The 138,245-nt window shown below is 36.6% G+C and overlaps 6 protein-coding genes across 20 annotated transcripts; 5 read left to right on the top strand and 1 right to left on the bottom strand.

Annotated features, from left to right (window-relative positions):
- Nucleotides 1-7,787: 7,787 nt before the first annotated feature.
- Nucleotides 7,788-17,872, top strand: LOC114147042 (uncharacterized). Of its 2 annotated transcripts, none has more exons than XM_028021577.1 (6): nucleotides 7,788-8,364; nucleotides 10,975-11,690; nucleotides 14,396-14,472; nucleotides 15,411-15,713; nucleotides 16,531-16,629; nucleotides 17,088-17,872. In XM_028021577.1, the coding sequence occupies exons 2-6, from the start codon at nucleotides 11,614-11,616 to the stop codon at nucleotides 17,231-17,233; spliced, it is 702 nt and encodes a 233-aa protein (XP_027877378.1). In that variant the 5' UTR covers nucleotides 7,788-8,364; nucleotides 10,975-11,613; the 3' UTR covers nucleotides 17,234-17,872. The 2 variants fall into 2 exon arrangements, with proteins under 2 accessions (XP_027877378.1, XP_027877377.1); XM_028021576.1 differs by having other exon boundaries at nucleotides 14,396-14,477; nucleotides 15,416-15,713.
- An 18,034-nt stretch (nucleotides 17,873-35,906) lies between these two features.
- Nucleotides 35,907-74,970, top strand: tep1 (telomerase-associated protein 1). Of its 5 annotated transcripts, XR_003595943.1 has the most exons (58): nucleotides 35,907-36,045; nucleotides 37,840-38,291; nucleotides 39,286-39,477; nucleotides 39,561-39,710; nucleotides 41,012-41,176; nucleotides 41,259-41,396; nucleotides 41,902-41,973; nucleotides 42,101-42,225; nucleotides 42,692-42,849; nucleotides 43,690-43,799; nucleotides 43,879-43,957; nucleotides 44,852-45,041; nucleotides 45,750-46,068; nucleotides 46,870-47,022; nucleotides 48,166-48,234; nucleotides 49,194-49,312; nucleotides 49,398-49,472; nucleotides 50,144-50,284; nucleotides 50,358-50,649; nucleotides 51,485-51,606; nucleotides 51,682-51,795; nucleotides 52,309-52,426; nucleotides 53,356-53,544; nucleotides 54,508-54,695; nucleotides 54,774-54,921; nucleotides 55,538-55,717; nucleotides 55,797-55,889; nucleotides 55,969-56,104; nucleotides 56,598-56,757; nucleotides 57,743-57,876; nucleotides 57,963-58,051; nucleotides 58,172-58,286; nucleotides 59,466-59,492; nucleotides 59,593-59,803; nucleotides 59,964-60,084; nucleotides 60,420-60,544; nucleotides 60,633-60,732; nucleotides 61,019-61,174; nucleotides 62,285-62,500; nucleotides 62,860-62,916; nucleotides 63,596-63,731; nucleotides 64,682-64,933; nucleotides 65,601-65,752; nucleotides 65,865-65,972; nucleotides 66,799-66,903; nucleotides 67,298-67,427; nucleotides 67,525-67,610; nucleotides 70,266-70,392; nucleotides 70,474-70,604; nucleotides 70,844-70,968; nucleotides 71,408-71,551; nucleotides 71,664-71,763; nucleotides 72,445-72,528; nucleotides 72,601-72,733; nucleotides 72,924-73,006; nucleotides 73,646-73,750; nucleotides 73,870-74,076; nucleotides 74,689-74,970. XR_003595943.1 is itself a non-coding variant. In XM_028020965.1 (57 exons), the coding sequence occupies exons 2-57, from the start codon at nucleotides 37,842-37,844 to the stop codon at nucleotides 73,987-73,989; spliced, it is 7,917 nt and encodes a 2,638-aa protein (XP_027876766.1). In that variant the 5' UTR covers nucleotides 35,907-36,045; nucleotides 37,840-37,841; the 3' UTR covers nucleotides 73,990-74,970. The 5 variants fall into 5 exon arrangements, 3 of the variants coding, with proteins under 3 accessions (XP_027876766.1, XP_027876767.1, XP_027876768.1); XM_028020965.1 differs by having other exon boundaries at nucleotides 73,870-74,970; XM_028020966.1 differs by having other exon boundaries at nucleotides 72,445-72,546; nucleotides 72,625-72,733; nucleotides 73,870-74,970.
- Nucleotides 74,971-79,646: 4,676 nt separating this feature from the next.
- Nucleotides 79,647-93,816, top strand: apol1 (apolipoprotein L, 1). 4 transcript variants are annotated; one of them, XM_028021499.1, is made up of 22 exons: nucleotides 79,647-79,687; nucleotides 79,778-79,834; nucleotides 81,074-81,133; nucleotides 81,206-81,265; nucleotides 81,343-81,402; nucleotides 81,487-81,552; nucleotides 81,654-81,710; nucleotides 83,538-83,603; nucleotides 83,816-83,893; nucleotides 83,978-84,031; nucleotides 84,107-84,181; nucleotides 84,260-84,328; nucleotides 85,678-85,725; nucleotides 87,724-87,813; nucleotides 87,952-87,987; nucleotides 88,266-88,358; nucleotides 88,458-88,508; nucleotides 89,940-89,984; nucleotides 90,644-90,721; nucleotides 91,491-91,530; nucleotides 91,932-91,983; nucleotides 92,791-93,816. In XM_028021499.1, exons 3-22 carry the CDS (start codon nucleotides 81,116-81,118, stop codon nucleotides 93,635-93,637), a joined length of 1,983 nt encoding a protein of 660 aa, XP_027877300.1. In that variant the 5' UTR covers nucleotides 79,647-79,687; nucleotides 79,778-79,834; nucleotides 81,074-81,115; the 3' UTR covers nucleotides 93,638-93,816. The 4 variants fall into 4 exon arrangements, with proteins under 4 accessions (XP_027877300.1, XP_027877297.1, XP_027877299.1 ...); XM_028021496.1 differs by lacking the exon at nucleotides 79,647-79,687 and having other exon boundaries at nucleotides 79,782-79,834; nucleotides 84,284-84,328; XM_028021498.1 differs by lacking the exons at nucleotides 79,647-79,687; nucleotides 85,678-85,725 and having other exon boundaries at nucleotides 79,782-79,834; nucleotides 84,284-84,328.
- A 4,032-nt stretch (nucleotides 93,817-97,848) lies between these two features.
- Nucleotides 97,849-109,443, top strand: apold1a (apolipoprotein L domain containing 1a). 5 transcript variants are annotated; one of them, XM_028021635.1, is made up of 20 exons: nucleotides 97,849-97,978; nucleotides 99,446-99,496; nucleotides 99,702-99,761; nucleotides 99,828-99,902; nucleotides 99,980-100,045; nucleotides 100,909-100,974; nucleotides 101,172-101,225; nucleotides 101,304-101,378; nucleotides 101,472-101,543; nucleotides 102,328-102,384; nucleotides 102,724-102,795; nucleotides 102,880-102,939; nucleotides 103,546-103,617; nucleotides 103,742-103,789; nucleotides 103,890-103,952; nucleotides 104,450-104,524; nucleotides 104,598-104,637; nucleotides 104,735-104,786; nucleotides 105,517-105,931; nucleotides 107,420-109,443. In XM_028021635.1, exons 4-20 carry the CDS (start codon nucleotides 99,849-99,851, stop codon nucleotides 108,428-108,430), a joined length of 2,352 nt encoding a protein of 783 aa, XP_027877436.1. In that variant the 5' UTR covers nucleotides 97,849-97,978; nucleotides 99,446-99,496; nucleotides 99,702-99,761; nucleotides 99,828-99,848; the 3' UTR covers nucleotides 108,431-109,443. The 5 variants fall into 5 exon arrangements, with proteins under 5 accessions (XP_027877436.1, XP_027877434.1, XP_027877437.1 ...); XM_028021633.1 differs by having other exon boundaries at nucleotides 99,577-99,761; XM_028021636.1 differs by having other exon boundaries at nucleotides 97,862-97,978; nucleotides 99,405-99,496.
- Nucleotides 109,444-117,260: 7,817 nt separating this feature from the next.
- LOC114146489 (putative ferric-chelate reductase 1) lies at nucleotides 117,261-121,451 on the top strand. The gene is made up of 7 exons (XM_028020585.1): nucleotides 117,261-117,422; nucleotides 117,786-117,869; nucleotides 118,768-119,004; nucleotides 120,035-120,148; nucleotides 120,340-120,481; nucleotides 120,606-120,725; nucleotides 120,960-121,451. Exons 2-7 carry the CDS (start codon nucleotides 117,792-117,794, stop codon nucleotides 121,010-121,012), a joined length of 744 nt encoding a protein of 247 aa, XP_027876386.1. The 5' UTR covers nucleotides 117,261-117,422; nucleotides 117,786-117,791; the 3' UTR covers nucleotides 121,013-121,451.
- A 3,854-nt stretch (nucleotides 121,452-125,305) lies between these two features.
- Nucleotides 125,306-134,286, bottom strand: LOC114146488 (heterogeneous nuclear ribonucleoprotein C). Of its 3 annotated transcripts, none has more exons than XM_028020584.1 (9): nucleotides 134,131-134,286; nucleotides 132,410-132,519; nucleotides 131,031-131,299; nucleotides 129,198-129,270; nucleotides 129,008-129,058; nucleotides 128,740-128,906; nucleotides 127,375-127,488; nucleotides 127,100-127,278; nucleotides 125,306-125,869 (listed from the first exon to the last, which is right to left on the bottom strand). In XM_028020584.1, the coding sequence occupies exons 2-9, from the start codon at nucleotides 132,412-132,414 to the stop codon at nucleotides 125,759-125,761; spliced, it is 969 nt and encodes a 322-aa protein (XP_027876385.1). In that variant the 5' UTR covers nucleotides 132,415-132,519; nucleotides 134,131-134,286; the 3' UTR covers nucleotides 125,306-125,758. The 3 variants fall into 3 exon arrangements, with proteins under 3 accessions (XP_027876385.1, XP_027876384.1, XP_027876383.1); XM_028020583.1 differs by having other exon boundaries at nucleotides 133,438-134,268; XM_028020582.1 differs by having other exon boundaries at nucleotides 132,410-134,268.
- Nucleotides 134,287-138,245: the final 3,959 nt, after the last annotated feature.

The raw sequence follows: 138,245 nt of genomic DNA, 5'->3' as shown, positions 1-138,245 counted from the left end.
ACTGATTTTGCGCGGCCCAACAGCAATTCAAGAATGATACAAATTTGACCAGGTGGTTGATACAGACAACCACATTTTTTTATTTTTAATAAGGTCAAAATTACTACTAACATAATCTTCTTAAAGACAAAAACTCATGACACAAAGTGTTTGCCTTTTCATAACCAAGCTTTTGTAATAAGTGAAAAACCAACTTTTCCATATTGAACTCCTGACTACAACATCTCCTCTGATTGGCTGATAGATGATGAGCGCTACAGCTGAATTATGAATATATCTCATGTAACTCTTTACATCCATCGGTGCCGTGATTTTTTATGACTTATGTGTAAACAAACTTATTCATTAATTAAATTTTTTATTCAATGACAACACCACAATTGCGAAATTATGTTGTTGCTTTTTATGTTAGCAGAAAATAGACAAAGATTTCCCCATATTTGTAATGGAAACTCAGCTATTGTTTGGTTCTGGAGCAGACTAGAAGACCTGAGGCAGGGGTCTCAAACTCCAGTCCTCGAGGGCCGCAGTCCTGCAACCTTTAGATGTGCCTCTGCTGCACCACACTTGAACAGAATAATTAGATCATTAAGGCTCTGGAGAACTGATCTACACAAGGAGGAGGTAATTAAGTCATTTCATTCCAGTGTTTTGTACCAGTGGCACATCTAAAAACTGTAGGACTGCGGCCCTCGAGGCCTGGAGTTTGACACCCCTGCTCTAAGTCCTAAAGGTTCGAGCTAAATGTCCTTAATTTCTACTAGTAGTTTGGGAAAAGATGAAGCAGTGATCAGAAAGTCCAATATGCATCTTTTATTTTGCTTAGTGTGTTTTCATATTTTGGAAGTTCATTGCAGATGTTTGCGCTGTTAAAATCTCCAAAAACAATGATAAGACAGGATGTATGTTTTTCCTTTATGATCTGTTGTCTTGAAGAAACCTTTTCTCCTGAGATGTTCCTCATGGAAACTGTTTGGAAAAGAAGAGAGTCAAGAAGAACAACAGGTTCCTATATGACCCTGTAAGTTCATGTAGGAAGTTATCACTTCCTACATGAATCTTCCTCATGCGATGTGAGAAATGGCGCAGATTCTCACACTTCTTTTTCATCTGTTTCTAATCTACACACTTCAAATTCAAGGTAAATTCTGTTTTTTCTCTGTTTGTTTTTTACATTTGAAAGTTTTGAGCATTTTCTTTTCGTTCTAAATTAATCCTGTCACAGATCTGGTATATCACTGTAAACATGTCGATCTCATGAAACAAAAGCAGGAAGGAAGAAGGTTCAGTTCAGTAAGATAAGAAATATTTAAAGATTTAAAATGTCAAACTTTAGTTCACTTTTATTCTCACTGAAACCCTTCCATGTTCATGTAATTCACAAACTACAGAAATTAAACTTAAATTACAAAACTTTTCTGTAGAAATTAGAATTACTACCCTTTAATCAAGTCAGATGATCTTTTAACTCATTATAATTATTAAAATTATCGCCACAGCGATTTATCGTCATCACTTTGTTTTACTAACTCTGTTCAATTTATTTTATTTATTTATTATTTTTTCTATGAACAATCTCTGACTGTGTTTTAGTCTTGGTTTGGTCAGGTTAGATTGTGAAGTTAGTTTGAACTTTTTATACTTTCAAATGATGGAGAAAAATGACAGAAATTAATACTATGAAGAAAATATGCAAAACGGTCTTCAGTTACAAAACATTCACTGTGTCTTGTCAAGAAAATCCGAGCTCATCCCACTTCCCCATGCTGGAGATTTTAGTTTAACAGTAATAATAAATAAAGTTATCTTTAAAATGAATCACTCAAGTGACATCAAGGCCCAACAGTAGACTTAAGTGTCAATAAAATAAATCTGGTTGTGTGTGTTGTTTTTGTCTCATGCAAACTTTGCTTTAATTCTACTTTTTTCTATCTACTAATCATAAGAAATCATAGTCAGTCAGAGAGATTCATGAAACAGGAAAAGCAGGTTTCCTGGAAAAAGAGGAAGTTTCCAGCCTGCGGATTTATAAAAATAGCTGAGACTACTCCTTATTTTAAAAAATGAAATCTAAACATTTTGAGTAATTTGATAAGATTCAAAGTAAAATACTTATATTAATATTGATTTACTTGTAATAATACTTACACTTACATTTGTGGGAACACTTACAAGAAAAACAAGTAACTGTAACTTTGGTATCAAATAATTAGAATCAGGGATTATTCTTGGTTTCATTTTAGAAAACATCTGTAATAACTCACATTAAGATTATAATAAGAATAATTAATAAGTTATGGTTATAAAATTATAAATGAATGATAAATCAGAGAAGCTAAAGAAAATAAATGTGATATAAATGTGATTTTGACATTGAACTTGAAATGGTGTAAAAGGGTAACTGCAATTAAACATCACTGATATGTTGGAGGTAGGTGAAAGGTGAAAGGTTAAGGGAAAAAGGGGAACTAACAGGAGAGCAGAGATGACCAACGCCTTATTTGGAAACAGGTTGTTGAACAATGTAAACTTTTCAGAGAAAAGGTTGTGCAGGCAAGGGACACAGGAGGTTGATCAATCCTGAGACATTAGCACAGACATCATGACATGATGTCTCTTAAGACAGTGATGGATATGAGATCATCTGTCTAAGCAGTCAGCCAATGAAACAAGCACAGCAACAGTGCTAGCCGGTGCAGGCGCACCAAAAGGTGGATAAACCCTATAAAAGGTGGGTGCAAAAGAGGAACCTTTTGTTGGATCCTCCGGGCAGCTTCGAGCCAAGAACAAGATGGACAAAGAACTCTGCAGCTGAAGAAGAGCCGGGGCCACAGAGCCGAAGACTGTCCTGCTCATGGGGACCAACCCGTCAGGCCCACAACCTGTGGCTTCAAATCGCACTTCTCTCATCGGCTGGGTTCAGACCCCAAAGACAAAGATGAAGACAAAGGCAAAGACAAAGAAGAAGAACTGGTGCCTTTTTTCCTGCCAGCACCAAGTCCTGTGTGACCTCACCATCCATGCGGAGAGGAGGCTCATCAGACCTGCGGAGATCCTGGCCTTCGCCGATCAACTTCCTCCTCCTGCTGCAGCACCTTCTTCATCATCAGGCCAGGTCTGGGGTTCGAAACACCAAACTCTGTCCGTCTCTCTCTAAGGTTCCTTTTTTAGTTCTCAGTATCAGCAGTAGGGAAAGATAGACTAGATGATTGATTTTACTTATTTGATTATTTCTGCTACTGAATTAAGCTGTACTGACCCTTGCAAAAATGCCTTACTAATAAAATATTTAGCATAAAGAAAATCTAAAAGATGTTGTGGACATTCAGTTAATGAGTCACCTTAAAGTTCTTTGATGGTTGTAAAATAGCTGTGATGTTTGATTCTGGAGAGGAAAAAGTGGAAAATGTTTTTAGGTTGCTGGTAGCCCATATGTACAACATCATCCTTGGGACTCGCCCGAGTCACTAAAACCTACCTGGTTCAATAACAAATGCACGTTGTAAAATAGAGAACGAGCGACCGTTAACAGGTGTACTCTGTGAAACTAGTTGGCTGTAGGCTGCTCAGTCTGGCTAATTCACAGGGGGAAGAAGGGTGGGACACCTGGATGTAGGCCGTCAGATAACCAGGCGAATCGTTTCTCGAAACCAGCTTAAACAGAGTTTACTTCAGTTCTGGACAGGGTAAATCCCAGCAGATTTAGGAAACTCAATTAACCCGTTAGAAGGAGAGCTGGTAGCACATCTCCCCTCTCAGAAGAGGAAGTACGAGAGTGAGAGAGTAGAGACAGAAAGGAGGGGGGGGGTGTTGCGCAACAACAGTCTGTTTGTATAATATATTACATATGCTTTATTTTTACAAAAAGCCTTGCCTGTTTTAGGTGTAAAACTTAGGAAAAACTTTTAAAAATATCATATGTACTTGTTAAATCCAAAAACTGCACATTACACTTTTGTATATTTGTGCAAAAACAGAATATTTACAAAATATAGAATCTTGTAGAAAGAAAATCAGGAACCCAAACATCGTACTGGGTTTGTTGGGAACAGTGAAAAGTCTAACAGCTGCTGGGAGGAATTACCCATCAGCGACATACAGACAATATTTATTTAAAAAATAATAATGACGCTGACAGCATAATTGTATGTAACGTATTAATAAACTCTTTTTTAGATGAACAATACTGACATTTTAGGAATACACCTCAGTCTGTTCTGTCTAATGTACTTGACAACTTTGTACTGATCTCAGTTTAGTTTGAATTTTATTTTGTTTTTCATTTTTCAGGTTCCTCTGCAGTGACTGATGTATTTGTGAAAACTGGAGATGATTTAATTCTTCATCTCACAGAAGCTGAAATTCCACCAAATTCTCGCTTTTGTTTATGGCTATTTAAAGATGATATACTGGTAGAGTTTTTGCATGGTTCCCAACCAAATGTTGTTAACAATCGCTCTGGAAAAGTTGAAGTTATAGAAAAAAGTTACAGTGTGAAATTAAAGGATCTACAGAAGTCACACAGTGGTATTTATACTGCAAAGCTAGCATCACCTAAAGAGCAAATACTGACTCAATACAACGTTACAGTTCAAGGTAAGTTGTTTCATATTTCATATTCCTGATCAGTGTATATTATAACTAGTTACATGCGAAGTTGAAACACCAAAAACTGACCTACAGCGTGACCTCTCTTTGTTTTTATAACCTTTATTGATAAAATCCATAGTCATAAACACAACAAGCTAAAATAAAGTGTTGTAAGAATAATTTTGTCCTTTGAATTACATTTCTTGTTGGATTCTGGCCTCTCTTTGCATTTTTTTCCAATATTCTAAAACTTCTCAAATCTATTTCCTCCCTCAGATCTCAGTGTCTCCAGTTGATCTCAACTTTACCTGCTCATCCAGCTCCTCCTCCTATAACCTGACAGCGACCTGCAGGACAGACAACATCAGCATCACTCTGAGATGTGATTATTTATTCTGCAACCAGGAAGAAGCAGAGAGAAGATCGGTCACCAAATCTGGTTCTTCTCTTCATATCTATCAGTTACAAGAATCAATCGTCTGTAGCCATAGCAACCAGGTCAGCAAGGTTGAATCCAAAGAAAACATTGAGAATCGCTGCCCTCCACCTAGAAGTAAGACTTTATGACAAGAAAATAACATTTTAGTTTCAACCAAGACATAAAACTGATAGAAGATGTTTGTTCACTTATTTTAAAGCAAAGCAATATTGTTTTTAATGTTTAATTGATTAAATTAGAGAACATGTGTTTTTAAAAGCTTATAAATGAAGAACTCTGGTCATTATGTTTAATTTATTTATTTTAAGTTAATATGTTAACATTTCACATATTTTTGTTCTCTTTACAGCTAAAAAGAGAAACATTACAATTATTAACATCACAAGAATAACCCTGGCTGCATTACTGGTTGTAGTTTTCATCTTAACTGTCATTATAAGAAAATGTAAGTCTTAGTTTATTTATTTATTTCTATAATATAACAACAGTATAATAATGTAGATTCCAGTTTAAAACAGAAGAAGGATCAGAATAAGTTCCTGATTTGATTTTTGTAACTTTTGTCTAATTTCTAGCCATGGATAATTTACTGATCCTAAAAACAGAAAATGTTTATGCTTTTTAAACGGGATTGCAATGTGATTGACTAAAGAAAATATTTTTTAAAACCTGACTTTAAGTGATCTGAAACACAATAAATGATTGTTTATAATCCATAAGTTGATTTTTAATTAATTAGAAAAAATTAAGAATGAAAATCAGAGATGTTAGTTTAAAATTTTTGAAGTTTTCTGAATCTGCAGATCGTCATCCAGGCTCTGTGAGCTTCTTTTATTTTCTGTGTAGGACTCTTAACTCTTTATTTATTGCAATGTTCTGAATAAACTGGGAGATTTAGTTCTCAATTATTGCTGCTTTAGTTCACAAAGCTGATGCATAAAATGCAGTCTCTGTATTTTTATGTAGCTTTTTAAGATCTTATAGTTTGAAACCTGATTATGTTTTTATCCAAATAATAAATTATGTTTTGCAGTTTGTTTTAGCAGCAGTCAAGACAAAAAGAGAAATTCTGTATTGTTATTACACATTAATAGTTATAATTACAACTCTGCAGAAAAATTACTTGTTAAAATTTTTGCACAAAGATTCATTATGTTCAGCAGTCTGCCTCACTTATGTTTTTATTTCATCATCAGTGAATCTCCATCATGTCTGGTCATCGTGATTCTGCTTCTTTCTGTTGTTCTAAACTCCTAATGCAAACTTAATGTTGCATGAGCTCATAATTACTAACATGTAATGTTAGTAATAACCAGACAAGCAGAATCCTGTAGCAGGTTCTGCAGACGGGTCGTTCTGACTCATGAAGTTTCTAACATCGGAGGGACTGGAAACACCTCCGAACAAACGGAGGAAACCTGTTCACCGTCTCATAAATATAAATATGATGCTTTTGTAAAACTGTAAATATGCTTTGTGACAAAGAGGATCCATTATGTCCAAGTTAAAATATCTAACAAGTTTGAGCGTAATGAATGTTAAACATGGATTCCCAGTGACATCTGCTGGGTGAGTAGAGAAATTACTGAGGAAATAAAGTGATCCACATTTTAAAAAGTACAAGATTATTATTAATCCCAAAAACCCAACAAAATATTTATTTTGTTTTAATGTCTTTTAATGTTTTCTATTCTTATCTATCCTTTGTGTTGTTAATAAGGTGATTTTCATGTTTCTCCATGCAGCAAATAAAATATAATTGACAGATGCTTAATTGTTCTGCTTGAGAGATTTACACAGACTTACACAGTGATCTAGACGAGAAACAAAATAACGCATGGAAATATTTTTAGCGGATTCAGGAAGCATTTTGTGACGACTAGATCTTTGAAACAGAAGGAAATGACTGGCGACCTGTCCAGGGTGACCCCGCTTCTCTCACCCATTGACCTCTGGAGATATTGGCACCAGCACCCCTCACGGTTCTGTAGAGACAAACGTGTTGGATGGATGGATGGATGGAAATGACTCGTTTGACTCAAACATACAACATTGATCCAATTACATCTCTCCAAGAACCGGATGATTGTTTGATGGTTGATCCACCATCAATCGTTGACTTTAACTTTAACTTCAACCTTTTTGACCATAATTCACCGTTGAATTAGCATCGCTTGCTATCTGGGAAGTCCGACCAAACACTCACATTGAAATAATAATAATAATACATTTTATTTACAAAGCACTTTTCATGACATTCAAAGATCCTGATGCATAAATAAGGATTAGAAACAACAACAAGCAATCAGACAAATATTAGATATTAAAAGCAATGCTTTCTGTTATTAATTCTAACTGTTTTCTAAAACTGTACAATTCTTCTTACATTTAAATTTCCTCATGGAAAAATTACTCATGAAATGTTGGGTATTCAGTGAAGTCTTTCCGCTTTGTCCCGCCAACAGGCAAATTGGAATGACTGAATGAGTGACTAAAGAGAAGAGGCATCACTTCTCTTTCGCAGACGTCTTACAAAATCACTGTTATTGTCACTTATGTGATTTTAGGTCTCACTTTAATTTCTTGTCCATTTGCAAACAGAACATTTTCTAAACTGGCTCAGAGCAGACAACACTTTTCCTCAAAGAGAGATAAAATGTGAAGTAAGATGCCAGACATTTTTAAAATCTTTAACTTCACTGCTTGTTTGATCTAAACTTAAAGTGAACATTTGCTTTTAAATCCTTCCTCTACACATTTAAATCAATCTGCCCTGGTCCATATAAAGTACAACTGCAATGCTTTGGTCTGAATTCCTTGTTTTTGTAATTCCAGAAGAAGTGGCGGCATAGTTACCTTGAAAAAGTAACTTAGTTACTTTACTGATTTTTATTATTCATTTGAAAGTAACGAAGTTAGATTATAAGCTACGTTATTAGTTATTTTCAGCAGTTGCCAACAACCACCTGGATAGTTGAAAGTAACTTGTAATATGAATCGCTAGTAAAAACGGTTAATAAATATTAATTTATAATAGTTAGAATATGCTTAAAAACAATGTAAATACAGTAAAAAGTTGTTGAAAAGTTATAATTTTCATGTATTAATGTTTGTCTCGTTTTGTTCAAGGAAATTGCGATCTGTGAATCAGCAATCGGCTAGTAAGCCTCTTCTGGCATCGATTGGTAAAGCCTCCATCCTCCACTGAGGGATTTTTCGCGCCTTTTTTATTTGCACTTCCTGTTCTTGCCATGCTGATCACAAAGAGACAGCGAGGGATCCTGGAGAATTAGGAGGGAAATTTTAAAATAATCGCCACTGGGAAACAGAATGAGGTATAAAACCTAAGCATATTCATACTATAAATATGCATAAGTATGTTTTGTAATAAGAAAGTTTTTTTTTTTATTCAATGATTGGTTTATTTGTTCATATTTAAAGTTTTGCTGAACACTTTTGTTAACATTAATCTGTTTTATTTTATTTAAAAGAAATGTAATACATTTTGTTTTATATTTGTGTTAAAGGCTCTCAGTGAACATTTTGTAAATGTATGGGTTAAACTTGACTACAATCCTTTACTTTTCTCCTTTTTAGCTATTTTCACGGTGTCTGCTGCAAGCAAAGGCGAGATAAAACTGTAACCTTTGGGAATAACCAGCGTCTGCAGATACAAGAGAAAAGTAAAAATATATTTATGTAGGACAGAGAAAGATGCAGTAGTAAACTGACTCAGGCTAATGGCTTCCTATCATTATGAAACCAAATATGTCCTTGTCTACACTACAGTACCCTTTAACTTTTAGTTTTATCACTAACCTAGTTTTCTGAAACGGTCTACAGAGTCACTAGTGATGTGTCGGTCACGAACGATCCGGCTCTAAGAGCCGGCTCTTTGAAGTGAACGATTGGAACCTTAGGATCCTATTTGGGAGCCGGGTTTTTTTCTACAGTATATCGCTGTCTCTCCGCCTCCCTGTCGTTGTGCTTGTGCTCTGCAAGTGCCAGAGCCGATAGTTTTTCCCCACATCGTTTTTTTTTGTCCTGAGGTGCCTCGCTGTCTCTCCCCCCCTTCTCCCTCTCCTTCGTGTTTTGCTCTTCTGCCAGTGCTAGAGCGGAGAGTTTTTTTTCCCTCGGTCGGTCCACTGCCCTCATGTCAAGCGTGTGCTCCACACATCTGACCAATCACACATAGTTTAAATTAATAATGTGGCGGGAAAACACTGAAAAAAAAGTTTATCTCCACTTTTTTTGTGGAAACGGCAGGCAGTTGGCCAAGCTGTATAGCGTTCGTAGGCAGGTGTTTATGTACAGACACTCACTCAGCGGTCAAGAAGCACAGAAAGAAGGGGAGTCAGTGTGAGAACTGAATAGGTGAAAATAAATGAATGACAGAAAACGGAGCAAGATTTGGACTCATTTTAATGCTACATCAAGCTCCAGGGCAGAGTGCAGACTGTGCAAAGTCAGCATTTCCTATCGTGCAGGCTCGACAAACAACCTGCACAGCCACATGCGGACATCACACGCATCGGTATTGCTATAGCATTGTTATGCGGCATTTTTACTCATCATAAGTGCTTAACAATGTCAATAATAAAACAAAATATTATAAAATTACGTTTAAGCTATTAATTAATTAATTAATAATGTCAAAAATATATATGGGGAGCCGTTTGGGAGCCGAAAGAGCCGGCTCTCCACAGTAAGAAGAGCCATTAGAGCCGCATCTCGAAAAGGAGCCGAAAATCCCATCACTAAGAGTCACATAAATAGAACTTTAATACATAGAAATTTATTACATAGATATAACTTTAATACATAGAAATGTATTACACGGATAGCAACTTTAACATAACGGTTGTGTGCTTAAATATTAAATCAGTCAAATCAGTTTTTATCTACTGCGAAATTATATTAAAGTGAAAAGATGTCAAAAGTTTGAATATTTTACCAGTTTTTTAAAAGAAGTTTTATAAATGAGTAGTTTTATCTCCTTTGAGGACATCCATGAAATGAAAATAAGTTTGAAACAATTTTCTTACGCGCTTATTTAAGTGAAATGACACAAATCATTACTAAAGCAAAGCAGGGCTCTGTTAGATAGAATAACAGCGCCATCTGCTGGATTAATAAAGAAATGGCCAAATCCAATCCAGCTTTATTTATGAAGCACTTTAATTTACCAAAGGGACTAAAGTGCTGTACAGAACAAGCAATAAACATTACAAACGCAATTAGACACTTACACTAATGTCTTTGGACAGTAAGTTAAGTATTATCTTGTTTAATATCTGATGTTTTCATCTTTTTTTAGAATATATTTACCGGTATAACCTCATAGGTCAATTTTGGGGGGCTGCACAACATAGCACTGTTGCCTTGAAGCAAGAAGGTCCTGGGTTTGATTCTCAGGGTCTTTCTGCACGGAGTTTCCATGTTCTCCCTGTGCATTCGTAGGTTCTCTCCGGGTTCTCCGGCTTCCTCCCACAGTCCTGTCTGTCTCTGGTTTGCCCTGCGACAGACAGGCGACCTGTCCAGGGTGACCCCGCCTCTCGCCTAGAACGTTAGCTGGAGAGGCACCAACACCTCCCAACCCCACTAGGGTGTTAGAAAATGGATGGATGGAGGTCAGTTTTGTTGCAGCTAAAACAATATCAGTGTTCCTCTTCTCTGCCAGCATCAGAGGTGTGCGGTCTTAAACGAATTAACAATAGCTGGAATAGACATGAAACCAAAATCACACATGAAAAAGTTTGTTCCTGCAATAAGTCATTCATGTGAGATTTTGATTTCATGATTTCATAATTGATATGTTGTTTTTTTCAGCTTTAGTGGATTATAGACAAAGATTTACACACATTTGTAATGGAAACGCAGCTAATGTCGTCACTAACAATGACTCATATTTAGAGTTAATCCATCCATTTTCTTTTTATTTCCAGACGTCAAACTGAGGAGATGAAAGGTCCAGGAGTGAAACATCCCCAGATGTTCCTCCTCAACCAGTACGGGAGCGCCACCTGGGGGACAACAGGGGTTCCTGATCCAGGAGGGATGGATGGTACTTGAAGTGGGATCTTGGTCAGATCCAGGGATCTCTTCCCAATGGGACTGGAAAATCTTAACATCAAAGATGGATCCTGATGAGATTCTTGAACTACTTCAGTTTACCTTTCAGTTCAGTTCCTTCTTCAATGCAACAGACTAAACCAGAAGCCCAGTTAGCTCAGACAGAACCTCATCTTACACTAAATGGATTCTCCATGGGGTTAAAGGTCAGGGAAATTTGCTGGCCAGTCAAGAACAGGATCTCCATGGACACTGAACCAGATTTGGTACCTTTGGCGGTGTGGGTCGGTACCAAGTCCTGCTGGAAAATAAAACCAGCATCTTCATACAGTTTGTCAGCAGAGGGAATCGTGAAGCGCTCTAGAATTTTCTGCATAAACTGGACTTCAGGAAACCCAGTGGACCAGAACCAGGAGACAACATGGCACCTCAAGCTTCACTCTGTACTTCAACCAACATGGACGCTGTGCTTCTCCGTTCTTCAGACCCTGACACCCTGATTACAAAATGAAATGCAGAGTTTTCTCTCCTGTGAAGAAAGGACTATGGACCAAACCTCAACAGTTCAGCTCCTTTTCACCTTCACCAGGTAAGACGATTGATGTCTCTGGGTGGCTTAACACAGGGAATGAGAGATTTGTAGCCCTTGTCTAGCACAAAGCTCTCAGGGTTGCAGTTCTCCCTGCTGCAGATGTACACTTCTTCCTTCCACTCAATTTTCTGTCAGTATGATTAAAGGCTGAACTCTGGCATTGATCAGTTTCTCCAGCAATGACCTTTTGTGGCTCTTTGGGAGCCGTTGACTCTGTGCAGTCAGCAGTCTTCTCCATGATTGTGTAGCCTACTGAGTGAGAGACGTTTAAAGGTGTTCTGAGTTAATTAGCTGATTAGGATGTGATGCCAGAAGTTTCCATTAATTATATTTTTCTACTAAATTTTGGGTTTTTATTATCTGTAAGTCATAATCATCAAAATTATAATTCTATATAATATACAAGTTTCACTTTCTGAAATGAGTGAAACTTTTATGCAATATTATAATTTCTTTAGATGTACTGTGTCTTGGTTCTCCACGATTCTTCAAAACAGCAGGGCAGCAGCCATTAGTTTCTATTCTCCCTGAAAACCTGAGATCAGTAGAAACTGTTGGTGTGTTTAAATCTTAACTGAAAACTATATTTACTAGGGGTACACTGATTTATCTACACCGATTTCCTTAATTTTGGGAGATCAGTGATCGGCCGATTTTTACACGTGAAGTCGATCTTATTCACCAATTTTATCTAGCTTGGCAAAGGTCTAAGAATCTACCGCTATTCTCCTTTGCTCTCCAGTGATAAAGGTTTGACTGGCAGACCGGCCCACCATGTTACCCCACTGTTGCCAACTGAACAACTTTCTTGCTATATTGAGCAACATTTCAGACAAAAAAATTGGTATCGGTCAAAATCGGAATCGGCAGGTTAGGCTTTTTAAAAGATTGGCGATCGGCCAGAAAACTGCAATCGGTGCAGCCCTAATATTTACAGCAGTTCTGCTGTAAAAAGCAGCAGAACTGTTGCTTGTTGTTACAAACAAAATGTATGTATGGTAATGTGATAATTTAAATGAATATCACATTTTTTATTGTATTTCTTATTTTTGTGGGAAGCACCCTGAATTTGCTTTAATTTGCCTTAACAGCTAACCTACTATTAAAATATTTAAGCCTTAAACACAATGTGTAGCTGAAACGTCAGCAAAAAAACTGAAAAATAAAGTGTATCATATCTATATAAAAGATTTGTTGACGTGATTATTTATTTTAATGAAGTCATTCCAGGGTAGAAATACCGTAAAGCACTAAAGACTGTTTGGGAAATAAAGTGACATCTATTGTCATTTTAAGATAAGCATTTAAATGCAAACAAGTGCAAAGATGCACTTTCAATAACAGCTTGATCTATGTAATCACTTTTAGCCAAGCTGTATTAATCAGCATTTTAAACTCAATGTTTTTATTTTTTGAGATATAAATAGAATTAATTTCAAATAAAATAGGGTCTCTTTTTGGAAGTTTTAATCTGTACAAATGGACTGGAAAGTAAATAATTCGGTTGGATAACGTATTTAATGGATTTTTCCTGTGAAATGGGCTCCATGATAACTTCTTAGTAAGATACAGACGGTGATTCAATAAGATCTGAAGGTATTTTTAATTGTAAAGCATTAACAACGTTTAAACCTTAATAATTCACATTCTAATCAGACATAGTCGCTTCATTTTCCCGCCACCATTTATGGACGCCCTCTCATGAGCTGAACCGAATCCCATTGGCTAAGCCCAAAACGTCACAGCGGTAGGTTCGAACAGAACCGGGAAGCAGCGGCGTACATTTAAACAGGTGTTTTCATACCAGGTAAGATGACTTAAGTCACAATTGTTGCTTGGTTAAGTCGGGAAATGTCAGCTCGTCTGTCGTACTGTAGATATAATAAGTATGTCGTAGTTTCTGGTTCATTTTGATGTAATTCGGGTTTTCTATGTGTGCCATGATTGATTGCGGGAATAATTGTCCCGGTCAAGTCTCCCGTTTTGGCCGGAAAACTACCGTTTTTTCTACTCCTCTTTCTCGCCGTGTCATTATTTTTTCCGTCACTATTCCGTATTCGGTCCCTTCCCCCGTTTTCCCGTTCAGACGGTGCCACCAGACGGCGACATTTCTCGTTTTCTCAAGTCCAAAACTTGACGTTTATGACCGCAGTGAAGTTCGTTTCATATTGGATACTCGAGCTCCGCGGAGTAAGCGGCGTCTGGCTCAAGGTGGATCCGATCTATGAACGCTGATTTCGGCCAGCAGTTCTGTAAATTCTGCCGGAGGAGAATTGACTCCGAATCAAACACTCCTGAGAAACAAACGTAAATTCATGTCTTGCTTTGTGACTGACGCACAAAAAAGTGGTCATTCATTCTCATTACATGAGACACATTATTATCTATTGAATTTTTAAGTTATATTAAATATTTTCAATAATTGTAATATTAAAAGGTTTCGGACCAAGGTGTGAACTGAGTCCTGGCAGTAGAAATGAATGGAAAGTCCCAGCAAAAAGAAATGTCTGTGTCTGTCTGTCTGTCTTCGAATAAAAGTTGTGACAACGTATGGAAATGTTCATGGGGTGTGAATACTTTTGCAACCCACTGTAAATTAGGTAAACAAATATTGGACCCACTGCTGTTTTTATCTCTTGGTTGTTTAGGTGAATGATAAAATATTTTTGTCTCATCACTAAGACATGTCTTTTATCCATCAGGTCAGTCGGATTGATGGGCGAGATGAAACCCATCAACCTGCTACCGCTTCTTCTGTTCTTCTCTGGACAAATTCAAGGTAACAGATTAATTATTTTAATGTATATTTTTTCAAGCTTACACCAACTTAGTCCAGCTTCTGAAATCAGCTGCCAATAACAGTAACTAAATACTTATTTGTTAAAGTAAATAACTCGTAACAGATTGAAATGGATCAAAGTAATAAATTAAAAACAGTTTTTGTTTCTATCTAACATAACTCCTTGAAAGTTATGTTACCTGGGACTTTCTGTTTTCATGTATACCCATTTTTTAAAATTAAAACAAAATGTGTTTCATAACTTTGAAGACAATTAGTTGGATTCTAGATCTAAAACAAACCAAAATGAGGGCATTTTAGGTGCCGAGTCCTTAATAATTTCCTTAATTAGAGTCTGTAATATGATTTCTGTACTAGATTAACAGAAATCAAATCAAATTCAGTATCATTGTTGTAAATCTTGTTTTTATATCTTGTTTTTAACCCTTTAATAACTTTTGTGTGATGTTGCAGTTACCTAATTTTTCAGTCAATCCCTCTGTGGGACAAAATATTTCTATTTTGTTTGAGATACTGCAGGATGATAATAAACAGGCTGTTGTTGCTTGGAAAACCTTAAATGTGGCTGAAATAAATGAAGAGTGGACCAGAATCCCTACACAGTGACAGAAAACAGACATGTACAATTATTGCATTGCTTAAGGCCATTTCTTGCCACCAAGGATGACAAAGTAGTTATTATATTAAGGGGGAATTAAAAGTTTAAACCGGGTCGGGTTTGTTTACAGAACTTTATTATTAAATCATCATTTCACAGCCAAATCATCATTGTCTCGCATTAACATTTATTTCATGAAGCATTAAAGTTTAACTCAAAAAGCAAAAACAGAAATTTTTTTCATATGATTTTTTTAAGTCAAGTTAATTTAAGTTAATTTGGTTGTTTTGCCTAAAATTAATTTGTTGTGTTTCTACAGATTCTACTGAGATGATCCAAAAGCTTCATCCAACTGGAAAAGAATCAAATATTAGTTTCCCTGTAGAAAAGCTTCCTAGAGATTCTACGGTTTTATGGTTGGATCATTTAAATAGGACCATAGCAACATATTATTCGTATGGAGAAACAAAATTGGAGCAGCGTTTCGATGGAAAAGTGAAGATTGCTGGACCAACAACGCTGACGTTTCTGAATCCACAGACATCAGACAGTGGATTATATTGTGCAAAGGTGATAGGAGATAAAGATAATACAGTGATGTGCTTCAACGTCACATTTGCAGGTAGGTTTTTCAACATTTAAGTTATGCACATTGTAAAGAACCGCTTAGAAATGTAAACTCCTTACCTGTAATCTGCAGAACAGGGCTGTTAAAGTTAATGTTGCTTAATGTCTTTAAAGCTTCTCTTGATTTGTTTTTGTTTTTCCCCACAATGTCCATCTGGCTCCATCAGAGCTCTGACAGCATCACACAATTCATAAAACACTGTCTGTCATTTGAACGTGTTGACTTTGTAGCTCTTTTGGAAATTTTCATTACAATTTCCCCAAAACATTGTATATATACCTGAAGACCTGAATAAGATGCTGACGTTTCCTCTGATGGCTGAATTATGAATATAATCTCATGTATCTGTTTACATCCGACTCTGTCATGATTTTTAATGACTTATTGTGTGAACAAACTCATTCACATAATTTTAATTTCATTTTTTTATTCAATATTTTTTGACATTAGCTGAATATCAACAAAGATTTGCACGTATTTGTAATGGAAACGCAGCAAACAAGGATTTAAGAGCATTTTGGTTTCAACCAGCTGGAAATCATATGTTGATTAATAAAGCAGCTTCCTGTTCTCTATCAGAGGTTTACAGATCAAATTAGAACCGAGATGTTAAACTCTAGACATCTCTAAAAGTTTAAATGTGTTTCTGCTTTTGCACAATTAAATCCAATAAGTATGTTATTAGTAGGACCCTGTAGAACTTGCCTGCATCCTGAGGAGATTATTCAGCCTTTGGCATCAAGTTTGTTGGATCAGGACAACAAATCATGTTGGATATATTCTCTTATATTGTCTTATTTTATCTTTTCAGACCAAAATACGGTTTCCACAGTTGCTGTTCTTGCTGTTTCTCCTGCTGTTCTTGTTCTTGTTATCATTGCTGCTGTTGGGCTATGGTGCTATTTAAAGACAGTAAAGAAGGTAAGTCCATGTATTTAATGCAACATAAATATTACCTTCTTCTAACCACTTCCAACCTGTGTATGTTTGATGTTTAAATTTATCAGTTTTTTATGACAGCATCTTAGAATGGATTTGATCTCAGAGATTTTTGGTTCAGCATTTTCAATCTTTTCATGTGTGTTTATAGAAACTAGTCCAGCACCTAAAACAAGGTTTATTTTAAGGTTTTTATGTTTGAATTTTAATTAAACACATAATGTCAGACTAGTAAACAGCTTCATTAGAGGAAATCAGTCATTGTTTCACATTTTAAAATATAAATATTATTAGTCAGTGTATTTTATAACATTAACTAAAGTGGTTTAAATGTGTTGCTTCTCCCTTAGAACTAGAATTGTCCTGATGTAGAAAATCTACTTAGCAATGCTGCCACTGACTGTTGTTAACTTTAACATTTCTGTTCCCAGAAATGTCAAGACCAGACAGAAGACGTAGTCTTATCTGCAAACTCTGGAACAAATTCTCCAATTGTCCAGATTCTTCTACCACCTACCCAAGACAACGGAGATCCTCACAACATCGAGGAAAATGCTGCAGATTCACCTGTCTAAAGCTGCAGAGAAAACCGCAGACTGTCACTCTGTGCTGCACTACAGTCCTCTCTCCACAACTTGTGAAAAGCAGAATTAGTTTTCCTGTAACTTCAGGTTACAGGCGGGGTGTTGTGGTGGCGCAGAGAAAACCTAAACTATTGCTTCCTGTGTTGAGGATTTAAATTTGAACGTTTTCCTTTGATGTATGCAACATGCTAGTTCGACGCTATGAAGCTTACCGGAAACAACCTGCACTGTAGATAACCGTCCTCCACAGCGAATAGATAAGATCCGATCTGAACGCGGCTGCTGTTAATTTTAACGTTAATTTAATATTTGGAAGTGTGGCCAACATGGACTGAACGGTTTTGTTCACTTCCTCCTTTCCTATTGCTAATACTAGAGACTACAATTCTAAAACAGCGCAGAAAATCGATGTCTTCATTCACAGCGTCTCCTTCTATTCGCCGATTGGCCCTTAGGAAAACCAACCGGAAGCATTTAAAGTAAAGGGGAGAAAGGAGACCGTGCAGGAAGCGAGATTTTATTCGAGCAGAGTTGGTCAGGAAGAAATGGCCAGTCTAGGAGCGAACTAGATGAAACAAAATTTGATGTTCGAGTTCATTTGATGGCGACAGTTTCGGACCAATCAGACAATCACGACACGGCCCTCTACAGGTGAGGGTGTAGCCTATCTTAGCTCAATTGTTTTGGCTCCATGCTTTTGCAATGTTCCTGAAGTGAGCGCTTAGCCTGGCGGTGGGGCAGTAAAGCATGGCAGGCCGCCAGGCCTATAATACACAGGGGTAACCTAATCTGGACCCTGGACATTTCTCCACAACACTTTGAGCCATTTATACCAGCAGAACTAAGGAAGGCTCTAACAGGTGATCGTTACCTTAACAAGCTAAAAATGCCGCTGAGACAGGCAGAGCTGGACGCTCTTTGAGATGCTAACAGGAGGTATACGGCCTACGGTACTGACATCACCGATCCGACCGGTGGAGGTCCGGTGTCGCTGATGCCAAACAGGACACAGCGCTACAAACGCTGGGAGAAACGTCAAAGACAAACAGCAAGTTTATTTGTAAAGCACATTTCAGCAACAAGGCAGTTCAAAGTGCTTTACATCATAAAAACACAGAAATATAAAGTCATAAAAGACACCATATTGTCAAAAATTGATACATTACTGCCGCAGCTTTCTAATTTCCAAAACCAAAAATTACAAACTGATCAGCCAAAGTGAATAAAGCTTTCTGAAACACAGATGTTTTCCCAAAGAAGTTCAGGGCCACCAAGAGGAGTGGAAGAAGAAAGTAAGAAGCATCCAGTATATTGTCCAGTTTTATGCTAAAAAAGATTCCTAGTTTTGCACATAATGTTTGAGTGTTTGGGAAAACTTTTTTTTTTTAGCTTTTTATAAAACCAAAAGTTAAAAACTGTTAGAGATTTTTTGGTATTATCATTTTATTCTTACTTTAGTTCACATTCAGCCTATAGATCATTGTGATTTTCTGTTTAAAATGTTCTCTTCCTTAGGTGTGTATGGAGGTCACTACTGTCTGTTCAACTTTACGAGAAATAGATAACACTAAGTTTCTCAGACTTTAAATCCTTTTAAAGAACACCTCTTAATTTAGTAACTACTTGTGAGCAGTCGTATTTTGTTTTCTTGACAGTACTGACCGAGATTTGAACCGGGCTCAGACCTTTGATCAGATATCACATCTGGAACTGGGTTGTTAGATGTTTGGGTTAGAAGCTTTACGACCTCTGTTGTTTTCCTGACTGCCTCCTTGCCTGTTTTTCTTTGACAATAAAAGAGGAGTTTTTGTGAGAGCAGATCAGAATGCTCTGTGGATTTTTCGGAGGAAGAATGGACAGAGCCTTCTCCTTTTGCAAAAGCTCTACATGAAATTCATATACGTTGTCTGTGGTTCTTTCTTTTATTTAGGTTCGAAAGGAAAATACCTATCAAAAACACTTTCCTTTATTTGTATATAAGTGCAAATAGTTTAGCTTTACTTACATTTTATTTTAAAACTGAGCTTTTTACAAAGAATTTCAGTATTTTTTTCAATTGTCTTTTGCAGTTTCTTGCAATAATGTTCTAGATGGTTCATGCTGAAAGCCTTTCTGCAATAATATAATATTTTTGTAAGGGTTTTACATGCATGTTTATATCTTGTTGGTGAGATTTCTGAAGTTTTATATCTTTTTCTTTAGATTAAAAATGCACCACAAACTTGTGTGCAAAATGCAAAAACAAAACAGATTAAAAGTGGACTTTCCATCTGTACTCTAAGATATAAATAAGAGAAACTTTCTGTAGGAAGGAAAAGAAACTGTAATTTGGACAATTTTTGAGTTATTTTCACATGTAACCAAGTCATCTGATATTTTTGATTGTTTTTTTTTTTGTTTGTTTTGGTTTTCTAAATGGTTAATAAAGGTTTTGTTTTCATATGCAGTTCCATCTCCAGCTTACACAAACAAACATTAATAGATTCATTTTCAACCAGTTTTCTGTAGAAAGAAGTTGAGAATGTATAAACATATAAAACCACCTAGGATTTTTAAAGGGGTATAATTCTGAGTTACCATTTATTTCTCAAACTAGAATACAGTTATTTTAATTCATGAAGTGAAAATACATTACAAATATTGTTGCAAACATATAAATTGTAATGTTATTTAAGTATTTAATGAGACTTTTTATTGCATTTCCTGTATATACAGTGCATAGTTGATTTGTTGTTCTGGTTATTTTATGTAGTTTTCAATGTTCGTCTAGTTTGTTTTTCCATTTTGAACATGTTACTATGTTTATAGGACATTTAATTTATGTCCTACATAATGTGAAAACATAATTATGTTTAATTTAAATGGGACATAGGCTTGTGCCAAGTTTAACACTGTAATGAATTAAAGTCATTTGTATATTAAATTTAAATGACCTTCAATAATCTACTCTTTTTAGCTGTACCTTTTCTCTTAGCTAAAAGTTCTACTCTCATCCCATTTCCAAACTGAAAATATGCATTTTCAAAAATCTTTTTTTCACTGTTTTGTTGAAATTTCACAAAATTGTGTGAAAATCTGTTTCATTTTGACTAAACAGAATAATTATTCAAGACATCAGTAACATCATTCTGACTACTCAGAGTGTTATAGATATCTGAAATAGAAAAGCCATCTAATTAAAGATGGCTCCAATTCACTTGGAGAAATCTTAAAATGAGTTTTGACTGGTGAAAATTAAAGTTATCTCTAATTTAGTTTTGCCTAATTATTTGCTTGAAGATGTCTGAAATGTATTTTTGCACTAGTCAAATATACAAATCCCATCAAAATGCACCTAATACATTTGTGGTGTCATTCAAGATATCTTTAATCAGAATTATGACTAGTCAAAACAATTATTATTATTGTAAAAGCGCAACAGCTATTTATAAGAAAATATATGTTTGTAACTGTTGTTCTTATTCACGCTCCAATCCAGAAGGTGGCGGTAGAGCTAAGACATGAACCTGAAAGGGCAAAATTGAGAAGAATGGTTGGAAGGACAGGTCAATGATGGAGTCTCAAAGGAATATTGATAAATGAAGGAAACATAATGGATATTATTAAGGAAGAATAATTTATAAATTAACTTTGGACAAAACGTTTGGCTCTCTCTTCCTTAAACTTCCGAGTCCTCTCAGCGGGCGACGTGCAGGCACAAGGAAACAACAACACTGCGCGTTGACGTCACAGAATCACAGAGTTTAATCCCATACAACGCATTAATTAACAACAGAACTGCAGAGGGACAGAGATATACATTTTTACCTTGAGACAGGAAAAATAGAGAAAGAAAAAACAAAGAAAAGGCAAAGACGCGTCTTTGGAGATAGCTGATGCAAAAACGCAAAATAGTGGCAGCTTTCTGAATTTTTCTCCTGTACACGAAGTCTTATACTGAAGGTGTGTCTTGTCTTTTTAATATATTCACTTAAGGCGTAGCTCTCGTTGACCAACTGGAAGCTACCTTGGACACTCAGAGAAACTTAGAAACTCCCCCTAATTTTACGGCAAAGATCAAAGACCATTTGCTCTCTGCTAAAAACAAAAGAGCCAACAGCTGCGTCCTGACCCCCTGTGGTTCTACGGTCATTTTGGGTACAGAGAAGCATGAGATAAGATTTCACAGATACCTGTGAAATCCGAGGTCTCTCCCATTATCTCTCCCTACACAAATTCTCAAAGAAACTTAAATCCAGTGATTTTGGTTCAAGGAAATGTTATCTTTATAAACCCCAGTTTTGCTCCTCTACAGTCAGCACCTCAAAAGACTGAGTCCTACCAAAAATAACACATAAAATCAACAGAACAAAATGAGGTATAATTCCTGAGCAATTTTCTAATACTAAACAAAACATTTTCGTTCAAACAATTTCCATTTGATTCTGATATTGTCACAGATAGTACAATTTTCAAATACATCATTTACTAGATTAGTAGTTTTAAATGAGATAATACAATCTTCAGTAAAAACATGGTATTAATACTTAGAAAAATGTCTTAGAAATTAAATGTTAGCGGTTTCAACCTTCTATGTTGTATTAAGTTTCACACCATCCCAGATGTTGGTTTCTGGAAGGCTTTTGATCTGCTGTGAACAGAACAGGCTTCTCTCCCCCAAGCTCCAGTGATTCTGCCCTGCAGGATATGCTAATTTTATGGCCTCGTGTGCTCTGGCAGCACAGCGGGAGGCCCATTTGGGGGATACTTTGAATATTTGGCCATCTGGTTTAGTTTTAAATCCTTAACACAAACCTGTTCAAAATAAAGAAATTTGTTCAAAATAAGAGTGTTCAATATACCTCTTACACATGCCGTAAGATTAACTGTATTAAGCACTAAAAATAATCATTTTTCCTCAACAATATTTACAGATTAAGGAAAGTATTATGTATTTATCTTCAGAATACAAAATTAAAAAATAGAATTTGATACATGTAATGTTGCTACACACTCGTGTACAGTAGGTAACGGTATGCACCTTAAAGTTGCTTGCTATCCGCCATAATAGAAAAGAAGAAGAAAAAATTTATGCAGATCAGTTGAGGATAAATAATATAGCATGCTGTAAAACTAATTAAATCTAAAATTGCTCCATGTTTATTTGAAATGCCAATAGTAAATTTAGAAACCATAAAAATAGAGCAGTCCTGTGGAGGTTTGTATCAAAAGAGGAAAATGGTAAAACAGGAGTTTATGTTCCGAAACAAAACGTTTTTATAAAAACGGATAATTTATACATTTTTTCAGCAGAAATGTTGGCAATTATTTTGGCATTGCAATGGCTGCTGGAGGTGAAGCCTAGTAAAGTAGTTATCTGTTCAGATTCAATGTCTTGCTTCACTAGTATTATAAGTGGAAAATCTGAAAGCCGTCAAGATCTTTTAGATGAAGTTAGTTATTTGATATATGGTATAAAGCAACAAAAGATAAGTATTCAATTCACACGGGTTCCAGCACATAAAGGAATTGCAGGTAATGACAAAGTAGGTAAGTTGGCTAAAGAAGCAGTTAAGGCAAGAGAAATTGAATATGATGTCCCACTAAGTAGAGCAGAAATAAAAGTAATTATTAAAGATAAAATAAATAATATATGGCAGGAGAGATGGAATTTAGAAGAAAGAGGAAGGCATTTACATAAAATACAGAAGGATGTAGTCATAAGAAATAATAGCATAATGAATAGGAGAGAGGAAATATGAATTAACAGGTTGAGGATTGGGCATACTGGTTTAAATAGTGGTTTAAAAATAATAGGAAACATCCATCAGGTGATTGTTCTTATTGCGGGGAAACAGAAGGAGTAGAACATGTGTTGATTTATTGTAGGAAATATATAAAAGAGAGGAAAGAACTGGAAAGAGCAATGGGGAGTTTAGTAACTATAGATAATTTATTAGGGAAGCATCAATCACATGACATAATTTAAGCACTTATTAAATATTTAAAAGATACAAAATTAGCTGAGAGGATTTAGTATGTGTGTGTGAGTATGAATATAATGTAGTTTTTTAATTTTTTTATTTGAAGATGTATAGTAAAAAATGTATTTCTTACATCTCCGTCCAGTGATGGCGGTAATGCACAAAGTGTGTAAACTGCCATAAAACGCAACAGAAGAAGAAGAAGAAGCAGGAAGAGGAGGAGCATAATAATAACAGTTGGGAATTTTGCCGGATAGTTTTCCATTAAACAATACAGCATGTATTGTATATTGCACCTGTAAGTTGTTTGCCAGCCGCCATAAAACAACAAGAAGAAGAAGAGTTTCCGTTTGATCAATGTGGATTCAGAACAGGAAGATCAACAATGGATGCTCTAACTAGAGTCAGTAATGAAATAGAGAAAGCTTTAAAAATGAAGGAAATAATGATTTTAGTATTTTTTGATATAGAAAAAGCGTATGACTCACTATGGAAAGAAGGATTACTTATAAAAATGAAACAGATGGGAATAGGTGGGAGAATGTATAATTGGATAGCAAATTTTCTGCTAGATAGAAAAATAAGAGTAAAAATTGGGAATGATTATTCAAAAGAATTTAATGTTGAAAATGAAATACCTCAAGGTAGTGTAATTAGTCCCATTTTATTTAATATTATGATCAATGATATTTTCTATGATACTGATAAATGTATAAAATCTACACTATATGCAGATGATGGGGTCATATGGATGAAGGGGAAAAATATTAAATATGTGGTAGGAAATATTAAAAAAGCAATTAGTAAAGTAGAAAAATGGTCTTATGAATGGGGTTTTAAATTATCAGCAAGCAAGTCTTGTTATATGGTTGTCACAAAGAAGAGAAATATTAATATAGAAACAATAACATTATATGGACAAACGTTAGAAAGAGTAACAGAATATAAATATCTAGGTTTATGGTTGGATAGGTCTTATTCATGGAAAACACATTTAGATAACTTAGAAACCAAGTGTAAAAAAGTTATTAATCTATTAAAGGCTGTGGCTGGAAATAATTGGGGTGCAGATAGACAGTCATTATTAAGCATATACAGGGCTCTCATGAGATCAATAATAGATTATGGCAGTATAATATATGGAGCAGCAGCTAAAACGTCATTACAAAAAATAGAAAGATTACAGTGTAGGGCTTTACGTATATGTACAGGAGCAGTAAAAACAACACCTATTAATGCTCTTTTAATTGAAACTGGGGAAACTCCACTGGAAATGAGGAGAATTAAATTAGCTTTAGCATATTGGATGAAAATCAAAAGTAATAAAGATGATAATGTGAATTCAATTATTTTACAGAATTGTTGGGAATATTTGAAGTTCCAAAGTAATGGATTTGGATGGATGGTTAGGAAATGGATTAAAATCTATAGATTAGAGGACAAGGAAATAGCTCATTTTAATCCAATTAGCGTTATTTCTCCATGGTTAATACCAGAGGTTAATGTAGATTTGAAAATTATTACAATGAAAAATGATTGGAATTGAAATGAAATAGGGATCAAGACTGATATTTATTTAAGAAATACATATAACAATTATCTTAAAATTTATACAGATGGTTCTAAGAATCTAAAAGGATATGTGGGAATAGGAATATATATATCAGAGTTTAAAACATTTATTTCTAAAAGAATATCAGATCAATTGTCGGTTTTTACAGCAGAAATGGTGGCAGTTATATTAAGCTTGCAATGGGTTGAGGAGGTCCGACCAGACAGGGTGGTGGTGTGCACAGATTCCAAAGCAGTAGTAGAAAGTATTAAGGGAGAAGGAAACGATAGAAATGATTTAGTATTAGAAATTCATCATATTTTATTTAGATTATATAGGGGTGGCATTGATGTTTGGTTTTGTTGGGTGCCAGCACATGAGGGAGTAAAAGGCAATGAAAAGGCAGATAAATTAGCTAAAAGGGCTTTAGAGGGGGAAATAACAATTTCAATTCCTTTTGGGAAAGGGGAAGGGAAATCACAAATTAAAAGTAAAGAAATGGAGAAATGGCAAAAAATGTGGAATGAAGATAAGAAAGGAAGAAGATTATATGAAGTACAAAAGTCAGTTCGAATTCGAAGCATTAATGAAAGAAACAGAAGAGAAGAAATAATAATTAGTAGATTAAGAGTAGGTCATACCTACTTAAATGACATGCTTTATACAATAGGGAGGAAAAATAATGATAAATGTGAGAGATGTGGAGAGAAAGAAAATGTAGAACACATCTTGATGAAATGTAAGTCAAATGAAATCGAAAGGGAAGAATTAAAGAGAATAGTTAGAAATATGGGGCATGAATGGAATCTTAAAGGTATATTAGGAAATGAAGGAAACATAACAGATATTCACAAATTAAGGAAAGCATTGTTTATTTATCTTAAGAATACAAAATTAAAAAATAGAATTTAATAGATGTGAAGTAATGCTTCTACACACTCATGTACAGTAGGTGGCGGTATGCACCTTAAAGTTGCTTGTGATCCGCCATAATAGAAAAGAAGAAGAAGAAGAGCTTCCGTTTGTTTGTATGGAGATGCTACCCACGCCTTTTCGCCTTAGCTCTGTGATTCTTTTAACATATTGAGACAACTTTTCATTCATTAAATTATCGAAGTTGTCCTGGGAAAGCAACTTTAGAAGCGTGTTGGTGACGTAAGAAGAAGCAGTTTTATCGTCGAGCAGGACGAGGAGGGCAGGAGAGACCGGACCAGCACCCCGGTGGAAAGCCGGTGCGTTTTTCTGCAATATAGCGAGTGTTTGAAGTTTCTGTAGAAAATCGTTTCTGTAGTTTTAAGGAGCAATTCATTTAAACATCCGCACCAGCTTATTATATTTTCAGTTTATCCATTTTTTGACTTATGTTGTAACAACATGCTAACTCCTCCCACCAATCAGAGAGGAAGGAGGCGTGATTCTCTGCTCCTTAGTCAACATGAAGTATTATGTTTTTGACCTATTATTGTTGTTGGCAAGCACATAATGTTGTTATTAGCATGTTATTTGATGTTGCCTCTTCTATGTGTCTTTTTTATTGTTATATTTTTGCTTTAGCATTAACTCACTCAGACTTTTGTTAATCCTACAGGGTTTGACTTGAAGTAAGTTGCAATAAAAAGTTGAAACCTGTAGTTTAAAACAAAAAACGCTAAAAAAAAGTGTTGAAAATAAAACAGCAGCAATGATCGAACCTGCTGGGTGAATGTAGCTGACCTGCTGAGCCTTCACTTAAACATGACAATAATATTTATTTTTTGCAACTTATTTTTTTTAATTGAAATATGTTAAATGTTTTGTAATCTAAATATTCAAGTGTATTTGTTTTGCCTATTGAAATATGTCATCAGGCCTCATTGTGACAAGATGCTGCTGCTCTTTCCTCTGATTGTGATTCTGCTTCTTCCAGACAATGTTAACGGTAATGATTATCTTATTTGTTTTTTTGTTAAGTCAGCAGTGTTTCCTTAACAATGAAAAACATTTGGTCTGTTCATACAATAAACAAATCAAAACAAACTGAGTCACAAACTAATAGGGTAAAGAGTTTATAAATTTAAAACCTTTTGTTGTGTTTCACAGGTGCTGAGAATGATGTTTCTGTGCGGACTGGAGGAGATTTGCTTCTTAATATCACCGAAAAAGACGTTTTTAAGAAGTATGACATTTTTTACTGGCAGTTTAATTCAAAAGCTACACTAGTGGTGTTTAATTCCAGTGGCAAACCTACAGTGGAGAAGAACTACACTGGAAGAATTGAGCTTTTTGGAGATGAAAGATCTGTGAAATTATTGAACCTACAAACATCTGACAGTGGAATTTACTCTGCATGGGGTTCAGGAGACAGATATGAGCTACTGGGAAAGTACAACGTTACAGTTGAAGGTAGGCAGAACAATCCTATCAGCTTCACTTTGCTTTAATGTTTTTAAAACTTCTGTCAATAATCTGATTGTAGCCATAGCAACCAGGTCAGCAACGATGATCCAGTCCTGTTCCAGATCTGGAAGCAAGACTGAGGAGTAAAGAGCATTTTGGTTTAAACCAGTTGGAAAATGTATTGCTGCTTAGTAACATAACCTCTGTCCTCCACCAGAGATTTACCGATCAAATTAGAACAAGGACATTAAACTCTTGATGTCTCCAAACTCCAAACATTTAGATGTGTTTCTGCTTTAGCATCCCTGAATCCAATAAGTAGGTTTTTAGTAGGGCTCTGCAGAATTTGCCTGCATCCTGAGCAGATTATTCAGCTGTTGAAATCAGGCGGATTGGACATCGAGACATTACTGGGGGTTTAGATCATGTTGGATCTATTTTCTTATATTCTCTTGTTTTATCTTTTTAGGATCTGCAAACCAAGATGTTGATGCTGTTGCTGCTGTTCTTGCTGTAGTTATTTTCTCTTATCTTGTTGGTGCTGCTGTTATCGCTGCTGTTATTGGTGCTGGTTTTGCTGTATGGTACTTTAGAAAGAAGGTAAGTCCATGTATGTAATTATTGCATCATAAAGAGAAATAATAATATAATAATGCAAATGCATGTTAGGGACACCAAGGCTAGGTTCATACAGGAGGTCTTTGCGCTCAGTTTAGACTTTTTTTTGTTGTTGCTGAAATCAGATTTTTTATTTAATTTTTTTTGCATGGTTATTCATACTGCTAATTAAATGCGACCGCGGCCAGACTGGGTTTCATGACTGACAATTGAATACATCACTGCATTTTGAATGCTACATCAAAATGTTCCTCTTTGACCACAAACTTTCTCACTTGCTGATTTTTATCTGTAAATGCGTCTTTGGGCATCTTCCTAATACTTATGTTCACTTTTGTCAAGGATTTTTAGCCACTATAGCCTGCAACTTTTGTGTATTTTAAAACATTAACTAAAGTGGTTTAAATGTGTTGCTTTTCTCTCAGAACTGGAAGCATTCTACCGTAGAATAGTAATGCTAATCATTAACTGACTGTTTTTAACGTTGACATTTCTGTCTCATCGAACTCGCAGACGCTCCCTCAACCTCCCCAAGTCAACGGAGAACCCCGTTCCTGAGTCTGACCACCTAATGGAGGGACACACTGAAGTTTAAAAACACGGACCCCGGCGTGCCGTGGTGGCGTAGTGGTTAGCGCGATCCATATTTGGAGGCCTTGAGTCCTCGACGCAGCCGTCGCGGGTTCGACTCCCGGACCCGACGATATTTGCTGCATGTCTTCCCCCCTCTCCTTCCCCGTTTCCTGTCAGCCTACTGTCATATAAGGGACACTAGAGCCCACAAAAGACTCCCTGGAGGGGTAAAAAAAAAAAAAACACGGACCGTTGCTCTGTGCTGCACTACAGTCCCCTGTCCAAAGCTTATAAAGCTTTCAACAGGGCTTTAGGTTACAGGCGGTGCATACACACACATGGTTGACAGCGCTAATACTCTCCTCTTGGCTCTGATTGGTTGTTTCTGATAGGAACTGAATTTTTTTGCTGACTAGGGTTGGGAATTGTTTACAAACTCATTATTCAAGTCCAATTTTAGGGACCAAATCATGTTGTACGAGTCAGATCAATTCATAATGATTTCTGCTTTAATTGATCAGTGTGCCTCATTCAGTCCGCTTTGCAGCCTAGAATGACAAATGGAGATGAAGGGAATTCATTTTAATCAATAATCTATACTTGGACTGAATTACTTTTGCTGCAGTTTTTGTTTTTATGAAACTGTCACTGGAAGTGCCACATGTTTACGTAAACAACTGCCTCCGTTTACAATGGCGTTGCAATTTCCACGGTGCGTTTTTAGCCATTTCACACTCTGAGGTTATTTAGCAAAATGTATATAATTTCTCACTGTGTTTGATAAACATTCAGGACTCCGCCGTCCCTCACGGATTTTTGTGCAAATCTATGGTACCTGTTAGTGTCTAGAATTTACAGGGTTTCCGTTACGTGCAATGACCCTCAGTCACTTGCTGTTTTTCTTCCAGCACTAGGCTCCGTACACCTCTTTCACGGAACTTCACTCTGGGAGTCCATTGTCCCTCACGGATTTTTGCGCAATTTCAACATAGAATCAACAATCAAAACACAGAATTAAGTCAAATTCCATCAATAAATTTGTAATTGATTACATTTCAAATACAATTCTAAACAGGTGGGTTTTCAGTTGAGATTTAAAAGAAGTCAGTGTTTCAGCTGTTTTACAGTTTTCTGGAAGTTTGTTAAAAATTTGTGGTGCATAGATGCTGAAAGCTGCTTCTCCTCGTTTGGTTCTGGTTCTGGGGATGCAGAGCAGACCAGAACCAGAAGACCTGAGAGGTCTGGAAGGTTGATACAACAACAGCAGATCTTTAATGTATTGTGGTGCTGAGCCGTTCAGTGATTTGTAAACTAACAACAGTATTTTAAAGTCGATTCTTTGAGCTACAGGGAGCCAGTGTAGGGACTTTAAAACTGGTGTTATGTGCTCTATCTTCCTGGTTTTAGTGAGAACGCGAGCAGCAGCATTCTGGATCAGCTGCAGCTGTTTGATTGATTTGTTGGACAGACCTGTGAAGACGCTGTTGCAATAATCAATACGACTGAAGATGAACGCATGGATGAGTTTCTCTAGACCTGGCTGAGACATTAGTCCTTTAATCCTGGAAATGTTCTTCAGGTGATAGAAGGCCGACTTTGTGACTGTCTTTATGTGGCTCTGGAGGTTCAGGTCAGAGTCCATCACTACTCCCAGGTTTCGGGCCTGATCGCTGGTTTTTAGTTGTAATAACTGAAGCTGTGCATTGACTCTAGACAGCAGGAACTGGAGCTTAGTTGACTTATAATTTCCTGTAGGGTTTTATAATTAAGTAGCTTAAATTGGGTCATTTTTCCTGTATTTGTTTTGTTTGGGCACAGCATTGGTACTGACTTTATAGTGGATGTACAGATTAATGCTCTGATTTTTTGAATTTTCTCTGGAGATGATATTTTTTCATAAATTGTCTGTTGGAACAAAGTGAGAGTTAATTTTCATAAAGGCTTACCAAGCACTTTTTAACCCAAAATGCATCAGACAGATAAGAATTTTTTAAGTGTTTGCACATAAGCTTGTCGTTGAAAAATAATTATCTGCAGAGCCAGTTTTGCCTTTTGGGATAATGTGAATGTACTACCTACTGTGCAATTTGAAAATGACTATTTTTCTTGACTACTGTTTTTCTTTATTCTTAAAAATACCAAAGCTAGAACACAACTGGCAATCTTTGTCTGTCTTAGCTCACTTGCACAAATATACTGATATTACAAAATGTTATTTGTAATAGGTACTAGTATATAAGTCCTTTTGGGTGCGTCTATATACATTTTTCAAGAAATACCTCATCATTGCTGAAAAGTGAAGCATTAATAAAATATTTTATCCAAACATCTATGAATAAACTTTGTTTGGACTCGTATTGTGTGTGTTGGTGTTTCTTAACAAAGCTGAGATCTGTTAAGCAAATGCAAGTTTCATAAATAATTGTCAGTATTTTACCCAGTTTTAGAGCGATATGAATGCAGCGCAACTTATTTGATGTCCAGATGGCAGAAAATCTGCTTTGTGGATCAAAACTCTTCTGTCACTTATACACGTCTCTGAAAGTTGTATTTACATATAATGGCCTGGTTGGCGCACAGAGGCCATTATATCTGTTCAAGATATGCATAAAATTTTGTGACCAGCAGTACAGCAGTCATTTCTTTTTGTCACATTTATCATCTGTTTTTAGCAGACATTTTTAAAGTAATCTGCAAGCAGCTCTGAACTTTCAGAAGGTGAAGTGAAGCCATTTACTCTGGATGTAAATTTAAAATAAACTCGGATATCAGGGGGATTCCACCTACATGGTTAAGTTGCAGCGACATGCTTTTTGCTTTGCTGTTTTAGAAACAGATTTTTCTCTACATGCAGACTGAGAATTAAATAAACTCTAGTCCACATGTTAGTTCCTGCATGTGGTTTCCTGACTAAAACCGAAGGTCTCTAAAGGTGAGTACTGCTCCAGAGAATATTAAGTGTCATAATTTGATGATTGGTACAAAACCACATCCTGTGCAAGGAGCAGTGAAGAGATCATGAGGTTTCTAAACCAGAATCGTTTTTCTCTTTGGCAACCAGATTTTATAAAAGCAATCAGCCCTCCCAAACTTTTTCTCATACAACAGTCGAACTTCAACGAAGCCTCAGAAACTGTCAGTAAAGATTTGTTTCCTTGTTTCAGGATGTAAATGAAAGCAACGCGCCTCAACGTTTATCCAAGGTTTAAGGAATCAGACAACATGGCCGCCGGGATCTTGGGTACAGGGTGAGGTGGTATAACTGCAGAGAGCATTAAACTGTAATTATTCAATGTTTCTTTCTACTTTAATTTGATTTACAAATCAGAAATAGTGACAATAATCAGATGCATGCAACAAGAATAGGGCCAAAAAAAACAAAAGGTAAGTGATGACTTGACGGAGGTGGAGGTGAGGTCCGACTGCCAGCCGATGAAAACTGAGAATCTTGAGATTTGACGGGAGAGGTGAAAACGGGACTCGGGCAACCAGTGCGTACAGTCCACGGCGTCACGAGGAGGGCTTTAACTAGTGATGTCACGTGATGTGCCGAGGCTTCGAGGCCTGTGTCGAGTAATGGAGGGGGCGTTTCCGTAAAGCGCGTATCGAAGCTTGCTTCATTTAGGGGAGGAGCCGAAAACGATGACGTCCGAAGCCTCGCTGCCCGGCTGTACCACGTGACTGCTTCGGGAAGCGGCTCAGAGTTTGGCGCGGGGTTTGACAGCTTTAGAAACCCCACAGGCTCCATTCAAAATGTGGGTTGTTGTAGGCGAGTTGCAGTCAGTTGAGAGAGTGGATAGAGTTTTGGTAGTTTGGATAGCAGAGTTTGGATAATGGTTATTTAGTTTGAGACAGTTAGTTTGGTGTTTGGAGAGTTTAGGAGATAGATAGATAGATAGATAGATAGATAGATAGATAGATAGAAAGGAGATTTAGGAGCGCGAGGACAGGATAGGAGTAGGATGGAGCCGGCAAGAAAGAGGAGGATTTCCCCTATGTGGGAACATTTTGATTTGATAAGCCCTAACAAGGTAAGGTGAACTGAACATTTGCAGATGCATTAGGTTTGCTTATGAGGAACTGTATTTTTCACTGTTTCTTATTTTCTGTAAAGGTGAGGTGTTTATTGTGCTCCAAGGAGTTGGGGTACAATAATAACACCTCATCCATGTAGTGTCAAAAAAGAGAAATTGTTTGAAACCAAAAACTGTGGAGAAATTGTTGTTTCTTAATAAAAATGCATGAAATCATCCAAGTTACACAAGCAATAGCCTATTCACTACCCCCTCCCTAGTTCCACAAGCACTTTAACTGTCCTCTGCCTGATTAAGCCCAGGCCATTTTTCTAGAGTCACAGAAAAACTTTATTACACAACATGCCATATCACATGACACTACTATTTTGGGAATAATTACACACAGAGGATACATTCAAACAATATTTTATTATACACATATGTGTATACATAATTTATGTAGACAAATGATTTCGTCCTACACCTTTTGTGAAGTCATTCCCAAGAGCCATAATAGACAAAAATTCAATGCATCACACGTGTTAAGATACAGCTGGCTGTGATTATACACCTGGCCAGTAGGTGGTTTCGTGTGCACATGAAGCCTCAAGAAATGAACCCTTTCTCGAACCAGTTGGCTCAAGTGGTTCAAGGCCTCATGAGGCTTCATCTCACCATCACTAGCTTTAACCAAAAAGCCAGGATGGAAGTCACTCTGGAGAATCCAAATCGTCTCGAGGAGTAAACAATTCCTGAAGAGCACAGAGGACAACGAAGAGTTACTTAGAGGGGAAAAGCTCCGAGGGCTAGCTCCGAGGGGCTCAGTTTAGGGTAAAACACTCCGGCGTCGAAGTGCTGGCAGTCAGCTTCTTTAACCTCCAGAGGATGATGAGATGATGACCGCCAGGTGCGTAAAACCCATGGGCTCGCCTCGCAGGTGGACAGCCTCTGGCTCCATCTAGTGGGCCACAGTGATGCTACACACTCACACCAGGAAGAGGGGAAAAGAACCAAGACCCCCAGAACCCGACAGTGAGTTTGTGACAGGAGCCGTTCAGGTTTGAGCTGGTTGGAGTCAGAGGCAGATTACAGGACGACCAGCCGCCCAGAACCGACTGAGTGAACCGGAGGACCCGGAAGAGGAGTGGATGTGCTTTCCACTGCCAGTCGGGATTTAATTCTGAGGGGAAAAGTGAAAACAAATGAAAAGAAAAGAGTTAGATAGATAATTTATATTGGTTATTAAAATAAATTAAATATTAGCATGAATGTCATTAACTTTAATAAACGATGCAATGATGAAAAGATTATTGAACAGACAACTTCAATGACTTCTGAATATTACTTTATTGTCATATGAATATTTTCTGGTAATATTACAACTTCATGCTCGTAATATTGCGACTTTATTCTTGTATCATTTCGACTTCGTGAGGTTCCGACTTTATTTTCATTTTATTGTGACTGTTCCAACTTTACTCTCGCATTGTTATGGCTATTCTCATATTATTTCATCTTTATTCTCATATAAGCAGAATAACAATATGACTTTATCCTGGTAAGATTATGACTTTTTCTCGTATTTATTCTGAATTTATTCCCATCTGATTACGACTTTAATCTGGCATCTTTACGACTTTTTTCCTCACACAATTCCAACTTTATTCCCATATGATTATTAATTTATTCTGGTAATATTATGACTTTATTCTTGCATCATTCCGACTTTATTCTGGTACCTTTACGACTTTTTCGCGATATAACAACTTTTTTCTCATATAATCGCGAGTTTCTTCTATAAATTTCACTTTAATCCCGTATGATTATTACTTTATTCTGGCAATAATACAACATTATCTTAATTTTATTGCGATTATGTTCCTACTTTATTCTCGCATCATTAGGACTTTATTCTGGTATTAGTACAGTTTCATTCTCATATTATATGAACAGCACAAGGATACCAAAAATAAAGCGAACATTTTGAACACTTTATGGTCTATATAAAACATGTTCATTAATATATATATATTTTTTTATCTTAGTAGAGTTTAATGAAAATCATTAGATAATGAGAATTTAGTCTGATCAGTTCTGCATATTATGAGCTCCTGTCAGAATCCAAGTTCTGTCACTTTAAATCCTATTTAGCTGCTGTTGGCCACGCCCCACAATGGACCTTACCACGGGAGCCGCTTTTCATTGGCTGATGCCCATTCTACGTGGTCACGTGCGTGGCCGTCTCACAAACACACTTAGCTTCCCGTTAGCTAAGTACAGCATAATGGCAGAACTGATACAACTTCTACACCTTGAAGCCTGTCTGCTACACAGTCTTACGTTAGCTAAACAGATCAATATGCAATGTGTCTGTATCTGACATACACTAAAGATTTTATTTTAGCAGAAAAGGCTTTGGACTAAACTGTTACTCCTGTTAGCCACGTTAGCACCAAGTACAGCTAGTCAATCAACCATCGCTGTGTTCAGGGAAGCGCTGATTAATAATTGAGAAATAAATATCAAGCCTGGAAACTTGATACCGTAACGGACTGAATGTTATGTTTTTAACGTCTTTGCTCGTCTTGCGGGGCGCAGGCGGTTGCCACGGTAACAGCTGTGCTTAAACTACAGAGAGAGAGTAAAAAGGTAGGAGTGGTTTTGAGTTGATCACCTGTTCGGGTTATTTTACCTTTGTTTACCTTTGCTGTGGCGCATTACAGCCGCTGTAGTTTCTAAACTTTGGACTAATTACCTCGTTCGTTGTGAGTTTACGTCATTCACAACAAACATCAAATAGAACAAATATATTTCATAAAATTTTAACAAACAAAAGGCTTCTACCGAGGTAATTATGTGAAATTAAATTAATTATATCCCAACTTCAGAAGATTTTCCTTTACCTTTACAGAGCTCTTTGGTTCCTCCTATCAGTCTGTAGCTTCTCATATTGAGGTCAAAGTTCAGATCTACCATAACTGACAATAATGGTTATTTTTCTTATTATTGTTAAACTTAGTGTTGATGTGTGTGTTATAGGCGTGTCTATCGGACAGTTTTGTATCGGTTCAATACGGGACTCACATTTAACGGCCAAATGTGGGACGACTCCGTATTTTACGGGATGGGTGGCGATCCTATTCAGGGGTGCTGAGAAACAGTTTTAAAACAGGGCTAGAATCGCCACTGCTAAATAGTGCCTGGAAGTTGTCTTTCCTTCACACATTTTATCAAAGTAAACCTTTTTTAGTAAGTAAGGCAATATATTTCATAGGGCAAAGGCATATTTTTCTAAATGGTAAAACATAAGTAAATAATGTAGTCTTTGATTACTCAATTAATGTGATGCTATAAAGATGTGTAAATCATAAAACCAACAACAATAAAACAATAAAAATAATAATAATATATGGTATGTAATTGATCATAACATGCTGATTAACATGACTTTATTAATTATTTTATGTAAATCTGAAAGAAGATACTCAGGCTAACCCCGCCCACCCGGAACACCTGCACACAAATGATGCGCACCTATGCAACGTATGACGTATTACGTTGCATAGGTAATTGTGTCACCAGTAGCCAGCTACTTCTGGCTTCGTAGAAATACTGAACTACAGCTGGACACCTATGGGAAACATAATTTATGTCCAGATATTTTAGATTAGAGTCTGTCCTCTTCAAGTGAAGCTTGAATCTTTGGTGAGTTTCCGCGTCTGTTGTCTCCTGACCGTCACACCTTTATTTACTCTATTCATTGCTAGTCAGGACGTTGTACTTCTTGTCTGAACTGAGGTAATTTTCTCTGGTTTCACATGCAAAGTGATTATGATGTGAAGCACTGGACAAATCAAAAACTTATTTGTGTGTTTGAGAATCTCGTTCGAGTTCCTGTGTCATTTCTATGCTTGCAGAAAGTCAACTTTTAAAAATGCCGGTTGTATAATCTAGATCCTAATTAAATCAATAAGCTTTATTTTATTTCGTTGAATTATTTCTCTTTTTCAGACTTGAATTAATCATTGTATTGCTCAACACGTTACCTGTTTGCTCAGTCAGCAGAAAGAATGTACCTGGAGCGAGATTCGGAGGAGTGGCTCCATTCACCCTTTCACCTCTTTAAACACATTCAGGGAAACACACTGGGATTTCTTGTTATCGACCAACACACAGTTGTGGAAATTTGTGAAGAAGAAAAGACACTGAATGGCTTTCTAAATATTTATTTTACAAATCCAAAAGGGAGTGACTTGGATTTTTGTTCAGGTTCCTGATTTGATGCTTTGCAGACGCATTTTTAGCTGCAGGTCTTCTGAGTTATACTTCCACCAACTTTGTGTATCTACCAACAAGATTATTGCTCTTATTTTGCTAAACAGCTCATGCTCAGTCAGATAATTTGGATTTTATCTGTGAAACCAAGACGATTTTATTTGTTTACCCCTAACATTCATACAAAGAGTTTATCAAAGTGCTTTACTGGAAACCTAAAAGAACAGAGAATAGACACAAACTTAATCAGAAACAAGAAATAAAACCCAAAAAACATAATGCATACAAAGCAATTTAATTTATTTTCTTAAATTTTTACAATTTAAGAAAATAAAAAGGAAAGATATGGAATAAAGCTGCAATAAACAATGTTTTTAATCTTTTTTGACCTTTACGTCATGTTTTAAAGTTATTTCCTCATCAAAAACGTACCTGGAGTGTTGCTTAAATTTTTTCATGTTTGAGAAATCCTTTAATCTCCATGGCAACCATTCAGCTGTACAAAACGCCTGGGTGGACCTGGCTCCACCCTCGGGTCGCAGCTCCTCCTCTGAGCTGCAGTTTGCAAGCGTCTGAGCTTTTGCCTCACAGAGCATCCCTCCCCCACTCAGCTCCTTCAGACTAGCCAGCAGCAATTAGCAAACACCTGGTGGAAATGCTGAGCTCATTAAAGGTGCTGGTTAATAGAGGAGCCATGTGATGGCTTTCTGAAGGTAGTTTCAGAAAGAGCAGGAGTTTTTAAAGGGACAGAGGCCCAATTTCAAGGCATTAAATTACAAAGTATAATTTCTTTTAAGTCATATTAGACATAGAGTATTTTTATAACAACTGAAGGTAACATAGTTATTTGATTGTGTTATAAATTGGCGCCATGTGCCTTTAAAACACATAACACTGCCCCTTTAAAAAGGTTGTGGGTAGAATATCAAGACTGCAGGAAGAAGAGTTTAATTGATTGGTGAAATTTAGCCATTTTCTTTCCATTTGTTATGTTGCTGTGCAGGTTAACCCTCTTATTTTATTACATTTTTCTGCAAAGAAACTGATTGCAGGCCCTGATAGAGTGAAGTTCAGATGCTACAGTCACAGGAGGAATTATTAACCTGTCAACTGTGGCAAACAAGGCGCGAACATTGATTGATGCTTTGTCTTGGTATTTGATGTGCAGCAATGTTTGTGGAAGTAAGAACATGTGAATGCTTTGCTCTTTGTGTTTCTCTGCAGAAATGAAGGCGCTGGCCTTGCAGCAGCGGAATGAGGCTTCAGGAAGTCAGACCTCCAACTATTGCCCTCGAAGTTTGGAGAATAAAATTTTATCCCAGGGGTCAACGTTAACATCCGGGTCTCATCCTTCTTCCCTTCTGTCTCTTCAGCCAACCAGCCTGTCTTCCACCTCTTCTTCTCTGCTCTCCTCCTTTTCCTCCATCAGTTCTCCTCTCCTCAACACCCAGAACAAACTCCTCTCCTCCGGGTCTCAGAGTCGTCCCTCTTCCTTCACCTCCACTGTCACCTCCAACGCTCTGGTTTCCTCATCACTGACTGGGCTTTCTCTGGTGAACCGCTTCGCTGATCCTCCTTCATTCCTGAAACAAGATGGAGAAAAGAAAAATGATGCAAAAGAAGAAGAGGAGGAAATATCAGAAGAAATGCAGTCATCCTTTGAAGAAACAAGCGTGGTAGAGAAAAACTCTCTATATTTCTTATTTAAAAATGCTAACTGTAGGGGCATGCCGTGGTGGCGTAGCGGTTAGCGCAACCCGTATTTGGAGGCCTTGAGTCCTCAACGCGGCCGTCGCGGGTTCGACTCCTGGACCCGACGATATTTGCCGCATGTCTTCCCTCCTCTCCTTCCCTGTTTCCTGTCAGCACACTATCATATAAGGGACACTAGAGCCCACAAAAAGACCCCCTGGAGGGGTAAAAAAAAAATGCTAACTGTACTATAAATAAGCCTAATTATTTATGTTTTAGTTCACTTACATTATTTATAATGTAAGGAGAAAAGGAGCAAAATACACATAATTTTTAAAAATTGTTTTCTTTTGTTGTTCTTTTATTGTTCATATACATTTTCTTTAGTCGTAGGTAGAATAGCAGTGAATGACTTCACTGCAAAAATCACAAATCTTACCAACTTTTTGGTTTATTTTCTAGTGCAAACATCTGAGTACACTTGAAATAAGACAAAACTAATTTACAAGTAACTTTTCATCAAAAAATAGAAGTTGTTTAGTAAATAATTCCTTAATATTTATGGAAAACGTACGGGTAGTAGGAGATTATTTCACTTATAACATAGTAAAAATGTTTTGTTTTCAGTTTAAATAATCTGCCAGGTTAACTAGTACTTTTTCCTTTGTCTTTAAATAATATAATTTAATTAACTTAAGACCAGTTTTTGAAGACATGGTAATCTTTGTGAAAACCTCTGCCTTTGTAGAAACTAACAAGAAAATATATTAATTCTGGCATTTATCAACTTGAACCAATTTCAATAATCCTAACAGACTTAAATAAGGAAAAATTAACCTGATTATAATCAGTAAGAAAAACTTGTTCTTTCTATTTAATGTTTGTAGATATCTTGCTTAAACTACAGAATAACTGAAAATGTGCACTGAAGCTGCTCTGACTGCTTGTCTTGATTTCTGTAATGTGACTGGACATCAGCTGGATGAAGACAACATGGTGTCTGAGGAGGAAAACGATGAAGAGGACGCTGAGATCGCCATGGAGACGCCAGTCATAGAAATGGACATGATCACCCAGAAACCTGATGACTCCGACGCCGTCAGACAGGAAGAGTTTCCAGAACTGGACAGAGGAAATAAAAGCACTTTAGAGAAGCTGAAAGATAAAAAGGTTTTATTTTTAATTACTGTAAGAACAAAAATTAAGTTGTCACCTTTGACCCCTGGGTGCTGATTCCTGTCTGTGTCTTTCAGTACCTCCTGCTGAACGCCGTCTGCTGCTCTCTGGTCAATAAAAGCAAATCTCCAGGCCAGCCGGACTGGAACTCGGAGGACAGCGTTTGGACCAAAATCACTGCACTGGCCAAGGACGTTTCTGATCGGGACCCGGAGTTCCTTCTTAAGGTCGGCCTTTGTACAGTTTGCTGAGATTATAACCCGTTAAAGGAGACCTACTATGGTTCTTTGAAGAGGTTAGGTCTGTGGGCGATACAAAATATGTTTAATACATTTTTTGCACAGAATCATTCTTGGATGATGGCATTTTGTCTGCTCAGTTTTGCCTATTTTGAGCTTTTCTAGGGCTTCTTGTCACTGTAAACCCAAATAAACTGCCCAACTCAACTTTTACACTCAAATGTGAAAATGGCTGCAAACAAATGCTCAATTATACAACCGTATAAACTTCTGCTTTCCACTTGGAAAACAGAAGTGGAGCCTCCTGCACAACCAACAAGAATAAAACCTTCTGACCAAACATGCTGGAGCTCAGCTTCGGTTGCTAGGTAACTGTGCCAAACTGGCACCCACCAAGTGTTGAATGTGACTTAACACATTTTTGAAATGGCTCATTTTCCATTACCAAAAAACATGAATTTATTTCCAAAAAGTACTTGGGTTGTTTCTATAAGCAGTGGAAACCCAAATGGTAGTAAAACGTGCAAAATGTGAATTTTGCATAATAGGCTTCCTTTAACATCAAGGACTTCTATAAAATAATAACAAATACAAATAAGAAACGTAAAATAATAAAGTGACCAACCTAATTCATCAGACATTCAGTCCATTGATGAATGAATCTCACAATGATTGGAGTGGAGGTCACCTGATTATAGTTTAATAGAAATTTTCTTTATTGTCCCGTAAAACAGGAAAATTTATGTGTAACAGAAATGTAGGGATGGCCAATAAATAAATAAGAATATATATCCTGACAGACATGTGATCAATATCAATAGATAATACGTAATATCACTGAACTACGATCCAGAACCGCACTGCATTCTGGGGGATGTAGGCAGTTGAAAGGTTTTAGCTGCTCAACCTCTCACAGCAAGTTCAGCAAGTTAACTCACTCATTCTTTGGTTACCTAGCAACTCACTCATTCTTTGGTTACCTAGCAACAACCTGTTGAGTAACTGGCGCAGCAGCAGTTTAGGGTTTTACTAATTTGCCTCATATCTCCTTAAAAATAATTGGAAAGGTGTTTTAAAAGTTTAAATTCCTTATGCTGGTTTTCTTTAAAGAACAAACATTTGAAATCATTTGCATGTAAGCAGAAGCGTTATTTAAAATGACTTAGCTTTTCTCTTTCATTTCTTTTTAATTAGATGAACAAAAACACAGGTGCCAGTGTAAGGACTCAAGGATTTATGATGCATGTCGTCATATCAATCTATGTGTTTGCTCTTCGTTTCCCGTCCAGGTTGCTGTTTACACCAGGCAAGAATTAAACATCAGGATCACCACAAACTTTTTATTGGCTCTGGCCGCCAATCTGGACCCCACCAAGCCGCACGTCCGCAGGTATTTCTGCGCTGCCGTGCAGCTGCCCTCCGATTGGCTGGAAATAGTCAGAATCTACTCTACAGTAAGTCTGAGTCAGCATCAGGTTCTCCATCCAGCCTCCACTTCTTCATTTCTATCTAAACAAACTGATTACCCTCTTCCAGTGCTTCAGCCAGTGCCTTCCGACGTGTCTGAAGAAGGCGATGGTCGACAAGTTCAAGCAGTTCAGCGAGTACCAGCTGGCCAAATACAACACGCGCAAACACCGCTGCAAACACAGCCGGAAGAAACCAAAAGGAAAGGTAGACATGGGCGTTACAAAACATATTTGTTGCATTTTTTTTTACACAAAATCATTCTTAGATAATTAGATTTCAGTCTGGTCAGTCCTTGCTTTTTTGAGCTGTTTTAGGGACTCTGTCACTTTAAATCCAAATAAGCTACTGCTGGCCACGCCCCACGAATTCCGCTGGGGTTGCTAGGTAATGGGCTGGGCTGGTGTTGCTAGGTAACGGGCTGGGCTGGGGTTGCTAGGTGGCACATTGCCTGTCTTGACTTAACAACCAGGAGGTTTTTGAAACGGCTCACTTTCCAAATACCAAAAAACTTTAACTTATTGTTTTTGTTTGTTGTTTTTTTCAAAGTTCTGTTTTTTAGAAGCAGTTCAGAACTAAAATGTGCAAAAATGTTAATTTTTCATAATAGGTCCCTTTTCGTGGAGTCGACTTGTTTCTGTAACTCATCACTGGACTGTCCTCCACTGATTTAGCTCCCTGTTTTCAGTATTTTGTCTGATTTTTTTTTCAGAAACCATCTAAATCAGACCTCGTACAATGGGCCAAATTTCTCAAATCTGATCCGGAAATTCTGAAGAACTTTGTAAGTTACTACTTTGTTTACTTTTTACTTTAACTGCAGCATATCATAGATGTAAAATAAAATGTCTGCAGTCTGATTATTATTAATTGCTGCAGTTCAAACGGGCGTTTTTTAAATTTTTGTTCAGTTCCAGTTGGAGGGCAGCAGAGAGGTGGTGGACAAAAAACAGAGCGAGTTCAGCATAAAGAAGCTGATCAAGAAGCTTCACATTAAAGAACCTGCTGAATTTGTTATGGCAATCCTGGGAAAAAAGTAAGACACACATCCTGATGGTGGAGCCTGACATCCAGAGACTGTTGCATTGCTCAGTTGATTAATTTTTGACTCATTCATCTACTCATTCAGGAGTTAGTTAGTTGATTTATTACATTATTGTTAAGTTGGATTTAAAGAACCAGATTTTTTCTATTATGTCTAGAAAAGTAAAACCCTGGAGCTGAAACCAAGTGTACTTTATATTTATGAACTTTGCTTGGTATGAATTTGTATTAAACTTAGATTATAGTTATTTTGCATTTAGCTTTGTGGGAATTATTTTAGAAAGTTTTTCCCAGTCCAAACCCAACTTAAATGTCAAAACAACTCAATAAACCAAAACCTAAACAGTTGCGATTTGTGATATTTTTTATTTATTTGCCCCTTTTTAAGGCAAAATGTTTAAAATAGTTTTTGAGGTTAGCAGAAAACCGTCTTAAAGTCTCTGTCTGACTTTCTGCAGGTACCCCAGCGATGCGAAGGCGTTCACCCGCAGTGGAATAAAAGGCGTGTGGGAGCCGGACAGAGCCGGGCAGCGCATGAAGCTCAAAGAGCCACAGACGTGGGAACGACTGGTCAGTCTGGAGGGCAACAAGGCCGCCACCTGGCAGAAGCTCATAGGTCTGAAAGTAAAACTCAAACTCATCCATCGTTGGCGTCGACTAGTTTATCATAAAAGGGGAACAAAAGATGAACCACATTGTTTGTTCCAGGGCTGGGAAATAAATCTGTTTTATTGATTAATCCACTTTTTTTTTTGGCTTTAGAGGATTTAAAATTTGGAAAATCCAGAATTTTTTTAAGGGGGGTTTTTATAGTGCATGGTGATGTCAGCAAGCCCAGCGGCGGCCATCTTGTTTGACAATCGTATTTTACAGTTTCTGTTTATTTAGACTTTGACTTTAGTTCAACCCTACAGTGTGATATTACCGCCAGGCTTCCTTCTTTTTTTTAAATAACAAAAATAAAGTTGTACGACAATAGCCAAAATAATGCAAAAATAAGGTCGTAATATTACCAGAATAAAGTTGTAATATTAGGAGAATAAAGTAGTAACTCTAACATGGAAAATAACAGAATATGAAGACAAACTGAGCTGGTTAAGTTTTTGTTTGTCGTGTTCTAGTTCTCATAAAAATTACAACTTTATTCTCATAATATTATGACTTTACCCTAGTAATTAAAAAACAAAAACCTTAATATTTAATCACCTGAACTCAGAGTCCAAGTAACTAGAAGCTGCTAAACACAATTGAAAAACAAGATGGCCGCCATGGGCGCATTGACATCCCTGTGAACTATGGAAACTATAAGGAGTGCATTGTGGGGGGAAAAAAAAACATTTTTCCAAAAGTTAAATCTCAAAAATCCACAAATACGATTTGATAAAATCTAATTTATCGCTCAGCCCTGGAAGAAAGCCTTAAAAGTTTGTAATAAATGTTCGTTTCTCCTGTTCAGACAGCGGATCTCTGCCGTTCATGGCCATGTTGAGGAACCTGAGGAACATGATCACTAAAGGAATCAGTGAGGCTCATCACAAAAAGATCCTGCGCAGGCTGACCAATCAGGTGCGACACGTTGTGATGAGCCACAGATCGGTTGAATTAAAAACATGACTCTGATGTTGATGTTTGGATGTTTTCACAGAAAGCAGTCATTCAGAGCCGCCAGTTTCCTTTCCGATTCCTCGCTGCTTACAAAGTTATCTTGGAGCTTCGTACTTTAGGTAAGACGCATCATAAATATGAAGGACTTAAACTTACTGAATGCAGAAAAGGTTGTTAAATATAACACCTGGCCAAAAAAGTTACCACCTCTGTTTAATTTAGCAAATTAATTGGGGCTGAAACGATTAATCTAGTATTAATCCAGTATTAAAGTAATACTAAAAGAACAACACACAACACACTGAGAGCAGTAATTAATCCAAAACTGTACAAAAAATATATATGTTTTGCATTTAAGATTAAATAAAACATTTGTCTATAAATATGTTTTGTCCAGAAGTCCATTTTTAGCTTCACATGGTTCAAATTCTGCAAAAAAAAAAAAATTCCTAAGCACCATTTGCTGTGCAGCCATTAATCAACAAATTAGTAGACAGTATTTTTTTCTTTTTAGCTGCAGATTCATCCTTTGCTACAGATGGTGAAGCATACACTAAAAAAATTCTATGTTGTAGTATTTCAGGCACTTTCTGTTTATTTTTCCTAATTGAAAAAATGTATTGAATTATTTGCTTGTTTGCAAATGATTACATCAACAATCTGAGGAATGTGCCTTTTGTTTTTATCCAATTAATCACCAGAATAATTGATAGAATATTTGATTACTAAAACCTTATCTAGTCTTATGTAAACAATCCAAAAGAATCTGCCAATAAAAACCTTTTAAAATAGATGCATCTATATCTTTTTTTATTTTAACTTCAATTAGCATGTTCTTTTTTTTTTTTTTGAAAGAATGTAAGTGTATGGGTTTGCACGTACAAAGCCACTAGTTTATTGTGGCGTTTAGTTTTTTTTTTACAATTTCCTCATGAATTTTTTTAGATACAGAACATATGCAACATTAAAGGTTGAAAAGATCTTTTTTTAAAAAACCCTCTTCCTCCTTTTAGTCTCTGCCTCCCAGAAAGCGATCCCACCTGCCAAAGAAATCCTGTTGAGCATCCTGAAGAAAGTTCCCAAGAGTCCGCGCAGCCGGCATGATTGGCAGAAGTGTAAGAAGGGGAAGATAAAACTGACGCTCGGCGTGCCATTCATCTATCGACTGTACAAGAACAAGAAGGCCCAGCTTCTGAAAGCCACGTAAGATTAGATGATAACTGAACAAATTTTACATTAATGATGCTAGTGATGAAATGATTAATCATGATTAATTGTAACTATTCTGATTAATTGGATTTAGTGTGATTAGCTGATTATTGCAAAAATCTTAACTAATTTAGTAATCGATTAATCATTAATTGGAGTATACAGACTCGACTCAAGTCCTCACTAAAGGTCATTTAATGAAAGTACAACACACTCAGAGCAGTAATTAAGCCAAAGCTGTTATAAAAAACAAACATTTTGCTTTCTACATAGTAATAAGAAATCATTTGTAAATATTTTCTACCAAGAATTTCCAAGTAGCAAAGTTTTTGCTCCACTTGGTCCAAATTATTTAAAAATAAAAATCGAAATTTGATGTTTGAAGTATTTCTGCAGATGCATCTTTTGCTACAAATAATACAGCGTACACATTTGCTGTTATTGCATTTTAGGCAATAAAAGGTTTATTTCCTTCTTTAATAAAGGAATGGAACTGTTTTAATGTATTTTTAATATTGCATAAAGGACAAATCTGCAGAATATGCCAGTTTTTAATCAAATCAATTATTAGAATAATCAGTTACTACAATAATTATTAGATCCAGTCCTAAATCTGCATTTTAAATATTACATTTGTGTCAAAAATGAACATTAAAACCGATATAGTTGAAACAGCATAATCTTTTGACTTGTGTTTTAAAGTCAGAGACTTTACAGCATCGACCTGTTGGACCGCTACCGCAAAGCTCTGGAGACGGCCATCCAGATCTCCTGCAACTACAACGTGCCTCCGCTACCCGGCAACACCGTCCTCTTCGTCGTCGCCCATTCAAGGAACGACGAGTCCTGGAGCAGGAAGCAGGACTTCTGCATCCCACCGGACCCGGAGGAACTGGACAAAGCAGAGGAAGAAGAAGAAAAGGAAGAAGAAGAAGAAAAGAAAGAAGAAGGAGAAAAAGAAGAAGATGGCAGGAAGAAGCGTGGGAGAAAAGAGGAAGAGCACGACCCTCTCACTCCGACTGTGAGTGAATTTTGGTTTTGCAGTAACCTGATTTGGGATGGAAATTTCTAAGAATTTATCAATACCGATTCCATTATCGATTTCACTTATCGATTCTATTTTCGATTCTCATCAAATTATGAAACAAACTCTTTAATTCAAAATATGCACCATAATGTATTCCATTAAAACACATTTAGAACTTGGTAAACAATAAGTCCTCTGTAAAATGAACATTTTAACATGAAATGAAACTTAATAAATGAGCCTCGTCTGAAAATATATTCCAATTTATTGAATCTGACTGTAAATGTTATTGTGAGATGGAAATTATTCATTCAGTATGGAGTTAACATTAATACAATAAGTTTCACGCACACAGCAGGAAACTCTGCGCTCGAAGCTCCGCCCCCTTGAGCCACCGCTGTTGCTAAGCAACTTATCAAACACTCTACTTTCGTTCAAATCGATTGCAGGCTATGTGGTCAACTATTTGAGGATGTTGGAGGTATTTCCTCTTTTTATTGTGATTAAAGTGCTGAGCATGTTGCAACCGGACCTTTTATCGTCTTTTTTTGTGAAATATAAACATATTTTGAAGTGCTTCCGCCGCGACGCCATCTTGGATATTTTCTAAAGTGAAATACGGAGCGTGTACGATACGTCGTCACCAAATACGTCAGACGTTACGATGTTACCAACAAGCCGAATCGCTTTAAGGAAGCAGCTTAACGATTCAAAGTAACTAAATGACTGAGAATCGGTTCTGTGGTGGAGAAAAGCTCCCAGTAAGGTTCTGTTTGTGTTCATGAACTACTGCAGATGATGGAGGTGTCGGCTCTGCTCGCTCTGATGATCAAGAACAGATCAGAAAACTGCCGGCTCTTCAGGACTTGTAACGGCTGCTACAACGAAGTGGAGCTGCGATCTGACATCCTGCTGGAAAACGCCCGAAGTTTGGCCAAAGAAATGAAGGTCAGGACGTTTGGTGCTTCTGTGCATCATGAAATCTGAGGTGCAGCATTAAGAAAACTCTGACATGGAGAGAAGATTCCAGTTAGTGAATTGGAGAATCGTATTAATAGTGATTAATCACTTTTTGAAATAATCAACTACTCTAGTATTAGATTAGTTAATGTGAGTATACACAGTGAGAACGAACAACATAATTAGTGCAGTGATTAAGCCAAAACTACAAAATATATACATTTTTTATTTAAGATATATAAAGCATATATATATATATATGTAAACACATTCTACGCAGAACGTCACATGTAGCAGAGTTGTAGCTTCACCTAGTTCAAATTCTGGACATAAATTCTCTTATTAAGCACATTTTTTAAATCCAAATATTAATAGTTTAATCCAAAAATTATCAAAAGATGAGCCCTACACTGTATTGATGCTAAATCAAGCAGAAATGGCTGATTTTTTTTTTTTAACTGCAGGTGCATCCTTTGCTAATGATCAAGTGTACATTGAAGGAACGCTATATTATTGCAATAAAATGTTTAAAAGGAATTCAATTATTTATTTGCATCTTCCTATGCATTTCTAATATTATGTAAATATTTTTATTCAATGAACCAATTAATTGTCAGAATAATTGATAAAATAATCGATTACTAAAACATTTACTAGTTATTTGCTTGCATAAAAGACGAGAGTTTAAAACTTTGCCTGTAATGACATGGAATAAAAAAGCTGTCCTGTGATTAAAAATGGTAATTATGAAACAATTGTTGCAGAAGAAATAACTGTAAATTATAATCAAATAAAGAAATGCTTTTATTGCATTTTAGGCAATAGAAGGTCTTATTTATAAAAGGAGCTGAATTATTAGTTTTTTGTATTTCTAATGTGTTATAAAAGTGGCTTTAGTACATAAATAAAAAGTCTGCCAATTTTTTTTAACCAGTTAATCAATTAATGGTCTGAATAATCAATTGCTAAAATAATTTTTAGTTCCAGTCCTCCAGATAATTGAAAACTGAAGATACTTTTATACCAACAGTCATTAAATCCAGAAGTTTGGTGCCAGATAATCCATCGATTGCACAGACGTCTTGTTGCGCTGTTAGAGGTAACGATGTTGTATGGACTCTTCTTTCGCAGGAATCGACCGATCATCACGGAGACATGGATTGTAGCTTTTTTTATGAGCTGTTCACCAAGAAAAACAAGGTATGTGCTATTCGAGGTCAAGAACAGAAGAAAATAACACAGTATACAAAAAATAGTACAGATATTAAAGTTCTAAAAGGAGCCAAATGTTTTTATACAGATTGTTTGATGATTTCACTTACAGTTAAAATGTTTTTGGTCATGATTTAAAGGGGACCTATTATGCAAAATTCACATTTTACACATTTTTATATTTACATTTGGGTTTCTACTGCTTCTGGAGACAAACAACAAAAAAACACGCAGCTCTATTGGACAGTAGGTTAATGTCAAAAATGAGCTGTTTTAAAAACCACCAGAATGTAAAGTCACAAATCAGCAGGCGCTGCCTCGTTACCTAGCAACCTAGCTTAGGTTACACGTTACCTAGCAACCTAAGCACATTTGGTCAGCTGGTTTTATCTATGTATCTGGCTGCTGGAAAAAGACACGTGTTTTGTTGTTGACTTACTCTCCAGAAGCAACTTGTGCTTTTCAAAGATTTATGGATGCGCCTCTGTCTGCAGCCATTTTCACATGCAAGTGTAAACGTTGAGTTTTAGGGGGCGTGGCCTGTGGCAGCTAATTTGGATTTAGTGACAAGATGCCCTAAAACAGCTCATTCTGAAAATATGCAGAACTGGGCAGACTGAAATCTCATTATATAAGGACGATTTTCTGCAAATTATACAATAAAAATGTATTATATAACCCATAGACCTGTCCTAACCTGTTCAAGGAACATATTTAATCACCTTTAATGAAACCAACAGAAACCAATAGCTTTTCTGAAATACTTATACATGCAAAAATGTCATTAAAAGTCACAGCTCCTGTTTACTTTGATGCCAGTTTACCTGCAGTTCTCTCCTAATGCAGCAATCTGGCACAAATTATACAGCAGCTTCAGGTCTAACTGTATGTTTGTAGCCAGGATTTCATTCTGAATAACGTCAGAACTAAATTCTCCATCTTCTCAGGTGGATAACATCATCACAATCGCACACAATTGGCTGGATAATGAACTTGTTTGGGCTATCAAGAACTATAAAACCAAGAACAAAAAAGCTCTCGGTGTCAATATCTTCATATCTGACAGGTATTTTTTTTCATGTGCCATTCTGCATTGATTTCCGTTTCTGAAGCTTTGTGGGTTCTGACTCATCCTGTTCTGTTCTGTGCAGCCTTGTTGGACTCCCAGAGGAACCTCGTGACAGAAACCATGTGGTGCTGAAGGGCTTCAGTGAGCAAATCCTGAGGTAAAAATGGAGAAAAGTTTAGATCCAAAAGGAAATGAGGCAAATATGAAAACCTTGTTGCACTCACTTTTACCCAAGACTGTATTCTGAAGTTTTTCATGACAACAAAAAGTTTAATTTTATTCTCATCTCCACTAATGAGCCCATTGGTTATTGTTAGCTTAGCACTTTTGCTAACTTGGAAACGTTAGCACTTAGCTTCCCTTTAAATTATTTTGCCACATGCATTCTTAAGCACAAATTTACTTACCTGGCTTTTTTTGTAAACTTTCAATTGAATAAGGTTTGACAGATATGTGTTGAGGTTTTTGTTTTGACTGTTCAGATTTCTTCAAGTAGATAGACGTTTATGTTCACGCTCTTATTTTGAAGTAGAGGAACTGTCTATGCAGCAGTTCCTTTTCCTTTCGTAATCCTTTTTTTCTTTTTACCCCAATATATTTATTTCAAACAAGAAACATACAGAAACTATTTAAAACACTGTATGTATAGAACAAGATGTAAACATAAATACAATATCTGAGGGCATTATAGAACATGTAATGCCCTCGTTGAAGCGAAAATATTAGATGCTCTTCAGTGTAACTAATATTTATGATTAGTTCTTTTGGGTTAACACTATTAAACAGTTGAAGGTTGCTAACCAAAGTAAACGTTCTTTAAATTACCAGATTTGTGGCAGAGCGAGGATCTTCCAGGCTGCTGGATCACGTCGAGCATTTAGACAAACTGTACAACATCCCACCACCAGTTGGAGCCAAAGAACCACAGACTTCAAACATTGTTTCAGTGCCAGCCGCCCCGAAGCTCAGGTAAAGTTTCTCAACTGATTCAGCGGTTAAAGTTGATGTTTACTTGATATTTAAACGTTCCTGCTGCTCCTAGATGGAGAGGAGTTCGGGTGTTCATCTCCTCCACCTTCAGAGACATGCATGCCGAACGGGACGTCCTGGTGCGCTACGTCTTCCCCGAGCTCCGCCGCCGCGCCGCCGCCCACTGTCTCCACCTGCAGGAGGTGGAGCTTCGCTGGGGCGTGACGGAGGAGGAGTCGGAGCGGGCCGCGGCGCTGTGTCTGTCGGAGGTGTGCCACAGCCAGATGCTGGTGGCGATCCTGGGGGAGAGGTACGGCCAGGTTCCTCCCAGACCCGTCCTTCCAGACCTGCCGCAGTACAGCTGGGTACGGCCTGTCATACCAACGCTTTTTATAGACACGTTGCATGTTATTGATTACATCCGGAGGGCAAAAAGACAAGATTTTTACTTGCCGTCCGTAGCCGTGCTGCTGCAGTTGAACAATCCAAGTAAATGAATTAAACCTGGAGATGTTGGTTTTAGTCATTTAATGCAGTGCGCCACAGAAAAAGGAAAACAACGCAGAGACACCGTTGAAGAATGACGCAGAACCACTCGTGTTCTTTTTTTCTCGCTCTTTGTGTCGGCTACACTAACACACAGACCTGTTGCCGTAGCAACAGGTCTGTGTGACTGACAACAGCTCCACTAACGTATCAGGATTCACCACCAAAAAACACGGAAACATTTCCTGCACAAAGAGCAGAACATTCAGTTTTATTTTTTCAGGCTTGACGTTTATTTTGCGATTATTAAGTGATTGTCTGAACACAGCGGTGGATGATTAGCTAATTTAGACATGTGCTCTACTAACGATCTGTGGGTCAACTTTACATTTTATGGTTCATATGTGGGTCACCTTTTCTTTTTAACTGAACTGAAACACAACAAATTCTGCAGCACATCTACATGTTAAGGTTGTCAAAGTCAAGCTAGCATAATGCTCCCTAGCTATTTCTTAATTAAAACTATTTCCTGACCTTGTTATTCAGTTGTCATAGTGTTGGCAAGTAGTAGAAAAGCACTGCTTCTCTTTTTTTATACGTCTGGTGTAGTCAACGTCAGCTAGCAGCTCTTGCGTACATGACATCACGTTGCAACGTGTCTATAGTTTGAATTTTCATCTATAGCAGGTAAATAACGATATTTTTAAAATGCAGTTGGCTTCTGCTCCAGCCGGTCTCTCCATCACAGAGATGGAGATCCGTCAGTTCCAGGCTCTTTACCCTGGCGCCGCTCAGCAGCGGATGTTCTGCTACTTCAGAGATCCAAGCATCATCAAGTAAGCAGAAAACATCAGTCGTTCAGCCTTGTTTGTTTCACTTTTAACCGCTCTTTGATCCCGTTTTGCGTCCAGATCCGTTCCGGTGGCTTGGAGATCCGATTTTGCCGCCGAATCAAAAGACGCTGAGGAGAAACTTTCATCTCTGAAGAGAAGACTCCTGGATGACGGAGTTAAAATCACTGAAAAGTGAGTCCAAACATGTAGACAGAGCTGACGTGAATTAAGTGAATGACATAAGACATTTTAATGAGAAGCATGTGAGAAAAACAAATCGAACCAAAACGTTTGTGTTAAACTGTTATTTTTGTAGAAACTACAGACGATGTTAAAGAGCTGAATCATTTGATGTTGGATGAATTCCTTGTGACCAACATGTTGATGCTGTTCTTGCTGTAGTTATTTTCCCTTATCTTGTTGGTGTTGCTGTTATCGCTGCTGTTATTACTGGTGCTGGTTTTGCTGTATGGTACTTTAAAAAGAAGGTTTTTTTTTGTTTTTTTTAGCTAAAAGTTTTATACATTCAAATAACACAAAGTTGTGTTAAGAATTTGAAGTATGTTTGTTTAGCAAACAGTTAATAATTTAAAACTTAAGAGACAAAAATCATCGCAACCATCAGCATAATGAGTGTTTGTTGTGGAAATGGTTAAGAAAGAGCTTTTCTAGCTCCGTTTTAAACTCTTTTACTGTGTCTCATAGTTACTCGTGTATGTGGGGCGGCGTTGTGGAGGGGAAGCCATACGTGAAAAAGCTGGAGGACTTTGGGAAAGCTGTGCTGGAAGACCTCTGGTTGGCTGTTCAGAAGCTGTTTGCTGAGGTAAATAATTGATCAAATATCCACTTTCCGGTTTCCTTCAATGTACCTTTGAGCAAGGCATTCGTCTACCGATATTAGTGCATGACTGTCAATGTGGCTCTAGTGTGAGAGTGTAAGAAGTTCAGCCTATTTACTATTTGTTTCACAGATTTTAATGTTGGTTATTGGAGCTTGGTCACCTTCAAGCTCTTTAAGCACAGCTTCTTTTATACCCTTCTAGTTAGAAACTATCCAGTACAACATCTGACTTTCCCCAACACATAGCTCTAACTTTTAAACACGATCTTCTCTACTTGCACACGCTTTCCATATTTGGCATGTTCATGCCTTGCATTTAGAGGTTGCCATTTATCATATCGTTTATCATTTATTGTGAGAAATCTCTTTTCATGATAAGAATTTTGATTCTTATCATATTTCAGTTAATAATGTTAAAGAACTAAACTGAGTGTTATTGGAAATTATATCTTTACCATATTCTCTACTATTTGTTCCAAAATATAATGAAATGCAGTGACTTTGTGCAGTTTAGTGATTTAAATCACACTAATTTAAGTAAGTACACTATAAAAACACAAAATCTTACCAAGTATTTTGTCTTGTTTCTACTGCAAATGTCTTAGAACACTTAAAATAAGACAGATCTGACTTACAGGTAACTTTTCAACTTGTTTTAAGTCAATAATGTCTTAATACTGATGAAAAATTACCAGTTTCACTAGCAGATTATTTTACTTAAAGGAAGGCATTTTTCTCATAATAAGTTTAAAAGTCTGCCAGTGGAACTAGTACTTTTTTAAAATTTATTTTTAAACTCCTATATCTTGCCGAAAAGTTACTTTTAAGTTTGTTTTGCCTTATTTCGAGTTTTTTTTTATATATTTGCACTAGAAACTAGACAGAAATACGACAGTATCTATTTTATGTAGGAGGATGTGGAGGCAGAGACTGCTCTGGAGGTTTCAGAGCAGGAGGTCCACCAGGGGGCGCTGCAGAGGCAGTTCTTCGGCAGGACAAAGCTGCTGTCGAATGCTGTGGGGACCGTGGAGCGGGTCCAAAACAAGGGAGGAATGGTGGTGATAGAAGGAGGACCTGGAGAAGGGAAAACTGTCTTCATGGTAAATTTACATCCTCAGGTGGTTTGAATCCAGATTATGTTAAAAGGACCTGGGCAGAATTACAAACAGCTTATGAAGACATGGTGATGACGATAAAATATAAATATTTGTGGATCCATATAAAGTTTTCAAATTCTATTTGAGTGGCATTTTCTCTCCTGGGCAATTTCCTGTCTGATTAAATAAAGTCCACTAGTTAGAGGCACAAAATAAAGAAAACCTTAAAGGTGACCTATTATGCTTCAACAGTTTATGAGCTGAACAGAACTTGTTCGTTACATTTTCTGCAAAATCATTCTTGGATGATGAGAATTTAGTCTATTCAGTTCTACTTATTTTGAAATGAAAATGGCTGCAAACAGATGCGCAATTATACAACCACACATCTTTGAAAAGCAGAAGCGGAGCCCCCTATGCAACCAACAAGAATGCAGCAAGAAGTTTCAGCAACAAAATCAGCTGAACAAACATGCAGGAGCTCATCTTGCGTTGCTAGGTGACGGGCAGAACTCCGCTGGGGTTGCTAGGTAACGGCTCAGCGACCATTCAGTATGACTCAACAATCAGGAGGTTTTTGAAACGGCTTATTTTCCACACGCAAAAAGCATTAACCTATTGTCAAACAAAAACAACCTCCAGGTGTTTTTTATTTATTTATTCACTTTATTTCTAAAAGCAGTTGAGACTCGAATGGAAGTACAAAAAATGTACAAAATGTGAATTTTGCATAATAGGTCCTCTTTAAACTCACTATTGTTCTAGGTATTAGAAAAACAGCTGTATTATTTTATGTTTCTATGTTATTCTGTGATTGATCAACTTCTTAGACATTCAGCCCAAGTTGGAAGCCAAATAGATCACAAGGAAACATCTTTTTCAGTAAAATGATTTGTAAATGTGTCCTAGTTGTTTGTCTTTATCACTGTTAAACCAAATATTCCTGCATTTATTCCCTACTGTCAGGCTGCTCTGGCAGATTCCCTTCGAACTGGACTGAAATCCAAAACGAACCTCCACTGCGACGTCATCTCTTACTCCACAGCTGCCAGCCAGTCGGCGCGCTCCGTGGAAAACCTCCTTCGATGCCTTGCTCAGTGGCTCAGAAACAATGAACACACAGAGGAGGAATCACCTCTTCCTCACCTGTACAAGTAAGAAACTCCTACATAGAGTTTCTGCACCAGCAGTTCTTTCCAGCTGCTTTAACCTTTTAATTTTGGATACATTAGGGACTTGCTGTCGGAGTTTCACTCCACTCTGAGTGAAAGGAAGAAGAAGAAGAATAAACCTCTGGTGGTTCTGGTTGATGGAGTGGATCTGGTCCAGGATGGCAAAGGACAGTTTAGCTCTGACTGGATCCCACAGCTGCTTCCTCAGGTTGGTTACAAGAGAATAGGACAATAAATCAACAACAATATATATCGCTATAGATACACGATCTATATCAATAAATAATACATCTGATAGAATATTCACTGAACTTCGGTTCAGAGCCGCACAGCATTCTGGGAGATTCAGGCTGAGGAAAGACTTTAACTCCTCAACCCAACTCTGCCAACTTAGTGAAGTTGGTAAAATAAACTACTCACTCTTTGGTTACCTAGCAACTCACTCACTCTTTGGTTACTTAGCAACGACTTGTTCAGTAACCGGCACAGTAGCAGTTTAAGGTTTCGTCACTGTGACTCATAACTGCTTAAAAGTAAAAAGCAACTGTGTGGAGAGAAAACTGGATAAAACAGGAAAAGGTCGTCCCACCAGTTTGATTGTATTTCAAATTTTTGAAACAAAAACGAATCAATAATTATCGATACAGACTGATATGAAACACTTATATCGTGATACGTTTTTCCAGCATATTTTCGAGCCCTACAAGACGATTAAAACTGAGAGTAAAATTATTTAGTTGGACATTAGATATACAGTACAGACCAAAAGTTTGGACACACTTTCTTGGTCTGTACTGTATAAATATTTAGTTGTTTGTCTTCAGGGTGTCTGCTTGGTGCTGAGCGTCGCGTCCAGTTCACCTCTGCTGCAAACTTTAGCCAAGAAAAAAGGAGCCGAGCCGTTTCCTCTGGGGCAGCTCAGCATGCCGGGTAAGAGGGAGATTGTTCAGAAGGAGCTGGATGTTTTTGGAAAGAAGCTCAGTGACTCTGCATTTAACAACCAGGTTCTGATTTTACATCCTCTGTCTCTTTATGAATGTTACTGGAACTTGTTTTTACTGGAAAACTGTTCTATAAATTCAGCTCCAGACTTTAATAACAAAGAAAGGAGCTGTGAGTCCGCTCTACCTGCACCTGGCCTGTGAAGACCTGAAGAACTTTGCCTCCTTTGAAAAAGTATAGACTCATATTTAGGTTTATTTCATAACCTGAGGAGATGATGGGAGTGAGAGCATGCTGTGTTTTTGTGTTTCAGCTGAAGGAAACTCTGCAGGGTTTGCCTCAGTCTCTGAGTCTGCTGGTCCAGTCCAGCCTGGAGAGACTCTGCAACCAGTACAGAGACATACCTGGACTCCGTCTGAGCCTCGCAGCTCTCGCTGTCAGTAAAAACGGTAAAGTTCTGCAACATGTCATAATAAACAATAAATCAATCAATCACACAATAAATTAAAACAAGAGCAATAATTTACATTTGCATGCTTGTTTTTGTAGTTTGCTTAATCTTTAAAAAAATGCAGCCTTAAGGGTCACTGCTGAAGGTTGAAGTCTGACCTCTAAACCAGAGGTCACAGTGGATCGTTTTCCGATTCAGAACCATGACCTTTGACTTCAACGACCTGGCTATCACTTTCAGTTTCACAACCCACAACAATGTATTGTCTGTAAAGAATCCTGCAGCTGAAATTATGAGGCATCTACCCCAGAATTTACACAAAAACTGAAATATTTCTTGTTTTTGTGCCATGAACATAATGTTCTATTCATAAATGATTTCATTACAGCGACATCTGACTGGGACCATTTCCAGACTTTCTCAGAAGTGTGAATCTTGACTTAGAGAAAGGATTCATTCTGGTCTGTTTGTGTTTTCCTCTTTATCTGCAGGTTTGAAGGAGAGAGACCTGTACTCTGTGCTGAACACGTGTAACAACCTGTCTTCACCGGACGGCCAGGTCTCATGGGAGGAGGTGCTGCAGCTCTCCAGGAAGCCCAAAGGGCGGGTTCCCATGGCAGTTTTCACCCGCATTGTGCAGAATTTACAAAGGTACAGCGCCATCTACTGCTATTAATGAGTAAATAAGCTTTAAAATATAAACTTTAGTTACAGTAGAATAAAATTTACTGTGGAAAAGTTAGAAAAGTCCAACCCATCGATCTGCAACTTGCTGCTCCGGAGTAAAATGTGGCTTTTAGTGACTTTGACCAAAGAATCGCACAATATTTTAAAATATAAAGGTAAATAAAAATGTTTAGCAGTTTTCATAGGCCACAAAGAATTACACTAATAGTGCAGAAAATATTCCCACATTATATAACATTATACAAGTGTCAAACTACATGCAGTTTTTTGTAATTTATATTTCATTGTGTTAAAAAGTCAAATGTTATATTGAAGGAAATGTGATAAATCTAAGAATTTATTCAAGTTAATTAAAAAATCTTACATTTCCTATCGTAGGTATTCAGTTTTTTATTCAGTTTTTGTGGCTCTAAGCAAATTTTGTTTCACTGGACTGAAGGTGTAATTTGTTCTTAGTGTAATTGTTTTTAATAAAAGAAAATAAATTAATTAATTAAAATTAAAACTTAAAAAAATAATTTTATTTTACAAGAAATGGTTCCTCATTTTTTTATATAATTTTTTTTATATGATCAGAACTTCTTGGCCCTTTTAGTTAGAAATCCTTGACCTCCATTTGACCTGGTGTACAAATGCAATTTGACTGTTTAAAAAAAAATAAATAGGAAAGACTGAAAAACATAAAATTGACATCAGATTAATTACGGTAGTTTTGATCTTTGTTGATCAGAGAAGCTTCCAGAATATTTCTGACCTAAATATGTCCACTTTTTAAATTGAAATACTTAGTGTCATTTTCACATCTTAACCTTTTATTAAAATTATTATTTAAGTGGTTTTTGTGATAAATCCTTTGCTAAATATTTACAGATTTAAATTTAGAAGGATGTATTGACATTTTGGCGCTGTAAGGTTGTGTTTTTCTCTCTGTTTGGACCTTTTCCTGCAGCCTGACCGCTCCGTCTCATTGCCAATACACCAACGACGTTTTGGCTCTAAGCAACCCAGAGGTGAAAAGAGGCTTTGAGGGATTTTTCCTCCCAACAGAAACCGAAAGATACAGAGCTCACCTTGTTCTGGCCGGTAAACCAAACACCATCATTCCTTAAATAAGCATACCAGCTATTTTTTGTTATTTTTAATGGGCTCTAATGTTTCTGATTGAACAGGTTATCTGTGGGCGACGGCTGACCCTGAGGGAAACGACTCTTTCCTTCACTCTGAAGGCGATGCGCTCATGCATCTGCCATCAAGCTTGGTTTGTTCACTTTTAAGCGCTACAACAAAACAATATATTTATTTATATGCATATTTCATAACTCCTGTTCAAAGAAAAAGCACTTTTAAGTCCTTGTTGCTTTTGTTTGAACTCGTATAGATTCAGATTGGACAGCAGAGGGCTCTTGATTCGCTTCTCTCCAATTATTATTTCCTGCATGCCAATGTGAGCCACGGCCTCCTTCACCACCTGCTGGAGACGTACGACTTGCATGGTGAGGATGAATTAAGATAATGACAGAAAATGATTAAAGGGGACTTGTTACGCAAAATTCACTTTTTCAGTTTTTGTTCTTTAAATTGGAGTTTCAGCTGACTCTAAAAACAACCCAAACGCTTTATGTGTTCATTCACATCAGCGCAGTTTAATCCGTTTTAATCCAACTCTAGTTTGTTTTACTAGAAAGTCTGGTTTGTTTTGGGAGGTGTGAATGTGTGATTAGACCAAAAAAACGAACTTTGGTTTGCTTGCATACCTCAGTCTCAGTTCGGTTGAAGTGAATTCTGGTGCAGTTGAATGCCAAGTGGACCGGAGACCGCTCCAAAAACAGGAAGTGGACTACAGCATAGAGAATTCTGGGTAAAACAACCTAAACCAATGTGAGAGTCTGTTGCTTCAAGGAGAAATGGCTTGTGGTCTTTTACCAAAGACAAAGAAGAAATCCTACTGACAATACTTCATTTATTCCCCTTTTTTGACAAAGACAGTTGTGCTTTTCTGAGGTTTTCATATTGTTTCCTTCAATGGTTCTTGGTGCAGCGCCACCGCAGGCGAGGAGGGGAACAGGTTTTATCAGTTAGTTTGGTTCGTTTGAAATAGAGCAGCTGAAAATGTAACAAGCGTTGCAACGTTGTTCAAGAATCTAACCGAGTCTGCAGAACTATCAGGTGTGAAAACATCCACAAAAAAAAACACACAGCCATGTTTTGGTAATAAGTTAATGTTTTTAGTGTCTGGAAAATGAGCCGTTTCAAAAACCTTCTGAATGTAACATCACAAATCAGCAGGTACAGTCTGTTACCAAGCAACCCCAGCTGACCTCCAGCAGGTTTGGTCAGCTGGTTTTATCGCTGTATGCGCTGTACAATGGCTGCTGGAAAAAACAAATTGTTTGGTGTTGACTTACCATCCAGAAAGCTTTTGCTGTTTTCTTTCTCGTTATGCAGGAGGCTCCAGTTCTGCTTTTCAAAGATGTACGGCTGTATAATTAAGCGTCTGTTTGCAGCCATTTTCACGCTTGAGTGTAAATATGTAAATGTATTATGTTCAAAGAAGCATAATACATCCCCTTTAATTTGATTTATAAATGAGGTTTAACAATCAGATTTGTTTTTCTTTGGTTATTGATTGATAATTGGTCTTTTCTCTTAAATGTTTCTCTCTCTCTCTTTAGATAAACAGCCCAAAAATACACCTCACTGTAAGTCTTTTAAGAAAAACTGTTAGAAATAATTTGACCATGGGATATGAAGTTTGGTTCCCGAAACATTTCATCGCTCATGTCACCTTTCTTCCATCAGCTGACCTGGATAAACATCTGGACGACTGTTGCGGTTTCCTGAAGCGCCACACCTCAACGCTCTCCATGTGCCCGGCGCTTTTCGTCCAGCAGGCGCTTAACGAGCCTCCGGAAACATCAGCTCACATCTGGGCTGCAGGCCTGGAGGGGAAACGCGGAGTCCGGGTGATCGAGTGTCTGAACAGCAGCGAAGGCAACGCTCCAGAAATGACGTAAACTTTATTTTTATGGTTGCAGTTAGAGACGTCTTCACCTCAGTGCAACTAGCTTATAATTAGAAACTAAAGTCTGCAAGCAACTTTTTATTAGATTATTTAAAGAACCTATTATTGAGGTTTTTGTAAAGATTTAGTTTTTTGTGTTTGACCTCAGTGCGCTGGTGTCAACCTTCTCCTCCGAACCAACCTGTGTGATTCTGAGTCCGGACAAACAGCTGGTTGTGGTTGGTACCGGACAGGGAACGCTGCACTTTGTCAACGCACAAACTGGACAGGTACTGAGATTATATTCAGATTATCTCTGCTATTAATCCTGCCACAAAATACAGTCTTATACAGTATTTTCAGTATTTCTGTAGAGCAGGTCTCTTTATTTTATATGCTTGTATTTCACGGCTCAGTTATTGACTGTGTGATGTTTCCTTTGTAACTTTGTACTTTGGGGTTTTTATTGTGTAAAGCGCCTCGATGCTGAAATGTGCTTTACAAGTAAACTTGATTGATATTATGAGAAAAATCGTGAGAATAAAATCGTAACATTATGAGAACAGTCATCCCAACTCTTCCTTGTGAGGATTAACTGTAAGGATTTCCTCCGTCCTGTGAACAGGAAGTGAAGTCGCTGGTGAGCAGCTGCGACGGCGTCTCCAGCTGTGTCTTCCTGAACGACGCGCAGCTCGTTTCCACTTCCTTCGACGGGAGACTGGAGGTGTGGGACGTCCAGAACGGATGCAGGTGGGAGGAGAGCTGAGACCATTTAAACATTTATTTATAGTTACTATTTTATGTGACTTAAATTGTGAGTAATTTCTTGTTGCTGCAGGACGGCTTTGATTGACGGCCACACCAATACGATAACGGCGAGTGACATCACTCCGGACAGGAAACACCTCGCAACTGTGTCCCTTGACCTCACGCTGAAAGTTGGTCTTCTCTTCGTTTAATTAAAACCAAATATCCTGCTGTGCTTATTTATTGGTTTTAGGCAGCAACAATTAACTCAAAATAACATCCTGAGAGTGGCAGAAGAGCCTTAGGTTCAAACTAAATCTATTAAAAAGTGAACTTTTCCGAGGTGGGAAAGTTTTTTTTGTTCTAAGAAAAAAACCTGAAATGTGTCGACACAGAAAACGTTTTTACTCACACGTTCGACTCCAGACAGGTCTCCAACATTCTCCTTTTTTCTGATTCAAACTTTCTGTTTCTTAGGTTTGGTCTTCAGCTAAAGCTAACGAAGTAGCCTCTCTGTCCAGCACCAGCCCCTTCAACTGTGTGACCTTTGACCCAGAGGGTCACCTGCTGGCTGCGGGATGCTGGGATGGAAACGTTACAGTGTGGAATTGGCTGCAGAATAAAATAGAAACTGTAAGTTTTATATTGACAGCAGAGCTGCAAATGATTTAAAATCCAAGTTGTTTTTGATCTTTTATGGGTAAATATTGAGATTTTCAAATTTTCCAGCATTTTTATGTTTTTAATCAATAGAAAATTGCTTAAAAATGTATAAATGATCAAATCGTGTTGGTGCTTGAACCTTTATAATATATTCAGGATTTGAACTGGTGCTTGAAATCCTTGAAAATGATTTGTTTTGTTTAAAGTCTTGGGTTGTTTATTTTGCAATAGGATTAAATTTAATGTTTGATTAAAAGCCTATATTTGGAAAACGTGATTTATAGTTGAAATCAAATATTTTCAGTTTTTTTTTTCCTCACTGAAATTAAATCCGACTAAAACTTTTCTTTTAGCTCAGATAAAATTAGCAAAATAATTTGTATTTGGTAAATTTCAGAAAACTTAACAAGAACATTTTTTTAGAGATTTATGTTTCATAACTATTTTGTAAATTGTGTTTAAACATTTAATTTGAGCAGGAAGGTCATTCAACTCAACAAGGTTGATGACCTCAACCTTGTTGAGGTCATCAACCTTGTTGAATGAATTGAATATTCATTTCAATGTAATGAATATTTATGATTATTAATGACTCAATTATTTATTGATATTTGTAATTGGTGTTAAAAAGTTAGACAATCTTATTAAATTGGAGCACCTACCTTCCTTCCTTCCTTCCTTCTTTCCTTCCTTCCTTCCTTCCTTCTGGGTTGCCGGATTTATTTAGATTTATTTTCTTAATCGAATTAGTGTTTTGTTTTCAGATTTGTCAGGTATTTTCTGTGTTTGAGTCAAACATTTCAAAACATAAAATTTGGTTATATTTTTGCTTACAGTACTAAATTATCAAATATAATGTTGGATTGAAACTGACTTTTTTTAGTTGGTTTGTGTTGTTTTTATCTCCAAGTTGTAGTTGTGGGAAAGTTTGAAAATTGTTTGAATTTTATTGAAGGAAAAGTGAATGAAGAACTGTTCAAACACACAAAAAATGTGAATCTGTTTTAGATATTTATCATTGTAGGATAAACCAGAAAGTCGGACTAAAACGTAGCGGTATATTTTGTGTTTTTCCCTCAGTCGCTGTGCGGCCACCAGCGATCGGTGCGCAGCCTCTGTTTCTCCCCGTCCTCCTCCTCCATGCTCTGCTCCGGCTGCGTGTCCGGACAGGTGAGGCTCTGGTCGGTGTCCACCTCCACCTGCGTGGGCGTCTTCCAGGCTCACAGCGGCGCCGCGGAGACGCTCGCCTTCCTGGAGGACGGCGCCATGCTGCTGAGCGCCGGCTCCGATCACAACGTGAGGCAATCAGGTTCAATTTGCTGCCATAAGATGAACGCGAAATTTTAAAACCGCAATGATGTGACGGAGTATTATGGCCACACTAAGAAAATAAAAAATAAAATTACGAGAATAAAGTCAGAATATTTTGACTTTATTTTCAAAATATTATATATTCTCATATTATTATGACTTTACTTTTGTATTATTTAGACTTTTTTCTCGTAATATTATCACTACTCTCATACAACTTATTACAATATTATGAATTTATTCTTGTACATGTTTATTCTCATAATTTTATTTTTTCTTAGTGGCCCTAATACTCCGTCATACATTAAAACATTAATGATTTTCTCTCTTCGTTTGTGAAACAGCTCCACCTCTGGTCAGGAGGACTTGGTCGCTCAGTCGCTGCTTTAAAAAGTGATGAAGTAAGTTAATATTTTTACATAAATAATGTTTTTCTGGGCATTAAATTAATTTGAAGTTATAACTACTGTATTATATTTGAATGCCTTTTACAAACATCCCAAATTGAAGATTAAAACTAGATCAGAAGTCTGCAATTTTATCAATTAAAAGAAGCCAATTTCTTCCTCAATCCAGTTAAATAAAGCAAGCAGATGTTGCTTATGTTTATGTTGCTTTTGGAAGAAAAAAAACTCATTTTTAATAAATATTTACTTGAGAAAATTTGTTATTTTTGAAAACTTGAGAACCTTCACCAAAAGATAGTAAAAACAGTTTATTATATAGGATGTTGATATAGCTATTTAAAAAAAACACATTTAGTGTCCAAACTGATTACAAGACAAATAAATCTAAAGAATATAACTTTTACTTTTAGTGTCATTCTGTGGAAGTTCAGTGCAAATGTTCTATGAAAAAAACAGAAAAAATGACTAAAACATCTTTTTTTAAATATATAGTTAAAAACATTACTTATCTCTAATCCTTTATAGCTAAAGTTTTAAAGCTGTGTTGTGTTTGCAGACTTGATCCATTTAGTGTTTGGATTAAGGATAAAGTCGTTTTGTTATGTTTTAGCGTTTCAAAACAGAAGTTTTATCTTCGTTCTTTTCAAATTGTTGTTGTTGTTTTTATTTTAAGTGTGAGTTGGAGCCTCCTCACAAAAAGCCTAAATGTGCAACATCGGATCCGGCCGCGCTCTGCGTGGCGGTGAGCGGCGACTACGCTGCTGTGGGTTACCACGGCGACGGCATCAAACTCTTCAGGACTGATTCAGGTGAGCTTTAATTTAACAGACGAGCAAATGGTTTATCTAAGAGGAGAGAAAATGTGATTTTTAATTTGAAAACATGACTTGTTTTAACTAAATCAGATTAGATCTTGATACTGCCTGGTAAAATGTCCCGTTAAAACCGTTTATGTGAAAATAAAACTTGGTTTATACAATTAAATCTCTGAAAAGTATTTAAAGTAAACGTTGATTGTCAAAAATAACTCGATAGCATACTGTAAAATGATTTAACTGTTTAAATGTAAGTGAAATGTGGTTTGTAGAATTAAATTATTGAAAAATATTAAAATAAATGTCAATTTTAACAAATATCTCGATGGGAAACTGTAAAATGACCTTTTTATTTGAAACTTTGCAGAATCACATTTCTGAAAATTAGGTAAAATAAACAGTGAAAACAAAAAAGAAAAATGTTTTTGCCAATTTATAAAAAACGATTTTCATATAATAACAAATTGTATTTATGTAAGTGAATTTTGTGTAATTGTGTAATTTAGAATTACATTTCTGAAAATTGTAAAAAAAATAAATAAACATTAAGTGTCCAATTCCTAAGAAGGATATTGACAGCACACTGTAAAATGACAGTTTGTAGAATAAAGTAATTTAAAACGAACCTAAAGTGTACAGTTTTTAGAAAAAGAACATTTTAGCATTCTCTGAAATTACATTTTAAAGTTGTTAATATGAAAGCAAAACTTGATTTGTACAATTAAATTTCTGAAAATTATTTAAAATTATTTTCAAGAGTAATTTGTAAAAAAGAAAGTTGCTGTAAAACAATCTCTTAAAACTGTTTAAAAGAAAGTAAAACTTAGTTTTAATAAAAAATAAAGATGAGTGATTTAAATAATTCATCAGTATGGATCACGTTGTGTAACTTCAGCATAAATTGATGAAATTGACTTTGTAACGACTCTTTGTCGTCGTTGCAGGTGAAAAGATTTGGGCCTCCACGGATCTCGGGGTGTCCGTGAACTGCCTGCTGTGGGTTCCCGAGGACCCGGAGCGGAGCGGGCCGGAGCTGCTGGTTTCTGGAGGAAGCGACAAACATTTGAGGCTGTGGAGGAAAATCGAAGGAGAGGAGGGAGTTGTTGAAGGCCTGAAACACCTGAGGACGATCGGGATGCAAACCGGCAGCATCCTGGCGATGAGGCAGAACTTGACGGTTCTGGCTTCAGCTTCAGGTAAAACCCACAGTTACACTTTAAGTTTCATATGAGTTATGAGTGATTTCTACTTAAAATCAGTTAATATCAGTGAAAAAATGCCTGTTTGGTTCCTGTGAGTCTGATCTAGGCGATTATGGCGGCTGCTCAGGGCTTCATGGCTTTGGGGGAGACATGAAAAGTTGAAACAAAAACAAAGGAAAAAAAGTTCAACTGGGCCTCAAATTACTTTTCTTAAATGAATAAATTTTATTTAAACACATATTTGATTAAGCGCTAAATTAAAGGGTCGTTTCACTGCAAAAACACAAAATCTTACCAGGTAATTATGGTTTAGTTTCCAGTTCAGATATTTTAGTACACTTGAAATTAGACCAAACTAACTTACAAGTAACTTTTCAACGAGATATACGAGATAGTTATTATAATTAGTTGAACCGATGGCCGATTTATCGGCACCGATTTCCTTAATTTTGAGAGTTTGACCAGCATCAGGTCATGTCTGCACGTTTGCAGTTAACAACTCTGCTACCAACTAACCGACTTTCATACTGTACTTGGCGACATTTCAGATTAAAAAAAGAATGTCATAGACCAAAGCAAGAATCAACAGATCTTTATCGGCCAGAAAACTACAATCGGTGCGCCCATATATATATAATTTCACTGTTTCCACCTGAAACAGATGATTTCAGCATCGCGCTGACGCCTCTGAAGGATCTGACCGACGCCTCCAAACTGAAGGCGAAGGCTTTGCTGCGCGGCCACCAGGGAGGAATCACCTGCTTGGCGTTCAGTCCCGACGGGTCGCGGCTGCTGTCAGGTGGAAAAGATCAGGTGACCCCTTCAGCTCGTTTAGTCAGCCGACCTTTAATTCACACATTATTATGTCCAATGTTCAGTTTCAAAGCAGTATTTGTGCTCTGATGGTACCTGGGTTTGTTTTCAGGCTTTGATGGTTTGGAGCGCCGACCCAAATCAAGCAGCTCGGCTGAAATCGCTCCCCAACGCTCACAGAGATTGGATCACCGGCTGCGCCTGGACTCCCGACTGCGCTGTGAGTTCACCTCCGCTCCAAATGAACTATTCCCCTTCTGACTCTGTCTGGAAAACTGTCTGGCAAAATTCTGTATCTGTCGTACGACGGCTTGTTGCAGACAGACGAAAAAGAAAGAGTAGTAAAAAAAGAAAATACTGAGTTTGAATATTTGAACATTTTCTAAAAAACAACAACTTAGTTTTCAAAAACTTCTTTGTTTGAAAAGTTGATCATTTTTGACTTTTAAAACTTTTTTTTTCTAGAACATTTCTGAGATGTTTTTTCAAGCAAATCTTTGTCTATTCAAACTTTTCGTGAAAAAACAAGGACATTTCTGCAATTTCTTTTGGCAGAAATTTGTTTTTTCTTCTTTCTACTAACACGCCATCGTACCGCCAACTGCGAGCTTAAAAACAGGAAACCCCTTAAAAGAAAAACTCAGCATGATTATTTAGACAACAAACATTTGGAAGACAGAAAAACGCAGAAGCAATGAACTAGTAGTACTTTCTCTGGAAAAGAAAAACAAACAGCAACAAAGTTATTTGTAGAAATATCTCTGTCAAACTTTTGGTTAAAACATGTTTGTTTTTCTTTCAGTGGGTAGAAAATACAGAAATTTTACTCAAGAGTGGAGACACTTCATATAAAAAATTACTCGGCATTGTAAAAATACTCCCTAATAATATATATATATATTTTTTCAAAAGTTACTCAAGTAGTTGTAACTATTTGCTGCCCGACTCTGATTACACTGATTATATCTCTCCAATATTCTGAACTGGTTATTAAAAAATCTCCTTACATTTAGTATTTTCTCTTGGCTTCTTGTGTTTTCTTCTAGATAAGCTCATCAAATGACGGGAGGCTTTGTTTTTGGGACCTGGAAGCCGGTTCGCATCTCAAAGAAATCTCCTGGAGGAATCCGCTGACCTCCGTCTGCTGCCTGGTGAGCAAATTTTAAACTCAGAGTTTATAATTTGGCGTGTGGATGAAGCATATACAGTACATGCCTTATTGCTTCTCAGGCCGATAACAAATTTTGCTGAGCGATTAATTGTCTGAAAAATTATTGCCATAAACGATAATATTGTTTGAAGACCATTTTATACTGATCTAATGGTAATGACATAATAATGGAAGCACATTCTGCCATGAGGAAGGAACAGGTGAACTGTTGCACCAGAGCTTAGCCTTTCTTCACCCACTGTCGTCAATAAAACGGGAAAAAGGCAGGAAGAAACAATAAAGCCGAAAAATTAAAGCGAGGTCGATAATTTTTGCCTTTTGCTTCTGTTATTTTGTTAAGTTTGTCTTACAGGTGTTGCTGTTTCTGTGTGCAGGGTCGGCATGTGATCGCCGGCTCTTCAGAGGGATCCCTGCATGTTTGGGATTGGGAGAAAAACACTGAAATCTGCCACATTTCCGCCCACAAGCAACGTATAAACCACTGCTCTCTGCTCCCAAACGCTGGTGCTGAAACTCTTCTAGACTCCTCGTTTGTTCTTAATCATATTCAGTCAAATTTGGTGCCAATATTTTTTAACTTTTTCTGAAATTTCGTCTCTAGACAAGGAGAAGGAAACAAAACCAGAAGAACTGACTGTTTTCACAGCTTCAGACGACGGCACAGTGCAGCTCTGGAAACCTCTGGAGGTATTTCACAGCAGATAAAACCCGCCCACTTCATTAAATTAAACTTCTAATGTCCAAATATGTTTTATGTGCAACACTTAGACATGTGCGATGCTGGATGTTTTTATATTGACCCGAATTCATGTAAATACACGACCAGCATCCAGCGTTTCCACACAGGAAATTTGGTAAAAAATTGGTGGTCGAGGCGTTCCACTGGCGGTCCATCGGTTGTCCATCGGTTGTCCACCGGCGGTCCACCGGTTGTCCACCGGCATTCCACCGGCGGTCCACCGGCGGTCCATCGGTTGTCCACTGGCGGTCCATCGGTTGTCCATCGGTTGTCCACTGGCGGTCCATCGGTTGTCCATCGGTTGTCCACCGGCGGTCCACCGGTTGTCCACCGGCATTCCACCGGCGGTCCACTGGCGGTCCATCGGTTGTCCACCGGCGGTCCATCGGTTGTCCACCGGCGGTCCACCGGTTGTCCATCGGTTGTCCATCGGTTGTCCACTGGCGGTCCATCGGTTGTCCATCGGTTGTCCACTGGCGGTCCATCGGTTGTCCATTGGTTGTCCACCGGCGGTCCATCGGTTGTCCATCGGTTGTCCACTGGCGGTCCATCGGTTGTCCACTGGCGGTCCATCGGTTGTCCACCGGCGGTCCACCGGTTGTCCATCGGTTGTCCATCGGTTGTCCACTGGCGGTCCATCGGTTGTCCATCGGTTGTCCACTGGCGGTCCATCGGTTGTCCATCGGTTGTCCACCGGCGGTCCATCGGTTGTCCATCGGTTGTCCACCGGCGGTCCATCGGTTGTCCACTGGCGGTCCATTGGTTGTCCACCGGCGGTCCATCGGTTGTCCATCGGTTGTCCACTGGCGGTCCACCGGCGGTCCATCGGTTGTCCACCGGCGGTCCATCGGTTGTCCACCGGCGGTCCACCGGCGGTCCATCGGTTGTCCACTGGCGGTCCATCGGTTGTCCATCGGTTGTCCACCGGCGGTCCATCGGTTGTCCACTGGCGGTCCATCGGTTGTCCATCGGTTGTCCACTGGCGGTCCATCGGTTGTCCATCGGTTGTCCACTGGCGGTCCATCGGTTGTCCATCGGTTGTCCACCGGCGGTCCACCGGCGGTCCATCGGTTGTCCACCGGCGGTCCACCGGTTGTCCATCGGTTGTCCATCGGTTGTCCATCGGTTGTCCACCGGCGGTCCACCGGTTGTCCACCGGTTGTCCACTGTGTTTTTGTATTAAAAGATATTAAGTAGGCAGAAAATTTAAAAATATTACTGGGTATTTATATGTTACTGGAAGACATCGCCAGTGAAACGCTATTTAAATCCACAACTATAGAATCTTAAAACCAACAAATTAAAAAATATAATTATAATGAATATCAATTATTTGCACTTCTGTTTAATCCAAATTACGTCAGCAGCTTCATAAGGCCCCCCAGGGCTTCAGGGGCCCATAAATGCTAATATTTTAACACAAACCACAGATATATAAAAGTAAAAATTGTTTACTGAGATTATCAAAGCTCCTAAAGGACAATGTTCATAGTTAAATTGTTTTGTTACCATAGCAACAATCTGAGGCTGTGAGTTTAATCTTTGAGTTTGAGCTGTGTTTGTTCACAAATACAAATTAGTAAACTGCATTTATAACTTATTGTTTTTAGGTTGGCCAATTAAACTCCTCCTCCTCTCCCAGATTAAATCTAACACAGAAGCTGTTTTTTTTTTTTCCCTTTTTTTAATTTCATTCAAAATAAAATTGAAATTAAAATATAATTTTTTACGACAAAACCATATGCACAAATCCCATTGTTAAATAAAACATACGCAAATAAAATAAAAGAACACAATCATTAATTGTAATATACTAAACAACAAAGGTTCAAAAAGACCATCCTTGAAGCTGTTAGAGGTGCTGATGTTTTTAGCAGCAAGGGGGGCCCTTAAGTCAAATTCTGCTCCAGGCCTCATACAGCCTTGGACCGGCCCTGCATGATCAGTTAAATCCGCTGCTGCACTTCGCACAGAGAAGCACAACAAACGGGAGATTTAATTGAACTTAATGTATTAGTAGCTCTTCCATTTTGTGTCTGTTAATTTTTTAATAAGCGCCACAGAAACTGTTTTGGTTGCTGGAGTTTTAAGGGACGAGTTTCTCAGATCTTCACACGCATCAACTCTGGCTGACTAAGTGGACAAAGCATTTGATAAATAGAGAAATAATACTACTAATAATAATAAAATAAGACTAAACCAGCATGATGCGTGATATGTTGAGGTTAGCGCTGCTTCTTTAATCACTAACGCTCCGGCCAACCGGGACCACAGTTTAAACTTTCGCCTCTGTGCCTCATTTTTATTTCAGTGGCTTAAAAATAACAAAATAAAACAGATATTTATAACAAAAAACTAATCAGTGTTTAATCAGAAACACTTATATTGTGATAGTTTTTCAGCCATATTGTCCAACCTGAGGTGGCGTTGAGAAGCTACGATACAAAAACAAAATAAAATGTTTAGACGGAAACTGAAACTAAAGTATTGATCTTATCGCGTTGGTATCAATATTATCGATACTTTTGAATTGATCCGTCCGTTTCGGAGCTGCTCTCCAGCTTCAAACATTTTCTCAGGTTTAGTGCTGCTCCGTTTTCCAGGTTGAACACTTCAGCACCTTCCTGGGTCACAGCGGCGCCGTTCACGGCGTCGCCCAGAAAGGAGAAGTCCCAGAATTCCTCACCGTGTCTGAAGACGGTTCCCTGAGATGCTGGGCCTGGAGAACTGGTACATCTCTTCACCGTGCAGGTGCTGGATTTGAACAATCACTCTGGTAGTTGGCAAACATTTTCCATCACTTGTGCACAGACACTTCTGCGTACCTGAAAGGCCCCATCTCAGCGCTGTGCTTCTCTCAGACTGCCGACTTTATGCTTGTTGGCTACGAGTCGGGTCTGCTGGAGCTGTGGAAGCAGAACGCTGTGGTTGACCACAAGCAGGTAAATCCAGTCCAGGTGTTTATGTTGGTTCTTGCAGGATAGAAATTGAATCCAATTTCAATTTCCTGACTCTCCTGTTTTCCAGGAGAGTCAGGAAAACAACACACCAGGACGTTTGTAGAGTCCTCAAACTTTAATTCACTTGAATATGAATATTTATGAATTTGTATATTTATGAATTTTGTGCAGCCTTTTATTTCATGGTCTTCTTTCTGTGATTGCATCTGTTTCGGTTCCAGGTGTTGGACGGACCGATCACGGCTGCCTGTTGGATGCCTGATAGCCAGTTTGCCGTCTCCTACATGAACATCATGGTTGTTGATGTGTGGAAGCTGGTGTGGAACCAACAACGCACCAAAGTCAGGTAAAAAATATTTTAAAAATAATAATAAATCAGTGTGAAAGCTCCTTCTAGAATAGAATAGAATAGAATTCAACTTTATTGTCATTGCACTGTCACAAGTACAAGCAACGAGATGTAGCAGCCAGGAATGAAGTGAACAAGTTTTCTTCATGATCCTATAAAGATTCATCATTCAAAATTAAAATGGTTAATTATTTATTTGATCATTTTGGAAGATAAGGAAGCAGCTCAGTTATGCTAGCTTGACTTTGACAACCTTAACATGTAGATGTGCTGCAGAATTTGTCGCTGAATCGAATAATTTTGTCAGAAAACTATTCTGACCAAAGTAATCAATAAAAGTCCTATATTGATGATGTGGTGAGTTGGTGTGTTTAAACCAAGCAGTAAATGTTAATCAATGTCTGTAAAAAGTTTGTATTTCTTCTGCTGCTTGTAGCCTGGTGAAGGCGAGGAGCTACAAAGTGAGAAACCCGATGGTTCGCCTGTTTTACTGCTCGCTGCTGGTTGGCGTCACCTACCAAGGGATGCTCTGCCACGTGGCCAAAGACGAGCTCGACAGCTGGAACCAACAAAACTTAAAGTAACTTTTTGTTTTCTCAATTGCTGATCCGAAATGAAGAATTAAACTTTAGTGATGCAGATAATTATCTTTTTTTATGTGCATCTTTGTTGTGTATGTCTGTTGTTTTCAGCTGGACTCAAAGCGTCGATATTCTGAGTGTCGTTCGTAATGATGAGAAAAGTGTGTGGCTGACTGGTAGAGGCGACGGAGAAATTAATCTGGGCTTTTTTGTGAGTTTCTTTAATACACTGTGCAATAATAAAAACTACATCGAACAGCAGCATCAGTTAAAAGGACAAATCACCAACAGAATAAGTTTAAACTAATCCTGTCAGAATAAGCAACAAATCAATTAATCACATGATAAATTAAAGCAAACTTTGGATGATTTGTTGTTTTACTCTTTCTACCAAAAACTGAAAAATAAAAGTCTTGAGTGTGGTGTTTTGATCTTAACTAGTTCTTTTTAAGGATAATTTTGTTTACAGAAACTTGATAATTCATTTTATTTGTTGTTTCTGTTGTTTTGTTTATTTTGGATATTTAAAATGTCTTCCGGTTCCAGAGTCAACTGTTCTTGAGAATTAAAGTCTGAGAATGTGTTCTTGCATTATTATGCCATTACTACTATATTAGTTGAAAATTGTCACAAAATAACAATATTATCGCAATAATTTCTACAACAATTTATTGTCCAGCAACATTTGTTGCCTAGTTTAAAGATGTTTGGGTCGCGATCTGCACATTCATTTCAGTATATTTGAACTTAATTGAAAAGTTAATAGATTTTCAGTGATTTAATTAAAAAAAAAATGTCTCTGCAAAAAGCAAAACAAAAAAGAAATAATATTCTGACTTGAATTATGGATGTAGCAAGAGTTTTATTTCATTTTTCTTTGATTTGATTTCAGTTCGGTTTGGGCCCAGAAACTACTCTACACTCATGTTTTTGCTCTATGAGCATGAAGTTCAGCAACGAGGAGGAGGAGGAGGAGGAGGAGGAGGAGGAGGAGGAGGAGGAGGAGGAGGAGGAGGAGGAGGAGGAGGAGGAGGAGGAGGAGGAAGAGGAAGACAAGGAGGAAGAGAGGGAGGAAGACGAGGACAAAGAGAAGGAGGAAGAGAAAGACAAAGAAAAGGAGGAAGAGAAGAAGGAAGAGCAGGAAAAGGGAAGCCTGATAACTGCCATGACTGTGGATAAAGGTACCAAAAACATAAAATATTAAAAACTTGGGTTTATAACAGTAACAAATTTAATTCAGTCAGAATAATACACCAAATCCAAAAACATGGCTGACATGGTTCAGCAGTGAGATTAGTTATAACTGTGTTTTCCTGTATTTTAAGAAAATAACTATTTCAGCAGTTTTAATGTGATATTTCTGTGTTTCAGAGTTTGTGGTGTGTGGAGATGAAGAAGGAAACATGTGGTTCAATCAGCATCCAGATGTTTCCTCCTGGAGCGACAGAAAACCTGTGAGATCCTCTCCAAAATCACATCTGATCCAAAACTACCTTCACCACAGGCCAGATACCATGACTGCTACACATTTTACAGTTTTATATTGTAAACATTAGGAGAATTCACCTGCAGTACCCACCTTTCAACACCAGAGGGCAGCACGGAGGCGTTTTAGGCAAAATATGGCAGAACTAAGCAAATGTACAAGAAACGCAGAAATTTTTCATCTCCACAAGTTGAATATTTGCAAGATAAAAAACTGAGAATTTTTTTGTTTATTCACGGAGATTTTCTAGAAAAAATCTTGAGAATTTCAGGTTTGAAAAATTTTAAATATTTGACTTTTTCCAAAAGTCAAAAACTGTCGACTTTTCTACCTACGAAATTTTCACGTTTTTTTCCAGAAATCTTCTGAGATTAATATCTAAATTTCTGAGCTTTTTGGCCAAAATTAATTAATTTCTTATTTTATCTACAATGGCCCTAATACGCCTTTTATGAATAAACTTAATTTGCAGGAAGGGAGTTGAATAATTTTAAAGTAATTTTATGTGTCCCTGCAAGTTTTTGTAATTGGTCTTGATTGAGATTAATAATTAATAACCTTCTTCATCCTAATGATGATGATGATTATGGTGGTGATTTGTCCTCAGGCGCATCTGGACAGGATCACTCACCTGAAACTCACCGACAGCGTCATCATCTCGACCTCCTACGACCGAACGCTGAAGCTTTGGGACAGAAACACCAAAAAACAGGCGAGCCGCGACCTTTAGGGTCAAACCTGCTCCTTCCTGAAAAACACACTGATCCATCTGTTTTGCTGGATTTAATCCTCTGTTTTCAGTAAATAATCTGTGCTCTGATTGTGTTTCAGGTGGGAATGTTTGTGTGTGGAGGCCCGGTTCTGTTTTTGGAGCTGAACCCAGGAAAGCCCAGTGAGCTGGTCTGTGCTGACGGACGGGGGAAGATTTACTTCCTCTCCTGGAAAGATTAAATCTGCTAGTAGGGCTGGGCGATTAATCAAGTTTATTGATTATTGGAAATTTTTATGTTAGAAGATTTAATTTCTAGACAATCTGGGGTTTTTTTCACCATGCCCTCTACGGCAAAATATTAGGGCCACGCTAAGTTTTTTAAATTAGTTAATTATGAGAAAAAAGTCCTAATATGACAAGAATAGTCGTATTAATATGAGAATAAAGTTGTACTATAATAAAATAGGAGCGTTAATGTTACCAGAATAAAGTCGCAATTATTATAACAACTCTTACATGAAAAATAAATTAAGAATATTGAGCATCTTGTGAATTTATACTTTTTCAGTTTTACAAATAAGGAAATACTTTATCTGTTAATACATTAGCATCAAATTATTTCAGCAGAAGGATTTGAGCAGATCGTGCGAACGACTGAGTTTATTTTGAAGAAAAAACAAAGTGAGCTTCTCATGTTGGATCTTGATGATTCTTTTCATTAAAATAACTTTTTTGTTGTAACCTTTTTTTTCTGGTAAAATTGTCTTTATTCTGCTTTATTATGACTATTTTTGTAGCTAAACAAGAATTAAACTCATAGCTTGGCCCTAATACGCCGTCGTACAACGCACAGAAGGAATAATTTAAATAGAAAAAATACTTTTTAAAGTATTTTCTATCATTTATAGTTTCATTTTTAGAAAAAAAAGTAACAAAAGATTAAAATTGGATTTGGTAGAAACAAAATGGGAGATTATCGCCCAGCACTTGCTGCTAAAATTAAACGGTAATAATTAACCAGTGTGATTACCAAAGATTTGTTTTTGTTTTACAACGTGCAATACCTGAATACTTATTGCAAATGAGCAAGCATAACTTCTTGTGTTGTTCTGTGTTTGCAAGGCTGGGAATCCGTGGCTTTATATTGTGCCTGATCGCATTTATTTGATTTATCTTCAATAAATGGGGAAAAAAAGATATTAATTAAACCTTTGTTCCTCTTTTCTTGCATTAAGTCTCATATTTTCTTATTTTTAACAAATTCTATATATTGAAATTTAACATGTTAAATATTTAACATATAAAGTATTTTTAAGGAGATAATCCAAAGTACAATTTTAGTAATATATTTAATTTATGTATATTTTAGAAAATATTTTTTTAAGAGTGTGTCAAAAATGTAGTTTAAAACTAAATATTAGAAGCAGGTTTTAAAAATGTATTTCACATTTTGAATATCATCTTGAAAAATACACCAGTTGATAAATTAGAAATAATTAAAATATACTCGGGTACATTATTTTTTCACCTGTGTTACCTGTGCAGTTCTTATTTATAAAACATTTACAGTAAACATGATTTATTTTTAAGGTAAGGCTCATTTTTGTTCAACCCTAAGCCATAATATTTTATAAAATAGTTGAAGTTGTAGATGGTAATATCTGGTTATCTTTAGTGAACTATAAACAGATCCTATAAATGTTTTAATCCTGTTCAGTTGAAAAGGTGAGTGGATTACTTTGGAGATGGTGATTCATTGTAAAAGTAATAAAGTTGCAGCAGAGAAATTAACACATTTGTTGTTTTTAATTTATAAGAAATGCAAAATATCCTAAAATACATTTTAGAATATCGAAGATGCAGGATAATTGAAAGTGTTTTTATCTTTGACAATCTGTCTTGATGCATCGTGTTAAAAGAAAAGAAAATACTTTATTTATAAAGACATTTACAAATCTAAAGACTTTTTTGTTTTTGGCTATTGTAAAAAAAAATTTTTTTAAATCTAAGATTTCTCGTTTTCTTCAGATTACCCTTAAAGAAGAGCAAACCACAACATTGGTGTGATATATTAAGTCTGCTTAAATTTACTTTGCCTGAAGAGTTTTAAAAAAATCAAAGTTCTTTGAGATTTAAATTGGAGGAGGCTGAATTTTGAGGCTCGTCTTTTCTTTGTTTTTGTAGTACTCGTTTCTACCACTGGAGGCGCTGAAGTACAGTAATAAGACCAGGCAGTAAAATCTCACGTTCTGATGCAAGTACCTCTAGCGTACTAGGTATATACTTGTGGTTCATATTTTAATTAACATCTATTGTATCCCACAAGTCCCAATTTAGTTTAAGCATACTTAAAATACACTTTTATGAATTGTTATAACTGAAATATAGTATTTTTGGTATTTTACTTAATTGTTAAAAGCATACTTTTAAGCATGTTTAGCAAATTGCTTGCAGCAAACTATTATATACTGAATTATCTTGATGCTTTCCCGTGAGCCAAGTATACTTCACTATGCTGCTAAGTAAATATAACCCATAAACAGTAAACTTTAAGTACATTGCCTCATTTTCAGTGTAAAATAAGCACACTGGAATAAAATACTTTTTGCTAAGGGAATGCTTTGTTTTACTTAATGTGTCTCAGAGTCAAAGAATATTTTCTAGTGTTGGATATTTTATATTTTTATGTTGTCCTTGGGTTCTGTTTTTAACGACTGGAATTTAATTTTCACAGTTCAGCATTTCAAAATGTAAAGTTTTACTGCAGTTTTCTAAAGACTAAAGTTGTTTATTTTTTTTAATCCCCGTTCCTTTATTATTTATTCATTTGTTCTACAAATTTATCTGTAAAATACATAAAATGCTGATCGGTGGATTGATTTAGTTTTCGAACGACGCTTAGTTTTCCGAGTCATCCTCAAACGCAGCACCACCTTTTCCAGGTGAGACTGACACGCCCCTCTCTCCTGGACCACAGGTGAGAGAAACTAAACGGGATCCTCCAGTTTGAAGGACGTCCGACTCAGAAATAAAAATCCTTTTTGAAGACAATTTAGATTTATTTTTATTATTTTAAATTCACAGATTGGATATTTTTTTAGATTTATTTTATTCACCTCAACGGAGGGATTTGAAACCGATCAGGAGGGTTAATGGTGCGTTAATGATCACATGTTTTAGTTGCTGTTCATACCGGCTGAGTAGTTATTAAAATTATTGCCCTTGAATCTGTTTTGCCCTCATCACTGTCTGACAGGATCGATAGGATCAACTGGATCTGGACGTGGAGTGCGAAGATGGAGGATCTGCTGCTGTGAGTAACTGTTTGTGTTGTAAGTTAACTTTTCCAGGTTCCTGGATCCATAACGAAGCGTTTTCCTTTTATTTAACCTGATGGAGACCCGGAATTAACTGGTAACAGAATCTGGTACCCATGTGGTTCGGATACAAACAGGTGGAGTCAAAAAAAGATCCTTTTTTTAAACGTTTGTTTTGTTTCAAAGCATGGCAGCCAGGGGCGGCTCTTGTATAACTGGCGCCCTGGGTGGACAAGCCCCCCCAAAAGCACTTTGTTGTTTGTTTGTTTGTTTGTTTATTTGTTTTCTTATTTCTGTTCTCTCAAGTTAGTCTTAGAAATAAAATGTAATAAATTGCATTTTTTTTTGTTTTGAATCCACAGTGACTCATTTATAGACCCGATATCTATAAAAATAAAACTACTTTATTCTTTTCATTAAAACATGTGCTTATTAATGAGCAAGTTAAAAAAATCTTTATAAATCTTTATATTTTTTAATGAAGTATTTGGGTATTTTTCACAAATTAAGGAGAAATTGGGCAGGAAACTGATGTGTGGATTGGTGTAACATCTGCTGTGATGATCTGTTGTGGTGCAGAGTCAGCTTAGCCAACAGGCAAATCTCTCAATTTACCGGCTGATTTATGGTCACAACCCTGGATTAAATAAAAGATGATGGACAGACGGGTGTATTTGTGGCCCAAAGTTACTCTGTGCTTCACAGTTACGTCCTTGTGGGGAAAACCTTTGGGCACCACTGCTATAGAGGAAGCTAATTTTTATAATTATCTATATATGAAGGCCATATGTGTGGATTATAACAAAGACAGTTTGGTAAATTGAGAGATTTGGTTTCAAACTTGCGCCCACATTACTGCAGATAAACTCCCAGTTCATCTTTTCCTCTCTCTAGAAGAGGCACTGTTATGCAAAGTCAACTTTTTGAGCTTTACATCACCTTATATTTTGTTATTACCACATCAAAAACAAACTTATGTTGCTTTGATTCTTCCATGCATGTTTGTGAAATCCTTTAATCTCCCATGGCAACCATCCAGGTGTGTCTAAAAGCTTGCTCTCACCAAGTGACGCCTATTTTCACTGCGGTCTCCAGTCGAGTTTCGCCTCACAGAGCAGCTCCTCAATGCCCCCCCACTCAGCTCCTCCAGACTAGCGGCAGCAGCAATGAGCAAACATCTGGTGTCTGCTGAGCTCATCATATAAACTACTTCTCAGTCCAGTGTTCCTAAGAATGGTTGTAAACGGCATAATGGAGGAGCATGGCTGACATGCTGAAGGCGGAGTGTCGGAAAGAGCAGGAGTTTCTTAAAGAGACAGAGACCCAATTTCAAGATGTTAAATTGCAAACTCAAATTTCTTTCATTTTTAAATATACAGCATTTTTTATAACAACTCAGTTACTTGATTGTGCTAATAGAAAAACACAATACTGACCTTTTAAACAAGACTCTGTGAGCAATAGGAATAATGACTAGCTGGAATTTCTCATTAAGAACATGGAGCCATTTTGACATTCTGCACTGTTTGCCTTTAAAAAATGAGGTAATGCAATTATTTTACTCAGGAAGTTAAACAGAGCAATGTTTTACTGCCATCTGATCTTCAAGGTTAGACATGAAACTCAGGCCTGGACTTGCCGTTTGGACCTGAAACACATTCTGATGATGCTTTAAATCACATCCTGCTTATTATAAACGCGCTGCAGGACCAGTGAGGGCGTTTCTCTGCTCCTCCTCTTGCTTCCAGCATAAAGCCACGTTGTTCGGTGGGGTGTTCAGGAAATCATCCAAGACTGCACAACCATCTCCAAAAGCACAGGTAACATGTTCTATATAATAACTTCATCTTTTATTTAGCTTTGCAAGTTTTAATAATTGTTGCATAGAATGCCTTGAAGTTTTCACATTTTGTCACAAATTTCTGTGGGTTTTATTCAGATGTTTTTGTGTTTAAACTGCTGGTCAGTAATTGCTTGGTCTGTAATAATTACTAACGTTTCAATCAACAACTATTTAACAACATTTTCAATTCAGAAGACCATTTTTGCAGCTAAATTATTGAATAAATAGACATACGAGCTATATTTATTGTTTTTAAATCTGTTGTTTAGGTTATTCTGTTGTCAGATTGGGGCAAAGGGCTATTATGTGTTTCTGATCATTCATGCAACTTCTTTGGGAAAATACTTTAGAAATGAGGGATAAGGACGTCTGTTTGCACAAACCTGTTTAGCATTGAGATGCTACTTTAGGCTTGAATAGCTTCGATGATATGCTAACTCCTTTTAGCACAACATGAACACAACAATAGTCTTTCCCGGCGTCCCATCAGATAATTGTTGAAGCAGAAATTAACCCCCAGTTAGCTAAGTACTACTTTACTACTTACTTTACTTTCACAACACCCTGGATCGTCCGCCAGCAGTGACAGCTTAGCAGACAATAAATCATCAAAGGTATTGCTTTGTTATATTTATGTGATTTTTATTTATTTATTTATTTTCATACACACAAGCTGGAAATTCGAAACTTTTTTTCCGTTTAAGGATAAATCAGGATTGTTTGGTGGAATACTGAAGCGATCGCCCCGACCAGGACAAACCCACAGGCCGTCTCAGGTCAACAACTTTTACTTTTCATTAAAACAAACAGTAAAAATTATATCACCTACATTTCTGTGTTCAGTAAAATGATGCTATGTTGCCATGTTTCATCCAGGATCTTTCAGCTCATGATAAAAACCACTCTGAAAGCACCAACACGAAGGTGAGTCTCATCCCATCGGATTTTGATTTTTGCTCTGAATTCAGCATTTTAAATAACTGCAACACAAATTTTAAGACTAAAACACAGCCAAATGGGAACCAGTCGCTTCAGGAGAGGATTTGGACCAGTTCAATATACTATTTTTTTTATGCTGAGGAGTTTAGTGAAATGCTAAAGGCTAACATTAGCATTTCACTCAGCTTTGATGAATCGTTGATAATTTGGCCTAACAAGTTTTTTGTTGTGATTTGTGGTTGTTTTCCTCAGTCATCAGTCAGTGTGACCAGTTCTAATCTGATACTTTAATATTAATTCCACCTAAATTTTGAGAAGTAACCCAACAGTTTATTAGTATGACATGGTCAGTATTGTGATTGTGTCTTACTTAATGCGCTCCACTGTAGCTGTGTTTCTATTGACCATGAAATAAAAATAAAAAAATAGAATTAAGAAAATAAATTTGCTTAATTTTTAAAAACTTGATTTTGTTTTTGATAAAGCAAAATAAAGTTTTTGTTTTGTTTTTCCACTGTGTCAAAATTAGCGTATTTCACAAAACTGCAGTGGCTCATTGATACTTTGGCTCACAAAGTATTTCGTCATCGTTCCGGTTTATCGTGTTCGGACAAAATTTAAAGAAAAACTTCCCCTGCCTCAGAAACTTGCCACTTTGCTTTGAACATCATCACTTTTAATGAACAGTGTTTCAGCAGCTCTCTAAAAATCTCCCTCACACAGAAAGACTTAAGGGAATATTTGAACGCACTATACACAGCATTATACATCGTTATAAAGGGTGAAAAACAGTTAAATCATTAGGGGAAGTGTAGATAATCAAAAAATGCCTTCATTCCATTACCTGTATGTACAATATAGCTAGATGAGAACATCACTGATTTCAGTTGTTTGCTGCTGTTTCCTCTGCTGTCCTCGACCATCTACAGTGTTTTTAATCATTATATAGTCACCTAATCTCACCAATGTTAAGGTATGTGTACCAGGTATCCAGATATATTTTGTTATCCGGCGCCTCTGAGCTTTTTGTTTTTGTTTTGGTGAGATCAAATGTGCCAGCATCAGCGATTTGGAAGAAGTGCTGAATCAGCACATCTCTGCCCATCTATCCGACTGCTGCAACAGTTGGAAAAAAAAAAGCCTCTGTTATTTTCACTGTAAAACATTGCAACCTAAACCAATGTTCTGGTTGTATTAACTCTTTTATGGTGTTTTTGTTCAAAGGAGTCAGCAGGGAAGGTGACAAAGTCTCCTAAATTCAATGGGATGAGAGCAGCGTCGAAGGTACTTATGTTCTCTTCTAGTGTTATTCAGAATAATGTAGGTTGGTTACTTATTTTAAAAATGTTCCTTTAGGAAGATTTGTCTGCACAAAGCGAGCTGTCGAAAAGCAACGACAGTCTTTCCAAGACCAAAGTACGAATTATTTCAAACTAAAGGCAGATTAATTTAAATGTTCAGGATGTGTTAAAAATCTAAATTTCTGTCTTCAGGAGCCAAGCGGGTTTGGTGCAATCTTTAAAAACCCTTTTGGAGAAAGAGCGCCATCTCAGGTGGGAGCTGTAACTATTAATGCATCTTGCTTCTGCAATATTATTCTTGATAATAAGTGATTCATATTTCTGTCCTGCCCTCAGGAGGATTTATCAGCAGCCAGTGAGGTTTCTGAAAGCAGTGAGAATCTCTCTGAGAACCACACAGAGGTGAGGTTTTTATCTGATAAATCCAGACTCAGAAGCATCGGTCTGTATCGGTCATAAAGGCGAGTTGCTGAGCATTGATTTAGTTTGGCTTTTTCTTTCAGGAAACAGGATTCTTTGGTGGCATGTTCAAGAAAAAAGTTGCAAGCTCTCAGTCTCAGGTAAATACAGTTGATAAGATGTGACATTTTGTTCCAACTTTAGATCAGAGAAAACATTACTGACTTGTTTCAGTTACCAAAAAATGCCAGAACTCTGATTTAAGAGAGATGCCACGCCCAGCTAAACCAGTTACCAGTCAGGAAACCAGTAGAGTTAGTTTGTTTATCTAGTGACCATTTAATCTGGTTACAGTGAATGTGCTTCCAAAGCGTTCATCTGTTTTAAACTCCACTGCTTTTCTAGGATTGCAGCTGTCAACAGGATGTCAGAGTAACATCTGTGCATCATTTTAATGCTTCCCTCTGTAGAGCATCTTGGTTGAAGCCATGAACAAACTGAATCCGTTCTGCTCTGCAGCTAAAGTAACTATCCTGATGGTGCATAAATGTGCTGGTGGCGTTGAGGGAAAATCAGGGCTGGGAAAGTGTTGCTGATGATGATTGATGCTTATCCTGAAAGTTTTGCATCATAAAGCTGCTGCCTCTTGCTACATATATCACCGTAGCTTGTTTTCTTTTTTATTACTTGAATGTAAACACAGAGAAAGGAAAAAAACTTTTATGTAGGATAAGATGCTGTCATTTCTATGATGCCGCTGCTCATGATGCTGCTGTGCTTTGTGTATTTTCTGTGACAGGGTATTATGACCATTTTAATTTAAAAAAATCATAAAATTAGGAGCATAGAGTGATAAAATTATGAGGATAAGTCATATTATGAGAACAAACTTGTACCCGAATAAAGCCGTAATATTGCGAGAGAAAACATGAATGAAGTTGTAGTTTTTTGTGAGCGTAAAGTTGTAGTTTTGAGGATAAAATCGTAATAAAATAAAATCTTAATACTACAACTTTATCCTTTATTACTTTGACTCAAAATATTACGACTTGATGCTCCGTTCTAATTTTACTGAAAATCAGATTTATGAAAATCTGATGTTTAAATGACCATAATTAGCAGCATGGTCATTCATGCTGCTGCTTAAATTCAGACACAATCTGTGTCTAAATTTAGACTCCAAAGCTCCCGGCATCCGCAGAAGAAGAACGTTGACGTCAAACAGCAGCTCTCTGTTTACGGCAGTAATAATGGAGGAAGCCGTTTATGGATTCGCCTTCGAGGCGCGGCTCCACCTCAGAGCTGCTGCTCCTGGGAGGTGGAAGTTTCCAAGCTTCAGCCTCACAGAGCAACCCACACTCAGCTCCTTCAGACTAGCCAGCAGCAATTAGCAAGCATCTGGTGGAGCTGCGCATCTGCTGAGCTCATTATAGCTGCTTCTCAGTGAAATGCTGGTAGAAATGTTGTTAAAGGGTTAATAGAGGAGCCATGTTGTGATGACTTCCTGAAGGTGGAGTCTCAGAAAGAAAAGGAGTTTTTAAAGAGACAGAGGCCCAATTTCAAGGCATTAAAATACAAAGTCATATTTGAAAGATATAGCATTTTTATAACAACTGAAAGTAAAATAGTTACTTGATTGTGCTATAAAATGGCAAAATGTTCCTGCAAAATACAAAATACTGGCCCTTTAAAAAGGACTATATTATCTACTTACTATGTATATTCTATAGTAAGTACATAGAAAAAGACTTTACGCCACAACTCTTCAAATAGGAAATATAACGTTTGATTTTATGTTCACTTTAGATCAGTAGAAAGTCTCCAATCAATTTCTCTGCAGCTGAGAGAAATTAAATGTTTCTTCCTATTAAAAACAACAAAAAACATCAAATTAAATGAGAAATCACCAGCTTAAATGGAAGCTATGGCAGCATTTCAGTGAAACGCAGTGAAAAAAAACAACAAACGTCTTTTTGTCCTCTGCTCAGAAGGACACTGAGGACACGCAGACCTCTGCGGAGAACGGGAAGCAGTTGCAAAACAAGGCGGATCTGGTGAGCCTATTTTTTCCTTCGGTCACAACTAATCGATGACCACAAACAGGCATGTGGAGCCGATCAACTTCTTACAAAAATACCCTCCAAACTGAAGCTCCTCCTCCACACTTCCTGCTGCGTCACTCTCGTTTCGCTCCTGACGGCTATTAAATCTTCACCTCCTGTTCTGGGACACTAAGTCATTCACTCTGTGTTTTTGTCCTTGGCAGGTCAAGAGTAATTTGATCCAGACAGAAGGGAAGGAAAAGGGTGAAACTCCTCCAGTCCTACGCAGACCAAGAGTAGAGGTTTGTTTGCAGCCGCAAATATTTACAAGTGGTTCTTATGAAAAACATTCTCGGTTCTGCTTTAAATCTGTGCTGGGACTCCAGACAATGAAGACGACATCCATGCATGAGATGGAAAAACCAAAACCAGAGGAGAAGGTGCTTTTTGTTTCCTATCTAAACTTGTGCATTGCTCTTTTTTAAATAATGTAACAGTTTAATTTTTCTGTGCAGAAGGAAAAACTCCCTAGAGAGAAGAAAGAAAAACCTTCAGACCCTCCCGTTGTTCCACCCAGACCATCAGAGGAGGTGGGAAATCTGCTCTTACTTTAGTTATATTTTTATTTTTTATGTGCCATCTGTTCAAACAGCTTATCTCAGTTTAAGAAAGCTGCTGTGGTTACATTTCAGGAAATGAGCAAAACTGTCAGACATCGCAAGAAAGACAAGCAAGAGGTTTGTACAGAACGTAAAAATGTCTGATTATTTCTCTCTTTGGTTTCATTAAAGTTTCATTCTGACTAGTGAAAATAAAATCAAGCTGCTTTTTATGTTTACCTAACATTCTGTAGGCATTTAACCTCATACAAAAGCCTTTAGGTAAACTTTACAATGAGGCTCCCCTTATAGAGGCATAATAAATAGTTCATAGATATGTTATTAAATTATCTCTGAACACTTTATAAAGCAATAACTGTTTATTATGCATTAAGTAAGGCCGGGGAAGAGACTAAATCTACTAGTTTCTTGCCAAATACTGAGCCAAATCTGTTCATCTATATATTTATCTAGTTATCTAAACATTTCAGACTACGTTATAAGCACAGTAAGCATTGGTAAACAAGTTTTAGCATATTGTCTCCTTCTCATCCTTAATTAATGGATAATAGTTATTAGTAATTTATGAAGTGCTTATATTACATGAATAAACACTTTTTCATCTGTATTATTTTGGGGCTTTTTCATTGACTTGAAGATGGCTAACCTGTAGTTATAGATGTCTAGATATTAAAAGAAACTTTGCTCTACGACAATATTCTAAATTTCCAGTGAAGTTCTTCTGCCCTGCAATCTCTGGATGCCTTCCAGCTCAAACACACCTGAATCAAAAAGCTAAATTACCTTCTCTGCATATTAACTATTTATTTACTCAAGCTGGAAGAGAGAACAAGATTTTCAGCAGGTAATAGGAAGGCTGAACACGATGCAGCAGAGTAGCCAATTTTCTCCATATGAACTTTTAACCACATGAAATAAGATGGATAAGGAAATATCTGAAGCTTTTTGGCAAATACACAAACTCCAATAGCTACATAATCACTCTGTTCAATATGAGATGCTAAAGACTGTTTAAATGGATAATGTCAAATTATTTTAGTTGTTTTTAAATCTGCAAAGTCACGTTTTACAGTGATTGCTGTATTTCACACCTGCAGCTTGTTACGCCTGCTTCTAAAATAGATTTTTATCAACATTTCATGGCAGAAAGGTTAGAAAAAAATACTTTAATATCTTCTAGATTAATGCAGATATTAAATATCAAATTAATGCAGGGCAAAAATTGGAGTTGGCTACTGTTGGTGTAGGGAGGTGAAAACTTTAGAGAGAGCAAAATCTGATACAAAACTGATCAGGTGCGTCTAATTGTTTTGGTTTTATGTGCGGAAAGAAAATAAATGTCTGCTGAAGCTCCACTGATGAGACCATATTTCAGAAAGAGATGTAGTTTTTTTTCACATGTAAAAATTGTTTCCAGATTTTTTTTAAATGAACTAAATATTTTATTTTATTTTATAAATTTACAGCAGAGCCAATCAGGACAAGAAGCCACTGGTTTGACCAAAGACAAACCAGTGAGTGAATCATCAGTTTCGGTTTGAACCTTGTTGCCCAAACAAACAAAATAATCCAAGACTTTTATGAACTTTATAAAATATATTTTTCTTCTGCAGTGTTCATGCTGTCATTGTATGAAATGAATACGTCGAGTATTTGCCGTTGCCGTTGGGTTATGATCCAACTTTTCCAGCTCCTGCTTCTTTATCACCTGCGTCATGCTAAACCCATGCAAGATACATGTGACTTCCTCAGGCTGTTGTCAGAGGGAGTTCCTGCAAGCTCATTGTTACACTGCAAAAACAAAATCTAATTGAGGATTATTGTCTAATTTCTAGTGCTAATGTCATAGGGCACTTGGAATAAGAAAAAATTAACTTACAAGTAACATTTCAGCAAGAAATCGGAGCTTGTTTTGAGTAAATAATTCCTTATATTGAATTTTAAAAAGACGCCAGTTCCACTAGCAGATTTTTTCACTTACAAGATATTTTACCACGTTATAAGTGAAATAATCTGCAATAACTAGTGTGTTCACACCAATATTAAGGAATTATTGACTTAATGAAGCTCCTATATTTTGCTGAAAAGTTACTCACAAGTTAGTTTTGTTTTATTTCCAGTGTACTAAAATGTTTGCAATAAAAACAAGACAAAATACTTAGTAACATTTTGTGGGGAGATTTATCTGTTCATATTAAGTTGCTTGTGTTAAAACTTTGGACTCTTTGTTTTTGATTTTTCAAGCATGAACATGTGAGTTTTCAGCTGATTTTTAAAGGATACAATATGGATTTTATAACTGGGAAATCTGAGTCAAAAGCAGAAAGTAGGACAGGACATTTGAAGGAATAAACAGGCGCATAATTGCGTGTGGATGATGTTTCCTGATGAGTTTACAGTCCAAACTAAAAAACTGGAGCATGTTTGACTCAGATAGCAATCGTTCATTCAAGGATAAACAGCAGCAGTTTCAGTGAAATGTAGTTTTTCAGGTTTCTTGTGTGACTTAGACCAATGTATAATGGCAGTGCATGTTTCTTTTTTTTATTATTCATCTGGTAGAAACAAAATGTTTGAATAGCTGGTACACATATCTTTATCTGAAATTAAAATTAGTTTAAAGTAAATCATTTGTGAGGGGGTAAATACGTTTTCACTGTGCTGTATCTGCCAGCAGGAAGTCACTTTGAACATTTTTATGACTAATTATTGCCATAACTAACCATACATATTTTCCTACTACTGCAAAACTTTTCAAAATTATGCATTAGTTTGGGGCTATCAAGGTCTGACACGCCTGCATTTGAGATTCTTATTTAGAAAATAGAAAGTAATTAGTCCTTAAATTTAGTAGTAAAGCTAACAACTCTGTGTTATGAAAGAATCTTCAGCCACTTTTAAAGTTTGTATGGAAGGATTTTAGTTATTTTTATAGAAATAATCAAAGGGAGAGAAGGAAAGCACTGCTAGCTTAGCGCCGCTAGCTAACTGTTGCTAGCTTTAGTATCTAGCATCTGCTTTAAAGCTTCTTGAACTAAAGCAGTGGCATACAGATTTTTTTATCAGTCATTTAATCATGTCTACCTTAAAATGTAATATACTTTTGACTAATTAATCCAAAACTGAATATTTAAATACAGTTTGAGAACATTTTCTTTGGCATTTGAACCATCTTTGTCTCATAAGCATAAGCTAGCTAGCTAGCCTTGTTCTCAGGAACTCTGTATTTTGTATTGCCTCATGTTTTGCAATGTTAATGCTTATTTTAGGCTGGGTCTGATGATGAAGTCAGAATTCTGAGATTAAAGTCAGAAAGTCAGAATTCTGAGATTAAAGTCAGAAAGTCAGAATTCTGAGATTAAAGTCAGAATTCTGAGATTAAAGTCAGAAAGTCAGAATTCTGAGATTAAAGTCAGAATTCTTTTTTTTTTCTCGGTGGCCCTAATCCTCTTCCGTAGAAAAAGCCAAACGTCAGACATTAAAAATCATGCTTTTGTCTTTTTAATTGTCAGGGAGCGTCTGATGATGAAGGGCTGAAGGATGAAGATGAGTCATCGTCTAAAGAGGAAATTAAAAATGATGACAAGGAAAAACCAGAAAAGGTCTGTTTTGTTTTTTGACCTTTTTTGCTGCTTATGAACAAATGTTAATTTGACTAATATCTGAAAATAGAGCGTTTCTGTATTTCAATTAAAAATAAAATCTAAACTTTTTTTTTCTTCTTCTAACCCAAATTCAAGAAGCCAAAACACAATCCTTTCATGCCTCGGCCTCAGGTAAATATCAAAATGTGACTTGTATAATTTGGTCTCACAAATTCTCCCATCTAAAAATAATTTTACAAATAATAAGGTGGAGATGATTTTTGTTTTCTGTTCGGAGAGTTTTTAGAAAACATTTTTCTGTAAATTTGCCATAATGGCAAACATATCATTATGGTTCTTTTTTATTTTATTTTTTATATTATTTATCACTTAATTTTACAAACACCTAATATGCATCTGTTATAGCCAAATGTTTTATTTTGTGGCTAATTATTTATTTTTTTTGTCAGGCTGCATCTGATGATGAGGGACTAAAAGACGAAGAAGAGTCTTCAATTAAAGAGGAAATTAAAAAAGATGGGGACAAGGAGAATATGGACAAGGTTAGGTGTAAAATATTAATTTAACCCTAAAAGCTGCAAAAGGAACTTTGTGTTTTAATTTTATTGACATGGCCTGATCCTGTTTTTGTTTGTTTTTAGCCCAAAGTCAATAAACCAAAGAAGAACAATCCTTTCATGCCTCAGATCAAGGTAAGAAAAAAAAATTGGGAGTTATTCAAACCTGTTTGTGTCCATATTCAAAAGTTTCATACATTTCTGATTAAAAATGATCCACTTTAGTTTTTATTATTATTACTGGAGAGTCTATATTTACAAAGCCGTTCTGCACAACTCTAGGTAACTGTACCTTAGTAAGCTGACTCATCATCATGGCTTCTTTTCAGCTTCTTTGACTAGTCCGTGCCTTAATTTGATCGAAAATAAAAATAGGACACAGCATTGCAACATGTAGATTTCACTGCAGCTTTCGTTTCGTGCCTTATTAGCAGTACATCTTGAGGTCTGAGGGAACACTTCTCAGTTAGATGTTTGAGATAATCTATTTGTACCGATGCATCCGTAGGACGCAGTTCTGATGAAACTGGGTGATATGTTTAGTTTAAAACTACAGACAACAGTTATGCTTCAGTTTCAGCTGCATTTATAACTCAGAATCAAGAAAAAGTTCACAGAAGTTGTCAGTTGAATATTAAAACCAAACAAAGAAGTAATTAAATTTATAATAACTAGCATTTGTTTATGAAAAATGTGTTTTAGGTTTCCAGTAGGTGGCGTGACATGTTTTTGAGGAGTTTTTATGTCATCTTTCCAGTAGATTGTCTGGTTTAAGGTTTCCAGTGGCTTGAATGTCATGAATCCAGTACTTTTCTGCCATGTAGTTTACATATTTATTAAGGTTTATATCGGTTTTTCTGTCAGTTCAGTTCTTTGCAGTTTGTGCTTGTAAGATTTCTTTTACATTTTTCACATCAGGTTTCAGTTCTTTGCATGTTTCAGGTGTCCCTTGGTTACATGTAATTTGCACAATTAACAATTCCAGTAGTTTGCTACTTTAATTGTTTTCCAGTAGTTTGCTACTGGAAAACAATTTTCAAGTTTTTTCTGCATGTTTGCATGTATGTTTATGACTGTAATTCTGGGTAATACCGCAGGTGACACGCTGTAAAATTTAGTAAAAACAAACAAACAAAAAAAAAGCATTAATCACAGTGCAACCTGTTTGATTCTTAAAATATTCTGAACTGTTTCTGTACAAGAAGTAACTGCTGCCGACTGAAACCACTATGTGGCCTATCAGAAAAGTATTTATGAGATCTCATGACTGTAAAGATGGTGATGTGACGCCTGGAGCATTTTTATACAATCATAAATTCAAAGGTTATGATTGTATAAAAACTTTGAAACTTGCTGCATTGTTTGGACTAGTTTTAATTTAGTTGTTGATGTAAACTCTTTCGTTGTCAGGTTATTTAGGTGAGGTTAGTCCAGCACATTGTGGACGATTCACTGCAACCTGTCTGCACAGTCTGAAAACCTTTAGCTGACCATAAATCTAAACTTTGTACTTCAAAATCACCATCACGACAGACATGATTTTCTGTTTGTTTTGTTTGTTTTCAGGCCAAAGTCATTCAGAAGAACAGACCAGGCGGAGCTGCAGCAGAGGTGGAAAATATTTCCTTTATAAAAGAAAGTTTTCGGTGTATCTTTTGTTTGTTGCTCTTTTTCCTCTCTGTTGCATGAAACCTACATCTGAAGTACATGATATGTTTTGTTTCAGTCTTACTCTTTGTGTTTCAGTCACTTGACTCCCACCCTCCTCCACCCTGAAAACAACCTCCTATTCTCCCATCACACACTTCGCCTCCAGAGTAAACGCTCAGTTCCCAACAGAGACTATTGTTGTCAATGTTTTTCTTTTTTTTTTGCTCCTCTGCCACTGCTGACATGAAACCCAGCCCACACCGTCATACGTGTTTGTGCGTGCTCATGAACATGAGAAGATGAGAAGATTAGGCTCAAATGTGCCCAGACTTGTTTCTCCACTTCTTGTTTTCAGCGGCTTCATGGAAGCTTTTGGTCCTTTTTTGACTTCTGCAAACGGCCTAAAGCAGTCTGCAGAATTAAAATCGTTGTCACTCAAACTTCCTCCCTTTTCTCTGAGCAGAAATAGCGAAACCAAGAAGCCATGACTTCTCACATGCTGGTTTTTAAATTTACAAATGTCTACTTAGCATACGCCTGTCACTGTTCTTCTGTGCAGAATTGTTTGTAAAGTTACGCTTATTCCCGTGTTTTAATTTGTTTTTGTCTTGTTTTCTCAGAATGAAGAACCTCAAAGGTCTTTATTTGACAGGCTGGAGGATTTCCGTATGGAGCCCTCAAGGCCAGATGAAGGCCAGGTTGGTTTCTAAATATGTTGACAACTCTGGGTCTGTTTGCCCCTTTTCCAGTTTCTTCCCAACAATACATAATTTTAATATCTGTAAACAAACCTGTTAGCCATTCCTACACTTGTAATTAGTTATTGTATATTGATTTATATCTATTTGCAGTCAACTGTTTAAAGAATTATGACAATTGAAGTTTCAAGAGATTCTGAAATCTTTGTTATATTGGTGTAATTTTTGATTTTACTGAACATTTTGTGGTTGCAAGGAGGAACTGTGGTTAGCACTGTTGCCTTGAAGCAAGAAGGATTGAATCCCACCTGGGCTCTTTCTGCATAGTGTATTTATGTTCCCTCCATGTATGTGTGGTCTCTCTGGGTTCGTTTGTGGAGGGGAGAATGCGCAATCAAACTCTGGTTCACCTTAAAACCTTCAAAACCTTGGGTCTCGGTTCGGTTGAAGTGAACTCTGATGCATTTCGAATGCATATCTGAACACCAAGCGGACAGGAGACCGCTCCAAAGGCAGGAAGCATACTACAGCGCAGGGCATTCTGGGTAAATGACCCAGACCCAAAAACAAAAACAACCCAAAACAAACATGAGTCAATGAAAAAAGAGGAATTCTACAACCGCTAAAATCTGACGCTACTCCATTTTTGTTTGCTTTTTGTGAATATGAAAGGTGCGCTCAGTGTCTTCAGACCAACTGTCTGTTTTCTGACCAGCTTTACAAGTCAACAATAGCAACAAGTATGTAAATAAAAATCTGTCTCTTTTAGGATGTGGAGGATCTCATGGACTGGTGGAACAATGTTGAATGTAAGTCTTTTTTCTATTTGTTTTAAAATATTTCTCTGAAAATATGAGGAAAAGTGTTTTTAATATCCTAGTGTTGTTTTCATTTAAGTATTTAACTTACTTGAGTAAAATCAAAATACTTCCAGTTGTCCTTACCAATGTCCATTTTTAGAAAAAAGACTATTTCCTGCTTCAACAAACCAAAATCTTTTAATAAACCTGCTATAAAACCGTCATGGGTCACTGGAAACGTCGGGAACAAACGCTGACCTTGCTAATGTTCACCCAGTCCACTGGGAGCTACAGTTTATGGTTGTCATAGCAGCACATGGGTGTACCGCAATGTCAACATGCTGTTGTCTTTGTGCTACCCATGAAGTGATTCATAACATTACTCTTTATTGCTTTTTTTTTTTTCCTAGCATGGGAGGACACGCCTCAAGATGACGACATGACAAAAAAGGAAGAGGTCAAGTAAGTTGAAGCAGAAATGGACGTCAATTAAACCTTTTGAGTGACGCTTTGCAAATATTGTTCACTTATTATCTATAATCATGCTGATAAACTGTATTATAAACTGCTCCTGAATTTATTTACACTGTGGAAGTTAATCACTTCTGTAGTTTCTACAAAACTTAAAAATCTGTCTTAACATGTTTTAAAAAATTCTCTGGTCTTCATAGAACATCAGACCCACTCTGGCTCGCTGTATTTATTCTAACAAGAGAAACATCAAGTTGGTGGTTAACATCAGTCCTGCAGCTTTCGCCCCTACACATTAAATAAATAGAATAAATAACCCGTAACTAACTACAGAGCAACAGTTAACAGAAACAGCTAACAGTTGTAAAATGAAAAAGATGAAATTTATAACATTCATTTTAAGTTAAATGAAATAAAGCAAAATTAAAAATACAAATGCTAAAATATTATAGTAGTTTAGAAAACACCGAGCCAATCCCGTTACATACCATAGTTACAAACTGCAACAGAAAAAGGGGGAGGAGCTGGCAGTTACTGGTTGCTATGGTAACCACCAACTGCCAAGAGCAGCAGAACTTAACTTGTACCAGTAAAAATCAGGAGAGAATGACTTTCTGACTAAACAAAAAGAATATGAAGAATAAGTAAACAGTAGACAAAATAAGGATAAGTAAACAATAAGTAAAGAGATTTTGATAAATTTCTCATCTATAATAGAAAAAAATACTCATAGAAATTAGATGAAAGTGCTATTTGTTGGTTGTCACGTTTTTAGTCATCATCTTTTTCTTTTGTCAGGGCCTTCGCTGTAACTGCAGATAAGGTTCAGAAGGGAATCCGAGTTTTCAACAAGCTGTTCTCCGAGCGAGCCGAGAGCCTCTGGCAGCATGTCATCGACCTCAACACCATCGCCGACGGCCTGGACAAATTCAACAAGAAGACAAAGATCGCACAGATCACCGGCGGCTCCACCAGCGCCATCGGCGGCGTCACCACCATCACTGGCCTCGCCCTGGCTCCGTTCACCATGGGAACCTCCCTGATTGTCACAGCCGTCGGTTTAGGTGTCGCCACGGCCGGTGGGTTGACTTCGGCCGGGGCCGGCATCTCCAACCAGGTCAACAACTCTTTGGACCGCAAGAAGGTGGAGAAGATCGTCAAGGACTACCAGGAGAAGATCGGCGACCTCAATAAGTGCCTGAAGTTCATCAAGCAGGGAATAGAGAACCTGCGCAAGTTCGACCTGATCAAGATGAAGAAAAGCGCGTACAACCAGGACTTCCCCGCGCTCACCAGTCAGTTCTACGAGGACGGCGCCATGGCGGGGAAGGCCATCCTCATCAACGCCAACGAGATCATGCGTGTGGTGCAGATCGCCAACGTGGCGGGCAGCACGGCCGCCAGGGCGGTCCAGATCGCCAGCATGGCCACTGGGGTCCTCACGGGGCTCTTTGTCGGTATGGACATCTACTTCGTAGCTGAAGACTCTAAGGAGCTGAAGAAAGGGGCAAAATCAGAGTTTGCAGCCAAAATCAGGGAGGTGACCACACAGCTGCACGACGGGCTGGTGGAGCTGAACACCATCTGGGAGGAGCTGCACAGCACCACACCAGAAGGCAACGCAGGCGGCAAAAGAGACAAGTGAGAAACATGATGAGAGTTCAGATGAGGATGAGATCGACCGGATTTAAAAAAGCTATAAAAAAGGACCTTGAGAACCAGGAATATGTCTGAGTCCAACAGGCTATTATGGGATGCTGCTTATAAATGTTACAGTAAGAAATTAACAACAAAATTTTTGGTTTATTGAGCCTGTCATAGAGGGAAAAAATCAGGGATTGATTCATTTTTCAAAGTCATATTTTGTCAATGTTATTCTACATTTAAATAATATAGTTACAAACTAAATATTGAATTAGGCTAAATACTTAGTTTACAAATCAGATGCCAATTAAATACTTAGTTATCCAAACTGACAAAGTATTTAGCTTGCTACTTAAATATTTAGTTAGTACTCTAGCCTGATCTGCTAACTAAATATTCAGGTTGCTAGCTAAGTGTTTTAGTTAGCAGGCTAACTAAATGGTAGCTAGCAAGATAAATATTTTGTTAGCAGGTCAGGCTAGGATGCTAGCTAAATATTTAGGTAGAAAGCTAAATACTTAGTTTGGAAATATCTCGCTACCTAAATATTTAGCTGGCACGTTAGCCTGGTTTCTAAAAGATTATTTAGCTTGCTGACTAAATATTTTGGTCCAGGCTAAATATTTTGTTTGAAAAAGAAATATTTAGTTTAGAAATTAAATGTTTAGTTTGGAAAATAAATATTCATTTTGGTCCTAAATATTTAGCTTGTGAATTAAATATTTTGTTTGGAACTATGAGATGTATAAATGTATGAATAATATGGTGAAAATGTGACTTTGAAAAATGAACTACATTTTTTTTCTGTATGACAGACTAAATAAGCCGAAATATTGCTGTTAATTTTTGTACTGTCTAACTTTATAATCCGCTCCCCATCGCAGACTGCGTTAAACGTTTAAGTTTTAACAGGACTCTTTAAACGTTACACATTGTGAACTTATTTAAAACCTCCTGCTGCTGTTTCCTCTCCAGTCTCATTGAGGAAACTTTCAAATTGAATCGTTCTAATCAAAATACCACATCAGCAGGAAACCAACCTTAAACTGCGGTTCATAGAGAAAATCTGGAAGGTGTGCCATTGTGTGTAGCGTCTTGTTTCAGAAGTGAGATTTGAAGATTTAATTGATTCGATAGATTTTTACAGACCTTTTTTTTTTTTAAAATAGGGTCACCTCAATTTGGGATTTTTACGTTACATTATGATGGGTGCCTTTTTTTCAATGATGCCTTAAAACGGTGGCTGCAGTCACTGGGTGTAATTTTTAAACTATCAGTAGTGAAATTTTTTTTAATAGAAACTGGTGGATATGAATCTGGATTGATGAGAAATTGTTTCAGGCTTGAATAACCCTAACCCTAGCTACATATTTTGAATAATCTTAAACATTTTGCTGAGTTTTGCAACATTTAAATCTGCCTCCTTATTTTATCAGTTTTAAGTTACATTTTAGGGTCAAAACCGTTAACAGATGAGGTCACATGTTGTTTCTTTGTTGACTAATTCAAGATGAAGAAGTCAAAAACAGATTATTCTTTATTTTAACGCACTTTGTTAAAATGTGAATCAGAGTTTAGAGTTTTTACACCATTTATTTAGTTTAGTTCATGTTCTTAGCCACTTCTTGTTCTCTGTTGTCATTTGACAAGGATAAATCTATGAACGTTGTTTTTATCTCAGCAAAAACTTATTAATCCAGACTTTTAAATGAAATATTAGCTGGTAAATCTCACCCTGAATGATTATGAATGTCACTGGTTTCCATCACTAAATTCAAGCCTGTGAATTTTTAAAATATAAATCAGCCTTATTGAATTGTTTAATATCAATTAACTGGTACATTTGAACTAAGTTAATTTAAACCAAACAGACAATTGTATATCCACTACGTGAGGTATGCAAATGATGATATTTCCCTCTAATTGTACTGTTACTTTAAAGTTAAATGTCTTCTTTAGTTCTGGTGTCAGCTGCACTGTTGCCTGTTGGAAGCAAATGTTTATTTATTGGTCTTCTTTGTTCTGTAAAGGCTGGATTAGAAATACTTCTACGTGCAATAAACTGTCCATGTGAGTTTAAATACATTTTTATTATAAAACTAACAACTAGTGGCGCCACTTCTGTACATTTCGGAGGTTTTGCTATTGAACAAGCACTTTGAAAATAAAAATAAATAAATTCATTATATAAATAAATCCATAATCTCTGATCCCAAATTAGCTGCCTTATAGTCTGTTTTATAGAGATCTTTGCGAGGGAAGAAGTGCATGCAAAGTCCAAGATTTTTAAATTATTTACAGGAATTACAGCCCATGCATATATATTTTAATTTATGCAGTGGTACAAGCTAAACATATTTTCATTTGGAACCTCCCTTGCCAACATGTCAACACCAGATGCTTCATCAATCTTAAGCTACTTTACGGTGTGTAGCGTACCTGCTACCATTAGCATCATTAGCTTACATCACACCATTATGACTGTTGATTTTAATTTTACAGGAGTAGCAAACAATAAGAATAATAATGTGAATTTTTAATGCATCCTTCACTGTAGACTATAGGTCTTCCATCAGTGTTTTTTTTTAAATCTGTTGAACAAATTTTCCTTTTTCCTGCTGAGTGTTTTTGAAACCTGTATTCAACTTTCGTCCAACAGGATGATGATTCCAAACAGTCACTAAATTGAACTTGGTGTCACATTATGAGGTCTCTTTGGTATTTGGCTGAAGGGTATTCAGCCAAATACTAGTGTGTTTTTTTCTATTGCACACTGTAGAGACAGTTACTAAAATGACTTGGTAAACCAAAATTATGACATTTATGCCAGTGATAAACTTCTCGCAGCAACTATATGCTACTCAGATGAAGCTACACTTTAACGTTTTTAGTATATTGTGTTTGAATACAACATATTTTGCCTTCTAATCCTCTTTTTATCTTGGTATTGAAATAAACAAAATTTACAAACTTTCACTGCATGTTTTTAATTAACTTTGTTGGACTCCACATGTGACAACAAAGACAGTTACACATGTGTAGAGGAGCTGAAATGTGGTGGAACAAGATTTTCAGCTACATGATCTTCTGGGAATTCCTCATGTGACATTGAACGCACACGAGCAGCAAGTGATTTTCCACACTGGTTATCAAGCATTTCAACTCCAACTTCTACCTCTTTTTTTCCCCCCTCCTTTTCTAATTTTAGATCATCACTTTTAACATCTATTGACATGTGAAAATCATGACTATTGTGAAATTTATGCGTTACATGCAGACACAGGTAGCCACCAAACTTGACCACGCCCTTGTCTCAGGTGAGTTCACAGCCATAAACCAGAGAGGAGAGAAAAGTTCTCTAATCATCTTTTCATCCTGAAGGAAGGTGAGAAACTTGAAACACAGAGAAGTTTGGTCAGTGGTCTCTTTTTGCTGGTCAGGAAGTGTTTTTCTTATGCAACATGAAGTTTCACCAAGATAATTTTGTGGCAGAGAAGCTCTGCGGGTGCGTTTGGGTTTGTTTAAAGATGCTTTGTTCCACAGGTGTAGTCACCTTTGGGTGGTGTCGGAATCTGTGGATTACCAGACGTGGAGATAAACGCAGCTTAGGAAACATGAGAACATGGGATGGACAGGTAACGTGCATGAACAGACTAGCCGCATCATTATTTCACTGACAGACATTTGTAATGACAAATTTTAGACATTTATACACAACATCCACTATTATTTACATTATTTAGTGTCACTCCTGGCACTAAAAGAACTAGTAAATTTATAGCCTGCAACTTATTTTTGAAAGAAAATAATATATAAAAAATACATTTTTGTACATTATAATACTTCAAACGGCACATAATAGCCATTATTTATAAAAATTTATGTTTATAAGCACTTCCACAGCATTTAACGTAATCTAAAAACATGCATAAAAAAATTATCTACAAATAAATGTAAACACATTGCTTTTTATTGTGTAAAATTTAAAATGAAGGGAAAAATACAACATTAAAAAACCGACTGTCAATCCCACATGAAAATTGACACAAAATATAAACACTAAAGTTTTTCATACTATAAACTGAGAATATTAATATGTTCAAAATCCCTTGAACATTAATAAATAGTATGCAATAAAAAAAAAAGATTTGTGAAATAATTGTTGTTTCCATGTTTTAGGACAGCTCCTGAACGCATCTTGAGTGCGAAGTTTTAAAACTCCTGAGACTCTGATGACAGTGAAGGAGCCTCCCATTTGTTTTCGTTTTCTTTTTTTTATACATATCGATCACTGTTGAAACTTGGAGGAGAGGATCGTAGAGGGATCTCCGAAGGATCTCCGGTAGGTTCAAGCTGATCGGCCTCATTTAACTTCGGTTAGTTCCGTCCGTCGTAGAGCGGTTAACGGTTTTAAACGCCAACGTCAGTTACGACCACAGACGATCTTTATGGAGCTTCCAAGTTTGCGCGAGCGCTTTAGCTAAAACGTACCAACGGCTATTTCCAGAGCTCACTTCAACTCAATAAAGAGGATTCATAGGTGCAGCTTAATGTATATATATATATTTAATTTACGATTATATTTCAGAGATGTCACTGTCCAAGTGAAATACGGTGGTAATTGTACAGAAAGTGTGTGATAAAACGCTGTGTAATTATTACAGTCGCTATCGGGTGGATTTTAAGCTTCATTCATTCTGGTTTTTGTCTTATGAACTAATTTCTGCTAATGTACGAAGGAAACTTTTGTCAGTAAATTTAAACTATTTCCTCACCCGCTCCTTTCAATTCTTCAACTTTTGTTTCTGATGTATAGAAAATTTTCAGTTGTTCTTTAGATGGATATCTATAGATACGTACATTTTTGCATAGGTGTGTGTAACTACATTTACTCAGTTATATTATTTACTTAAAAGTGAGTAGTAACTAGGTACATTTACTTGAGTAACATTTTTTTTTTTTTTTTTTACAAAAGTAGGAATAGTTCTACACACCTTTTAGTTTTACTTGATTAAGATATTATGAAGTATTACTACTCTTGAGTACAATTTCTGGTTACTCTATCCATTGTGAGTAACTTCATTGAATGACGAATAAGAACGTTTTAACCAGAAATGCACCAGACACAGACGCACATCTACAATTTATGTTGAAGTGAGACCTCCTGTCTGAACACAATCTGTGTTCTATCTATGTAATGTTATCTTCTATATGTTCATTCTGATGTACCATTTGGAAATCACACATATATACTGTATATATACACATTTGATGTCACACCTTGTCACTGGAAGTAATTTACTCTTTTCTGACTTACAGTATATTTACATTACCTATAATAAGTATTAGTTTTATAAGTTTTATAATGAAGACATTTATTTGGAAAACAACAATTCTGCTTGAATTTGGTATTTTGTTATTTTATAAAAATAACAAAATATCTTTAAAATATCAGAATTTACATACGACTAATAATTTTGACTGTCAGATGACATAATTTTACATATAAAATCAGATGTTATAACTAATCAGCTGCTGAGTAGACTTTTTTACCAAATAATTTTTACCTTTACTTGAATTTCTTGGAAGGTTACTTTTTACTTTTGCTTCCTTCTTGCTTTTTTGCTTAGTTTTTCTCTTTGCTTCCTTTCCTTCTTTCCTTTTTCCTTCCTTCTTTCTTTTTCTGTTTCTTTCTTTCTTCCATGCTTTTTCCTTCTACAGTTAACCCATCAAATCAACATTTTTCCTCTTTTACCGATTCTCTTCAGGGTACCGTGGCTGTCTGAAAGTCTCTGGTTTTTGTTTCCAGGATGCCGTTTCTGACTCGGCCAGCACTGAGAACTTATCTGACACCAAACAGGTCAGTGAGGAAAAACCCAGAAAACACATCAAACTCTCCTCCTGGTTTATCCTCAAGCATTTATTCTGACGTCTCATCAGGAGAAAGGTGGAGGTCTGTTCGGTGGACTCCTCAAAAAGACGCCCAAAGGAGAAAAACTGAGACTCCAGTAAGCAGTTGTCCAATGTAACATATATAAAAGCTCATAAATGACTTTCTGTTTCAGGACAGAGAGGCTCAGAGGGAGCTGTCAGCCAGCTGTGAACACCTGGCTGAGAATAACAAGGTCTGGATCTCAACACCTTCAGTATCATATCAAAACATTTACTGACTTTCAGTGTCATATTTGTAGGAGAAAAACATTTTCAGCAACATGTTTAAGAAAACACAGAAGCTAGCAGCAGAGGGCGCTAAAGAAGAGACAGAGGTACTGCAGCTTCATCAGATATAAACAAAACTCCTGATTCTGGGTTTTTCTTCACCGTTTTCTGCTTCTGACTGCAGGACATGGACACTGAAAGACGATTGTCCGCCAGCAGTGAGAACCTGACTGACCCGACCGGCCCAAAGGTTTCCATTTCATTTCATGAAACCACTTCCTCTCGTTTTTTAACGGGAAGCTGAGCTGAAATCTGCCCTCAAAGATGAGCTGAAAACGTTTCTTCATTCGGTTATTTGAACAAAAACTAAAAATGTTTGCAGTGTAAAGCTTAAAGCTTAACGTGAAAGACATTGTTCACGTTCTAAGTTAACTTATCTGCCAAAGCAACTAGTATTTTTTAACAAATATTAAGGAATAATTTACTTAAAACAAGCCTCTATTTCTTGCTGAAAAGTTACTTTTAAGTAAGTTTGTCTAATTTGAAGTTTATTAAGATATTTGCACTAGAAACTAGACAAAAATTACTTGGTAAGAGTTTGTGCTTTTTGTGTTGTTTGAGTTTTGTACATTTAGACAAGCGTTTTTCTACACTGATATGTTTTATGAGATTTATGACTTAAATCTCATAAAACACATTGATTCCATATAAATATGAGATTTATCTCATAATTAGGACATAACTCTAAGCTACCTTAAATACTAAATAAACTAAATTATTGTAACGTGGATCAGACCAGCTGCTGCTAAAGTTGATTTAATATCCTGAGACTATTCAGTGTCGTATTGGTGGATTAATAAATGTGTTCATGTTTCTCTTTCACCTCCTATAAACATAAACACGAATATGGGTCAAATTATTCAAATTAATCATTTCAGCCGTAGTTTAAGTTGCAGCAAATAGTTGAAATTGGAGAGTATTAGGAGAAAGTGATCAGTTTATTCTCCAGCAGCCTAAATATGTGGCTACAGAGATAACTCGATGGTTAATATTCAGTCCAATTTCAGTTTTTCATGAAATTAATAGATATTAATCATGTTTGTGTGATTCCAGGAGAAAAAAGGAGGCCTGGCTGGAAAATTCAAAAGATCTTCAAGCTTTGACAACTTGCTAGACGAGGTCAGTCCCGTTGGTTTCACACTCTGAGCCAAACGAAAACCTGAACTTCACTTCTCCTTCTTCTCCTTCTTTAATCCCTTTAAAACTAATCAATGTGTTTTTCCTCCAAAGTTTGAAAATCAAATATGTTTCGCTTTGAATCCACCTCCTGTCTAACACTTCTAGATCTGGCTGGGTTTTTTTTTTTCTATTTTTAGGGCAAAAATATTTTCAGCGGCATGTTTAAGAGAAGTGCGAAGCCTGCAGAGGAGGTAGAATAAAAACTCTGCTGAACATTTTTGTGTCTGTTTTATTCTTTATCCAGATTTTAACCTCTGTTGTGTCTTTAGGGGACAAATGCGACCGGCAAAAACACAACGTTGTTTGGCAGCACTGAAGATCTGCAGGAGGCAAACCCAGCAAAAGTAAAAGAAAATTTAATCGAGATTAACATTTTGACTTAATTTAGTTTCTCTTCTCAAATATTTAGCATATTTTTAAGGGAGTATCTGTTGCAGGAGAAAACAGGAGGACTTACAGGGTTCTGTAAAAAGTCGCCCAAACCGTCTCCGCGCTCTGTTGCTGCTGAGGTGATGACACCATTTAACACATCAAAAGTATTTATTTTATTTGTAAAACCTAAACTGTTCATCTCTGATGTTCAACATATTTATTCTTCTTTAAAATAGAGGGAAAATGTTACTTTGAACAAATCCTGCCAATCTGAAGTCGGATTTATAGTTTCATGTCCGGTTGATGTTTCAGTAAGCTTTAGGTAGAGGCAACGATTTTCATTTTATGACAACAGTTTGTTTAGTTGTGATAAAGTAATAATATTATGATGGTTAGCATCAACTTTGGCAGATAATAAAACTGAAAACATCCATCCACACTACAAAAACACAACATGCTAGCAGGTGGTTTTGGTTTCTAGTGCAAATATTTTAGTAAACTTACAATAAGAGAAAACAAAGTAACTTTTCAGGAAGATATAGGAGCTTCTTTTAAGTAAATTATTCCTTAATATTGATGAAAAAATTGAATTTCTATTGGCAGATTATATCATTTATTACATGGGAAAATATTTTGTTATAAGTGAAATAATCTGCCAATGGAACTAGAACTTTTTTATCAATATTAAGGAATACTTTTCTTTAAAAAAAGCTCCATATCTTGCTGAAAAGTTACTTGTAAGTTTGTTTTCTCTCGTTTTAAGTTTACTAAAATATTTGCACCAGAAACTAAACCAAAATTACTTGCTATAATTTCGTGTTGGTGCAGTGCAAACATCAGTTGCAGTATGTTATATAAAAGCTCATGAATTGCTGAAGTGATTTGGAAATTTAATGTTGAAATGATTTTTCTCTTTTCCAGGATCCGCTGACGAAGCAGCTGTCGTCCAGCTGGGACAGCCTCACTGAGGCCGGGAACGTAAGAGCTGAAACCTAAAACCTTTGACTAGAGCAAACATTAACAATCCTTTTAGTCATTTCTGGAGTTAAACACTGGAGCATCACAAAACCGATAACATGAGCAAAACATACAGCTTTATTTTCTTAATTTGTTCAGATTTAAGGGTCTAAATTAGCTAAAATCCAAACATTTAATCCAGAATTAAAATATTTTCAGACCTTTTTGATGAAAACTGTATTTTACGTTTGTTAATTCACTAAAAATGTCCAAATATTTGGGTATAATCTCAAGGTTTTGTCCATATTGTATCATTTTGTTTGAATTCTCCTTAAAATGATTAAATGTTTCTTTTTAAAGGACGACAGCGCCTCTCAACAAAAACTGTCAGCCAGTACAGATGATCTTTGTGACACCTCCAGTACCACCAAGGTAAGACCCTTAGATTTACACTATAGTCTTAACACTTTTTTCCCTCTTAATTTAAATTAAACCTTCATAATGTTTATGAAACAGGAGAAAAAAGCCAGGATGTCCGGGATTTTCAGACGAACGCCTAGAAATACGGAGCAGCAGGTAAAAACAACCTGATTCTATAAAAAAAAAACAATTAATATAAATATTCTGCTACTGCTGGTAACAATATAAACGTTAGGTTTCAAACTAGTTCTTTAAATTAAATTATTTTAGTTTGAAATCATTAGTTAATTAGATTCATTCCACATGGAGTAATATAAAAAACTGGCTGTTCATGATCGGTTCTGTCTAATTATGGTAAGTTGAGTGGAAGGAAAAAATGTGGTAGAAAAAGTTGCATCAGCAATGTGGCAAACAGAGTTTATCAAGATAAAAAAGCATTTAAGAGTTTTTTTGTATTAAAATTATTTATTGCTCTTAGACAATATTTTTGGGTTTGGGTTTTTTCATTAGCTGTAAACTTTAATGATCAAATTAAAATAAATTTACACCTGAAATAAATCTCTGCAAAATTAATCTATATAAAAGATTTAGGTTTTGACTTTGATTATGTTGAAATTTGAGAGTCTCGAGTTTGATTTTAATTGCAGAAAATAAAATACAAACAAGTTCATATTGAGTAAAATCAAATATAAACCTAAATTAAGCAGTTTTGTGTTCCAGTTACCTGATGATGTTTTTGTTTCTTTATTTGTTGGTTTGCAGGAAGATGAAGACGCGACGCCACCTGCTGGACGCGGACTGAGTTGCAAGAGAACCATAAAGAAGAAACAAAGAGCAAGTTATTTTTACTTTGTCATTTATGAGTTGCAGAATAATAAACAGTGTTTGGAGTAATTTATAGTGGCGAAATGTAAAGTTTTTCTTGAAGTTTTCTTTTGTTCTTATTTACGTTTGACAGGTTGTGTCTTTCCGAGTCAAGAAAACTCTTCCCAGAATGTCCAACGAGGTATTTTCTGCTTAATGGGGGTTTTACATATGAAACTGACTTATTTCTTTATTAAAAACAGATACATTTATTTAACATTATTTTATTTTTGACTATACAGAAATCCAGTGAAATGCCTGTGATTGAGGAGAGCGTTGAGATGGAGGAGCTGAACACTCCACAGGTCAAGATAAATTAATTTCCACAAGTTATTTATAAATAAATTATTTATTTTCTTATCTTTATTATAATATTGACATATAACTTCAGATCCTAAGCCTTTCTTTAAAGGATTATTTTCTTTTTCCAGCATTTTATTGCAACAAATAAAGAACTAAAAAGGAAGTTTTTTAAATAGTGCACATGTACTTTTAATCATTGTTATTCCTTTACTGATTAAAGGATGTTGGAGTTTTTAGCTGAAATTATTTCAAATTGAAAGTTTATGTTTCACATTGTAAACCTTTAAAATGTTCTACTGTTTCTTCCTGCATTGTTTTAGTGTTTATCAGGCCTAGAGAAACAGAACTTAAACAGCATCTCTGATTGAATGAAATCCAGATTTTTACAGCTAAAATATTTTCCCTTTATAAGAATAAGACATATTTGTGTGTTTTTCTGATTTAAAAAAATCCCCAAAACAAAAAAAAACTCCAGAAACTTGAACTATTTGTTAATCAGGAGAGAACGGTGGTGGTGGAGCCGGTGGAGATGGCAGCATATCCCACTGAAGAAAGCGTGGCCCAGATGGAGCAGGTGGGATTAAAACGTGTTTAAAAAATGTTAAATAACTGACTAACTCCAGATTAACAGAAGGATCTGTTTTCAGGAGAACAATGAGCTGATGGAGTGGTGGAACTCGGCGGAAGGTTGATATCAGACTGTACTGGTTTTAAATTTAACATGAATTTGGTTCATGCTTGTTTCTTGTTCTCTGCCTGACGGATTTGTGCCGCTGGTTTCCAGGTTGGACCGAGTGGAACGAGACCTCAAATTTCCAGGAGGAAGATGAACAAATGTAAGAACTGCAAAAGAAAAGGTTTATTTTATTGGGGATTATATTTCTAGACTTTATTCCTTGTTCCACTTTTTAAAAATGTTGCATTTCTCTGTCCATTTGTGCATCCGTCCATTCATAATTTTAATTTACAAAACATGTCTGGACACAGTGGTGTTTTAGGGTCACAATAGAAAAATGTAAAAAATTAATAAAATTACATGAACTCATGATAAGAATAAAGTCACAAAGTTACAGGAATAAAGTAAAAAAAAATTACCAAAATAAAGACAAAATATTATGAGAATAAAGTTTAAAAAAAGAAAGAGAATAAAGGCGTAATCTTATGACTCTTCTGGTAGTTTTATTTTTTGTTAGTTCTTAGTATGGCCCAAATACTCAGTCATTTCTGAAGATGCTTCAAAAACAGATTCAATTTATTTATTGAAATCCATAAAGTAGTTCATTCAGTCCAATCGTGTGGACAGATTCACAGTGAGTCGAATACATTTGGTTTTTGTTGTTATTTTTCAAGATAAATTTCATTCTCCAGCAACAAATAATAGCCCCATAAAAATTAGCGTAATATTTTTGATAAGAAGCTAAATTAAGTCAAAATGTTCATTTTATTGGCAAAATAACAAAATAATGTGTCCAATAAACCAATAAATCAAAGACTGCAGATTTGTTTCTGTAGAAACTCCTTCCATATTTCCATCCTGATGTTGTGATTTTTATTTTCTGTCTGCAGTGTGATGGAGCAGGCAGCCGATCGAGTCTACATGGCAGCCAGAGTTTTCGTTCACCTTTTCAACCAGCGGGGGGCGTCCTTGCAGCACCGCATCCTGGAGCTGTTGGCGATTGCCGACGCCGCAGACGAGTTCCACAAGAAGACGGTGTCGGCCGCAGTGGGAGGGGGCGTGGCCAGCGTGGCGGGCAGCCTGGCGACCATCACCGGCCTCATCCTGGCTCCGTTCACCTTCGGGGCGTCGGTCATCGTTACGGCGGTGGGGATCGGAGTGGCGACGGCCGGCAGCATCACGTCGGCGACGGCCAACATCACCGACACCGTGCACTCCAACATGGACCGCAAGAAGGTGGAGAAGATGATCCAGGGCTACCAGGAGGAGATCCAGGACATCAGGACGTGCCTGGAGTTCGTTCAGGTGAGGAAATTATTTTAAAACAACAAAACGGAAACTTTTCCCCTGAAAATGGTGGGAAAACTCAATTAAAAAGTCCATTAAAAACTCCTAAAGGACCTCCAGAAAACCGAAAAGAGACCAGTTTAAGCATTCACAAGCAAATCAATCTGTGTTCGGTTCGTTCATTGATTTCTAAACAAGAAAACAAATAAAAAATAAAATTAGAAACATTTTAATGGCAAATGCAAAGTTTTATATTTCATTAACACACCATTTTGGATACTCTGGCTGAACTGGAGGTCATGACCTTTAGAAGCACTTTAGAAACAGCCAAAGTCTCACATTAAGACTCACATTAAAACCCATGTTTGGCATTTCTGTAAAATCGAACATCATTAGCTGCATTTCCATTACAAATGTGAGCAGATCTCTGTCGATATTCTGCTAATGTTGAACGAAAACAATTTCACAAATGCAGTGTGTTGATTAAATAAGAAATTAAATTAAACGTGAATATGATTGTCGATGTGATAAGTCATTAAAATGATGGCAGCGACGGATGTAAACAGTTACATAAGATTATTCAGCCATAGGAGGAGAGGTAAGCATCTTATTGAGGTGATGGAGCGACAATCTGTTTATGCTTTGGATGCAGTGTTTTGAGAAAATTTATAGTCAGCAATTTTAGAGAAGAGTGATCGCTTTTCTGTAAATGACACAAAACTTTTTATGAACTGTGTGATGCTGAGAGAGCGCTGATGGAGCCAGCTGCACGTTGTCCGAACAAAGAAATTAACTACAAACCACAAAGAACTCTACTTCCTGTTTTCTTCTTCGTTGGCCTGTCACAATAAAACATTTTTGCTTGACGATTAATTGAAGTTATTGCGATAAATTAGATTGTTTTGAGACCATTTACAAGCAATAAAACTGGAACTGGAAGACATTTTAAATATCCAAAATAAAAATAAACAAACAGAAATGACAAATTAATAAATCATAAAGTCTCTGCAAACAAAACTGTCCTTCAAAAAAGGGCTGGTTGAGACCAAAACACCAGACTGAAGATTTTTATCATCCAGGTTTTGGTAGAAAAACTATAAATCATCCAAATGGAAATTATTGAGTTGTTTTAATTTATTGTGTGATTAATTGGTTTATTGCTTGTTTATTGACACTTCATGAGAAATAACTTACAAGTAACTTTTCAGCAAGAAATGGGAGCTTGTTTTAAGTAAATTATTCCTTAATATTGATGAAAAAGTTCCAGTCCTGATGGCAGATTAATTAAAACATTTTTCCTATGCTATAATTGAAATGAAACAATCTGCCAGTTGAACTAGTTCATCAATACTAGTTGATGAAAAACTATTTGCAGTGTAGCGCTCAAACCGTTTATGAAAAAACATGAGTGTTTCCATTAAGATGATTCATTTTCATCATTTCAGTTTGTGCAGTTCTATGGTTAGGCAGCTGCTAATCGTCTGGTTTTGTTGCTTCCTGTTATAGGAGGGCATGAACACCCTGGAGGAGTGGGATTTTGAGAAATACTCAGAAAGTGCCACCAAAAAGGCTCTAAACCACAACATTAAACACGTGATGAAGGAGGGCGGCCGGGCGGGGAAAGCCCTGATGATCAACACCGATAAGCTCATCAGCACCGTTCAGGTTCTGGGCGCAGCCGGTGGCGCCGCCAAGGCCGTCAAGGCCGTCAGCATCACCACGGGCGTCATGTCCGCCCTCTTCCTCGCCCTGGACATCTTCTTCCTCGCCAAAGACTCCCACACACTCCACAAGGGAGCCAAAACCAAGTTCGCCGTCAAGATCCGGCAGGTGTGCAAAGACCTTCAGGAAGGCCTGCTGGAGCTGAACAAGGTGAAGACGCAGCTGCAGAAGACGATGGACGGCATCGAGGTGGAGGAGTACGAGGACGTCGAGGAGGTGGAGGTGGAGGTGGAGGACGAGTTTGAGCCCGACCCGAAGAAACTGGCAGAGCTGGAGCAGGAGATAGACTTCCTGGAGGAGAAACTGGACAAAAAGGAGGAAGAGGTGGAGCCGAAGAAGAGCAAAGAGACGACGGCATTGGATATCTTTAAAATTAAGGAGAAAAAAGAGGAGAAGAGCATGAAGGAAAAAGATGTGGAAGAAAAAAGGGAGGATGAGGAGCCAAAGAAGAGCAAAGAGTCGGTGTTGGACATTTTTAAAATAAAGAAAGAGAAAAAGGAAGAGAAGAGTATGAAGGAACAAGAAGTGGAGGAAAAAGACAAAGGTGAGAAAATGTCTGAATCCAAATCTGAGAAGAAGGTAAATGAAACGAGTGTGAAAGCAGAAAAAGACGTTTTAAAAGAACAATTTGAGAAAGGAAGCAAGAAAGAGAAAGAAACTGGGAACCAAACGTCGCCTGGAAAGAGACCCGAGAAAAAGCCTGAAAAGTCTAAAGAACCGAACAAAACCCCAGAAATCAAAACGAAGCCTAAAAATGAGCAGAAAGAAAGAGGAGAAATCCCAGAGGAGAACTGAGACGTCGAGGAGACACAGCAGCTGGAGCGAGAAAAACACGAGAAAGGAGGGAGGAGAGGGGAAGTCACCCCAGAGACAGAGACAGCTGGAGGAGGAGCAGAGGAGGAAACGGGAAGAAAAGACTTGCATCGAAGCCACAGAGACGAAGAATCTCCGAGGGAGAGGAAGACGAGCCATCATGTTAGGGAGAACGAAGAGCGGAGCGGCAGAGTGGAGAGCGTCCGGAGGCGCTTCGAGAGAGCCGCAGGAAACCAGCAACAAGAGGAGGAGAGGAAGTGGCAGGGAGTACGGGCACAGCCGGAACGGATCAAGGTCCAAATACGATGCCTGGGGCACGACGGCCTGAACATCTAAACCAGAGTTTAGAAGAAATGATCACACTAAACCAAACTAACGTGGTAAAATCACAGAAAAGAGGAAAAACAGGATTTTCTGCAAGATTTTCTCTAAGATGGAGAAAAGCTTCTGCAGATGTTCAAGGTCCAACATGGAGAACCTTCAGGCACTAAGACCCGCCTCTTGGCTCTGATTGGTGGCTTGAGAAGGCAGAGGAAATTGATTTTTTCCAGATTATCTGTTTCATTTTTTACTGTTTGGCGTCTCGACATGGTGACAGTTTCAACAAATATGTAATAAATATTTTTTTATAAAAGTTACGTACTGCAGCTTTAAGGGCAGTGGGCTTTTTAACTGACTTAAACATTATGTGTTTACACTGAGAGAAAAATTACCAATAATGGAACTTCTACAAAATGTAGAAATACTGACGCTTTTTAATACTCTCTTTAAATTTTAAAGTTGTTTTAGTTCCTCAGATAAACAGTTTGTAAGTGAAAAGCATCACTTTTTAAATAATTCATAATATAACAACGGTTTAATTTCAGTTTTAAGAAACAGCACCGGTGAGGTTTTAATATGAATCTTCTTCAGAGACAAATAAAAACCAAAAGCATTTTTAATAATGGCTATAAGGTCTTTTTTTTTTACAATAATAAAGTCGTGATCTGACACAACTATGTTTGTTGAGTTTTGAACTTTTTTATATTTTTCTCTGAAAATATTGTTTTCAAAACTTTCAACGTTTGAGTGGGAAACATGGAGCCTGTTGCTGTTTTATATCGCTGCTGCTTTTGGGGTAAAACTGCAAATATTTAAGTGCTTATTTGTAAACAAAATGCTGCTTATAGTTTCATCTACTAGTTTTTTAAAATATTATTTTCACTGTCAGCTGTTTTATATTCGGTTGCTATAAAAACCGACCTGGAGCTTCAACGGGTTGAAACTTGTGACTGTTACAGACTTTCTTCCACTCAGCGCACTTTAACCAGACATCAAGATTTCTGCTTTTTTAAAATGTTTTATTCTGTTTATATATACATATATATAAACTTGGTTTTCTATGATGCTGGTTATTTACTGAACAAATAAAATATATATTTTAAAAAAATTGTTGTTACAGGGGTTTTTTATGTCTATGAGTAGTAAAGTAAACGGCCACTAGGGGGAGCCAGAAAGCTTAGAATTGACTAGATAGCTAGCTAGTTAGCTCGATCGATAGGATCTAATAGTTCAACTTGGTCCTATAAGAAACTCAGTTACTGACCAAAGATTAAAGTTAAAGTCTTAAACAAAGATATATTGGACTTGTAACTTTTATTTATTTATTTATTTTACAGTTTTGTTCAAACTGCCACCCTGTCATGACAGGTTAGTATGAGACAGATAATCTCTGAGAAGCCTTTCTCTGCCTTCTCCCAGTGCTCCCAGTGCCAGCTAAAGAAATACACAACTGAATCAGAAACAACCAATCAGAGCCAGGAGGCGGGTCTTAGCGCTGTCAATCATGCTTTTATGTGCTGCTATGCTTTGCTCTCCCAGAGGCTGTTGTGAATAGTTTTCGTGTAAAGGTAAGCTGTTTCTCTGCCATCAGCTCATTGAGCAGCATGTACACAAGATTGATTGGCAGCACTAAGGCGCTCTTCCTGGTTGGCTGTTTCTGGTGCCCCCATGAGTTGCTTTAGCAAACAAAAACATTTGAAATCCTTCATAATTCACTGAGTTTAGCATCAAATGGTATTTATTTACTCCTTTACATCCAGAATGCCAAACATTACACCTCTTTCTGCGTGTTAAATTTTATTCTTACATGTTTAAAAACCAGTAGGTTGTAGAAAACTTCTGGTTAACAACTCATTTTAAGTAACTATTCACACAACAGAATAATAAAAGAATGCCAAACTAGTCTGAAAACAGTAAAATAAAGGGTTTTTCAATTTTTTAAAGTTTCTGCCTAATCTTAACCATGCTAAAGCTCAAATTAATTAATTTTATTTTAACTATTTTCCCCAGAGTTTATTTCTTAAGAGCAATATAAAGCTTGCTTCTGTTGATTACCGTTATGTTGCACTTCCTTCTGCCACCATAAGAGGGTGCTGCTGCCCCGCATTTCAAATCACAATCATTTTCAAACGTGAGTAAAAATTATTTTTACTTGAACTTAAAATAATGGTAAGAAAACAATTATTTAAATGTTGTAACTTACTTACATTTATTAATTATCTGAAAAACATATCAAAAAAGTTCAGATCAAGTTTAATAAAATATAATTAATCACATTTGTGTATCCTCTTTTAGGATTTTATCAAGAAAGTTTCTGAAACATAAACATACCAACCATTTGATCAGGGACCAGATAATCTTATCAGATTATTTTGTTTGTCCTCCACTAAAACTGAATATGTAATCAGAGTCTGTAAATATGGAGACAAAGGGCCCTGAAGGAACAAACGGGGGAAACTTTCTTTACATTCAGGTCGGGGCTTATTTACTAAAGGTGATGCTTTTTAACTTCTTTCTTATCTCTGGAAAAGTTTTAGAGCCTTTACCGCTGCTGCGTATTTACATAAAACAGGAGTTTACCTGCGACTGAAGCAAGCTAAAACACATTTTTTTCTCTATTAATGCATTCCTTCCAGGAAAGCTCCTTCGACAAAAAGATGTGATCGTTTTGACAACATACCTGCAGGCCGGAGCGGCTGGATGCAACCGGTGTTTGATGACACAACTTCATTTTCGGGCGGTAAAGAATTTTCCCTCACAATCTCAGGCCGTTCTGGCCGGCACCATGATCAGATTCAACGAATGAAATCAATGTTCCCAGAATAAGAACAAATCTAAGACGAGGAATTTATGACTAATGGGGAGAAAAGTTAGAGGCGTGAGATTTAAGATAGTTTCCGAATGTTCTGGCCTCCAACTGAACCAGCGTGACGACAAAGATAAACAAGAACACAGTGTTTTTATGTTTAAACCAAACTTACTGGGGATTTTTCCATGCATGATTTATGATGTTTTGAGTCAGAATTTAATCTACTAGTTTTGATTTTTTAAGGCATTAAAAAAGGTTAAAGTGTGAAAAATCTGTTTATTTCTAGAAAAAAAATAAGATCATTTCTGAGTTTGAAAACCTCAGAAATTTGCTTGAAAACCTCAGAAATGTTCTAGAAAAACACATGGAAATTTCTTAAAGTTACAAATTTTTTTTTATTACATTTGAAATTCAGAAAATTTCCAAAAGTCAAAAAGATTGAAACTCTTCTCTTAAAGAAAAAAAATAATTCCTGTGATTAATCTCAAAATGGTTTTTTTCTAGCAATATTTTCTTTTCAAACTCAGAAATTTCCACGTTTTTTTCTAGAAAATTTTCAACTTCTTAAACTCAAAAATGTCCTTGTTTTTTTAGACGTCTTGGTGGATATTCACTATTCTTTTTGTATCTACACCAGGCCCCTTGCAAAGTAGTAAATATTTAAAAAATTCAGCCAAACTGCCATCGTAGGAGTTGTGTATATTTTTAATACTTTGACTGTATTGAGCTCACACCACAGATGAGTACAGAGCTTTAAACTCTCAGTTCAAAATGGTCTGGAGATCATTAAGTATGTGGAAAATAAACAAAACGTTTACATCCTTCATTCCAATATACATGCACTATTCAAACTTAGGACGCTTCACAGATTTAATGGCAGATTTAATCTCAGAAATATACGCAACGCATTCAAAAACAATCTGCTGTAAGTTTTGCTGCTGTGTATTCAAATCTAAAACCTCTTCCTTGTTCTTTCTTCAAATTCCCTTCCTTCAAAAATAACAATGTCTGCCAATATTTGTGGCAAACTAAGGAACTACTGTAGTTGCACAATGTTTTGGAACTGCCTCAAGCAATTCTGCACAGAAATAATGTAACAGTTGCAGGTGTGTCTGGTTTTTGGTAAAGCGTCACATTTCAAAGTGAGAGATGATTGTGAGTCACGGCATCAAACTGTTCTCAAAAACAAAACCAGTTTACCACAGCAAAGAGGATTTCACTGAAATGAAAGGTTCTCAGAAGAGTCTCCACCCATGAATCCAAAAATAGTCTCCAGTATTAATACTTTATTACTAATACCGGTTTACAAAAAGCAGCATGTGATTCAGTTATAATCAGTTTAATTTGTTTTAAGATAATTCAGCCACCTCGCCCAGCCCTAGAAGAACTGGGCTTCCTGTTGTGGGATATTTACACTAGTGGGTTACACTAGGAGTCATTGGGCCATTAAAGGCGACCTATTACGCAAAATTCACTTTTTCAATATTTTTATACTTTTATTTGGGTTTGAACTGCTTCTAAAACCAGCCCAAGTACTTAAAAAAATCCACCCAGCGTTTTTCCCGGCAGCCTGACCGTTACCTTTCTGTGCAATTCCACTCGACTCACAGACGGTCTGGACTTTCTCCCATTCACTGGGATTCCTCTGGCAGAATTTCCACCGCACCAATCAGCGAACAGAACAATGACATCAATTTCTTAGCTTCATAGGGTCAAACTGGTGTGTTACATACGTCACAACTAAGCGTTAGAAATTTGGTAAAATTTAAAGCTTCAACAGAATCGAAAGGAAGAAATCGTTTCTCAGCAGCCAAGTCACCAGCCCGAATAGAGAGGTCTGGTTTTTTACCAGGCTGATTTGTTTAACAATAAGTTAAGTCACATTCGATGGGCTCTGTGCTGTTTCCTAGCAACCCCAGCTGAGCTCCAAGATGTTTAGTCAACTGATTTTATCACTGTATAATGGCTGCTGGAAAAGACAAGAATTACTGTTGAGTTACCATCCAGAAACACCTGCTGTATTCTTGTTGTTTGTGCAGGAGGCTCTGCTTCTGCTTTTCAAAGATCTATGGTTGCAAAATTGCACATCTGTTTGCAGCCTTTTGCATGTGCGACTGTAAACGTTGAGTCGGGCGGGCGTGGCCAGCAACTTATTTGGATTTAGAGTGACAAGAGGCACTAAAACAGACTAAAATCTTGTCATGTAAGAATGTTTTTGAGCAAAACATGTAATGAATGTGTTTTGTGTAGCCCATAAACCTGTCCTGACATGTTCAAGGAAGCGTAATAGGTCACCTTTAAGGTCGCTGTGAGCTCATGGGGGTGAAAATGGTTGTAAAACCAGCTGAGACTGCATCGTTAAAAGCTTGGAGTCGTTTACATGAACTTTCTGTCATGATGGAACATTAAACAGACCTGGTGACCTTTGATCTGACCTCCATATGCGGCTCCACCCTGCTGTTCAAACACTCAGACACTTCGCCACAAAATGCCTAAATCAAAAACAAAGCAGAGGCTCAAGTCTAAACTAATTTCTTTTCTATGGTTTTTTAATGGTTTTATAAACTCTAACAATGCTACAGGTTGTTTAGTTAATTACCTCTTCTTTAAATTACGTCTCTGCGACGGTCAGCGATGCTCGCAGCAGTATTCAAATGGACCTACTCCCAATGAAAGGCCTCATTGTCTCTCTTGTATTCTATTATTTGCTCTGTCGCTCTTTAAACAAAGGTAGCTGGGCCGGGTTCGGCCACGAGAAGTTCTGAGCCAGAAAGTAAATAAAAGAACAAAGGCGGTCTGTTGGGTTGAGGATCACAAAAAGATCAAACAGATGCACGAGCTTCCCCAACAAAAGCAGCAAATTTCAGTCTTAAGCACAACAATAAACAAATAAATAAGAGTTTATTGTTTAGTGAAGAGGCTTTAAAGTTAAACTTTTTTTATTGTTTTGTTTAAAAAAAATAATAATCTGTTTATTTTGTGTCTTGTTTAAATATTCTTTACTTCAATGCATTAAATTTCTATTTTCTGTTAATTTACATGATAAAAGTCTGATTAAGTTCAAAAACAAAAATAATTGCATTTACTTGCATCTTCAATTAAATTAAAAAGATTAATAATTATCCCATAATGTTTTATCTCTTTAATGTTTTTATCATTGCAAACTTTTATATAATGAAAAGTTTGTTTTATCATTACTTTTGTCAGGAAAACTAAGAACTTTTAATCTGAAACTCGCTGAGATACAAATAAATAATAACACTTTATTGCATAATGAAGAGGATTTAAACATTAATATTGTTTTATTTCCCCCCATAAAAGTAGTTATTTTATGTTTTGTTTAAATATTTTTTACTTCAATTAAAAATGACATTTCTATTTTTTGTTAATTTACGTTTTATAAGTTTGATTTACATCCAAAAAAATCTATTTTGTGTTTTGTTTACGTATTGTCACCTTCCTAAAATTTATCATTTCATGTCAAAAATTATTTTCTTTTGGCCACATTTTTGGCAAAAAATGTCTAATAGGCTATTATTTTAAGAAAGTGACGGTATTATTTACTTCAATGCATTAGCTTAAATTTATATTTTCTATTAGTTTGAATGAAAAAGTCTGACTAACTGATTAAGTTAATCTCCAACTGTATTAAAAAGGCTAATAATGATCTAATCTTGTTTTATTTCTTTAATTCTCTTATCATTGGTAACTTTAATGCATGTTTTTTTTTATCGCCAGTAGAGTTGCTTAAAGGTGCAGAAACCAAAGACATTTTCAAACAAAAGTAAAAATACTTTACAGATCCCAAAGTAAAAAAGCTGTTATGTCGCATTTATACAAAAAAAAAAATAGTGACGATGAAATAAAATGCAATGCAATAAATGAATCCCATTTGAAGCTCAACTCTAAAATTGTCTTTCTCCTTTATTAGTTTTCACCGCCTTCTTCCCGTAAGCTGAATAAACACAGATTATTGCAAACAAGGAAGTTCATGTTGGGCAATTTTACGAGAAGTTTCCATAAATCAAAACATCTTCGGAATCCAGTCGATAAGGTTTCCAGCTCCACATTATTGTTTGTTTTCTTCCTTACCAGAAAAAATGAGAAACATTTAAGATGCTGACTGTGTGGCATTAATCGAAATAGATTGTTTTTTTTTCTTTTTGCAGTAATGTTAACATTTGATGTTTTACGGTGTTTTTTAAAATTAGACTTGTTTTCCTGAGTTCTTCTGGTAACAACAGAAACATGATCCAGTTTTAAACACCGACCTCAAATTTTCCTGTAAATATAATCTATAGGTTACCTCTACAACAATAGATTAAATATATTTTTGTTTTAATTGCAGCGCTGGTGGCTGTAAATCCAGACGATGTAATTTGGAAAACTTCCAGCGTTAAGGTGACTAATTGAAAGGCAAAACCAGAGCGTAGCTAGGAAGGAATGCAGCCCGTCCTGGTTTGGCATCATGGCACCAAACCGTCCAGTTTTCTTTGCCTAATGACGTCAAAGCCTTAAAAACGCCTCAGGTGTCGCATTCCACATGTTATTAACTAATTACCATGTGGCTCCATCACCTGAAAAACATTTCAACACCGCTGTAACGCAACTATTTTATGTGTAAATACTCTTCACCTTAATAAGCTTTTAGCAGGTATTAGCCCACATTTACATTCTTTGAAACTGTAATTTTTAGATTAAAATCTGAGCAGGTATCAAGATTTTACAGCAAGGGTGTTCAAAGTGGGGAGCGTGGGCCGTTTTGTGGCCATTAGACGGATTTGTTGTGGCCCTCTGACCACAATTCAAGAGATAATTTAATACAAAAATATGACTTTTAGATTAATTCTGTTTTTAAAACAAGATTTTGTTATTAGTTTCACTTAATATTCTAATTCAAAATGTCTTGTTTTCTTTAGCTGTTAGTGGAAAATACCATACCATACCAACTTTATTTATAAAGCACTTTAAAACAACCACAGCTGATACAAAGTGCTGTTCATCAAAACACAACATAACAATAAAAAACATAAAATAAAAACTTACAATTTAAAAACAAAACATACAATTTAAAACTAGATCCCGCTAGAGTTGAAAGCCAAATAAAATAGATGGGTTTTAAGACGAGCTTTAAAAGCTCGTCTTAAAACTGGTGTAGTTTCTAGAGCAAGTAAATTTGCACACTTGAAAGAACTTTTCAGAAAGACATAAGAGCTTGTTTTAAGTAAATAACTCCTTGACATTGATGACAAAAGAAGTACTACTTCCACTGACAGATTATTTCACTTATAACATGGAAAAATTTCATTTTTTAAAATCAATTTTAAGGAATTATTTACTTAAAAGAATTTATATTTCTTTCTGAAAAGTTTCTTATAAGTGAGTTTTGCCTTATTTCAAGTGTACTAAGATATTTGGACGATAAACTAAACCAAAAATACTTGGTAATATTTTGTGTTTTTGCTTTGCTGAAGGATGAAGCAGCAAAATGAAGGTTTAGAAGTGTCCTAGTTAAATCCAGACGTAAATCCAGTTAAGATTCTGTAACATTACACTAAAAAAATCTATTCATTGTACGATCTAAAGATGACCATCTCATCTGACTGTAATATATCTCATAAATCCCCTCAGCGGTCAAACTCGTTCCACAGAAACCTTTTTTTCCACTGACAGAAAGACAAAACAAAAGTACACCTGTGTCATCCTAGTACCCAGACAGGTATTCCTGCTAAGCCCCGCCCCTTTCCAGGTGGATGTAGAAAAGCTCCATCAGCTTCCCCCACTGAACAGAACTCCAGAACACCTGCTGCCAACAACACCTCCCTGAACCAAACTTCACATCCAGTAAGTCAAGACTTTACTTTATGTTTCTTTACAAGAACCGGTTTGGGTTTTTTCTACTAATTTAAAGATTAAAACTTTAAATCTGATCATTTTTAGTAAACCAAATTAGTTAAAGTAATTTTGTAAACCATTTTAAATAAGATTTATTTATGTTTTTCTGTTGTATTTCTGTGAAAAAGAACAGAATAATCATAAATCCTTTTTTTATCATATGTATCTGATTACATTTCAAATTTCAATTGTGTATACAAAGTTAAGACATATTGTAAAATTAAATTATCCATTTTAATGTTTTTTGTTAAATAAAAATCCTCAAAACAAATTTTTTTTAACATGATTTGTGTAAATATTTATATTTTCCAGGCAGAAATGGAACATAAGATGATGCAGGTTTTCGCCGCAATGATGGTTTTCCTGGCTCTCAGTTTCCAGCCAGTACTGTCACAGGTTAGTATTTATTATTATTACTGTAATGATAATACTTTAACCTACTTTATAACCAACAACTTTGATGTACTTACAAGATAAAGAGATCTCACTGCAAAAACACAAAATCTTACCTAATGTAATTTTGGTCTAGTTTCTAGTTCAGATATCTTGATACATTTTAAGAAAGACAAAACTAAGCAATAGGAAACCTTTCAGCAAGATTTAAGAGATTGTTTTAAGTAAATAATTCTTTAATATTGAAGAAAAAGTTCTAGTTCCATTAGAAGATTATTTCACTAATTATATGGGAACGATGTCTTGTTATAAATTAATTTATCTGCCAGTGGAATGAATGTTTTATTCATAAATATTAAGGAGTTATTCACTTAAAACAATCTCTTATTTCTTGCTGAAAAGTTACTCGTTTTATCTCAAGTGTATTAAGATATTTGCACTGGAAACTAATTAAATAATATGTGGTAACATATTGTGTTTTTGCAGTGTCGAACTTACAAAAATGTCTAAAATCCAACTTACTAACACAAATTTACTTAGATTTGGTGGAAATTTTCAAAGCATTGCTGTTTGAATAACCTTTAAAGACTCAGAGGACAAATAGAAAGACTTGACTGATGATGGGGAAACAAACAAAAGCTCAAAATCTTTTGGTTTGGTTTTGTTAAACTGTAACCAATGGTTTACTTGAAGCTTAGGACAACTGAAGAAAGTTATCCATTAGCTTTAACACTCAGACGTTTTAGCGGCTGAGCAAGAAAACAGAAACAGCATCTGATTTTTAAATTAAATTAACACAGAAATAGTATCTAACCTTTAGGTTAAAGCTCCACCAGAACACAGAAGTTAAAGAATCTGTTGACTGTTTATTGACTTATTGGGTTTGTTTCTGTCTCCATAGGGTGATATTTCTAAAACAGGATGTGGCACAACCAAACAGTGCGTGCAGAATCCTGCAAACTGCGACCCAGCAGGCAACACCACCGATTGTCTTTTTGGATCTGCTCGCCCCACAGCGTTGAAGGCCCCAAATGGCATCGACCTGGCCTTTGAGCTCAGTGGGAACTTTGCCAGAGGGAACTCTTCCCTAGAGAACTCTACCGGATACGTCGCCGTAGGTCTCACCAACGAAGCTCAGGTAATTATTTTAAATTTTCAAAAGTACTTCCGAATAAATGTTTGGGAAAAAAAATACATGGAGATACAAAATAATGGAAGTTAGCTGAACAATATGCATAATATATGAGAAGGGTTTAATGATGCCTAAATTTTATGGTTGTAAATATTACAACGAACCTTTCTGCAACTTCCTGTTTCTATTAGCACAATTCTTTATTTTGTACTCGTATTGGTATTTATGGGCTTTATATGTAGCATATTAAGTAGAATAGTTAAATCTATCTAAATAATCCATTCAGTAAAATAAAAATTACTTTGATTTATGTTTGCTTATGTGTGAAGGTAGAATAAATGAAGTGTATGGCAGATTTTTTCAAAACTGTCCAATAAAAATCTTTAGGATTTGTTGATATAACACAATATAGTGCCAACATTTTATTATTGTTGATATATTCTTGTTAACAGATATGCCAAAAAAAATTTACTTCAAAGATTTTTAAAAATATTGTCACAACCTTTTAATCCAACTATATTTATTAAAATTATTATTTAAAAAACAAACAGCTACAAGATGGGGACAACCTTTGACTTTTTGATTAAAACTGTAACTTTACATTTTAAAATGATTCTTATCATTTTTATAATACTTGCTCGCTGTCACACCATTTAGCTAAATGACACTCAGCTTAGTTTAGCGAGTTTTAGTTTAGCTTAGTCTGGCTTTATGACATTGATTTTGGAACTGAGCGGTAATATTCCTCATCAAAGTTAATCAAACTGTCTTAACTAACATCAAAATTTAGCTAAGCTAAGCTTACTTTAGCTTGATTCCATTTATTTATGCTGCGTTTAGCTTAACGTAAGTGTTAGCTTACATTAAATGCATGTAGCTTAACATTATTTAGCTCAGCTTAATAAAATTAGGCGACATAAATATTATGACGAATGATGGTGTACAGTAAGTTAAACTGAAGACAATTAAACAAAGTCATAACTTTGTGCAATATTCATAATTTCTGACTGAAATGTTGCATTGCTTCTCTCCACAGGCAAACTTCATGCTTTTTATCTGTGGTCAAAACAGCTCAAACAACGGGTCCTTCTTCAGCATGTCCACGATTTATAACAAAACCAGTAAAACTGCGAACAGTACACTTGCGAAGGTAAGGATTAACTTTTAACATTGCGTTGTTCCTACATCCGGAAAATTACTTGAATAAAATTTTTATGGTAAAAAGGAAAGTAAGAGTATTCACAACTCACAAAATATTATGTGATCTGCATTTATTAACTTAAAATGTATCTACTAGATATTTATGGAATAGCATTTATGAATCTGACTTCAAATTTTCAGGCTATGACAGATGTTAAAAACATCATCAATGGTACCAACATCAAGTGTACGTTTAACGTCGCTAGTCTGAATGTCACCACCGAAGCTGGACTCAGGTCCGCCGATACCACCTTTCGTATGGTCGTCGGATCTGGAACGGAACGTAAGAGCACAAACACATATGTGTATACTTTTTTTTTTTTATGTGTTTAGCTGTTTCCAGTTTAGTAAATGATAGAAATTTGCACGTTTGAAGCATGAATTAAAAACAATTATTTTCTTTTCAGTTGATTTTAACAACTTCCAACTTGCTGCAACCAGTAATGCTACAGACTTTTCCAACTTCCTACCCTCGACAAACACCACAGCAAAACCATCAGGGGCCAACCGTCCCTTCTACTCTAATGGTAAACTACTAAAATTTCTGCTCAACCAAAAGAAAATTGTTTCTTATTCAGATTAAAAAAAGTTCTCAGATAAGAGCAGAGAAATCCACATTTCACCATAAACAGAGTTCGAAACTGACATAAAATTTCTCGTTTATACAGTTTTCTATCTTCAGTTACTTAAATTTTGTGCCATTCTTTGTAATTTCACATTACCTTCTCTAATTAACACGTCTTTCTGTTTTTCTCCTCCAGCTGTGCTGCCTCTGGTCAGCTTCGTCACACTGTCCATCCTGACGTTCGCCTGATCAAACCCAGAGATGAAGAAGCTATTATAACCCCACAAAGACACAGTGAAGGGTGCTGCTTTAAAACGCAGCAAAAACTGAGTGTCATGCTGTTTATGAAGTGTTTTTACAAAACTAATTCAGAGATGTATACATTATATATTGCACTGGTTGTTCTCAACACTTACGAGATGAAGAAACTAATAGCTCAGGTTCTGCAAACGTTTTGGTGATTTAAGGTATATTTTTTTTAATAATGTAAACATATCTATTAATACAATTACTGTCTTTAAATGTTTTTATTACTGTGTGAAATGAAATGTGAGCAGGTCTCGTCTGTTTATTAAATCTGACTGTCATCTTAAAAGGAGCCCATCCCAGCTCAGGATTGTCTTGTTTTCATTAATTAGATAAAGCCATCTGTCAGTTAGCAATAAAACCAGAAGGACTCACTACACCAGAAAAATGACTAAACTGAAAGCAAGATTTCAATCTCGTTGGCGGTCGACCAACATTCTGGATCTTATTGTCAAAAGCTCCAGACGTCACAGTATGGCTAAAGAAAACAAGCCACTTGGCACAAGTTGATGCCTTTTGTTGTTATGTGAGACGATATGAAAGATGGTTGAACCCTGATAGAATGACAAAGCACATTTTAATGAGCACTCTGCTTTGCTTCGAGATATGTAAGAAACTTAATGTGAAAGCTTGAGACATTTAGCAAAGGACAATGGAAAAATCAGGAGAAAATGTCTTACCTGTCTCTGATTTTTATTCATTAGTATGTCAGGTGCTCGAACACGAAGCCCTGCGGTGCCCCAGTTGTTCATTTTAGTTAAGTTAATTTGTATAAAACATTTCAGCAACAAAGCCATTCAAAGTGCTTTACATGATAAATACAAAAATATTACATTACAGTAGCAAAATAAAAAGAAGTAATGCAAAGTTGTAATCCAGAGGACACTTTATGATGTTTCAGCTTTTATGAATAAAACTAATTATTATTAAGTTATCGTTCCCGACCAGAGGAGCATAAAAACTCAATGCTAAATTCTAAAAGTTTGTTTCTGGGGACCAGAAAACTTGAGCCGTCTGAAAATTTCATACAACAACAGAACTTTAATGTATTTTAGCGCTAAGCCACTCAGTGATTTATAAACTAACATAAGTATTTTAAAGTAATCAGTGCAACTAAAGATAATTGCATGGGTGAGTTTCTCTACAACTTGCATTGTAGACATTAGTCTTTTAACTCCTTAAATGTTCTCCAGGTGATAAAAGGCTGACTTTGTAACCGTCTTTATGTGGATCTGAATGTTCAGGTCCATGTCAATCACCAGTTGACTCGCTGATCTGCGTGTGTTATTTGTTTCAGGGCTTAATACAACCAATCTATCTTGGTTATAAAAGCTAAAAGAAATGTTTACTTGTATTTTGTCATACTGGACCTGTAATTTAGCTTAGTAGGTGAAAAAACACAAATGAGAAAAATAAGGCAAGTTTTAAAAATGTTCAATGATATCTTTTCATTGATGTGTTTCGAAACAATTTCTGCTCTCTACCCCTCCCTCCATATAATAGGTACTTGAATAAACAACAGATTTGTTGTAATCCTTTACTGGCAATATAACAGGTACATCAGGAAGTGTGGGGAATGTTTAAACGTCTCCTTTCTTTTCTGTTATTACAGGTTTCAGTACTTCAGCATTTGTTAAGTTCCATCAACATGTCAAACCTGTTTTGGGCCATTCTCTGAATTCGGTGCATTTTGTGTGTCACCGCTCGGCTTATCTCAAAGATTCTCATATAATGCAAACAACATTTTTTGAGAAAAATCAAGAAAAGGAAATATACATGTGTCTTGGTAATATAACATGCAAATATATTTTTAAAATTATGTTTTTAAAAATTTTATGGGTTGTTGAAGCATAGAGGTCAGCCAAATGAGCATGTCCCCACTGACCAATGTTAATTTTTCACTGAATATAAAACAAAAAAAATAGCCAGTAACTGCAAATTATGTCTATTATAAACATTTTTTAGCATACTTTAACCTAAATAAAGTATGCTAATTCTTTATTAGCATTCATGAGAAAAATACATGAATTACTTATAAAGTAGCACTTTTTAATCATGTCCCTCCAGTTTTGTTCAACCCTATAACAGCATAACAATCCCCCTTTTTTTATAAATAATGGTTCAGTCCAATTTCCTCAGCACCCGGGTAGTGACATCATTTAAGTCTTTTCCCGCTCACACTGTAAAGAGATTTAAGTGTTATTAAAGATTCTTGCCTATATTTCATTATTTTTATTCATAGATCATCATCGTCGAGCTCAACCTTCCAACACTGTTACGCACGTAAATGATATTTATTGTTGTTTGGGAAAAAGTAAAGAACAGACTTTGAAAAATATATTTATTTCTTGTTTTCATCATATAATATGTTGCTCCATACCCTAGTTGATGTGGACTTATGGCTACTTTTAGTGAAAATCTTCAACCCTGTTCAACCCAGTGACGTGCGGTGAGGTTCATAGCAGGTGAGGAACTGACTTAATCAAAATCAGATTTACAAATATAGACCCCCTGCATGTTATTGTTTATATAAGGAAATTTCGCGCATGCGGACAACACTGAAGGGCAAAAAGATTACATGTCATCCTTAGCCGCGCTGCCGCCGTAGAATAATTCTGTTAACTCAATCAAACTTGGACAAGTAGATGATATTAATTTTGTGCTGTGCTCCACAGCAAAGGAAAAAACTGTTAAAGTACAACTCAAAACCACTTCTTTCTCGCTCTGTCTCAGCGCAGCTACACGCCACTGAGAACAATGCCGCAAAAAACACTAAAATATTTCCCACACAAAGAGCAGAACATTCATTCTGTTGCAGTACTATGGTTTTAGGTTATGGTTTTTGTGATAATTAATAAGTGATTGCTGTGGTAAGAGGAGAAAACTATAAATATATCGCTGCACTTGACTTTACTGTATGGCTAGCTCGCTGTTACTGTCTCTTACTCTGCAGTTGTGGAGTCACATGGTCTGGGATCATTAGCGCCCCCTGCCATGAAGCAGGAGAACTGCCTGCCTCACCTCAAATCTGGTCTCTGCCGTTTCTGATCGCTCCTCAGCACACGAAGCACGTTACACACAGTTGGTGATAAAAAACACTGTACATTAAATACATAAGCTAAATTATGGAAAATCTGTTAATATACTAAATGTTTTTTAGCCATTTTATTGGTGACGTACAGAGAGGAGGAACGGGCTCCCATAGAATGGCAGGCAGTGCAGTTAGCGAGAGGTTGATCAATCCCAGGTGAGGCTCAGCTGGCTGCTGCCTCACCAGCTGCGCTTCCGAGCATTTGAACGGGAAAATGCGAAAATTCAGCGATTTTGAAGAAAAAATAATCAGAATTGGTTTTATCATGTCATGGACTCCTTAAGGAGCTTGTGGAGAGTTTAAACTTTAAACAGAACCGCATAAAACACATTTTAGATTCCACACCGGTCGCCATTTGGATCGTTTCTTACCCGTTACTAGATGTGTCCTCCGCCATCTTTGTTTCTGTATCTGTATCAACGGCTGAAGGATGACCAGCGGCGCCCTCCATTATCAGCAATTTCATAGCAACCTATTTCTAAACAGTTGAGCTAAAAAGTATGTTTGTATATACATATAAACTGACCTTAACAGATTCTTTAAGGAGCTTATATTTCTAAACAGAACCGCGCTCATACACAGCATTCATTTCTGTTCGGACCTTCTCTCTTTCGCCCTCCGCCATCTTTGTTTCTCTTCTGGCTGGCTCAAGGATGACAAGCAGCGCCCTCTGCTGGATTGGGGCCAAACACTGAAACTAATTAACTAATGTCCGCTTACTAACTACTAACAGTTTAAAGCTAAAGAAAAACACATGTAGGCTAAGATTTACTTGTGTTTTATTGAAATTAATTCATTTACAGTTAAACTAAAAAGTTTGTTTATAAAGAAAACTGAAATGGACGGAGTCTTTAATGACCTTGTAGTGTTTATATGTCGAAACAGAATCGCATAAAAATCATTCCGTTTCTTTCACTCTCCTCCATATTTGTTTTTCCTATTGGCTTACTGAAGTATTATCAGCCGCGCCCCCTCCTGGATGGCGGCCAAACAACACTGAAAGGCGGTCTAAATTGACCTTATTACAGTAATCGATTAAAAATAATTTAAATCCAAACTATTAATCGACTTTTAATTGCAAGTCGAATGTTTTCCTAATTTCAGCAGTAATTGAAACAGATTTTTGGGCAAAATCAAAGCTCAGATTTGATTTTAATGTTTTATTGCAATTTATTTCTTTACAGTTAAACTAAAAAGTGTTTATATATTTATATATGTAAAAAAACTGACATGAACATACACAAACTCACAGATGAGGAAGAAAAACACGCAGAAGCTAAAAACTAATCTGTGGCTGAGTTCCCGTCCTCGCTTTAAGAGATGTCCGTCGAGTTGGTGTCTCTGAGAACATTATTAGTCCATGTTCCCGTCTCCACACGAAGACGAGAAGAAACAAAACACAAACCTACAGCTAGATATTCCTGTTACAGTAATACTGGACAACTAAACGAAAACTAAAAGGAAATCTTCAGGGACAACATGACAGTAAGGTGTGCGCACCATGCTCGTGTTTTCGTGCACACTTGTGTTTGTATCTACAACGTTGAGTGTTAAAACAGGAGTCGGAGCTCCTTCTGGAAGCCGCGCTGAGTCTCCGCCTACGAGTCGTCGTCACCGTTCACGCTGTCGCCGTCATCTTCGTCTCCTTCCACGTGTTCGCCTTCCTCCTCTTCCTCTTCTTCTTCTTCCTCCCTCTCCTGACTCTTGACCTGACGGATTTGTGAGCAGAACTGCAACATTAAAACTACTAAAAAGATAAAAATCATAACATACATAAACTAAAGTACAATAAATCAGACCAAACTTTCCCTGTTTTTTAGCACTCAGGATAAAAAAACTCTGCTAATCACCAGAATAATAGTGATCATTTTTTTTCAAATTCAGAAGTTTATATATGCAGTAGTATTACATTAGTTTTTATAAATACAAAAATAAATTAATATTAGCAAAATAAAAAGTAAAATTACAAGAAAAATGTGGTTTTAACGACAAAAGCTTCGATAACGTAATCAGCTTGGTAATATTTTAGGTTCTTTCTTTGAAATCCACATAAATAGACGTTTGAACAATTGCCTCAAAGTCCTGCTGATGACGCCGATGCATTAAAAAATAAAAAATAAAGTAATTTGTAAAACTGGTACTAAAGTATAACTTCACAAGATCTCAGACATTCCTCACTTTAATTTTAAATATTTTGTTGTGTAGGAGATGTAAAATTACGACTTGATTCTTGTATTAGGGCTGAAACGATTCCTCGAATGATTCCAGGACCTCGATTATTAAAATTCCTCGAGAAAAATGTTTCTGCCTCAACGCTGTGTTAAATTATGTTTTAATAATTTGGGGGGTGGCGGGGTTATTTCACACTATTATCGCGACTTTTCATATCATTACGACCTTCTTCTCTTACCATTACAACTTTCTCCTAGTATTTTTACTTTTATTAGTGATTTCTGGTGACACTTTTTCTTGTAAAATGACTACTCTTGTCATGGTTTTTTTTTTTAGCCTAGCCCTAATACTTTGACACAGACATAAAAGAGTATTTTGCCTTTTTAGAGAATGTGGGGAAAAACAAAGAATAAAATTTTACTAACATTTCAGTTGCACTGCTCCTTGTTTAATGTCACAGAAAAATCCAAATTACTCAGCCAAGATATTAAGAAGTGAATTGTGGACCTTCATTAATCTGGTTCATTCTTTTTTATAATTTCCAGATTCTAGAAGAAGTCACTAGTTAGTGATATCTGATGTAATATACGCCTATTAAATTCTTGTTTCATGAAGTTTCTGGAAAGCCGAACCTCCAATATGGAAACATGCATGCCAAGTTATGGCAAAAACGATGCTTGAAAAAAGTAGCAACTTTTTGAAAAAGTTTAAGTAAAATCAGTCATTTTATGCCGCAGCACCCTGGACGGCTTGGCAACCGCTCTCACCTCTTCCTCCTCCAGGAGGTCTCCATCCTCTTCCTCCTCCTCGTCATCGTCGTCCTCTTCCTCCTCATCCGAGTTGTTCATGTCCTGGCTCTCCCTCTCTCTCTTTATGCCGTCGTTCTTCTTGCTGCTGGAGTGCGGCGGTGAGGTCACCTCGCCCGGCTCTGGCTTTATGCTCTTTGCTACAAAACAAACATCAAAAATGTGAATTTACTAAAAACTTGCAGCATCAGATGAACTTAACGGCCGTATTCTGCAGGAAACTGTCGCCGTCGTACCAGACTTCTTGCTGTGGTCCTTCTCCATTCGCTCCAGGCTTTCCAGCAGGTCGTCCACTTTGCTTTTAATCTGCGACAGTTCACGCTTGATGATCTGCAGCTCGTCCACCCTCACTGCACGGAAACAAAAGATTAGCCTCTGTTCTACAGTCTGAACCAGAAACTAATATTTGATCAATTATTCTGACTACTTACAGGATAAAAAAGTAGCACATTCTGCAGGTTTTTAATTTAACCATTGAAGCCTTTTTACACAATATTAAAAAACATAACAAGCATTTTTTTGCTTAAAATGCAACATGACGTTATTATTCCCTTGATCATTTGTAGCCAGAGTAGTAACTAGTTACATTTACTCAATTACATTTACTTTAGTAACTTTTTTGGGAAAAAATATTTTGAGTATTTTTTACCTTTACTTCAGTAATTTTATTATGAATAATCGCTGCTCTAACTTGACTACTGATAAAGCATAACTTAACTCAATATTCCATATTTAAATGTTTTAGTTTTCATGTAAAAGTTCTCAGAATTACTATGTTATTCTCCTAATATTACGACTTTATTCTGGTAATTTTAACGCTTTAGTCTCGATTTAAACTTTATCTGGAAGTAAAAAAAAAAAAAAAAAAATCTTAGACTGGCTGTAATATTTTGTCAGAGTTGATCTGAATTCAGTCTTTGGTACAAAGAGACACGAAAACAACAATCAAACATGTAAATGCAATTATTGAGTTTAAGTTATCATGCATTAATTGATCTATTGCTTATTGCGACAGGCCGATCTGTACTCTGCTGAACGACTAACATAAGGGATGATTGAAGTAAAAGTCACTTTTCCAGAATATTTTCTGTCACTTATTTCTATTTCAGAAAAAAACTGATTGAAATCAGAAATGGTATGACAAAAAATAAATAAAATAAAAAACACTGAGAATATCCTTTGTTGTTTCTAATTTTTTGTAATTTCTATTTTATAAAAAAATAGATTAAAATCAAAAATGGTATGGAAAAAAAACAAGAGATTTAATTTTTAATCAAATAAAATTCACTATTGGAGAATATTTTCTGTATTTGTATTTTAGAATGAAAAAGATTGGAAACAGAAATGATTTGACAAAAAAAAAAAAAATCAGGATTTTATTTTTAATCAAATAAATGTCACTTTTTGAGTATATTCTCTGTCATTTGTGGTTTCTATTTTGGAAAAAAATATAGATTAATATCAGAAATTTTAAGGAGAATTTCAGATTTTATATTCCTGATCCATGTCACCTTATTGTTTTATGTACATTTAAACGTCTTCCAGCTGCAGTGCTGAATGTTCTTTAGGAACTGAAGGTATTTTTCGGTGAGAGCACTGACTCGTTCTGGACGATGAAGTCCTCTGGCTGCTCTTTGATGAAGAGGAGAAGCTGCTCTTGGTCCGCCGGCTGCTCCCTCCGCTCAGGCTGACCCGCGGGCGTTTGGACGGGATGACGGCCCGCGACAGCGGCGGCGGCGCAGGGACGCGAGACGGGTACGAGTACATTCTGGAACCATACGGAAAAAAACAGAAAGCGAAAGAGAAATCAGACTAGGTGTTGACTGAGGCGCTCAGTGATTGTTTTTTTTCCAGACGGCTTACACTCACCTGTCATAGTAGTCTCTTTGAAAATCATAGTCAAGGTCAAACGAGGAGCTACTGCAAAGGGAGAACATAAACAACACGGTGAAAATATGTCAGCGTGTCGCATTCCCAGAGTGTTTGTCTAAGCCTCTTTTAAAAACAGTTTGCTAACTTTGCATCAGCTGAAGGCGCCGTTTGTAGGTCAGACACCGACCTGTACATGTCTCCCGCCGAGCGTTTGGAGGTTTTTGACCGGTGTGGTTTGGGTTCTCCGGCGAGGTTACAGTCTGAGATAAAAGAACGGATCGTTAAGCAGGGACGATAAAAACACTTCAGACAAAACATGAAGAACTTTCACCTAAATAGTACATTTTAAACATAGCTGCATTTGTTGAAACGATCAATTCATTAAAATAAAAACATTTAAGCTTTATGTAATAAGGTATTTATGAACCCCTTAACTGGCGGCATCCCATCCATGGCACAAATCTAGGTTGTCTGAATTCTCTGCCTTTTTCTCTTCTTTAAACTCTGCCGGTGTCCATTATGATGCTTTTACTGGCCAGCGTAGAGCCCCTTTTGATTGACACCGCATTCGGCCAATAATATTATAAAATGGCTTTTCCCAAGCCAATAATATCCAGAGAGAGACTTGAGCTCATTTTGACATGCTTGTATTCTTTCTGGAATATTTCTGACTGGTCAACTCGGAGACTAAATCTAAAGCCACAGATGTGTAGCCAACATGTGTTGTCATAAGGATATAAGGCATTTTGGGGTTTGTTTTAACATGAATCCACCAGCTGCATGCGTAACCACACGCAACGTGTGTGTCTATGTTGCGTCAACGTCAGCCTCATGCGCGACGCTGTTTACAGGACGCACAGCCACGTAGTCAGAACGTGTCAAAACTAGATGTATTTCTTCAGAGAATTTAAAACTCACGGGAGTGGACAATTGTGGCCGTAAAAATGCGGACAAGTTTTGGATCTGAGAATACCGGAAACTTTCAGTCGTCCGCTGCCACAGTCGGAGCGAGGTGGGTGGAGGCGATCCATTTTGGAGAATTATTCCCTCTGACCTTAAATTCTGTGAAATTGGAAGGACTTGTGCTGTTTTTGTTTCTGTTTAACTTTCAGAGTCAGATGCGTAACCGTGGCAACAAGCTGTTGTTTTTACAACTAGAAGCAGCTGATTAGCAAATAAAAACTCAAATAACATCTGAACTACGACCCCAAGACCCTGCAGAAGTGAAGACGGATTTATGGATGCAGAACAGAGAGAGAAAGAGGAAGCTCAATTATTTTAGTAATCAATTATTATTAACTATTGGATTAAAAAAAAGCACATTCTGCAGATTTTTCATTTAACCACTTGATTCTTTTAATGCAGTATTAGAAAAATGGAAAAATAAATAACTCAATTCATTTTTTAAATAAGAAAATAAATATTTTGTTACCTTAAAAGCAATAACTTACTATTCCTTTAACAAACGCCTTTTTTTATTATCTTGAATTAAATATTTTTTGTAAAGTTTTGGCTTCAATATAGCTCTAAATATGTTTTCATTCAGCAAATTGCCTTTTTTAGTCTGTTTACTACAGTTAAAGATCAATTACTAAATTACATGATTATTATTTCAATAATTGATTAGTCGCTTTAGGCCTAGTCCAAACCACACAGCCAGACAATGATTTAAAGAAGAGAGGCAAAAGCAAATGACGTGGATTAGCATTGCTTGCTAACAGGACATGCTACTCTGAAGTATCGTCTCTGCTGGCTAACATTTAGCTGTTAGCATGTCATTAAAGTCATGAGTCACAACAACAGGCTTCAGTCAGAGGCCTTTTCAGAGTTGTGGAAAGACTGACAGCTACTGGAAATCCTTCCTGCCAGTAACAACACATTGAAGATACTTTGATGATGTGAGTTACAATATTTAATTTCCCTTTGTGATAAATAAAGTTGGGCTAAACTTAAGGTACTAATGAGAAGTATTTTACATTATTCTCCAGGTTTAGTTGCTAGCAGAAGCTAAAGTCCTCACCGAGAACTTGCCCGACGATCATCCTCCCGTCCTCGCCAGTGACGGCGGCCCGGGCGTTCCTCTCGTTGGCGTACTGAACGAAGGCGTAGCCCTTGTGGACGGAGCAGCCGACAATCTTCCCATACTTGGCGAAGATGGCCTCCACGTCCGCCTTGGTGACCAGCAGGGTGTTGAGGTTGCCGATGAAGACCCGGGAGTTGAGGGAGCGCGGGTCGGTCTTGTTGGTGACGTTGCTGCTGGCCATGAGGCTGGAAGTGGAGGATGAACGTCTGACGGAAAGAGAGAGAGAAACAGACAGACAAAACGGATACGAAGGTTTGAGATTTTCAGGAAGGATGAGAGATGCTTCAGTCCTCTGAAAGTCTGAGTAGTTAGGCTTCAAACAGCTTTCTGTGGAGCAGAAATCTACAAATCACAGGAGTTCTCTAGAGATGCATCAATCAATCTGACAATTCATGTTTTATTTGCCATGATTTCTGATCAATTAGTCAAAAATTGATGCTTTCTCCCGTTTACTACCAATTAAAAACGCTCAGTAGTTTTGGTCTAAACACACAAACCAAAAGCACAAACTTTGTTTATATATTTTTTTCTTTCTAAACTATCCAGAAAAATCTTCTATGCCTCAATTAATAATCCTTAAAATATTCTTAATAAATCCGTCTCTGTAGGTAAGTATTGATCGATACATCTCTAGCTGTTCAGCTGCTCTAAATTGTTTCACTCATTCAAACAATCATCTTAATTCTCATTATTAAACCTGCTGCACTGATTGTACTGGAAAAAATAATAAACATAATCAGGCCTCAGAAACTTAAATTAAAACCACATGAAGGTGTGTGACAAACTCAAAAATAAAATTCATGCACCACTAGCGTGTTTTTCTCACATAACAGATACAAAGCATCAAACATGTAAACGACTTCATAAAAGGAAGCAGGGACTTCTTTAGATTAATGCAAAAACTACCAACAACCATATATAGCAACGCTTCCTCTGCGCATATTTTATCATGCGGACGCAGCCTAAACGCTTCATGTTCCTCTAAACCCAACCGAACACACGCAGCAGTTCCTCGCATGGAGAAACACAAAGCTTTTAAAGTCAATAAAGCTCCGGTTTCTTGTAACATGCATGTGAAGCTGACGCACATAAGGAAGTTATGCAGAGCAGCTTAAATGTTATCCGTGAGAAATGCACTCATTTGTGTTTTGGTTGTATATTTTTATGGCCTCGCCACTCCTGTTTAAGATCAGATTTTTGCTGTTTGCAGGGGGAGAACCATGAAAACATCAGTGGTATGGACAGTAACTCTGCCCCCCTCCTGCTGATAGAGAAGGAAAGCGCAGTGGGGGGGGATTTATTCGACATTCACTCACTCCATAGCGTCTGTGTGCGGGGATCTCGTCTGCCTGACGTTTGACACTGTGGGCTGGGCTCAGTTTGGGCTGGTGTCTGGACCTTCACCTTTGCCCCCTGGCGATTTTTACTGAGGCGACAGAAAACACATCCTCAGTCAAGCTGGGCAGGGTTATCGTTCACCAAATCTTACCTGGGCTGGACGGAGTGTGTGCAGGAACTCCAGAACATACACCACCCAAACAAATAGGCGCTTAATGCGCCTTAAAGCTACAGCGAGGCAGTATCAATTTAAATCTAAATTAAAAAGGTTAAGAAATCAATCTAAGACACAAAAATATTACATTATATAACACCAACTACTTTAAATCTAATAACTTTTGACTAAATCTGTTTATTCAAGCAGTAAAATGTTCAAATATCTTCCATCAAAGCAAACCATTAGTAAAACCATCTATTTGACAGTTTTTTAAATTTTTCATACACATTTAAATCACTAAAGTGTAAAGATGCTGCAAAAATATCAAGGATGGGCAACTGTGGTAGTGATCCGCCTGTGTCCTGCAGGTCTTAGATGTGTTTCGCTCCAACAAAGCATGATTTAAAAGTTTAGAGACATCTAAAAATTTCAAAAAATAAAAGACTTTGCATTTATAACACAATAGCTGCAGATAAACCGACAATATTACTTTTAACTACAATGAGAAAAGCAGCAACATTTCATACAACAGCATCCATGTTAGTGGCGTCTCTCAGTTATGTAAATTGATATATTTTATATTCTTTATATAATGACTGAGGACCATTCCCTAATAATCCCACTGGTCATTAAACCTCTACGTATTAATTGACTTTTAACCTTTTATTTATATGCTAAACATGAAGATGGAATGTAAAAGCCTTAAGGGCATGTACCTCTAAGTGAATGCAGAGAAACACATAATAACAGCCAAAGGAAGACACTTTTCATACATCATGTTTAATTAAATGTGCATTTATCATGTTATGTGTTAAAACTTGCAATCCAAAGCTTTAAAAAAAAAATCACCATGCGAGGGAAAAACTGGGGAAAACTCCGTTAAAAAAAAGTGAAGACAAAGTGAGAAAAAAAAATGTCCGAAGACAACGATTCACAAAAACAACCCAAATCAATCAACAACACACCCGCCTGGACACCAACAGCGCCCTCTTCTGGGCTCAAGTGTGAATCACAAGGCCTGCGCTAGCCTTGGTAGCGCTCCATGCCGGCTAGCGCTGCAAGCGTTAGCTAACCACCAACTTAAAAAAAGGCACGAAAAAATAACCAATCTGACCAGTTTTTGTGAAAAAAAAAATCAAAACCTGAAAAATTCTGATAAATATGCCATCAATAATCTGAAAGGGATTAAAATTTTGCTGCCTCTGACAATGTTAGCTGAAGCTAACGTTAGCTGTCCGACTGTCTGAAAAGCGAGCCAAAAACAAATCAGTCCCGTCAAAGAAAAATATAAAGCTAGGCAAACTTGCAAAAATAGTTCAAAGTGTATCTAACATGCTTCCAACATGTTGTGGCGCTAGAAAAAAACAATCTGCGTTTTTTGTCTTTGAGGGGGACGAGCATTTCCACGTTAGCTAAGCCAGCTAACCCTGCTAGCCAGCACATTCTGTCCACTCGCAAAATGGAAAATCACCGTGGAAAAAATCCAAAAAGAAAAGAAAAAGGAGGGAAAAATGAAAAAATGTCTGGGGACAAAATACTCACCACGACCTGTACGAGCAAAATGTCTTGTTTTTTCGTAAAATCGGTCAAATTGCAATTTAGGTCGTCCTTTTTGGTGCACAAGCGATTCGCCCCCTTTGAACAGCAAGCTAACGCAACAGGCGATGGCGCAGTGATGAGAAGGATGTGTTGGTTTTGATTTACGGAGCAATCTGGAGGGGCGGCGTCTCTACGAAAAGCACGACATTAGAAATTTGGCTACCTGCGGTGTGACCAGGTGAGTAAAACATCATAGGCTGTGTACTATGGGCAAAATATTTATATTTATTTTGCTTTCAACTTTATGAACACAGATTTTATTTTAAAAATAGTATTTCTGAATTCTAAAATAAACAAATAGCAAATAGAAAAGTATAAGTTGAAAAGTAAGTATTATAATGTAAAGTAATATAATTTATAAAATAAATTTCAAGAATGTAAAATATAAATGATAGGTATTATGTAAATTATGTGAATTAAATTGCAGTAATTTTTCAAAACGAATTTTAAATGCACATGTTCAATTGATTTTACCCTAATTATCTTTTAAAGGTTATAATATGCCTATTTTCTTATATAAAGAAGATTCAACTTATATTTTGATTGTTGGTCATCCTCAGCAGCAACTGATTTAATTATATCTGCATTGTTGTAAATTAAAAATTGTACCTTTCTAAAATCTAAAGCATGTATTCCTTTATTTTGAAGTAAAGGAGAAGAAGTAGAAATATGCTAAGTTAGGCTACAAATAAAAAAAATTAAATTATAAATAACACGAATAATTATAGATAAAATAAAGTAGGCCACATAAACCCATGTTAAGTTTTAAAATATGTATTTAATAAAATCAGAACAATAAAATTGGATTTACTGGAGAAGAATGTAGAAAGCTTGTTATGTGCTGCCGCACGCAGCCAGCAGAGGGCAGTGTACTCTAAACAAATAAATACAGGAAAGGTTTGAATCCAGGAAAGGTTTCCAACTCAACAACACATGGGAAAATACATAAATGATTTTTGTGTACAGTATTTTCAATTACTTCAAGCTAATAATGCATAAGTATGACGTTTCCATTTATTTATTATTTATGGTGCTGCTGAGGGCTGACAACTGCAGAGGGAATTGTTTCATCAGACTTATAAATAAACATATCTTGACAGATGTCCAAAAAAAACAACAACAACCAGATGTTAAAAATGTTTGCATAAATAGGCAGGAGACAATTAAAAACAGGCACAAAGATTATGTGTTTGGGAAATTCAGTGTTGCCCATGAAGTTTAAATAGTTGTGTTTTCTTTGTGGTTTTGAGAAGACATACAGTTTAACTTTCAAGAATAAGTAAAAACATATTTTATATGACTTTCTGTAGATCAGAGTGAGCATCAGAATGGAAAAGAAAAGAGATTTTTAGTTGACTTTGACTGGACCATTTTCTGTCGTAGAAAACGAGTGTCTTCAGTTGCAGGCTTCTTCAAATTTGGTGTAATGCAGAGCTTTTGATGGCTACCATCTACAATATCGAAATGGTTATATCTCATCAAACTGGCTGTTTCATTGGTCTCTGCAGTCACCAGATCTAAATCCCATTAAGCTCCGTTGGGATGTGGAGAAATGGACGATTCACGGCAAGAATCTACAAGAACTGGACCAAATCGCTGCGTCACTTTTTTGAACATATCCCTCAAAGATTAAAGGCTGTTTTGAAGGAAGAGATGGACCAACCCGGTACTACAAATGCTTAAAAACCTTAATTTGTATATTGCTTTATCAAGTCAGAGGACTCCAAAGCACTTATCCCAATAAAGTACTTAAATATTCTTATATTGCTGTAATTTATGTTGCTGAACTTTTTGGTTGAAATGTTCAGGTGATCCATGCAGGTGGACATTAATATAAAATATTGGTTCTTATTCTTGCCCAACAGCACTTCTTTCAACATTTCTCCTTGATAATTCAAAATACATTTAGCAATCTGAACAAATTAAAATTGATATGATGAATTTTTATGACCTCATTTGAACTGCCTTTATAAAAACATTAATCTTTTATTTCCTGGCTTTTATGTAACACCAGAAAGTTCCAATAAATCCATAATGAATAAGGGGAAAAAAAACATTGTACCAATTGCAACATCAAGAAATCTTTTCCAGTTTGGCTTTTGGTCCATTAAAAATGAAAATAAACTGCAGCTCACAGGAGGAGGTGTGTCGTTTTTGGATTAAATATTCGTGTGACCCTTTGCTTAAATTTTCACTTTGCCACTTTAGGGAGAAAAGGCCGCAAACAAAACAGACTGATACCAGCTGTTTTCTGCATCTAGTTAGCGAAGAAACCCCTATGTCCCAATTTTTCCTGGAGAATATGTTCTTTTGTGAATTGTTTTTGCCCATCTGGTTTTGTTTGGAACAGCAGCGTCCCAGTGGACCTGTTTACAGCTCCGAACATCATCTCGAGACGCAGAAATGTAACTCTGACTTGCAGGTTTTACCATCCAGCCTTGTACAGAGATGACATGTTTTTTATGTTGTTGGCCTCCTTTGTATATTCTTTACAGCTAGAGGACAAGCAGGACATTTGACAGGCCATTGTACAACCTTTGATTGTGATTGTTTCAAATGTTGGCACAATAAAAGCCCTGTGCTATCTAAATGTCAGGACTGGCAGTAATGGAGGGGTAAAGGGTGTCATTAAGTTTCAGTCCATTACGGATTATACAGCAGAGCTGATGATGAGAGAGATAAACCATTGGAAACTGTGCAGACCAGAAACCAGAACGTGGTCAGTGTGAGGTCAGTACTTACAACCTCAAACATACTGAGATAAAATTGCAGGGAAACCACTGGAAATAAAAATACCATAAAGTGAAGAGGAGCCATGTGAACTCATAATCACTGTGAATTGGGAGTTATTATATAGGGATATCATCAAACTGTAGAGTTTAAAACAGAATTTAGACCATTCGTGCTTCTAAAATGCCCAAAGGCCAAACTGACTGCCTTTAGATCTGCCTTAATAATTAGGCAAGTTCTTTTTTGGGAGATTCTTTATATTATTCACCAACTACAGCGCTCTCAGTAAAATCCAAATTGTTCATAAACCGAAAACCGAAGCTAAGCCTGTTACCTAGCAACCCCCGCCTAGCTCAACCCGTTACCTAGCAACCTAAGTGAACTTCCAGAACGTTTGGTCAGCTAGTTTTACCGCTGCTTGAAAAGACAAGTGTTTTGTTGTTGACTTACCACCCATAAACCACTCGGTGCATTCTTGTTGGTTGTGCCTTTCAAAGACGTACAGTTGTGCATCTGTTTGCGGACATTTTCAGTGCGAGTGTAAACGTTGAATTGGGGGCGTGGCCAACAGCAGCTCATATGGATTTAAAGTGACAAGAGGCCCTACAAAAACTGGTTTTGAGCCTCACCTTTCATAACTTCTTAATAGAAGCACACCAGGCCAAAGTAAAAGTGAGGTTCCTTCTTTCTTAAGAGAATATCTAAATGTGTTCAGTTACTGGGCAACTATTGTTGTGCAGAATTATTACGCAACTAAATGAAAAACACACATGTTCCCTTTTCACTTTTTTATTTTCATCTGTTTAAGTGAAAATTATAAACAACTCAAAACTTTCCAATAAACATTTCTGACATTATGAAAATAAATCTGTGACCAATATAGCCAATCTTCCTTTTTTTTAACAGTGACCAGCCTTCCTTTCATGGAGTCGGAATTTTTTTGTGTGTGTTGACGATTAACTTTACACTTCTTAAAAAGGGTAGTATCATGTGCTTTCTGGGTACAAAGTGCCATTTTACAGAGCAATCAGGTAACTATTTACCTTCAGTTGTTATAAAAATTGCATTTATATCAAATATGTCCTAAAAGAAATTCTACTTCATGATTTAACACCTTGAAATTGGGCCGCTGTCTCTTTTACAACGTTTTTATCACCACTTCACTGAGAAGTAAGTTTGTATAACGAGTTCAGCAGATGTGCATTTCCACCAGGTGTTTGCTAATTGCTGCTGGCTAGTCTGAAGGAGCTGAGTGGGAGACTCTCTGCTCTGTGAGGCAGAAGCTCAGAAGATTGAAAACTGCAGCTCAGAGGAGGAGCTACGACTCG

Source organism: Xiphophorus couchianus, chromosome 6, assembly GCF_001444195.1.
Source record: "Xiphophorus couchianus chromosome 6, X_couchianus-1.0, whole genome shotgun sequence".
Classification (NCBI taxonomy): Eukaryota; Metazoa; Chordata; class Actinopteri; order Cyprinodontiformes; family Poeciliidae; genus Xiphophorus; species Xiphophorus couchianus.
Note: the sequence above shows the minus strand (reverse complement) of the source record. Positions and strands in the feature narration are given on the sequence as shown.

Excerpts from the sequence above, each read along its gene's own strand:
- LOC114147042 (XM_028021577.1), top strand. The coding sequence starts at position 11,614 with ATGCAGAGTTTTCTCTCCTGTGAAGAAAGGACTATGGACCAAACCTCA. Across the intron at positions 15,714-16,530 it reads CTTCAACGTCACATTTGCAG|ACCAAAATACGGTTTCCACA; the intron begins GTAGGTTTTTCA and ends TTATCTTTTCAG. Across the intron at positions 16,630-17,087 it reads GCTATGGTGCTATTTAAAGA|AGAAATGTCAAGACCAGACA; the intron begins CAGTAAAGAAGG and ends ATTTCTGTTCCC.
- tep1 (XM_028020965.1), top strand. The coding sequence starts at position 37,842 with ATGAAGGCGCTGGCCTTGCAGCAGCGGAATGAGGCTTCAGGAAGTCAG. Across the intron at positions 39,478-39,560 it reads AGAAGCTGAAAGATAAAAAG|TACCTCCTGCTGAACGCCGT; the intron begins GTTTTATTTTTA and ends TGTGTCTTTCAG. Across the intron at positions 41,974-42,100 it reads CGGAAATTCTGAAGAACTTT|TTCCAGTTGGAGGGCAGCAG; the intron begins GTAAGTTACTAC and ends ATTTTTGTTCAG.
- apol1 (XM_028021499.1), top strand. Across the intron at positions 83,894-83,977 it reads TACGCAGACCAAGAGTAGAG|ACAATGAAGACGACATCCAT; the intron begins GTTTGTTTGCAG and ends CTGGGACTCCAG. Across the intron at positions 91,531-91,931 it reads CTGGTGGAACAATGTTGAAT|CATGGGAGGACACGCCTCAA; the intron begins GTAAGTCTTTTT and ends TTTTTTTCCTAG.
- apold1a (XM_028021635.1), top strand. The coding sequence starts at position 99,849 with ATGTTTAAGAAAACACAGAAGCTAGCAGCAGAGGGCGCTAAAGAAGAG. Across the intron at positions 103,953-104,449 it reads AGGAGCTGAACACTCCACAG|GAGAGAACGGTGGTGGTGGA; the intron begins GTCAAGATAAAT and ends TTTGTTAATCAG. Across the intron at positions 104,787-105,516 it reads CAGGAGGAAGATGAACAAAT|TGTGATGGAGCAGGCAGCCG; the intron begins GTAAGAACTGCA and ends TTCTGTCTGCAG.
- LOC114146489 (XM_028020585.1), top strand. The coding sequence starts at position 117,792 with ATGGAACATAAGATGATGCAGGTTTTCGCCGCAATGATGGTTTTCCTG. Across the intron at positions 117,870-118,767 it reads TCCAGCCAGTACTGTCACAG|GGTGATATTTCTAAAACAGG; the intron begins GTTAGTATTTAT and ends CTGTCTCCATAG. Across the intron at positions 119,005-120,034 it reads GTCTCACCAACGAAGCTCAG|GCAAACTTCATGCTTTTTAT; the intron begins GTAATTATTTTA and ends TTCTCTCCACAG.
- LOC114146488 (XM_028020584.1), bottom strand. Across the intron at positions 127,279-127,374 it reads GGACCACAGCAAGAAGTCTG|CAAAGAGCATAAAGCCAGAG; the intron begins GTACGACGGCGA and ends TTTGTTTTGTAG. Across the intron at positions 125,870-127,099 it reads ACCTCCTGGAGGAGGAAGAG|GTCAAGAGTCAGGAGAGGGA; the intron begins GTGAGAGCGGTT and ends CAAATCCGTCAG.